At 43.5% G+C, this 144,179-nt stretch overlaps 1 protein-coding gene across 2 annotated transcripts; it reads right to left on the bottom strand.

The window, feature by feature from the left end:
* Positions 1–31,228: 31,228 nt before the first annotated feature.
* PTCHD4 (patched domain containing 4) lies at positions 31,229–125,552 on the bottom strand. Of its 2 annotated transcripts, none has more exons than XM_048935326.1 (3): positions 124,814–125,552; positions 101,884–102,364; positions 31,229–45,846 (listed from the first exon to the last, which is right to left on the bottom strand). In XM_048935326.1, the coding sequence occupies exons 1-3, from the start codon at positions 125,411–125,413 to the stop codon at positions 44,213–44,215; spliced, it is 2,715 nt and encodes a 904-aa protein (XP_048791283.1). In that variant the 5' UTR covers positions 125,414–125,552; the 3' UTR covers positions 31,229–44,212. The 2 variants fall into 2 exon arrangements, with proteins under 2 accessions (XP_048791283.1, XP_048791284.1); XM_048935327.1 differs by having other exon boundaries at positions 124,988–125,552.
* Between the last annotated feature and the right edge of the window lie 18,627 nt (positions 125,553–144,179).

Below are 144,179 nucleotides of genomic sequence, written 5' to 3'. Positions count from 1 at the left end.
GAATCTGGACTCAAAGCCAACGCTGAGAAAGGTTACGGCACACGTACACAGAAATCTTTCTCATGTGCAGTTGGGTCTGATTCTAAAGCACAAACTCTGCAAGGATGAAGTCTAGGAAGGATTCAGGCAGTCCCGAAGAGAGCACGTAATTCTCAAAGGCAGCACTGAACAAACGATGTGCTTTGAAAGGATCTGCAGGGTGAGGCAGACACATAATTGCACTGCACCTGGGCCATAATTCTTCTCATTCTGTTCTTCTTCATTTGTGGATTTGCCTTAAAAATGAGGCATCCCTATTCACCAGATATTAGCTGTCCAGTATAAGCAGGTTATTAACTCTGTAAATAATGATTCTGATGTTTGACTGTGGTTTCTTCTGGGAGGAACTGAGATATGAAATAAGTAACAGAAAATCAGAATCTCCCATACAAATTTTTGCAGACTGTACAGTGAAAAATGTACAAGATTTAACGTCTTATTCTGAATTGTGTTTTTAAAGAGAGAAAGCATTCATGAACACGTTTTTAACATTTAATAGTGCTTTTTATCATACTGTTATTTCACAACTGTGATGTAATTGCAATTTATGGCATAGATGTAAAGTAACCTGATGTTGGCTGGCACTCCCATTCTGCAGTACAAACACTTGCTCTGCTCTCAGACAGCATTCAGACAACGTGGCAGAAGTTGGATGTTGCTGAGCTTCCTGAGTCGGGTAGAAGCATTGCTTCCTCTTCTACAGTATTTTAGGACTTTGAGAAAGCGCTAGCAGAACTCACTGAAGGGTGAGGAGTTGCTGTGATACCTATGTGATATTCTATGCCAAATTTTGCCAAGAAATCAAGTCTTCTCATCTCTATGGATCTTTCACTACAGAGCGATGTTGTAATGTAACCCAGCTGGCAGCTCTTGGCTCCTCCCCACCCCCAACACCAGGACATGACCTGAACCAAAGCATCAACAAAGCCCAACACAGGAACTGCTTCCTTTTCTGAAAGAAGTTTTCTTTACTGCATCTTCAATATTTCAACCCTGTGATATTTATCATTTTATCCATTAATATTATATCTTCAATGAAATTAGTGCCGTGAAGAATAATTGCCATGAATATTATGTATCCTATGTGCACATTCAGACTGAGCTGCCAAGAAGCAAAGTATTATCTGAATTCACTGCCACTGGCTTGAAGGAAATAATGGACATGGGTTAAAACTCCATTTAGATAATGAGCTGACCTGGACAGTAAGATTGTCCCAGTGAGAATAACACACTACTTTGTATTTCAAGGTTACAGGCAATGAAACTGTGTGAACCCTGTGGATATGAAGACTTTTAATTTGGTCATTACCAGTCATAGCTGTAGAATGTCTTTGAGCCTTCCTCCATGGGCTTGGAAACTGTTGATAACATAGAAGTAATGGTCAACGCTGCTTGAACAGTACTGACATTTGAAAGAGGTGAATTAAGCAAATATTTATGGTAAAAAAAGTTGAAAGAAGAGCACTAAAGATGGAAGTTGTGGTTGTGAGCTTGAATATTTCACAGAAATTTGCCCATAGAGATGAATGGAGCTGCAGAAAGATTTCTTTCTATGCCTGTGGTAATAATGAGAGAAGAAACAGCAGCACAGCAATTGATTGGTTTGTTTGTTGGTTGGTTTGGTTGGTTGGTTTTGGTTTGTTTTTGTTTTGTTTGTTTAGATATTTAGATAGTATCTTCATATGAAGGGGTTATCATTAATGAACTGACAGTGCAATGAGAGTGAATGGAATTGTTTGGTGGAAATTTTCTCTTTGATGTAATGTCTTTATGGACAATATTCCACCTGCAGTGTGCAGGGTTATCCTACATTATCCATTTCTGCTTATGATTCTAACCCTTCCCATAAGGAAAATTAAGCTCTTTCCTATGAGAGTGGTGAGGTGCTGGAACAGCTGCCCAGAGAGGCTGTGATGCCCCGTCCATCCCTGGAGGTGTTCAAGGCCAGGTTGGATGGGGCCCTGGGCAGCCTGGGCTGCTGTGAAATGGGGAGGTTGGTGGCCCTGCATGGCACAAGGGGGTTGGAGCTTCATGATCACTGGGATCCCTTCCAACCCAAACCATACTATGATATGATGATGATATGGAACTTCCAGACAATTCAGTTGTTCCTCAGAGAATTTGCTGTGACATCATTTTAGATGCGTTTCCGAACTCAGAGTGTTCCCACGTGACTCTTGCCTCAGGTTGGAAGTTGATAATAATGTTCACCAGAACACCCTTTTCTCTCCCTTCTCTCTCAAGATAAATGATTGGTTGTTTTCCTCCACATCTGTGTCTTTGCAAGTGTCACAAGGCTTTGGAGTTCTCCAGCCCCAAAGAATAATGAGAAATTAGAATTTCTGTAGAGCTGCTGCTGAGCTTAGAGCATTGCAATGAAGGGAAGAGGCCGTTATTGTCATTGCCATCTTTGCATGTGTCCTTGAGCCATTGCATGTCCCACAGTGGCCTTCCTCTGCTATTTCTATTCTTGCTTCATTTTTCAGGATGACTTATATTGCCCTTTATTTGGTAGATAGAGGTGTAGGGCAGGTTTGCAATTGAAGCCTGACCTTCACTTCCCCAGTTACGACGTACAACAAAATCTTTTGAAATATAAGGCTTGATTACAGGGTTTCAGGCTCTCATTATTTCTGAACTTACAGGATTCTTCATTAACCATGTGTAATCAGCTTTTATCAGCCACCGACTGTAGTTTCGTCATTACAGTCGTTCTGTTAGTGACCTATTCTAAGAGGAACATTCAAAGTCAAAACAGTTAACAACAGTTAGCAACATTTGGATGAAATTTGCTCACAGATAGTAAAGGTTAATTAGCTTTCCTGTGCCACAAAAATAGCTCCTTAATCTTTTTATTTTTCAATGTAGCATCTAAAGGGAATTCTGGGAGTAGATCTCTTACCCTTGGTGTAAAGTGACAGAGATATATGTGAAATACTAATAAAATACATTATTGTAGCACAGACTGTGTTTTAGTTGTAGATGGTGGGTGTGGCATGAGGTATACCATGCATTTTAAATGACAAATAATGTTTACGTTGCATCAAGCTTCATCCTACATTAATGGAAATATTAAACATTTAGAAAATAGGTACCCGTATGAAGTAGATACGACAAGGAGTCGTGAAGGTCTTGTCAGTTCAGAAAACGGGCCGCACAGAGGCTTAGCATCCTAAAGTAAGAAATTGGGATGAAAGTCAAAAAAGGGGTTTGCATTCATGGGGGCAATTTGCAACACCTAAATGTCTCCCTCCAATCTGAACATCCTTCACACTGAGTTGAAAGACATTATATTGAACAGTGAATAGAGAAGAATCTGCCTGGCTTCCTGCCATTTTGGTCTCAAAGCTAAGGAACAGTGTAGAGAAACTAAGGAAAGTATAGTGGATCTGGGGAGACCACATTGCGGCCTTCCAGTGCTTGAAGGGAGCGGATAAACAGGAGGGGAACGGCTGTTTGTGAGGGTGGGTGGTGATGGGACAAGGGGAATGGTTTTAAAGTGAGACAGGGGAGGTTTGGGTTGGAGATGAGGAGGAAGTTTTTCCCCCCGAGGGTGGTGAGGCACTGGCACAGGTTGCCCAAGGAGGCTGTGGATGCCCCATCCCTGCAGGCATTCAAGGCCAGGCTGGATGTGGCTCTGGGCAGCCTGGGCTGCTGGTTGGTGACCTGCACACAGCAGGGCTTGGAGCTGGATGAGCGCTGTGGGCCTTTGCAACCCAGGCCGTTCTGTGATGATAAGAAGATGTAATTGTGCACAAGCAGCAGAAGCTAAGAGGAGAAGGTGACAGGGTTAAGTTAAGTAGCCTAGAAGAGGAAAGGTCTGAGAGTAAATTATAACAGTCTATAAATAGCTTTAAGGCAATAATAATGTAAATGAAGAAAGGGAATTATTTGCTGTCTCTGAGGGTGACAGAATGAGAAATCAAATGTGGAAGCTAAAGCAGGAAAAGTTGCAAGACGAGTTTCTGAAGGAGGGGAGCAGTCAGGCCTGGTGAGGGGTTTCAAGGGGAGAAGTTGGTGTCTGATTTACCAGAGTAACCAGTCCAGTAGCAGAACTTATAACTGGAAATAATTCCTTTCAGTGCTGAGATCTGGTTTTCTGAAAAATTTCCTAACGTTAAAATTGACACTGTCTTACCTTAGGGTCTGCCTTTGTTCATGGGGAACACACTGATGTCATACCAAAGGCTATACTGTGCACCCTGAAACCCACTTCAGGAGGTCTGGTGTACAGTGAACTCTGTTTAATGAATACAAAGTTGCTGCAGTGTAGTGGCGTGTATAGCTGCCAAGTGCAAAACTTTGTTTTGAGAGAAATAGCTTAGCTTTCTCAGTTATTAGGTGAGTTTCTAGAGGGGTATCATTCTGTAGCACTTGCAGTTCATGACGAAACAAAGTGCTGCAATTTCTGCCTTGGATAATTTCTTGGAATAATACGTTTTCAGTTATGCTACTGAGATTTTGAGAATACGATGATAAACCTGGTATCTGAACATGATGAAATTAAAATACACCAAATAAATACAGGGAAATTAAATTGCATGAAGAAATTACCTTTAGAAAAAAAAAACATTTATTAGTAGAGTGTGAATTTCATTCTTAGGAATTGAATTTCTACTGCCGTTAAATTCACAAAGATGTCGTCAGACTTTTAGTGATACTGATCCAAACCAGCTGAAACTCCGACATCTCAAAGCTTAGGTGTGCTCACTGAGCAGGTAGCGATTCCTACTGCTGAAGAAGACACAAGGAAGAAATTCTTCTCTATTAGGCAGTGGCACAGGGTGTGCAGAGAAGCTGTGGATGCCCCATCACTGGGACTGTTCAAGGCCGTGTTGGATGGGGCCTTGGGCAGCCTGAGCTGGTGGGAGGCTTCACTGCCCAGGGGAGGGATTTGGAGCTCAGTGGTCCTTAAGGTCCCTTCCAACCCAAACCATTCTATGACTCCCTTCATAAGAAAGCATTTCTTATTAAGAGAATAATTGGAGTGTAATTTCTTGTGCATATGTTGTGTTCACTGTTTTGATTTGTTGGCAAAGGAATTGTAGCTGAATTTTAAATCCTAACACTGACCTATGCATAGCATTCTAGAGCAAGAAATCACAGGCACCTCTTTTGTATTTAAGATATCAAATTCCTTCTAATGTATCCTTGTAAGACAATGGTCTATGTCTATTTCCTGTGTTTCTACTGTAAGAAATGCTTTTACACTTCTTGTTTGTTTTGCATCATAGCTGCCTCACCTGCCTTGCTGGAATTTCCCTGGTTTACAAGAAGGGTAACAGAGGGATGGTGTCCATAGGAAACAAGGAAAGTAAGCAGGGGCTGGACAAAAAGCTCTCCTCTCTTTCTTATGGAAGAGACAAACCATGAGCAGCTCCAGTGCAACCATGGGACTGACCGTGCTCCAAAGCTCTGAAAGAAATGAAACCAGATGTCTTTTCAGTCCAGCTGCATGGGAGCATGCTGGCACACAAGATGTGAGATGTATCAGCCCATTCCGAAGGCTTAGTTTGCCAGCCTCTGATGTCCAGACCTTGAGCTATCCCTCTTGCTGAGAAGGTATCATTTGCAGTAAGCTTTTCCCTGAGTCGAGGCATGAAGGTGAGGAAGGCTGAAGGCTGTATTTGTCCTGTTGCTGAGTGGTTTCAGCTTCCTCCATGTTCTGCTTCATTATACTTTTAAAAAATGCATTTAACCCAATGGTGTACTGGACCATGAGCAGAAATGTCAGTAGCAGCGTGCTGTTGTTGCAAGCAACACTCAGAGCTCTATGTAGCTGTACAAAAAAAAATAATTAAGAAATACTGAGCATCCTAAAATATTCATTTCTGCATTAGTCTGTATATTGGAGCTGAAAGAGTCGTGGAAGATTTGAGTTTGATCACTAATGAACCTCAGAGCAGTGGGAGAGTTCATAAACAGCCACAGCCTTGTAATTCACAGTATGAAATTCAGTTATTGTTGTCTGTAAATGTTTTAAATGCGTTGTGTGTCAGTGCAATGTCCTGGAATTGCAATCAACATTGTAAGAGAAAATTCATGGAGTGATCCTGTAAATAACTTTCTGTGTAAGTTCTCTAGTGGTGTTGATGAATTAATGTGTCGTTAATATATAATGGTGTGTCATGAAGCAGTGAAGAACCAAACATACTGACTGCACTTAGCACCAGGGGACACTTTGCTATCACTGCACTGAAGCAGCAGATTGCTTATTTTCTTTTTTCCCCTCTGTTTCTTATTCCAGACTTCTGGCATCCTGGGCAGACTTCATTTTCTGCACTTTGTTGTCTGAATGTGATTTCAAATAAAGCAGGAGGACGGACTGATGCTGTTATACGTTGTTTTGTCTCTGGGTTTTGGTTACAAAGCCTTGTTTTTTCACATTAAACCTGCTTTTTGTGCTCTTTCACTGCCAACTATAAGCCACATGGTTCTGTGGGCAAGAGCTTTGCTATGATTTGAGTGGCTGCAGGAAAAGGGTGAGGCCCATTTTGGGGTGATAAGAGGCTGAGATCAGGAGGTTATTTCTCTTTGTCTCTGCCACCCTGCCTGAAGGGTTTCTCTGCACAACAGAAACTTGCTTCACCTCTTTTACCCTTTACCTCCGTCTGGGCGGCTCTGGCCGTGTGATCCTGCACATCAGGCCCCAGGAGTTCCCACAGCATGGCGTGGCTCTGGGCAGCTTGGTCTGTTGATTGTGACCCTGCAGATAGCAGGGGGTTGAAACTAGATGAGCACTGTTGTCCTTTTCAACCCAGGCCATTCTGTGATCCTATGATTGTATGGCTGTCCTGGCCCAGCTCAGTGCTACCAGGCACGGATTGCAATTCCCTGCTCTCTAAGGGGACATGTGGGTGGGATGCACTACTAATGTGCTGTGCAGGGAGTGACGACTCGAATGCATGGTTGTGAGGGAAAGCTGAGAAACTCTGCCTACAGCTGGTCCTCCTGCCATGTACTCTGCAACTGGGCTGACCAGGCTCTTATGCAGAGAACCCAGCACTCTGCAGGGTTTTGTTTTGTTTTTCATGGCACAGAAGTGAAACGAAAAGAAAACATCCTGGCATAAATCCTGGAGGAAAGGAAGGGCCATGTGCTGTCCTTGCAGCGCACCGTGGAGCAGCAGGGACACTTGTCCCCCCTGGCTGAGCATGGCGGCGCTCAGTGCTGTACCCAACAAGGCACAACACAACCTTCCACAGAGAGCTGCTGCCTGACAATGTGCTCCAACACACTGTTAATGTCCTCGGGAAGGTGTTCCTACCTACACCACCTGGGCCCACAGGGACCCAGGGTGCTAAGCTTGGATTCCATGGATGCAATGCCTAGGTCCATTGACACGTATTGCAAGGCACTGAAGGAAATGATTTGTCTTTCTCTGGAGGTCTAGGCTTCTAAATGGCCTAAAAATACTTCTGAGTGAGTCAGGAGTTATTTCTCTGGTTTTCTTTAAAGACAAAATCAAATAATACTTATTTTTCCCCTTTAATTCTCATCTGCTACTCTGATTTTCTGAAAAAGAAGCTATTAAGTTTTGTTAAAAATAAAAGAATTATGAGCAAAGAATGATTTTAAGTTGGGTAGGGAAGCTGTAAGATCAGGGGGAGCATCCTGACAGATGCACTCTGTAGAGATCTGGAGATCAATGAATAGCTCTGTGCTTATGGTAAGCTGTTATTGTAGTGTGGCTGAAAATAAAAGAAGAATGTAATAAGGATTGAATAAAAAAGAGGTTTTGATAGACATAAAGTGTGTGGATATTAAAACCACGAGGGTTGCTGCTAACTCAATTAAATAGGGATTTGAATCTCTATAAAAAATATTGGTATCAATAGACACATTCTTCTATCATCTGAGTTTGATTCTCAGGAAGGAAACACCATGAGCAATAGTTGACGAGGCAAATACGGTGTTAAAACCACATTAAGGAAATGGCACATACTCATCCTTCTAAAAGAAAGCTCTGATGGTCTTAAAAGCTTCTGACATCCAGCAGGAATCATAGAATCATTATTACAAAACCACGGAATGGCTTGTGTTGGAAGGGACCTCAAGGATCATGATGCTCCAACCCCCCACCACAGGCAGGGCCACCAACCTCTCCATTTCATACCAGCCCAGGCTGCCCAGGGCCCCATCCAACCTGGCCTTCTCTTCTCCATGCTGAACGAGCCCAGCTCCCTCAGCCTGTCTTTGTAGTGGAGGTGCTGCAGCCCCCTGCTCATCTCTGTGGCTCCTCTGGACCCTCTCCAACAGCTCCCTGTCTTTCTTGTACTGAAGCCCCCAGCCCTGGAGGCAGTGCTGCAGATGAGGCCTCACGAGAGCAGAGCAGAGAGGAACGATCACCTCCCTGTCCCTGCTGGTCACCCCTCCGCTGATGGAGCCCAGGATACCAATTGCTTTCTGAGCTGCATGGAACCACCTTCCCAAAAGTTTATCTCATATTCAGTGTCAGTTTGTCTTACATATATTTCTAGGTTGGGCAACAGTGCTATGGCTGTGCCATAAGGTAACCATACTTTTTCTTTTAAATAATTCATTTTTCTTCTACCTGTAAGAAAGAAACTGTGTGCACAGCAACGGCCTTCCAGGAATGCTGCTGGAATGAATACCAGAGAGGACCATGGCATGAAGGCGAGGCGCAGCCCACTGAATCCAGAGCACCATAAACCTCCCTCCCTTTTGTGCCATGACCAGTTTGTTGCTCCCACGGTTTTTGCCTCGAGACCTGAAGGAATAGAAGCAAGAAATCAACCTGCAGTCCTACTTGGAGAAAAGCTATATCTCACTGAAAACAGCAGCAAGAAAATGGTTTTTACTGGAAAGGCCGAATAGAAAGAGACATCATAAAGTAGCAGGTTTGTTTCTGGGTGGGTAGGCATATAGAGACATACATCAGGTGCTCCTAAAGCCCTGCTGGGAATATATTCTCATCTTGCCACGTTTATTACTGCTACTTTCAGTGAAAGGAATGCTTTCAGTTATTCCTTAAGTGCTGCTATTTGAAGCAGGAATACTCCAATCTGAAAACACGGTGGGCATTTAAATTGGTTAAGCGTTTTGGAGAAAAAAGCTTTAGGGGACAGCTGACAAACCCTTCATTTGGGCTGGGGGGTGCCTTCACAGAGGGTCCACAGAGATGAGAAGAGCAGCCATACATTCCTGGTGTTAAACATGGCCTTTCAGCAAGGCTTTGCTTTGTTCTTCTTGAGATGTACCTTCATTTTTCCCTCCTCTTGTAAATTCTCCCAGTCCTAATTTGTTATGATGTTTCATTAATTTTCTTATTCTCTGTGCAGACACAAACCACGATAATGCATTTATTACATTATAGTCTCATTCTGGAAATGCTGTCAACCTGTTTTTTTCTTCTTTGCAGCATAGCTTATATGTTTTGCTGAAATATTGCAGATCAGTTTATAGGAGCAAGTAGCTTCTTCTTTTTGCTGAAATATAATTGCTGAAATACCCTGGATAAATGCTGAAAGAATCATAGAATCACAGAATCACAGAATCCCAGAACAGCCTGGGTTGCAAAGGCCCACAGCGCTCCTCCAGTCCCAACCCCCTGCTGTGTGCAGGTCACCAACCAGCAGCCCAGGCTGCCCAGAGCCACATCCAGCCTGGCCTTGAATGCCTGCAGGGATGGGGCATCCACAGCCTCCTTGGGCAGCCTGTGAACAGTGAAAGAAGACTACAATATTTCAGAAATGCAAAGCTACTGCACATAATGGAGCACAATTCATTAGGATTTCAGTCTTTAAGGCTTCCAAAATGAGAAAAATAATGGTATAGTTTATTTTAAACTGAAAAAGCCCAAGGAAAGCTCTCGAATGTCTTTTGGGACTGTTTATTTTCACTATTCATGGAGCAGACTGAATCTCATGGGGATGGCCAACCTTCATGTGCAAGACTGAGCTGTTCCTCACTGTGGTGCAGGGAGACATCAAGGCACACAAAGAGATGAAGTAATAGCTGGCTGCTAACTTGAATAAATCCTAATGAGCAGCAGAGTGCGAGAGTTCCTCCTCCATCCCAGAGCCAAGTTACCAGAGCGAGCAGCCAGTGACTGATGGATGTGTCAGAGGAGAATCAACGGGGAGCATGCAAATCCATCCTCAACACAAAATGGGATAGCATACTGTAAGCTCTGATCATAATCATAGAATGATAGAATAGCTCAGGTTGAAAAGACCTTAAAGATGATGGAGTCCAACCACAGCCCAACCATCCCACCCCAACTCTACCAGCCCTCCACTAAATCATGGCCCTGAGCACCACATCCAAACGGTTTGAAACACAGCCAGGGATGGGGACTCCACCACCTCCCTGGGCAGCCCATGGCAGTGCCTAACAGTCGTAAGAGTTGGAATGAATTGTGCAGGGATGGGATGATTACACGTTCCTTATGTCTTTAGTTCATACTTGAGAGCCTTTATGGAAATGCAGCTCAGGCAGATGTGCTGGATGTCGCATGGGCCTGGCCCTTCTCCTCACCTTCAGCTAATGAGCTGCAACGTGATGCTGAAGGACAGATGAAGATGGTTCACTGTTGCTTTGGAGGGCAACAAACTGCAGCTTGCAGAAAAGGAAAGAAGTCTGAACTGGAATTGTCTCAGAAAACTTTTTCTCATTTCAAGCTCTTTGTTCTGTTCATCAATTAGTAGTGTCAGAAGTGTAGAAGGACAAATCCAGTGGTTGGTTTTGTTCACAGAGTGTTTTCTTTCTACAGCACTTGGGCAAGAAAGATCCAGTGCTTTTCTGCAAGCAACATCAGCAAGTGAGACCAAGGCTCAGTGAGCACTGATGTGAGCTGAGAGGTCACAGTGCACTGCCTGGTGCAGGAACACTGCTGCTGTCCCAGGGCACACTGAGTGTCACACCTCAGGGCCTGGATTTTTCTCATGGGATCAGGTCCTTTGTGTTCTGTGCTCAACATGTGAAATGACATGGGCAGCATGCACAGCCCTGCATGTGAGGATTGTTTGTGGGAAACCTATTTTTGCTACAGGGCATTGCATCACATACCGTAAAATCACAGAATGGCTTGGGTTGGAAGGGACCTCAAGGATCACGAAGCTCCAACCCCCCTGTGCCATGCAGGGCCACCAACCTCCCCATTTCATAGCAGCCCAGGCTGCCCAGGGCCCCATCCAACCTGGCCTTGAACACCTCCAGGGATGGACGGGGCATCACAGCCTCTCTCACCTGTGAGGTGCCCCTCACCAATCTCACAGCACAGAACTTCCCCCTGACATCCGACCTAAGAGAAATACAGCTTTTAAATGCTTTTCTCTAGGAGTACCAAAGAGAAAGAACAACAGTTTCAGATATTGGGCATTATGAGTGGGAACACAAAAGTCTGCTGTCTAACTCAGTACTTCAGGAAAAAAAAACATCGAGAAATTGAGCAGGAAAAGCCTCTTAAAACCAGCAACAATAAAAGTAATGATACAAACAGAGCAAAGTAATTAGCTGGAAAATCAAAATGCATACAGATTAGCCCAGATGAATAGAACAGAACCTAGGATGTAGAAGGAATTACAGACATTCCTGAGGCCACTCATTATTTTAGTAATGGGGAGGCAGCGTGGGAGAAAATAAGGGATTAATGTTTTTCCAAGAGCGAGCCTGGTGTTTTCTGCAGGGTAACCTCACTTCTGCCTGGAGAAATGCAGAATCCTAAAAGGAAAACAACCAACAACAAGCACTCAGATCCCATTTTTCATGCTTAGTAGTTCCAATTTCCAAAAACATACCCAAGCTGGGGGGAGATGTTCTGTTGTGGCAGCATCTAAGGAGCACCCCTGTGAGCACTGTAAGCTCCAGCAGCCATGCCTTGCTGGTTGAATTAACCCAGCTCAGACGTCCTTGTTTGGGAGAAGGGACCTTGAGATTTCATTTTATCATAATGCCATGTTGAGGCCTGGTGGGTGACAAAGCCAGCAGCGACAGTTTTTAGACTCCTTCTAGAGGTCATAACCAGACTATATGGCATAGATGTGGGCATCTCGTGGGATTTTCAGTCTGAAGCTGCCTGATCCTAAATGGCAACAACTTGCCACAGTGCCAAATATGAATCTGGGACTTATGATGGCTTCTTCCAATGATCCTGTAGGAGATCTCCCCTTGGAGGTCTTTCAGTGCTGCCTGGACATGGTTCTGGGCAACCCGCTCTGTGTGATCATGCTTGAGTAGGGCCTGGGTTGGACCAGATGGCCTGAAGAGCTCCCTCCCACCCACAGCCATTCTGTGAGTCTGTGAAAACTGATTGTGATAAACTGAAATAGAAATTATTACTGATCTTTTAAAAAGTTGAATTTATATCCAGTAGTAGTCAAGAAACTCCTAGCATGCAGTTTGAACACGAGCAATTTACCTAACAATGATAAAGACTATGGACAATGTACTGTCAGCAGAGCTCTGAGATGTTGTAGCTGCAGTTGTCTGACTGGTAGGAAAGGTGCAGAGTATGGGGGAAGGGGTTTGTCAGGGCAGAGATGAAGGTAGATAGTACATGGATTATGGCAGCACTTGGAGGAGACAGTAATATAGGATTAGAATAAAAAGCTTTGGTTGTTGTGGGATTTGCATAACCAATTTGTACAACCTTCTTAAATCAGCCCATGTTATGTCAGATGCTGATTACATTGTGAGATGGTGAATGGTTTTCACCTGTAGCTCCCAATTCCAGGCAATGTGTACTTTTTAACCCACATAGATTCCATTAAAATGGAAGACAACCTCTAACTAAATTATGCTTTTAGTAAGGGACTGGAAAAGCGAGCTAATAAGAAAAAGAAAACAAAAGAAATGAACTGCCTCTTAAGTCACTGCAAATGTTTTGTTTTCCTCTGTGTTTGTAGCCTTCCCCTCAGAAATTCCCAAAGGACATGTGATTGGGAGGCCCACAGTCTGCCCTTCTGTTGCAAACTAATACCTGGGATACATCCAGACTGACCCCAAAATGGGACAAATGGAAATTTTCCATCCCATTACCCTCAATCCTGGCTCTTCAAAGGTAGCGCAGTTGACAAGGTGCCAAATGTAGCACATAATGAACCTTATGAATCACAGTCATTGCTCCTCTGGGGTAAAGGCACGAGACAAAGGTTATTCTATATATTAAGTACTTCAGTGATCCAGATCTTAATTATAAAGGAAAAGACTGAAGTGGTCACTGGGATGTATGTCTTTTCTGACATACCTGAAAGAGCTTGCTGTTGCTTCTAGCATCACAGAGGCTGTAAACGTGCTGATCCACCTCTCCTTCACTCATCACAGCCGATGAGACTTTTGCACTGATTTTAATAAAAGCAAAGAGGAGCACAGAAGAACTTTTTATGCAACATCAGATAGGAACATAAAACCAAATTGTCATCACTTGGAGACAAAGTCAATATTTGTTATCATTTCGATATTGTGCATTGGATGTGTCGTGGTTTGTTGTTACAAATTACCTGACCTTGGTGCAATTAGAACTGCAACCTCAGACATATGGTGCAATTTTGAAGATTTTTTTTGTTGAATATTCAGGAAAATTATTATAGTGTGGGATTCTTTTGTCGTCCCTTATTTTTCTTGTTCTCCACAAAGGCTTGTTGATGTAGACATATACGAATTATGTATGTACATGTATGTATGACATTGTGAATAACCACAGAAGGCAAGAAAAAAGAATGGCAGACTTCTGGCATAAAAAGTCCATTTTTGGAGAAGAAAAGCTCCATCTGTACTGGAATTAAAGACTGCCAGGGTTCATTCTCTGGAGCAGGAGTCAACTGGCAGAATATAGACTGATCAATATTACTAAAATAAAGTATTGCATTATTAAATCATAGGATTGTGTAATTTAGCTTGGAAGCTCAAGATGACTGCTGGAGGTTGAGTCATCCAAATTCCTTCTCCAGCAGGGCTGCCTTTAAGCAGTTCTCTCAGGGTGATTGCTGAGAACTGCAGGAGGGTTTGCAGCAGAGTTCCTGTGCTGCAGGGATGTGGTGCTCCAGCAGGGATGTGGTGCTCCAGCAGAGAAACCACCACAGGTGGGAGCAGGACAGAAGAGCTTATAACCAGTTACTTCCTCTTTGAATTGTGGAAGAGCATAACCAAAACACTCGATGCTCTACTCGTTGGTAAAGGGCTCCAGGGCCAGTAGTATGAAATTCTTCCTAACAAAGAGAAAGCCTGAAAAAAAGCATGAAAGGGGAGGGAAGTCCTGTTGGTTTGCTGACTGTCACAGAGTGCACAGGACCCTGAAATGTAGTGCATGGGGGATGTCTGTAGTGTGAGCTGCCATGGGACCAGGAAAAGGAAGGAGCTCAGAGCCAGAACTGATTAAGACTCTGAAAAGTACACTGGTCTGAAACTTGAATTTGGTGATGAATTGTCAAAATTTTGAGCTCTTTTTGGAATGGATAGTTCAGAAATGCCTTCTGAAATGGCCGTCCAGGTGCATCGTAGTTTTATCCCAAATTGTGGCTGGAAGCCCAAGGCTGCCTTAATTTTACCAACACACACAGCCATGTAACTCTTCTGGTGTAAATGGTGCAGGCAATGGGCCTTGCAACTACAAAAAGTGTCTTCAAACGGAGTTTGGTTCACTACCAAATGTCAGCAAGTTTGATACCCAATCATAAAAATATTCACAGCATTCCACGTGAACAAAGAGTGGCACAGTTCAGTTTCCAAATAACCAAATTCCTTTGGCTTATCCTCTGTGCATCTCTGTGTGTTGTGCCACAGGGACAGTGTTGTGCTAATGAACACAAAAATTGAGAAAATGGAAAGAAATTTTGTTTCCAAAAGAACAAAAGATGGAACAAATGGAAAGAAGGGCAAATAAATAAGCAGTAGAAATAAAGAAATGAAAGTACACAGTTGGATTTCTTCTTTTTCTTGACAAGGATCCATTTTCAAGGTGGAATCATGGGTAAGCGTATTCCTATGGGACAAACTGAAGTGTTTGTCCTGAATTCTTTTTGTAAATGCTTACCATAAAATATTGTCACTTAATTTATCAGTCACCTCCGCACTTCAGCTTAGAGGATGTTTTGTTTGTGCTTAACAAATGCGGAGAGCTCTCTGCTGCTCGGGTTGCCTGTTTTAAATGTAAATATGAAGACATATGTTTGCTTTTGTTTTTGACCTTTCTTGGTAGCTTCTGCAGCCGATGAATCTAAAATGACAAGAAGGTTTCTTCCCGGCTGATATTTCTGCTAAAACTGCAGCTAATTGTAAAACATGAAGGAAAACAGAGGAGCTGGCTCTAAAATTGCTGCACTCAATAACCTCAGCATTGGCCATTGATGTCAAAAAGAGGATGATCAACTCCTGGAGCAAAGATTTAAAGACCCACTCGAGAAGAATCTGAATTTTTAAGATAGTAGAAAGCTATTTCTTACTAACTCAAACCAATTCTATTATATACAGAAGGAGAGTGCCTTTCTTAATTAGAAATTCATATTTATACAGAATGTGCAGAAGGAAAGCTTGGATTTTGGGGTCATTCGAAGATCAGAACATTTAGTCATCGCTGGAAAGCTGTGCTGAGCAATCTCATTGAAGGAACATCTCATTTGCAAACCTTATTTGTGAAGACAGTAGTGTGATCTGGTACACCCAGTGCAAGTGATTTGTAACCATTTTCCTCTGCACTTATGAATGTTGACACTAAGAAACACAGAACACAATACTGCATGAGGAAAATGTCTCATTTTTGAAGAAAGACTTCTTGATAAGTGTTTCGGCTGGCAGAGGAGCCCAAGATGTCATTGTGGTTGTGTTGGTGACATCTTGGCTCTGTATCCATCCAAAGTAAGGGAGGTGGTGGAGTCCCCATCCCTGGCTGTGTTTCAAACCGTTTGGATGTGGTGCTCAGGGCCATGATTTAGCGGAGGGCTGGTAGAGTTGGGCTGGGATGGTTGGGCTGCGGTTGGACTCCATGGTCTTTAAGGTCTTCTCCTACCTGAGCTATTCTATCATTCTATGAAGAAGCAACATTGTGTGCATAGCAAAATCCTTCCTCACTTAACCTAAGGTGACATGACTGATCCAAAAAATGCAAGTATCCCAGCTGCTTTGAGTACTTTTCTCCAAGTTCAGTAACAGAGGTGGGAATCAATGGGAATCAATTCCATTTTTCCCATGACCACACTGATCTATACAGCTGCATTGGGAAATTACTTCCATGCTCCTAGATCTGTTCTGGTGTCTGTATATCCTTACATAAAAGATCCACTCATGTCACGTGTCAACCAGATGCCAAATCTCAGCTGCCTTATGCCACCGAAGACTTTCTGGTGCTTCCAATCGATCTGTGAGTGTGTCAGAAATGACAGAGGATTTGCGGAAGACCAGCAAGAGGTCACGATAAGACCTATTTGGGTATCTCAGATGGAGCTCTCACCCATGTCAAAGCATGGTGAGAGCAGCAATCCACTTCTGGTGGCTCCTGAGTTGTTCCTTTTGCCCTATTGGCTGCTGTCCATAGGAGAGGGCATCACAAAATGTCTCATTCCATCCTTTGAGAACTTCGCATGTTCTCCGCAGACAGAAGGAAGTCTTCCAGGAGTAGTCATTATAAAGATATCAGTAGAAATTCTCAGCTCAACCCCCAAATTCTAGGCAAAAAAATATTCACGTAAATGTTCTGACTTTGTTCCCAAACACCGTGAGATGTGTTGGAAGTGACAGTGAAGCATGAAATATTGAAGCCTAAATGCTAGAGAACTGTTTTAAATAATGCTGGCTTCCTAACCTTGTCTCGCATTTTAGGGCTTCAGTAATTACTGTGTAGGTATCAATTTGGAAAGGATGTCAGAAAACTGATTTTCAACAATCGTTGCTCTTACAAACCATAGCCCAGGGAGTGTTACCATCACTGCTCAGCATCAGGAGTCATCGGAGCTGTGTGAAGGTTTTCTATACCAGTGGAAGAAAATAATAGGATTTTTTTTTTGTTTTTAAATTAGGAAAATCTTTCCCAAAATAGTCTGAATTGCTAATTGGGTTTGTTAAAGCTAAGGCATTTGGTCTGCTTATAAGCAGAGTCATGATAAGAGTATGCATAGTAATGAGTGATTTTGGGTAACAGGAGAGAAATCTACAGCACAAGACTAATGAGATCATCAATGAAATCAAGTCGTGGCAAATTTTGCACTCTGAGACAGGTTTTTTCTTGGATGATTTATGCTCAGTGGAATCCATGCTCTCAGCAGTATTATGTGGACCACAGTGACCTTTGAAGAGAGGCTGAGAGATTTTGAGGATAGCAGGAACAGAGAGAGAGATTCTAAAAATAAGAACAAAAAAGTCCTTTTTATGAGGCTTTGAATTTTGTTTTTCAGGCTTCTAACTCATCTTTAAATATTACGACTCTTCTCTGGTTTTGGTGTTCTGTATTATTTTGTATTTTATTTTATGCTACCTGCTTCTTGGCAGGATGCACAAACACAGTGAGCAGCCTGACGCCGTGGGTGGACAGCTCTGAACCTGCTCCAATGTGTTTAGCCCCATCTGGCCTTTCTTTGCCTGCAGGTGAATGGAAAGGGGAATTCAGACCCTCAACAGGAATCAGACGTATTTTGTTGCCGTTTCTTGTCCTTTATATGGAAATAAGGTTTCCAAATTTCTAAAAGAGTTTCTACTTCTAAAAGAAAAATTGCCACTGAGATCTGATGCTATGTTTTATACCTGTGAGTAACAGCTTGCCTATAATGCATAGCATTGAAATGAGTTATTGACAACGTAAATAACAGTGGGGAATTCAAAGCTATTGCATTCATCATGCAAAAAATATATTCTCATTTAATAGATAATGGAAATTTATTGTTTCCATTTTAAAGTGGATGTGTTGTTGCATAAGCATTCTAAGGATCCAACAATAAGGCAAAAGTGGAGATGGTGCAGCTTGCAAAGGCATTGTGAGGACAGGCTTTGCTCAGGCTGACAGACTCAGAAGGACATTAGATGAACTTACAAGAAGTTGTACTTAAGCCAAAGTTGGCAAAGAGTCAACTTTGATACATAACTCAGTTGCAATTGGTGCTACGCCACACATTAATGACATTAAACAATCAAATCATTGTGCTGAAGTCCAGAAAGGAAAGCCTGCTCAAAGTGCTACTGACTTGGAGAGAAAGGCAGGAGACGAGAGAGAAATACATCAGACTATGAGCAGGCAGATGAGGACAAGAAGGTGGCATGTAGTTGCTCAGCTCAAGTCACAGCATGGCTGTGGTTGGAAGGGGCCTCTGGGTCCATCTGACCCCACACTGCACCGCATCAGGGATGGCTCCTAGAGGAGAGACAGTTGTGGAAGATTAGCTGATTTCTGGGGGGTTCTGCACAGTTCTCCCCAAAGATGTCATGAACCCAGGGTAAAACTGCTGATGGACAGCAGCATGTCAGGATTGCCTCTCTGAAACAAAAGGGACACTGCAAGGTGTTGGCTGAGCGGCCAAGTAGTAGCGTGCCATGGAGACAGATAAAAACAGATTAGCTGAGCTGGGAGCCCATTGGGCAGCATACAGAGATGGCATCTGGTTTTGAGTTCATGAGTAAGAGGACTGTGACAACAGGGAGCATTTCTCCTCTAGAGCACTTCCAGAAACAATGAGAGTGTACACAGGAAGGACTCACCACATAAAAAATCATTTTCTTATTTTCTTTCCATGAATATCTGCCCTGGGCCTTATTTCTGGGCAGGTTATGTGGTTAGATGCAACTTTGTTATAGGTAGGTGCTGCAGTCTCAGGTTCTTCTGGTATGGCAAGAACATACACAAGAAGGAAGTTGCTTTTTGCATGAGAAAAGACCCCTTTTGTGTCAATTGTTGAACTTTACTGGCTTTTGTGGCATTAGAGCAGAAAAGGAAATGTGTGGGTTTAGGCCTGGTTTAATAAAGCTCGCAGTACAGAGCTTTCCTTGAATACACAGACACACACAAACATTGCCTGGTACAAAAGCGTAGAGAGGATTTTTTCTATAGGATTTTTTAGCTAATTGTTTGCATCTTGGAAAGATTCTGCACAGTGAGTGGCCTTACTTCCATTCAATAAAAGCAGGTAATATTTTCTTACAGGTTCTGATCGATGCGATGGAAGAAACACAATGTTTGTTACCTTACAGCAGTGATCTCCTAGAGCAGGAATGGCAAGACCATAACAAAAATTGTTTTTCATGTTCAAGTGGGTGGAAAATCTGAGCTTGGAATTTTTGAGAGTTGGGGGGGGAAAAGAGAGACTGAGAGTTATAAATGTCATTTAACATTCTGGGCATGTTTCTTGTCTCAGCAAGTGAAAAATCTGCTATTTAATTCCATTAACATATGCAGCTAATGCTTCTCTTTGAAGTGGCCAAGAAAACATGGAAAAAGCCCACTGGCTGCTAATTCTGTGTTTCTAATTGATCATGTCTGCTGAAATCAAGGTCCAGAGGAGCTTTTGCAAGGGATGCTGACAGAAAAACAGAAAAGTCAGTACTCATACGTATATATATGTAAATTTTGTTGAGATTCACCCTTCGAATCATAGAATAGAGTCAGAGTAACAGAAGTATAGAATCAGTCCTAAATTGGAAGGGACCCACAAGGATTATTATGCCCAGCCCCCGGCTGCACACGAGACCACCAACAGTACAAACCCAATGCTGAGAGCGATGTCCAAATGCTCCTTGAGCTCCAGCAGGCTCAGCCCTGTGCCCACTGCCCTGGGGAACAGAATCTTGTGCCATATGTCCTCCTGTTTCATGTTGCTCTAACAAAGAGCTGCTGCTCGTCTGGACCAACATCAGGACTCCCAAATTGTGAAACTGCAAATTATTCATCAGAGCTCTTCACCATAAAATCCCAGAGGACCTGGTATCTGGGATACTTAAATGCAAGACGGAGACCTACTCCTCCAGCACCTGGCGCACACTCACTGTTTTGCTAGAGTAAAACATCTCCCTCCCATAGCATTCAAGCTTATCTCCTGTGCATTTTTGGGAAGGACTTGATAAAGAATTTCCCATCACCAGTGGAAATGCAGAGCCTGGATTCCCCTCAGCTCATAGAATCACAGAATCCCAGCATGGCCTGGGTTGCAAAGGCTCACAGCGCTCCTCCAGTCCCAACCCCTGCTGTGTGCAGGTCGCCAACCAGCAGCCCAGGCTGCCCAGAGCCACATCCAGCCTGGCCTTGAATGCCTGCAGGGATGGGGCATCCACAGCCTCCTTGGGCAACCTGTGCCAGTGCCTCACCACCCTCGGGGGGAAAAACTTCCTCCTCATATCCAACCCAAACCTCCCCTGTCTCACTTTAAAACCATTCCCCTTGTCCCATCACCACCCACCCTCACAAACAGCCGTTCCCCTCCTGTTTATCCGCTCCCTTCATCACTGGAAGGCTACCATGAGGTCACCCCACAGCCTTCTCCAAGCTAAACAAGCCCAGTTCCCTCAACCTTTCCTCACAGCAGAGCTGCTCCAGCCCTCTGCCATCTCAGTGCCTCCTCTGGACCCGCTCCCAGAGCTCCACGTCCTTCCTGTGCTGGGGGCCCCAGGATGCAGCGCTGCAGATGGGCCTCACAAGAGCTGAGCAGAGGGGATGATCATGTAGAGCAAACATTAAAGGACAGGAGCTAAAGGATAGATCCCTTGTCTCTGTAGTCTGTCTGGGCACTCAGTGGAGAGAGAAGCATAGGATAAGCCATCCCATATCTAAACAACCACAATAAACACCCTGGGATAGCTGTACTGCTTTCAGAATCTTGACACACGCATCTAAAAACGGTGAGGTTTCATTTGAAAATAACGCCAGGTTAAGCATTGAGGGAAAGAATGCAGTTTTGTGCTTTCTGTAAATGCACTGACTGCTGCTCTCAGTCCTTGCCGGTTTGGTTGGATCTACAGAGAACAGTGAAATGCACTGACACGGGACACATCTTGACCATTTTGTCTCACAACAGTCCCCCAGAGACAGAAGATAAATGCACACTTATTTTAGTTACTTGACAAACCTTTAATTAGAAAATCACTCTTTTATTCATTATAAAATATCACAAGCTTTTAAACCTCCATAGGTTATAGACAGAATATTTTTTTTCTGTGAACCTAATATGAAAGTTAAAATAAACAACAGCATTCATCGGAGTGTCTTTCTCCCACTACTGTCTTAACTATTATTAAAAACGCCTGTAGTCATCAACCTTTGTTTAAAAATCACAGATGTCTGTTGCAGCCTTTTACGAACTGGAGGGATGAAGGGGTTGCAGAGCTCCCTTTGCATGGGATGCTTTAACTGAAGGTGTGACACTGACTGGGTGTTCCCATAGAACTGCACTGAGCTGCATGCACCTACATGCCAGGGGATTTGAGGAAAGCCCCAGGTTTGTTTGCCACATGTTTACAAAGCAGTTGCTTCTCTGGAGAGAAGTGTCTAGGCAATGAAATGAAAAAAATGAATATACAGTATCTGTATTAGCCTATGTTCCTGGTTAAAGTTAGGAACAGTTTCTCTTTCTTACTGAGTTCATTGGATGGAGCCTAAAATTTGAGGCTTCGTTTTTGCATAGTGCATTTAACACTGGGTAGTTTTTTGCTTGCATGATGAGTGCCTAGGAAAAGCAGTTAAATGAATACACAGTCATTACATATCACAGTTTATTTAAAGCATTTTGGAGCTGAGATATGAGAAGAGGCCTGGGTAAGTTACTTGTGAACTGCACATGATTTGTTACTGCACCAAGTATTGCACTGTCTGATATGGAAACTGTTTACCTGCAAGACATCAGGCTGTGTCTGGACACCTCTCCGTGGTTCTGCCCTCCCCCCAAGCTACCAGAGCCTTCACAGTGTTAGCTCTGGGTTTCAGTGGAAGTGCTGCTGACAGTGACCCATTGTTGCCACCCCAAGGTCAGGATCAGCCCTGGATGCTGCAGTGATGCAGCGGTTGCTTTAGGACACTTCACTGCTGATCCCTCTATGCATCTATATGTCTCCTGAGGTGCATTTGTGCTCAGGTTTCCCTCTGGGGAGGATTGTTCCGCAGCCACTGATGCTCATAAAGCTCTCTTCTCTTTGCTAAGCTTCAGGCAGGTCCCTCATGTGCCTGTAGCTCTCTCATGCTCCCTCGGTGAAAGCTTTTCCAGAAATTTGGCTGTACCCACTGTTCTTTCTGCTGGCTGCTGTCCTCGGAGATCTACTCTGCAGAAATCCCTGCAGAGTCCCGGGGGATGCACTCACCTCGCCTCACCTCTGCAGCACCGACATCTTGTGCCTGAGCCCCTCCCTTCCCCAGCAGCAGAAAGGTGCTTTGGGGACACGAGTCCTCTCTCCTGGTTTTTCCCTTTTTTCATTTTTTTCTTTTCACCTTCATTATGATAGAGTGGATTGTATCACACTACTTCTCTCCCCTGTTGAGGACAGCCTAGGAGTGTGTCTTGACGCACAGTCCTCCCAATTCTGAGCAGAGGAATGTGATGCCCTCACGTTGGAGTCTTGGTTTGTATTTCTGCTCTTGTGTTGGAAGTCTTAAAAGCAGTTGCCTGTTACTTGTCATCTCAGATCAAGGTCAGAGAGCATCTAACTGCAGAAGCCAGAGGGGCTGTTCAGCTCACATGTGCAGAAAAACCCAACTTTATCTCCTTCAGGAAGCAGCCACCTTGAAATTGCACGTGAGTTCCTAGCTGCGTGAAGTGCTGAAGGAGGAATTTGCCCGAACTAAGAAAGCTGAACTAAGATTCCATCAAGTAAATAGATTTATTTATTTATTTATTGCTAATTTATCATAATCAAAAGAGCCCACTTTGTGCATGCAGGAGATCGGGCTAAACATACGGAGGCATTTCAAACTCTTCCATCTGTTTCAAAGTGCTGAACATTTCATGACTGAAAGCACTGTAAACTCAAAAGAGGAAAAAAAAGAAGACAAAGCTTTCACATCTGAATATTTGATGTTAATGAGACTGAAGTTTGGGCTTGAAACATTAAATTGAAGAGTTTTGAGTTGAGAATGTAACAATGTGTAATAAATGCAACATACTCTCTTCATATTTTGAAAGTCAGAAGATCAAGGAAAGTTCACAATGAAATAGATCTGGAAGTGTTTTCCCATTTGTCCTGAAAACACCATTAATGACTGAAGGGGTGCTGGGAAAGCATAGACTATGTACCACAGAATCACAGAATGCCCAGGTTGGAAGGATCATGAAGCTCCAACCCCCCTGTGCCATGCAGGGCCACCAACCTCCCCATTTCACAGCAGCCCAGGCTGCCCAGGGCCCCATCCAACCTGGCCTTGAACACCTCCAGGGATGGACGGGGCATCACAGCCTCTCTGGGCAGCTGTTCCAGAACCTCACCGCTCTCATAGCACAGAACTTCCCCTGACATGCAACCCAAATCTTGCCTCCTTCAACTTAAAACCATTTCCCCTTGTCCTGCCATTATCTACCCTAGTAAAGAGTTGAAGTGTCAATGAACATGACTGGAGGTTACATTCTCAGGAGGATGGTGTTAGCATTTGTCCCCGATGTATTCTGCTCCATCCATCTCCCTCCTTGCAGTGATACTGCAGCCCCTAACACCAGCCATGCAGGAAGCAGAACTGCCCCATGGCCATGGCACAACTTGGGGCAGGAGTGCACTGAAGTTCAGGGAGTGCGTGACCTCATGCTAAAACCAGTAGCGTGCACCAGAAAGGACTGAGGTCTGAAAAGCTGAGAGGGAACTGCTGCTCTTAATGCAGGGGATGTCTGTACGCTGTGGTGATGCCCGTGGCACTGGGCATGCACCTCACCAACTGCGTTCAGCACACTCACGGCACACCGCCCTCTTCCTAAAGCAGTGGCACTTCAGTGCTCACTGGTAATTAATAAAAAATGCTGGAGCATGCAGAAAGCTGTGGGCTCCTCCTGTACAGCACGAATTGCATTCGGTTTGCGTGGCACACGAGATGTCACACTTCGCAGTGCATGTGCTGAGAGAGCAGAGCCCTTTGCTGACTCACTCTGCCAGTGCCCATCCTCATGGAGCATGAGCTAAACTCCAGGTCAGGAGCTGGTAGGACCTATCATTTAATGCCAAACAGCTGCTTAAATATACATAGATATAAAACAAATGAATCATTTATTTACACTTTGCAATAAAACATGAAGCTGCTCATCCATTATTTATCCCTGCGGTGGAAAATCAAGAATTGGGATGCAGCATTTCACCGAGGCTTTTCTTGCTTGTGCTATGCATCACTATGCTGAAATAGAATCCCCAGTGCCCTTCCTCCCTTAAATCTTGATCCTGAGCAATCAGCAGAACTGCTGCACAGATGGGGAACACATGGTGCTTCCTGCCTGTGCTCTCAGCACTGCAGAAATGGGCTCCCACTCCCATACCTGTGCTCTCTCTTATTGCTTTTTTCCCCCCTTTCTTTCTTTCTGTTCTTGTTATCCCGTTGAGGATAGTCTAATTGCACTTGTCAATAGAGAGAACGTTAGAAGGTGGGCTGAATAAACTTAATTTTAAACTGAATTACTAATATTTGTTGTTTTCTGTTTGTTTTTGCCAATATAATTTCAAAGTAAATCTGTTAACGTATATTTTGTAGAGTTATCACACAGAACAGTGTGGGAGATTTTATAGGCAGCTCTCATTATTTCCTTTGCCTCACTCCATGTGTTCTTACCCATCTGCTTTCCCTGGGCTGTAGCTGCCACACTGCAGTCTTTCATTGCTGATTGCATCGAGGCAGTGGAACCCAAAAGCTCTGCTGTGCTTCTGGTGGTAACAGTTCAGCACCAAACATTTTGTACTGTTTGGAAAAAGAAGTTTTGCCAATATTTGCTTTTCTGACAGATCAACATGAAAAGTTTAATTTTACTGTTACTGTTCTTATTTATCATTAAGTAATTCTTATTAATGATTTTATTCTTAAATCCTGGAAAATATGGGTTTAGAAATCGTTTATTTTTCTGGTTTTCAGATGGGATGGAGTATTTCAATCTTAGAATCATAGAATGACAGAACAGCTCAGGTAGGAAAAGCCCCTAAATATGATGGAGTCCAACCGCAGCCCAACCATCCCAGCCCAACTCTACCAGCCCTCCGCTAAATCATGGCCCTGAGCACCACATCCAAACGGTTTGAAACACAGCCAGGGATGGGGACTCCACCACCTCCCTGGGCAGCCCATGGCAGTGCTTAGCAGCCCTTTCTGTACAGAAGTCTTTCCTGACATCCAACCTCAACCTCCCCTGGCACCACTTGAGGCCATTTCCCCTCGTCCTGTCACCAGTGAGCAGAGACCAACCCCGCTCTGCTGCACTCACTTTCAGGTATTGAAAGGTTCAATATTTTAATCTCAAAGTAGTTTTTTCAATTTGTTGATGTTGTTTCAGGTTGTGCCCTGGGGATCAGACTGTTCTCCTGATGTAGCACAGTGCCTTTTGGACACTACAGTTTGAGCCACCTGGCTGGCACAGGGCTGGGCTACATCCCCTGGGATGGCAAAGTCACTTCCCTGGAATCCCACGTTCCTGACCCCTTTATGAGGGGCCACTATGGACACACCTTATCAGCACCCGATGCGGTACCAAAGCTGCTGTACTGAGAACAGCCTTGTCTCAGGTGTAGGCTGTCAGTACTTTACTTACCACTATGCAGAAGTGTTCATGCAGAAACAACACTGAGCAGTGTGCAAACAGAGATGTTCCCCATGAGACGCACACGAAAATCTTTCAGAGAGGCATAATGTCTCAGAGGACAAAATGGTTCAGTGTACTTGCGTGGCACAGTTCCTTACAGCTCCTTGAAGAGCAGCTCGTGAAATGAGCATGCTGCAAATGTCCTCTTACACAGCTGCTATCTGCCCTCCTATTCTGTTGCTATCTGCTGTATTCCTCTCACCTCCTCAACACACTCCTCACTGTTATCTGGCGTTTCACACCTTATCTCTTTGGCTACATCAAAGCGTTGCATTTCCAGGACTGTCAATCCACCATTTTTGCATCTGCTCAGTTCACGTAAAAGAACTTACAAAGAAGTTTCTGATATGCTCAGACCCAAAGCCTCAGACCTGGCTCTTCAAATGCTCCAGAAATTTTTCCTTCTTATGTTTCAATTGATTTTGAAGAAATTGATGGTATGTGGACATCACAGCCTCTGGAGCAATACACCACCGTACGTTTCCTCTCTGCCATTCCTAACAACTCTGTGGATGCATTTATGGTGTGAGCAGATTTCTTACATCCCTGTGGACTGCCCCTCATTCTCCAACTGTGCCAGGTACAATGCTGATTGTGCTGGAGATGCTTCTAGAAATACACCCTTAGTAGTAGCTGTGGATTTGGTGCTCTCATCTGCCTGCTCAGTCTAATTAAAATGTAGGTTCCTGTTCTGCTTGTCACAGAATCATAGAACCACTGAGGTTGGAAGGGAGCCACAGATCATCTAGTTCCAACCCCCTGCCATTTCTATCTCTGCTTAAACTGTGTTGACTTTGAAATTGCATGGGAAAACATTATCTGTTGCCCTGTCTTCACAGCTAAAAGGCACACAAGGACTTGACAGCCTTTGCCTGCTTTTACTGTTATGTACTTCTCAGCTTTGCTCACCCAACATTCAGATCTAGGTGTTCCCAAAGTACAAGAAGTCACAAGCACACGTTGTATGAGGGCACAGTCTGCCATCTAATCCTGAGCTCCAGTGACTGAAGTCAAATCCCTGGGTTCAGATTAACCCCACTGAGGAATTATCTAAATGACAGTCTGGCTGTGGCTTGTTTATCTGATAAGCAACTCTGTAATGTTAAAGTGAAAGCCAAAGATTGCACCTGCATGTTGAATGCAGTATCAGAGATCTCAGAAACCTGGGATGAGCTGGGGCAGCACGGGGCACCTGCAGAACCAAGGGAGGAGAGCACGTGAATATTGGAAGGTGCTGGCTTGAAGGGATGTCCTGCTTTGGCTCACTCAGGAAGGGTTTTTGGAAAGATAGATCCTTCTGGTCTGTGCACACCCTTTGCCCATGCTCCACTCACTTGCATTCCTGAGCATTTCCCAAAGTTATTTCATTCTGAACACTTAAACAGTGTCAGGATTAAATTTTTATGTGGACTTCTCTTCCAAAGTACAGACCAACAGGTTTGGGATGGCTGCTCACACAATGGGGTCAGCACGGGCAGGGCTGTCCAACAGGTGATGATTTTGGTGTGACTGCCCAGATCTGGGAAGCAGGATGGAGCCCATCCTGCTAAGTGAAGGAGCAGCTGATACATGAAAGGAATTGTCAGAATTCAAAGAAGTCTTTTCTGGGTGCCTCACCCACACCTCACCTCATAAAAATGAATGCATTTTTAAGAGTCATGCATTTTTAACTGGCTTTGCATCCCCTTTCTTTCTTCAACGTGCTCTTCAAAAGCGATGAAATGTACTTGTTCTATTTCAGTTGCATTTCTAGGCAAGCCCCCTTTTTTTGAGCTTTCCCATTAACGCTAGGATGGGCAGGATATTCACACACATCTAAGGATTGTGATGTCTTTGATTTGATCTCTCTTAGGGGGACAAAAACACGAGCTCTGAAAAACTGACCCCCGAAGGATGGGGATCTCCAGTAATGAGGCGATCTCAAAGGTGTGCACAGCCAGGCTGGCCATGGACTGCAGGGAGGTAAAAGTACTTGGCTGTGAGACTCCTTACAGCTCCTAAGCAGTGAGCCTTGGCACGAGCTAGGCATCATCTTTAGTCATCTCTTCAAAAACTTGCTGTATTTCCTCAGTTCTGTAGGTGTTGGCCACTTGGGTCATTAGTAGAGGCTGCTTTTACTTTTTTTTCAGTGTTTCAGTGGGTTTTCTGTTACACTGGATCTTCTATTCTGGTTCAGCTCATTTCAGAAAATCAACACAGAGTCCCATTTCCAGGAAGAAGCTGCCAAGGGACCGTGCATTTAATTTCATGAGTGGGAGATCCTGCAGAACGCAGGGCCTTAGGAGGGCTGTTCCTCTGGAGATTCCTCATCAGAACTAGAAATAGCAACGGGACTAATTAAGAACATGAGTGTGAAGTTGTACTGAGCAGATGAGCTATTAATAGCAGAACAGCCAAGATGACATGGAAAAACTGTGCTGCTTACATGTTTTTGCTGTGAAATGTCCCAGTGGGGTTCTAAAAACAGGAGGGTCACTTCTGTTTGCCTGTCAGAGTGTGAGTCAAAGGTCTGGAACATGAAAAAAGAATAACATACAGAAGCACACAGCAGCCGTACGCTGCCAAGCTGCCAGTTGTTACCAATTATATTCTATGAGGCTTTTCTGTTATGTCAGAAAAAGCGATGAAGTCATCCTCATTTGTATTCCATTCACACAGACGCTGACTTGGGGAAGGGTTTTGATGTTACAGTGCATTATACACCGAAGGAGATACCTTTTCATTTAGAAAGAGCTCTGTCATCTCTGTGGCTGAATGAGAACAGGAAATGTGTGCCATTGTAATGGCTCTTAATGATCACAGTTATAAATTCTGACTCACGGTGATAACCAAAGTGCCGCCAATAGAAAAGGGTTTTAATGAAAGACTAATTGCTTTGCCTGATGGCTTAAGCATACTACATCCAAGAAGCCACTCTGATCTGAACTGCCTGTAAATATCAAATCTTGAATTCAGATTCATTCAGAGCTCTCAGAGGCTTCTTTCCAATGACCTTAAAGCCAAGGACAACGCTGTGGCTGAGCCTATCCATGACTAGCCATGCCATGCATGGTAGAGATGAACTCGTATTCCATCTTTCTTACCCTCAACTTCATTTTTTAAGTGATCCAATAGAATATGCCTCAGGGGAAAAGGAAAGAAAAAGAAAGCTGAGTCACTAAGATGGAGAATGCATCTCACCTACTGAGCTGGGGAGCAGGAGCAACTCTTGTACCCATCCCAAGCCTGGAATGCTATCAGAAGGAGAAATGTCTGCGTGGGAAGGGGTGGCCTCACTGCTTTGGAGTGTTTGAAGATCACTTCCCTGTAGAGCAGTGAAGAACAGATAGGTGGAAAATACTGGGAAAGAAGACATTTGAAAATAAGCAAGAGGACGGCTGGAATGGGAACACAGTGCCTGTGCAGAAATGCTGTGGTCTGAAACCAAGGAGAAGCAGGGGCTTCCTCCTCCTGCTTCGCACTGCTCAGCAGACAGTGCCTTTGCTCTCCTTGCACACAGAGAGGAGAACACTGGAGAAATCCCTGATTATTTTTAATTTCTCCTGCCATCAGAAGTGATGACAACCTCTAAAATGTGGATGACTGCCAGGAAGAAGAAAAAAGTTGAAGCTCTAAAAATAGATCTACTCCTCTCAATTTCTATTAATCTTCTAATTGGCAGGTCACGGGCATTATGTGTGTAGAAAGGGAGTGAGATTTCCCCTTCTTTATGCACTGCAGTCACTAATGCTCTATGATCTGGAAACTCCTTCAGTGGTATTCTCCTTAAGGACAAACCCTGGAAGATGGCTCGGACTGCTGCCTGCAGCCATTTGGGGACATATCTGTGGAGACAGCTTTGAAACAAAATGCTGCACAACTTTGAAAATCTATTCTGAAAATGCTGAAGCCTGGAGTGGTGTTTTAGGATGGGAGTCTGGTATCAGACCAGTAGCACATTACATAGAGCAGTGCTAAGAAAGCAGAATCTTAGCAGCATTTTTCAGGGATTTGTCCAAATCTACTTCTGCTAACCTCTGCTGTGACCACTCCTTTTCACATACAAGTATTTTTTCCTCGAGTATCGTGGCTTTAGGCCAACATTGGATTGCTTCCCACAATATGGTATCTTAGAAAAACTGAGCAAGACAGGTAAAAATTGAGCTGGTGCGCACACACACACACAGGGGATTCAATTTTGTCAGCCACTGAGAACAGCCTGTACTGCACAGCAGAACAGAGGCCGACATACTAGCAATAACTCCCCAGTATGCAGATGGAAGGAATAGCAGGCTGAGGTATGTGGTCGATCAGAAGCCATAAGCTTCAAATTTACAGCAGTACTTTCTCAATCATTACTTCTGACATGATTTCCTGGACAAGAAATCCCCCTAGATATGAATTATCAAGACCAACTGAAAATCAGGAGGACCAGGCTCCAGCACTGCATGAGCTGAAGAGAGGGCTCTTCAATAAATTCTGATTGCTCTATTTCCTCCCTTTTATCATCCGCACCCACAGACGTTTACTCTTTTAGCAAGAAGCCAGAAGAAACAGCAGGATGTTTATGATATGCTTTAGTATGTTTCATTTCTAGCTTTGTAGTTTTTTCCCTCAACCAAGAACAAAGCAAATCCCATTTGCAACTGGTCTTTATTACTGCCTTAGTGGGAATTAAGTATCCAGCTACTCGCAGTTCAATAAACTACTCAAATCCTGTGTGAACAAAATGAACAAAGCCCGTAAGTGCATGGCACAGACACCAGTGAGATGTGAGCCTGTGCCTGAAAGATAGGAGCAAAACAGGGAATATTGATGCTTGTAAAACCATGCTGGGTTAAAGACACCAGTGTTAGCCAAAGAGGATCTGCACAAAGATATTGAATCAGCTCTGTAGATAGAATGGTTACAGTGGCTGATTTTACTCCTGTGGTATCTCGGCCTAATTCCTGAGCAGAAGTAGTTAAGCTCCAGCACAGCTCCATGCTGACACAGCGTGGCATCATGCTCCCAAATCTGCCTTGCCTTCTCCTCACTGCAGCACTGCTCAGTGCAGAAACACTTATTCCCCATCAGACGATGAGTTTGCACAGATTTTGAATTCAGTAAACATCTTCTCTGCACGCTCTAGTTCAAGTCTATCTAAGTTGTGCTTATGTGAGTAGTCACTGATGTTTCTTTTGCTTTATGCGCCCATTTGGCTACTTCCAGCTTTTACAAACCAGCTAAACTGACAAACAGCAAAGTAGCATCTGAGCACCTTGGCATAAAGATCTCCTGATCTGGAGCTCTGAGAGCTCCTAAGGGCTCCAGAAAGTCACTGAGAGGGACTGCAGGAGTTATCACAGAGCCCAGGGCACGGCTCCACAGCCACAGCTGTGAGCGGCTGCGGCTGCACTGCAGTGAGACTCAGCTCCTCCAATTGCTCTTCCTGCTAAAGGGGACAGAGGCATTCCACACTGCACTGTGGTGAAGTTCTTAAAATGCCATGGGATTAGAAATGGAAGAGCTATACTATGAAGAACATGCAGCCTCGCTTCATTCCTTCCAGCCCCTTGATACCCTGCTACCCAGTTATCCCAGAGAGCACAAAGTCTGGGGAAGGAAAGTTAATGAGTGGTACCGTGTATCTTGAACTCGATATTTTTGACTTCCTGTGCCTGGAATCAGCTGGATTTCTGATCTCCTCAGCCAAAGAGTAGAAGATTGCTGTGGTTCTGAGTGCATTTATTTGCAGAAAGCATTGTAGAAGCCTGCTATTGACTGAACTGGAATAGTGGATAACAGCCAGCATGGAAATGACCTTCTTGTCTATCACTCAAAGCTAAAAAGTGTTACGGGACTCCAATTTAATGTGACAGAATATCATCACAAAGATGAAATTCTAAAGCCATCACTCAGTGATTATAATTAGCCCACGGCAAGCTCCTCTGAATACCAAAGCGACTATAAAAGGTGAAAATTCTCTTAATTAGCAAAGATGCAGACAACGTACCAGTCTGACTCATGGCTGAAAGTCTCCAATTAACCTGGCCCAGATTGAGATGATTAGGGCAGCTCTGATTGTGCAAAAGAAATAAAAACAGTGTGGCATTAAGTCTTGTATTTTTCCATCCCTGCTCCTGCTCTTCGGAGTTGCATGCTGGCACATCTCTTGTGAACACGTTTCCTGACCTGCTGCAGGAAATCAAACTCAAATCTAGCAAACCCTGATGACACCCTGGAAATGTTTTTAAATATTGAGAATGATTCGTACAACAAATTCCTAGCTGGGTATCATGCAGCCCTGTTCAAGCTGTCCAGTTCTATAGTTGGTAAAACTACTAACCTGACTAACAAGAGCAAGAAACTATCACTTTTCATATGGTGGCAGTTTGTCAATGCATCTCACACTGTTCCTCTGATCACTGCATCATTGTAGTTGAAAAGTTGCTTCACATGGACTGATCATACATCTAAGATATGCAGTGAGCACATCTCATGGCTTGAAGAAGAGGAGAGCACAGCAACCCCTTTGCATTCGGACTGCACTGACCTGCCCTGTTGGCACTGCAAAAAACCCAAGTGTGCAATGTGTGGGAGCTGCAGATTAAACTGGTTTGAACAGCAATAACACAGATAAAAGGGATGACAGAGAGTTTGGGCACTTCCACAGCTTCTCAGAGGTGTCTGATTTGCAGCCCTAGAAGTAATTCAGGTAGGTCTGCACAAGCTGCAGTTGTGTCTCTGCAACACATCTTAGGGAAGAGCGCTATGTAGTTGGATTCATTTAAAGTCTAGATTGAGAAACAGCCTTAAACAGAACTGCAGCATTCCCAAACAAAATTACAGAATCACAGAAACGTATCTTGTGTTGGAGAAGACCTTAAAAATCATCCAGTCCCACCTTCTGCCATAGGCTGCGTCCCCAGCTCAGGCTGCCCAGAGCCCATCCACAGCCTCCACCACCTCCAGGGATGGGGCACCACAGCTCTGGTGAGACCAAGAATAATCTGCTACAAAACACTAGAACATAGACTAGGACACCTTCATTGCAGCAGAGCAGTGGAAGTACCAATGCAGGCTAAAACTGGAAAACTTGAACATCCTTCTGTGACTTCATGACAGAAGAGGAGGCTGCAAGGTGACCTGAGAGCAGTCTGGCAGTATCCAAAGGCGAGCTACAGGAAAGAAGGGCACAGACTCTTTTGCAGGGTCTGTGGTGACAGAACAAGGGGAAATGTCTTCAAGTTCAGGGAGAATAGATTTGGGTTAGATATAAGGAAAAATCCTTCTCGGTGAGGGTGATGAGGCACTGGAACAGGATGTTCAGTGATGTGGTTGATCCCTGGAGACTGTCAAGGTGAGGCTGGATCTGGTTTCATGGAAAGCTGGAGCCCCTGGGCCAGCAGCTGCTCTGCTGCATTCTGATGGCTTTTGTGAACACGCAGCCCCAAGGGAGGAGGAGTAAATAGCCCTGGTAAAGGGAGATTATGTCTCTTTGTTTCACCTTCAAAGATGTGCAATAAAATAAGAAGAATGGAGGAATGGGGAACATTGTGTAGCTCAGATCAAAACACATAAAAACTGAAAATGGAAAAAATGACTGATAATGGAAAAAAGTGCTACTGAATGAGTTGGTTAAACTGTGGTATAGCAGCCAGATGTCAGAGAGCAAAACTTGAGGACAAAATCATCAGTAGGCAAGCAAGCAAGCTTCATTTGCTGTTATACCATGCAGGAGGACTGACATCAGCTGAGATTCTTGGCTGTGCATTCAGGAACCTTTCAGATAAGGTAGTTGATATGCAGAATGGGGAACTCTGCTATTGATTAACAGGAGGATGTTTGACCTGAGAACCACACAGATATGTTGTTGCTGCTGAGGGTCTATCATGTAGGCTAACCATGACCAGAAGATGTTCCTGAATTCCTAGGCAGAATTATGGCAAATTGCTGCAGTCTGTTTAGTGAGTTGCACCATGTGCTGTAGAATTTTGGCAACAAATAATATTTCATGACTTCTTGCAATTCGTCTGAAGAACCTCAATGTAGTATTTCTAGCATGCATTTCTTTCACTCAGTACTATCCAGGGTTCTACAGCGTTTGATGACCCCAGGACCCAAAAGTTAGCATTTCACCTCAGGAAATGAGAACTTCCTGCTTTTCTTTCAGCACGGTGAGTGACACCGCAGCAGCCAGCAGAGGTGGCTCTCCAGCAGTGTCACTCTTCAGTGCCTCCTGAGACCTCAGGGATGGAAGAGTTACCTGGGGAAACGGTGACTGAATGGGAAAGAAGTGCCCAGGGCAGGACAGGTGGAAGTAGATATCTTTAAGATTCCTTCCAACCCAAGCCATTCTAGCCATTCTGTGCACCTGCAGAAAGCAGCCTGACGAGGAGGGACAGGTCTGTGTGCTGGGTCACATGCCCTCTCCAAATATTATTATCCATTACTATCAAAACAACAGAAGTGATAGCACAGAGGCAGATGGACAGCACTGATCAACACAGGGTCAGGTTCCCTTGGCTTCCCAGGGCTGATCAGGGGAAAGCTGATCAACACTGCCTTTAATGTTAAAGAGGCTGAATATTACCAGAGTTGTGGAAGGGAGAAGCAAGGCTCAGAGAAAACTTGGTGAGAAAGGAGACGCTGGCATGAGCAGCGGGGAAGGGAGGAACCGGGTCATGTCCTGTGGAGGCAATTACCTACTCAGCTCTGGGAAATATCCAGCATGGCTTCAGGGCAGCTGTAAATAGATAATCTGCCACGGTGTGTGAGGGCCCATATGCCAGCTCAGGGCTGCCAATCCCATCACCCACACTTCCCAGTCTCTAAGATGCCCAGCGCTCCTTGTGAGGTTTCAATTCCTGGTTCTGCCCACCCTGTTTACTTTTAGACTAAATGTGAGGAAAGATGTTTCTTGACAAATTGGTCCTGTGATATGCATTAATACTGAATATCTTCCCATTAAAGAAAGGGAAAATTCCAATATTAAAGAGGAATATACTTTATTGAAGAATTCAGTCTTTCAAAGACGTAAGTATTTGGTATAGAGTATCAAGCTCAGTAAAAGTCTGTTATACAAATATGCTCATGGTATAATCTTGAAAAATATTAACAGTTTCCAGCAACAAGGGAGCTTTATGAGGGAGGAAAAAACAATATTGACTCACGGTGTTTATTCGTAGCATAGTAAAGTTGCCCACACCTGAGAAATTTCAGTAATTAAACACCTAATGCCAAATTCATACAAGGAAAGGTTAAGCAAATTTCTACAACTTAAATGGGGATAGAAAAGCTGATCACCATGGGCTTAAGGAAAGAACAAACATGACATTTAATTAGAGTGTAAATGAATATAAATAACGTTTGGAAGAAATGCCCTTCATCTGCCCCTGCAGCTCTGGCCTAATCAGCCAGTTTGGCATCCCTCGCCCTGCACTACACCTGGCTGCTCACAACCACTGACTTGCCATGTTCTGTCCATCCAGCTCCCATCCCGGAGCCCCCTCCACCTGGTAAAGAAGCCCTCCCCCAGGCACAGCCAACACTTGAACTGATCGTTGCCCATCGTCTCGGAAGGTTTGTCACCATCTTCACTGCACTTTCTGTGAACGCAGGGATGAACCTGGCACCATAGCAGGTGTGTATCCACCACCCACCCTGGGCTGCTCACCAGGAGCTGCTGCTGGATGTCCACATGGCCTCCTGCTAAAGGAGCCATGCAGTGCCCACTTCTGGCCCTAACAACCAGGCTGTCTGCTCTGAGTGTGTCTGAGCTAGCTATTTCCCTTTGCTGTGGTTGAACCCTTCCCTAACAGGTTGGCTGCAGACATCTCAGGGAAAGACTCGTTTCCTGAAGAGATACCATTTGTCATTGGACTCTTATACATTTATGGAGCCTATGTTGCTACTGAGCTTGATATTTTAGGGCACGGTTTTTGAAAGCTTTTTATTTCTTAAGAAACAGCATAGTTACACTGAACCATTTGAGGTGGAAGAAATACCCTTTTAAGATGAGAATATCTGCTTATCTCTTATCAGCCCGTAAAAGGCTTATATGAATATCTTCATAGATCCTGATGACTTTACTGAAGCCGGAGGGGTTATTCCCAATGTTTCTGGCTTGGCAGTAGTATCTACTTTTGCAGGAATGGGGACCTGGTCTCTCTTCCAGATGTACACAGGTGTCCCTTACCCTATGCAGCCCAAGGGTTTGTATGGTATTACTTTCCACTTCTGTTTCATTCATGTCACCATTCATTTAGTTGAATTAAAAAGCAACAGGTGATGCCATGACAAGTTTTACACTGGGCACAAAGCCAGTTTTTCTTTTTACTGGCAAAGCTGGCTTCAACTTCATCAAGCAATTCCTCTCTGATCTGTAATAGAGGCTCATCCGGCACTTCTCCAGAATGTCACTTGAAAGAAATAATGAATGACATTAAATGAAAGTTTCATTTTTTTTTGTTTTAAAAATGAGCTTTAACATCGTAAAATACCGTATTCTCATTCCGAGTCAAATATCTTCTTGTTATTTTTCCAAGAAAAGTGCTCAGCAAGGCTTTGTTCTTGCCTGCCTTTTATGACTCTAACAAATCACTAAAATGTCCCTGAGATGTCTCACATCAGGGAAATTGGAACCCTGAAAAATATATGTTCTTGGCATAGTCTTCCTATATATTGTGAAACTGATACTGTAATTGTAGGATTTAGTATGTTATGGAAGAAAGGCCTTTTCTTTTAAGGCCTCTTTTTCTACTCAGCTCATATTTAAATGGAAGCAGAGATAAGAGCGTCCTTATTTAGCTCGGTACTTAAACACATGCTTAACTCCAAAGATGACTCAGTCCACGAGACTTAAGAATTTGATTAAACGAAGCCATTTAGCTGAGTGCTATGCCAGATTAAGATCTTCACAAGTGAAACTCCAATATTGTATAGGCAGCATCCAGCTCTAAAGCTATAGCTTTGCTACTACACAAAGCATTGGCAGGGGGTGCTCTCAGACCCTGGTGGAGGCTGGCATGTCAGTGTGTGCCAGTGTCGATGCTGCTGGGCTGTCCTATGATCTGAAAAATAGGTAACTGCAAGCAGGCAGTCTGGTGGGAGAGGGCTGTGGGACATGGCAGTGCCCAGAGCATCCCTGGAAACTGCCAGGGAAAAGAGTCAGCTTTCCAGGTCAGACTTCCCTGGAGATTGGATGGGCTTGAAGATGAATTCCTGTGCCATGCCATAGAACCTCCTCTCAAGGCAATTCCCCCAGCTAAGGGACTGAGCCTTAACTTCTGGGATTCTGTTCCTCCCTCACACCCAGGACTCAGAGGGTGGTGAGGCACTGGCACAGGTTGCCCAAGGAGGCTGTGGATGCCCCATCCCTGCAGGCATTCAAGGCCAGGCTGGATGTGGCTCTGGGCAGCCTGGGCTGCTGGTTGGCGACCTGCACACAGCAGGGGTTGGGACTGGAGGAGCGCTGTGGGCCTTTGCAACCCAGGCTGTTCTGTGATTCTATGATGATTCGATGATTCTATGACTGAGGTCAGCAGAGAATTGTTTTATACACGTGGCTTTCTGTGGAGTCAGAAGAGATCCAGCTCTCAGGCAGACCCAGATGCAGTCACTGCTGGGGCCTGCACAGCTGGACAATCCCTATCTGAAGCTATCCCAAAGGAGCAGGCACCTCTGCTTTTCTATCTCATGATGGAAAGCTGTCTGGTTGCAGAATAAATTTTGAAACATCACTGTTATTCTCTATAGAGATAAAACAAAATCACACGTCCCACAAATCCCACAGGTTTGATATCTGTGCATACACATCTCTGAATACGAATGTGCCAACCTCTCTGCTGCCAGAAGCAGCAGCAGCTGCAGCACGGAGCTGAAACCAGTGAGGCGTCCCCCAGAGAAAGGCTGCTTCTGGCTGGCAGGACCTGGTGTAGATGTGGGTTTGTCTTCGGTACATTAAGTGTGCAAAGTCTAGTCCTTTCTGATGGAACGAAATAAGATCAAAGATGCATCATGCCAGAACTGCAATAGAAACTTACGAAAGTATTATATATTTGGACCAAGATTCCTCTACTCATGGAGACTCTTCATATGCTGACATTCCTGTTCAAACTGTCACATAAAGAAATTGTATCCGTAACTGAATATAAATGATTCCATGATTTGTTCTCAAGTGGCTTGTTAACAAAGAAATGATGCTCTTAGTCCTTAGGAACCCAGTGCAAAATCCCACAGCGCCTGGGCTGGGAAGCAGGTCTGCAGCAAGGGGCTGCCACACTGCCTTCTCCTGGAATACATCCTTCTCCAGCAGAAGCTGTGCTAATGCCTTCAGGATTTTAGTACATAAACGGGGCGGAATCGGATGTGTGCCGAGGAGCACCGCGCCGCTGGCACAGCCAAGGTGCTGCTGCTGCAGGTCATGGTGACACCGTTATCAATCTGCGTTAGAAGCACTGCCTGCAGTACCCAGCAGGCTGATGCACTGAGGCTGAAGTTAAGCAGTATACTGTTGAAGTACCATTAATTTTTTCTAGTGTGGCTGTATCAGCATTTCCACTGGAAGGACTTGCTTCCAGAGCCTTGTATAATTCAGCCTGGAAAATGTGCTCTGAACAGAAACTTGGCACAAAATGCTCCCAGCAGGGAGAGTATTTTCTTTTTCAGGGCATGAACAAATATCCATTTAGCTCTGTTTCTGAGACAGAACCAAAGAAAAGCTAGGCCTTTTAAGATAAAGGAGCGCTGAAAACAAAATTCCTTCAGTGAAAAGAATACAAAGAGTAGAAGTTTATGAGATAAAAAGTACAGAAAAATGAAAAATTAATCCTAATTATTTTCTGAGCTTTCTTACAGACAATATTCTGTTTGAAGAATGTTTTGAGCTATTTGGGTACTGTTATTAATTAACTAGGTCTGTACCAGACCCAGTGCTTTGATGCATCCGAGCATCCTCCAGTTATTTCAACAGGGTTGCACATTCAGTTTTTTCAAGAAAAAAATTAAAAAGAAAAATTTTGAAGAGGTTAAGAGTGTACATAGATGATTAAAGTACAAAATAAGTTGAGCTGCAAAGGGAAGATAGCCTGAGGGAGTGAGAAGGAGAAACTTTACTTTTTTTAATGAGGAAGCACAAAGAAAATGAGAATAGCGTGAACATGTTGGTATGGCTGATAGGAGACAGGGAAAGCAAGGAAAGATGGAGTTCAAAACTACTTCCTTTATTTCAGCAGGCTTTTGACTGCTGAAAGGAGATCAGATGCCTCTGTTTAGTCTGAAAACCCACAGCCCACATCAAGCCATGGTTAAGCAGCAACATTACACACTGACACAGATGAGCATCCAAATTTCACAACAGATCATTTGTTTTTAAGCAGTGAAGGAGATAGAAAGAAGAAAGCCCTGTGGATTAAGAGGAAAATCTTACCAAGATCTTGCTTCTACCTGACTAATATGATCAAAAGTTGCATCACTCCAGTGCCAGGCAGTTGGGATGATGTGTGGGGCTATCGCATGAGAAGTGGGGATCTCTCACAGAACGCCATGGAAGCTTTGAATTTCCTTCCTACAGGTGTGTGAAACCCAAGACGGGATTCCTTCCTTGCTCCAAGAAGAAAACAGGTTTTGGAGTGACTCGTATTGAGGTGTGCTTGGTCTGTGGTGTTCTTTTATGCAAGTTTATGGTGCATTGAAGCATTCTGGTTGATGGATGAGCTGCTTTCCATATCCAGTTTCATTCAAATTCAAATGCCTCCTTGCTTGGGTAAGATGTTACAAACCTTGAATCAAAATCCTGACTATTGCTTGATTACTTCATCCTCCACACCACTTGCTCCACTTGGTTTCCATTTCACTTTAATCTGGAACTTTCACTTTAATCTAGAAAATTCTTTGAGACAGCTCTAACATCATTCTGTGTTTGGAGCCTTTGTGGAGGATATGCTGCCCCTTCACAAAGTATCCCTGCTCCATAACACCAACACATCACTTGTTCCCTAATTGCTTAACTTTGCTTCCTCTTAGTGTTTCCCAGAACATCAAATGAGGGCTTGAAGTACTGAAAAACCTAGTGTTGAAATGAAAAAGAACTGATTAAAATTCATAATTACAAAATAAATAAATAAATAAATAAAAACCAAGGAGACTTAGCATGGTGCTTCCATAAAGACAATAAGCCAAGCTCTTGTCATAGTGAAATGTGGAATAGCTCTACTGAAATAAATCTTAATTAAGCCAGAGTCACTACTCAGTGTGACTTAATTAAGAGCAGAACAGTGAGAGCCTTTTGGGAAAAAAGGGAATACTGATTATACAATTATTTTACTTCATATTTCTTCTTCCCCCCCAGACTTTCCATCTCGCTGCAGAAAAATTCAAACCTAAAGTTGCTTAAGTTAGCTCAGCAAGATATTAGCATGGCAAGTTTCATCCATCCTGCTTAGGAATCTTCTGAAATAAAAAGCTGAGAATGACAGTTTAGAAGACAATCTCTTTAAATTATACATGCAGGGTGCCATGCATTTGTACCTACCCTGATCATAAAAATATGTCGCTTTGTTAGGCAATAAATTTATGAAACTTCAAGTACTGAACTACAGAGGTGAAGCCCTAATTCTTACAAAGAAGACAGAGGCGTAAATTAGTTACAGTTAGAACTACTTGCATGGAAAAGTGTAATGGAAAAAATTACACAGGACACCTCCACTTCAGCTTCCTGAACACAGCATGCAACAATGGCTGTATAGTATAGGCAGATATATTCAACAAGCATATCAACAATGAAGACGTCCATTTGTTGTGGTTTCATTTCTTACTGGCTAAAAAGCATGCAGAGCCAAATATACTGTGGCAATAAATCTGTTGACTTCAACAGATTGGGGGAATGAAATCAAACCCAGTAGGAAAATGCACGCAGGGTCCTTACCAGCTTATGTAGACTATGTCTAGAAACAGACGTTAATGGAATATGTGCAATACCCCAGGGACCTACTGTAAATGGTAAGAAGGCTATAATGAAGATCCAATACCTAGCTTGGATCAGAGTGTCATCCTGCTTGGGTATGTGCACTACGTCCTGTCTTCACTGTTGCTTATGCAGCTCCAGTTCAGCTGAACAGGTGCTGTGTGGGTGCAGAAGAGGGTAGAAAATATTCAATAGCATTGCAAGAAGAATAAAAAGAATGGGAAGACATTAATAAGTATGGTCTCTCCGCCCCAAAATTGTTCTCATATGGCTGAATTAAAGAAGAAAATGATATCTTTTTTCGCTTGAGAAGTTTTTCTGAGTCCATAGAGAGTGATACATCTGCATAAGTAGCAGCAGCAATGTTCTTTCCTGCAAAAGGACTGATAGATAAAATAACAAAATGACATCAGTGAAGGGTCTGTTTGTTTTGTGCTCTACTCCTGCGTTACCTTCAAAATCAAAACCTCCTTTTTAAAGGGTGTAATCTGCATATTGTGCCTGCTGTATACAGGTGCTGCTGCACACACACGATATTGCGACCACCACGTGTGAGCACATCCTCAGCATTGACATCTTGGCTCACCAATCTCTGCCAGGGGAATTCCAGCAGCAAATTTATAAGCTCTGTTCTGCATGAAGTCCTCATATCCAATCGCAGACTTTGAGCTGAATTACACCAGGGAATTATCCCTAAAATAGATGCTTGGGAGACAAGACTCTAAGGCCTTTTTCTGTTCTCTTTCACTTGGTATTTGAACACTTTAAGTGGGGTTAATCTCACCAAACTTGGATGAGCTGGCATTGTTGATGTGCTTGAAGTAAACACTCAGAGCTTCCTTTATCACCAGTGGGTAGAAACAGGCATTTTAGAGGTGTGATTCATGCACAGCTGTAAAATGGGTCAGAGCTGCCTGTCTCTCTATTATGACCACAAAAGAAGCTCAGTTAATAACATCTTCAGCGTCAACATCCAATGTTAGATGAGATGAATCCCTGCTTTGATGGCTTTGGAAAATGCTACTTCCTTCAATACAATACTCAGCAGAGATTCTCAGGATACATCTGTGTGGAACCAGAGAAGGCCATTGTGATGCACGGGGCAGGTGAGAAAAAGGACATCTCCAGAAGTGATACTCAGGGCTCACAGTTGTGCTATAATAGTCAGATTTTGTATGGACAGTGGAGGAAACCTTAGGGGAGCCACGGAAAACTTGGCATTCAGAACCTAAAAAGGATGGATATTGCACAATGTCTTTGAGATGCAGATCAAAGTCAGTAAGTACTTCCCAACAAGGGACGCATATGAGCCATACCTCAACATTAAAACATCCCCCGCTCCTAAATCTTACTGAAATATCTAGATCTTAGTTTTGCAGCTGACTCTTTCAATATCTCGGGTCAAACCAATAACCTTGATCTAGATACACCTGAAGTTTAGATCTGGATTCAAACTTTGGAAGCTTTGCCTGTCTAGAAAATGTGTCTTTCCCTAAAACTTGTTGCACACAAAAGGTCCCTCGAACAATCAAGAACTCTGACCACTCTTATAACACAGAGGTCATTGTTTTGGCAAATGGAAATGGCAAAATACAGAAAGGACAGAGAAGAGGAAAAACTGCATATCTTAAAAACAGAAACAGCTGACGAGCATTAGATCTGCAATGGCTTTTTGTGCTGCAGGTGAATTTCCTCTGGCTCTCCCCAACAATGAAACAGTAGAAAGAGGTGGGAGATGTCACAGAACAAAGGATCAATTTGCAGAGAGCTTTTTAGAGAAATGCACGTACAAACCCTCATCAGCAAACTCTGCAGACTCAGTTGACCATCCACGAACAAACACGTATACACATTGCGGAAGGCAAATAGCTTCCAGACATCTTTAAATGTACCCACAAGTAATACAAAGCAGACATGAACACTCCATACAGTGATATCTTTACATAGTGTCCTCACGGATACTATATATTCAGGAAGACATTGCTCATGTAGGTGATGCTATACCATATTCCAGAGAGTAGAAAGCAAGCCCTTTTAAAGTACTGGAAGAGAAGATGGAGATGGCAAGCTCCAGTGGAGGACTGGGCCAAGAGCAAACTGAAATGGCTAGATTAGTTTTCATCCCTTCTCTTGGGTTACTAAACTGTATAGTTTACAAAGCAGAGAAAGTCATTCACGGTTCTTTACAGTATAATTTCCATCATCATGTAGTAACTGTGGATTTACCACATTCTTTTGTGAGATTTCAACTGCCAGAACAAAGCTTTGTATTGCAGACAATCAGCACTCAAATATTTAGGAATAATAATAAAGACATTCCTCCCTCCCCTCCCCTTCCCTTGGGGGACTGATCTGTCTTTTTACAACTGGGAGTTTCTTCAGTCCTATGAAAACCCCAAGGATTTTCATAATAGTTGTTATTTAATCTAAAGTAGCAAATGTTTGACTAATGTTCTGCTTAAAGAAGGGGAAAATCCCACTTCCTGCAGCATATTGCAGGGATCATCAAACATACCCCTTTGTCTGTTGGACCAAATACGTAATGATAGTACTGTGTGGGTGCTCCAGAGCTGACTCAGCTGTAACACAGTCACATTGTGTCTGCGATATGCAATCCATCATTACATTTAAAGCACCGCCTTGATTAATATTCAGTATCTCATGTCAACACTGATAAATGAGGATTCAAAGTGTTACACGGCAGGAACTGCAAGCATTGCTGCAGTGGTAATGGCCTGGGTTGGTTTCGTGGCATCTGTTACTTCAAGGGGAATTTTGCAATTCAGAAATACCCAAGTGCAGGTATGGAGGCAACTGCCAGTTGTGACCTCTTGGGATAAATGTCATCTGTCACTTTTAAAGAAACTAAACATTGCATTTCCAAATGACCTACTGCAATTTCTTCTCCTATGTGAACAGGATTTCTCTCCCTTGGCAGTTCAGCTTTGCCATTGCAATTCACATTAACTGTAACTGTGATGCTATAGATATACATGGTATACTGAAATTGGGAAGTACTTTGGCTTAGGCTGATTTAAACACCTGCTTCCCAAGTGCATAGGTTTTATCTTTACTTGCTCAAGAAAAGGAAAAATACCATGACATTTTTAGGTTTTGTTCCCTTTTCTCGCTTGAAATGCTTTTTGTTTTTCTTTGTTTTGTTCTGTTTTGTTTTGCTCTGGGCAATTTTATCAAAGTATTCTCTTTTTCCCCTACTGTTTACTTAATGGTAACTTTTTTTTTCCACCTTTGCTTCAGTCTTAAATATGACAGATCAAGTAATTCCCTTTAGAGCTACAGTTTGATACTCAGAAACATTTGATGGCCAATAAACTCTTCCCTGGTGGAGAATGAGAATTCAAAGGAAATATCTGTGGTTGTTTTCACTTTCATTATTTTTGTTAAAAAAAGTTTGCACCTTGATGTGTCATGAATACCCCTTCTTGATCTTCCTTTGCCTTGTCAGACCTGGCCAGCACAAGCAGCTGAGATCTTTGCTCTATTTTCCCTGCATCTCTGTGCAACACTTTTTTAAAAAGAGAAAATATTCTTATTTTTTCTGAGCCTTTCAGACCGCTGTCACGTGATCAGGATTCTCCTGAATCTCTATGCATTCGATCTCTTCTCGTTCCTTCCTTTTGGCTCGTTTCTTTTTTTTGTGGTGCTTTTTGGAAGGTGGGAAAAAGGTTAGAAAGACGGGCAAAATAACAAAACAGTGCAGAAGTGTGCAACTGCCGGCAAGCAGCAAGCATTTGAACAGTGTGAAGGTCAAGTTTGAAGGCACAAAGAGAAGGGGGACCAACCCAATAAGAAAAGAAGAAACGTTCTGCAAAATGGCTGTCCCATGCTCTTGGAGGGAGTTCTTTATACATTGAGTTCGGGTGTGCTCAGTAGCTAGTACAAATGTATAAAGCAGGGGTGCACAGTGATCTATGGCAAAATTCAAGGTGTAGATAAGGCACAGTATAGAAATGCAATCCATGTCTACATTCCATAAGGTCATCAAGCCAAGGACGCCCAGCTCTATTGAGGTGACGCTGAGAATTAACCAGAAATTTCCCAGAGGATGGATAACCAGGAAAAAGGTCAGTATTAACACCAGCAGGATGCCAAAACCAGAAATCAGGACAGGCATAGTTACTGATAAACCATAGTGGTCCATGAAAACAAAGGTAGGGTTGAACACTATGAACTTGATGCTCTGTATAAGAGAGAGTGGTCTCAGTTTCTCCAGTAATTCCACTGCCTCCCTCTGTGTGTTTTCACTAGTCCTGGCCACCAGGTACAGACGAGAAGCTATTATGTTATTCTCATCTCCAGCTTTAGAGAATATGATGTCATTTTTGAAGTGCTGGAATTCTGGCTTTTTTAAAAAGGAGCTCTGGAGGATACTGATAAAGTCACTTTTGTTAGTTGCACTGATGTTGCCCACTCGAAGGAACTGGTAATACTGCTCGATCCAGGACACTGTGTTGAACCCTTGGCTCAGTGTTTTTAGGTCTTCTTGCACAGTGCCATTCCAGTACTCCAGAGGTTCGTAAATATAGAATCCTATCACTGGGCTGTAGTTGCTGAAGTACTTTTGCTGAATGAGGGCATAGGAGACGCTTGGAGACTCACTGGCAAGAAGGTTAATAATGTTGGCTCCATCATTAATCTGTAAGCACCCCATAAAGGAGAAAGAGGCATAGATGAGATACAGTATCACCACAAAAGGCTTGACGTAGATGTTGGTAATCCACTCATTGTAATGCTCTCGGAGGAAATGCTGGATAAAGTGATGCTGGTATGGGTTGGTCTCATGATGAGAAGAATGTTGATGACCATCATTCATCATGGTCTGGAACCACACAGGCTTTCGGTCCAGGTATTCTGCTGAAGGGATTTTACAGCAGAAGATACTGTGATAACGATTCTGCTCCAACTGGCCAGCAAAGACCAGGCAGGAGCCAAAGAATGAGAAGATATAGAAGTAGTTCAACAGGATGGAGACACACATGTTCTGGCAGAAGACTTTTACAGCTTCAATGTTAGTGAAAGGGCTTGCGCCCATGCCAAAGGCTATGAAATACAAGGAGCTTGTCATTGTATAGGACACCATGACATCTGAGTAGGCATCTGCTACTCTGTCCTTGAATGGAAGATTCTCTCTTGTTCGACGCCATCCTGAAAGAAGTTCAAATACTCCTTTGGTTCCATGACCTGCAATGAGAAAACAAAGCATATACATGTGCATAGATAAAAGAGGACCCACATTTTCATCCTCCAGAAGTAAAAAACAATGTTGTAAGCTAAGTTATAGTCATAAGTTTAGTTATGATTTTATCACCTGTTATGCAAATTAGAAATTGTGATGTGTCTGTGTAAGGCTGGATACCAGAAATCACATGCAGATACTTAAACAAAGGCCCTATGCTTATCATCCCGGCAGTGAAATTATGAAATATAATTTGAAAGACACTCACTGATCTTCATGAACAGTTCTGAAATGAATAGCCTGTATAGGATGAAGGTAAACATTATGTTCAGAATCAGAATGGCTTGGGTGGGAAGGCACTGCAAGGATCTTCAGATTCCAGCCCCCCGCTGCAGGCAGGGTTGCCAAATTCTAGATCAAGTACCAGATCAGGTTTCCCAGGTCCCCATTCATCCTGGCCATGAACGCCTCCAGGGATGGAGCATCCACAGTCTCTCTGGGCAGCTGATTCCAGCACATCACCACCCTCTCAGTAGAAAATTTCCCTCAGACATTTAATCTCGATCTTCCTTCCTTCAGTTTAAAACCTTTATTTCCTCTTGTCCTATCACTATCTATCTGTGTAAAAGTTGTTTAAGTTGTGTTTCCTCTTGTTTTTAGGCTCTTTTAATATTGGAAGGCTACAATGAGGTCTTACTAGAGCCTACTCAACTCCAGACTGAACAAGACCACCTCCCTCAGCCTGTCTTCATAGAAGAGGTGCTCCAGCCCACTGAGCATCTTTGTGGCCCTCATCTGGATGCTCTCCAAAAGCCCCACATCTTTCCTGTGTTTGGGGCTCTAGACCTGGACACAGTGCTGCAGATGGAGCCTCATGAGGGCAGAGCAGAGAGGGACGATCACCTCCCTGTCCCTGCTGGCCACCCCTCTGCTGATGGAGCCCAGTATACCGTTGGTTTTCCAGGTTGCAAACACACACTGCTGGCTTATGTTAAGTTCTTCATCTACCACGACCCCTAAATCCTTCTCAGCAGGGCTGCCCTCAAGCAGCTCTTTTCCCAGTCCGTATATATTCTTGGAATTACCCCTATCCAAGTGCAAAACCTTGCTTTGTTGAACCTCATGATATTCACAAGAGCCCACCTTTTGAATTTATCAAGACGAACCCCTGGGGGTCACCACTCGTGACTGACCACCACCTGGACATAGAGCCATTGACCACAACCTTCTGGCTGCAACTTTCCAACCAGTTCCTTATCCATTGATTAGTCCATCCTTCAAATCCGTATCTCTCCAATTTAGAGATAAGGATGTGGTGAGGGACCGTGTCAAAGGCCTTGCAGAAATCTGAGTAGATGACATCAGGTGCCTTCCCTCTGTCCATCAATGTCATCACTTCATCACAGAAGGCCACCAGTTTGGTCAGACATGACCTATCCTTGGTGAGGCAGTGCTGACTGCCTGTGATCACCCGCTTGTCCCTCATGTGCCTTAACGTCTTTCAGGAGATCTTTTCCATGATCTTCCCAGGCACAGAGGTGAGGCTCACAAGCCTGTGGTTTCCTGGATCCTCCTTCCTCTCTTTCTTATGAATGGATTCTTCCTCAAAATTCTTTGAGACATCCTACTATATTTTTCAGTGTTTAAGAAATTCATTTTGAAACACTTACTGATGCAAATATCAACATTTAATTCTAGAAATGCTGTAACTTGTGAAAACAATTGTGAAAAAAAATAGGTGTGACCAAGAAAGAGACACGTTGATTACTAATGCTCAACAAGGGAAAATGTATTCTGCCATTAAGTACAAATAACCAGGATGATTTGTAGGATGGTTCTCTTCCTGCCTGAAATTCTCATGCAAGCAACCATGCTGTAGAAAAGTTGACATGTTGGTAATGATATTGAGTAGAGGATTTACCAGATTCTTGGTTCACATTAATGGTCTGGAATTTGATCTGCAGAACTAAAGTTTGGGGTTTTCTTTTGACGATTATGTCTCCCCTTCTGTCCCTTCTCCTCTCTCATCAGCTCCTGGTAAGAAGGAATTCTCTTAGCTCACTTGAGTGGGCATTCAAGAAACAGCCTGAGCCAAACAGTGCTCCAAAGGTTCTTATTTTGTGTTGAGTTCTGAGAACTATTTTTAGAAGTACAGCTTTTTACTAGAAATGGAGGCTAAATATGCACTTACTGTCATCTGACTCATAGCCACAGTCCAGGAATTCTACAGCAATTAAATTTAAGGGCAGAATGGTAAATTTGAAAGTAAGCTTACAGGAAAATGTTTAACTTCTTTAAAAAGTTCATTATGTACATATACAAATTCATATATGGCATATGTGGATACATACAGATTATAAAATACACACACTATATACATATTCCTCTGTTACACGTGTGTATAAAGCATATTATGCTTACATATAGTATACATATATTATATCTGTACTAAGCACAGTAAAACAAGAGGGAGAAAATAACATCTGCAGCTAAAAGGGTTTGGCTTTCAAACAATTATTTTGTTCCAAAATTTAAAACAAGTATTTAAATTTGAGGTTCTCTGTGCTCTGGGCCAAGCCCTGACAAAATTCTGGACTAGATAAGGAAACACATTATTGAGTAGGAAAAGAAGTAGAAGATCACAAGTGTTTCTGTCCATGTTTTTGCCTCTCCACTCTCTGAGGTAGCACTGCATGCAACAAAGCAGGAGGTAATCTTCTTGTAATAAACCAGAAATTATGACAAGGATATTTGTAAATAATGAAGTGCATAATAGTGAACAAAAAGTCTATTGAGTTTGTCTTCTGATTTAAATGGTCTGGATTCATGCAGCTGCCCAAAACAGACTCCTGACTGCCATTCTAGACAAGGGAAATTACAGCATAAACTGTCAAGTTCTGAGAATGTTACCTGTTTTACTGCAGATCAGTGTCCCCAGTGAAAGATAAACATACAGCAGTACAGAAATGTTGCAGTTAGCAAAATGCCTATGCAGAAATACTGCTCTCTTGTGAACTGGCATCTTGGTTCAGGAGGGAATTTGGATTCCCTGGTGAGTTAGGCATGAGTCAGTTCAGAGTCTCAAAGCACAGCTGCCTTGCACACTGTCACATTTGGACTGTCAAGCAGAAAGAATGGCCTCCTTGGGCTGAGCGGAGCTGCAGAATTCAACAGCTCGGCCGTGATTTTATATTATGCTTAAAGCAAGAGTGGATATGCTGTGGGATGTGGACCAGGCTGACTGGGCACCATGACCAGCGCCCACACCCTGACACGGATTAACTGAATGGTGTATTCTGTTTTGGGTACAGCAGAGCACAGAAGTCTTCCTCAGATGTCCGCATTCACCCCATCTCTATCTCATGATCAGTTTTGAATGGTCCTTTTTCAAACATTTCTGATTAAAAGCCCTGAAATGTAGGACGTGATGTCATACAGATCCCAAGTGGCCATAACCAGGTTCTTGTCTCTTCTCTTCCAGTTTTAGGGACCACACTTTTCTCTCTCTCTCTCTCTTTTCCTTCTCTCATGAGGGAAGCTGAGCACTAGATTTCTGCTTCTGCTGCTGCTATCATTCCTCCCACCTTCCTGTCTCACCCACTGGGCTGAAGAATCACATTCAGTAGTGAAGTTTTTTTCTACCTCGGTTCCCCTTCCTGTCCTTACTCTCCCAGGCAGCCAGCTGGGATCTCAGACAAAGGGAAATCATGAAACTACAGAGCTCACACTGGGAACCTTCGTGGAGTGTCTAAATTAGATATCGACAATGTCTTTCCTCTCTAAATGCTCTCTTCTTTCTTTAAAATGACAATAGCCACTCTGTGTCAAGCCGAGCATTGTTCTACCTCTGGATCTGACAAAAAGGACAGATATTTAAAGAAAAAGATGATGGAATAGGAAATGTGTAGAATAATCATTTCCCAATTCAGAGTCCTAAACATTGGTGTTCAGCCAAGAGGCCTGCCAAAACCGCAGGCTGTATTTGCAACGTCATGTTTGGAGGCTCTGAAGGACTTTTATCCATTTTTCAAATCCAGTTTTAAATTCCATCATACTTCTGACCACCAAAATCTCCTGCTACGAGAAGCTTCATAACTTCATTACTTGCAGAATAAAAGATAGACTTGCTTTTCTTCAGTACCAACACTCAGCCAGTAAAATTTCATGGCTGAAGTCAGCAAAATGTAAACCTGTTGTTTCCTGAGCATCCATCCCACTTCTGACATCTCTCCTTGACCACATGTACACACATACCTTTGTGCTCGCTGGCTGGCTGTCCAAGATGCATGTGCTAATTTGCCAGCACAGTACCAAATAGTTGAGTCTTATCGTCCACTCTGTGAGAGGAGAAACTGGGATTTTTTCTTCCTTCTAGAAATCAATTTGCTCAAACTTTCTAGGAGCTCAATGGTCTGTGAGATTTTCATCCTTCTACCACAGGCCTCTCCGTGGGCCTGCTGCTTGAGGGTACTCAGAGATAACAACTGCAGGAGCCTTCTGCTGCCCATCAGAGCTAAAAGTGATCGGTGAAGTCAAAGAAAGAAAAAGACCCAAACCGTTGGCAATGCTAAAATGGATGTTGCAGATCGTTCTGAAACCTTTAACTGGAAATTTATCAGAAGCCCTTTCGCAGAAATAGTTGAAGTTATGGTGAACTGGCATTTTTCAGTGAAGCTGTAGATGAAGGAATGTTCCAACACCTCTTTCAAAAATTTGTGATAAACTTTTCTTCCCATCTACAAGATTATGTCCACAGTTGCACCTTTGCCATATTTTTGCAGTGATTAACTTCTAAATATCAGTGTGTGAGGTTAGGATCCTATTTGCCTTCTTGGCCACAGGGGCACATTGCTGATAAAAAGGTATGTGAAAAGAGGAAGCGAGAGTATACACCAGTGCATAAGTCATATTACACTTAACATTTAGATATTCTAATTAAACTCCAGATATGTCTTTCCTAATAGAGCAAGTAGTATCATAAGGGAATAAAGCACTGATATTTGTGACATCATTGAGGGTGAAAGCTGGCACTAATTCTCTTGTGATTATTACAGAAATCTAAAATTTAAGGAAAACTTCAACTTCAGCTGTCTCCTACAAACACATGGCTGGAGAACTCAGTGCAGTAACTCCCCTCCCACCAGTACAAGAAATCTTTTCTGACTGGTTTTCCCACATCACTACTCTGACACCACATTTTACAAATAGTCTCTGCTCATCTTCCCAGATAAACATCTTCTACTTCCAATATTTTCCTGATTTCTGATGTTTTGAACACCACAGTCACTCTGTGAAATTGCATTCAGTTCCATCACTGATGTCACTCACAAAACTGACAGTGGAGTTACATTCAGTGCCTGGTTCTAGGAAGGTTTAAAGGTCTTTGGCTTTGGGTCAAAACTGTCAAGTTTCTCTAGCACTAAGATGGCATGAACTGAATACAGCAATACTTTATTTGACAGAAGAGTATCAGCCTATGACTACCTAAGACGAGAGAAGACAAATGACAGTATAAGCCTATCGCTTGTGGAGTTAAGGGAGCAGGTAAGGGAATCTACAGCGAAGGTAGAACTACAGAAGGCTTTTGCTGTCTCAATTTTGAAAACAAAATTACGACATGATATATTAAATAAGTTTGAAGGGATAAAACTCACAAAAGAGAAATAACATATTAATAATCATCGATTGCCAAGGTGATCACAGAATCACAGAACGGCCTGGGTTGCAAAGGCCCACAGCTCCTCCAGTCCCAACCCCCTGCTGTGTGCAGGTCACCAACCAGCAGCCCAGGCTGCCCAGAGCCACATCCAGCCTGGCCTTGAATGCCTGCAGGGATGGGGCATCCACAGCCTCCTTGGGCAACCTGTGTCAGTGCCTCACCACCCTCGGGGGGAAAAACTTCCTCCTCATATCCAACCCAAACCTCCCCTGTCTCACTTTAAAACCATTCCCCTTGTCCCATCACCACCCACCCTCACAAACAGCCCTTCCCCTCCTGTTTATATGCCCCAGCAGGAGGGGGAATGGCTGTTATTAAAGATCATTTTAAAGTATTAAATTTATTTAAGTTGGAGAAACATGGAGAAATCAATCATTTTCAAGCCAAGTCAAGGCAATCTGTGACCTATTAGCAGTCACCTTAAAGAATAAATTTAGATGAGATGGTCCAAGAATAACAGACAGGGCACATATAGCAACTGTTTCTTCAAAAAGGAGAAAGAAAAAGATCTGCAGAACTTAATGTCCATCAGATGAATTACAATCTCAAATGATAAATTAATAAACAATTATTAGTACTGATACAGATTTATCAAAACCAAATAAGTTCAAGTCAACAATTTCTTACTTTGAAAAGAAACTGGCCACATGAGAAGGAGACCTGATATCTATCTTTGTAAGTCTTTCAGTATCTTTCTCCTGGATTTAGTAAGTTTTTAATACTATTGCACTAAGTACTCTGACAGGAAAATGAAGAAAATATTGCCTAGAGGAAGATAATGGAAAATATCTTCAAATGGTTGAAACTGTACGTGTAGAGAGTTGTCTCCAATGATCAGTTCTCAGGAGGATGTTTGAAGTGCGACCGCGTCAAAGATTCACCTTGGGGCCATTTCCTTTTGATGTGAACATCTTGCAGAATTTGCACGTGAGTCTGAATGGGGGAGGATTTCAAATCCTCTGCAGAGCAAGATTAGAATTTAAATTTGGAGAAGTGTCCAGAAGTTTCAGGATGTCAGTGTACGAAATGTAATGCAGACAAATGAACAGTCATTAACTTTGTTAGGAAATCAAATGAAAGAAATTCATACCAAGGAATAAGAGGTAACTAAGAAGTAAGAGGTAAATAAGATTCTTTAGTGGCCAGGGGGATCTTCAAGGTGGATAGAGAACAAGTTAATAATATTTTTTACATGTAAAAAAATTTTTTTTTACTTTATTTAAAGAAATACCAAATAAGAGTCATGAGATAATAATTGCGTTTAATGTGATGGAAGTTTTACTGATATGGGGCATGACATTTAAAAAAATAACTTTGATAATGTGGGGTGAACACCTTGGCAATAAAATAAAATAAATTGAAAAGAAACATGTTTGTAAAACACAGATTGCACGAACAAAAGCTGAATAAATTGTCTTTATTATTATTATTATTATTATTATTATTTTTCTCCCTGTTGAGTAAAAAGTGGATGGGGACTCAATACCACTTAGTGCGAAAAAATTATTAGGAAGAGAACAGAAATTAGTTATTTGTAATTTCCACTGGGATGAGAACAAGAAATCATTGGCTTCATTTGCAGAAAAAAAACATTAGAAAAATATATCTTTCCTCTTTCAAGGTTCATTAAACACAAGAGCACACCGTCTAAGAAGGTCGTAAAGTCTTCACTGCAAGGCTGAAAAAAAGGTGGGATTAAGAAATGTCAGAGCAGGTGTTACTTGTGTCCTGTCTAAGTGCTGCGAGGTTGTTCCTGAGGTCTCTTACATCCCTGTTTTGACTCAAGATACCAAAATGCTTTGACTTAAGATACTTCAGAGCACATTACTGTGAAGACGAGCCTAACTTCAGTGTTGTCTTCACCAAAGTATGCCTTTTCACTTTTGATTCTGCTAATGCCTTGGTTTAGGAATCTAATTCAGCACAAATTCGCCAGGACCTCAGAATGAAACCACCAGGCACTGCTGGAAGGAAGGGCTGGGAACCACCAGTCTTTGTAAGCCTTCTTGGAAGTGGGTCAGCATGACTGCTGACTACTATCTACTCTTTTGTGTTGAGTCATCAGGAAGAGAATTTACATTTCTCAGTGATATCCAATACTGCAGAGAAACCCTGCAATGAGTACTGTGATGGGGCTATTAATTGGTCATTGTTATTTGCAGAGTCCCATATGACGCCGTGTTTTGGTGTCTGATGGACATGGTGGTGATAACACACCGATGTTGTTGCAGAGCAGAGTGCACTGAGCCAAGGAGGACTCAGGTCCTCGTGCTGCACTGCCCGCGAGGGGCTGGAGGCACGCAGAAGCTGGGAGGGGCAAGGAGTCAGCACAGAGATATCCCAACCCATGTGTGGTGTGCTCAGCAGTAAGAGATGGGGGGAAGGAGGAAGGGGAGGATGTTCACATGACAGCATTTGTCTTCCCAAGAGGTTGTTACGCATGATAAGCCCTGCTTTCCTGGGAGTGGCTGAGCAGCTGCCTGCCAACGGGAAGCAGTGAATGAATTCCTGGCTCTGCTTTGGTTGAGTAAGAAGATTTTGCTGCCTAATAAATTCTCTTATCTCAGCCTATGAATTGTCCCGCATTTACATTTCTGGTTCTCTCCCCCATCCCACCTGGGGAGGTGAGCGAGCAGCTGCAGGGTGCTGGTTTACCTGTGGGGTTAAACCACCACATCATCACAGGAAAAATATCATTGGGTTCTTAATCATAGGAAAAGAACTTCAAGAGGAAAATGCCATAGCACAGCTTTGCTCAACGCTACTGCCTCTAAGGAGCTCAAGCATTATCTCCAATTGTTGTGAGCAGGCACACTGTAATCTTCTCGTGTATATACAGGCGGCAAGGACTGGTTTCTCTGAAATCATAGATGTAAATAGTAACTTGGGTAACTAAGAGGGTCTGATCTGTCAGGTGAGATTCTCAGCCACTCTCAGTGGTGAGGGGTTTCCTTCAGACCAGTACATTACATCAATGCAAAAGGTGAAGCAGGATCTCATCCTGCCTTCAAGATGCCTGAATGATTTAGGTTTTGGAAATAGAGGATGTCACTGTGGTAGCAATATCCAGCACTCACTGGGATTTTCCAAGGCAAGGAGATACCTTGAGCCATAAGGATTATCAGTGCTACCATCACATCAGTACCTTCTGAATGTACTGAGCTAAAAGCCACGAATACAAAGTCAAGAGCCACTGATGAGTGTCCTGTAGAAATTCCATTTTATCTAATCATATGATTATCTCATCTGGGACGTGGTCCTTTCTGACATATCAAAAAGCATTTAACAGAGAAATTAAATCATTTCTAGGTACATTCTCCTTGGGATGAAATGGCACACACATTTTTTCTCCTATTTGAGTTAACCAAATTTATGCAGACATGCTGACAGAGGAGTTTACACCCCGCTGTGCCTTTTCATCTTGAAAACCATGAAGGGTAGAACTGTTCTTTTAAGTGACAGATTCCTACCAAAATAAATTGACTAATTTACAGAGTTGGGTTCTATATCAGGATTGTTGAACCAAGTACAATGAAACCTTACCAAGGTCTTCCGTGCATCCTCAGTAACAAGGGCCTCAGGGAAATCTGCAGTGCCTACAAGGCTGTTGCTGTTGCTCAATCTTAACACTTCCAACAGACACAGCAAATGCACTTTGAAGCTATCAGTAATATCATAAGTGAAGACAGTTATGCTCATGACAGTACTTCTCCCAGTGAATGGCACACACACAGTAGTGGCTCCCAGTTCCTACCTGGTGATGGATCCCTATCGTAGTGCGAAACCCCTTAAAAATACAGTTGCAATACTGTGATGCACCTTGGGACATTTCTATTAAACGCAGGGTCGATGGCTGATGCCTTGATGCGTGCTCCATGTGTCTACACTGCTTTCTTTTCACAGAAGCACTTCTAAAAGCCTTTTAAAAATTCTAGGAATTGCTGATGAGACCAAAACATAAAAAAGTCAGTGTCCCCATGGGTACTGCAGCAGAGTCTGACAGTTATCAACCATGTGAGTGTCTGAAAGTAAAAGGCAACGAGGAAAGAGGAAACACTTGGTTCTGGCTGTGCTTGCTCTGTATTGGCCTTCCAGGACAATCTAGTGTCAGCCAATCACTGCTCCCACAAAATATTGCACACTTCTTAATCACAGACAGAACTGGGTAATCCCTGTGAAGTGACTATTGCAGGAGGTGGTCACTGCCTTGGTCTAAGATTATATATTGGCACAACTCTCCAAAATCAAATGTCTCTCTTTGTAACTGGTAAAAGAGAGTGCTGAGACATCTAATTTAGAATAGGAACCTGATTTTAGACAGCTAAAATTGTGTGATATTAATCACAATTTCTGTCCCAAGCCTGGCTTCCTAAATCCTTCCATTGCAGAAGGAAGTCTCTATAGATACATATTCTGTAGAAGAAAATGGTGGAATGATGGAACGATGGAACAACCTTAGCAATTCCTTCCATTAATTTGCTTTCCACGATACGAATAAGTGGCAATCTGTAAATTATATTTATACTAATCTTTTGGAAACACAGATGAAATGTGGTGGTTCACTTTTGGTCTTCTTTCATGTGCCCCCTTCAGCTAACCATCTCTGCAGTCCATGCCAGCCCACTCACTAAACCCTTTCCATCCACAGCAAAATAGAGGCCCAGACTTAAACGACAGACAGTGCAACCTGAGCTAGAGCAGATGGCAATAATTTATTCAGATATCAAATCCCTTCTCTGCAAGGGATTGGAGACTCCTCAAGGCAATCCCTGTTGGACTAGTTTGCACAGGGACCAGCATAACAGGACCTTGATGTTGATGTGAAGAGTGATTAAAACTAACATGAGTTTGGCAGCACTGATTTTAAATGTTATGCAGTTTTGGATCTTTCATGTTGAAAAGGCCTTTGACAAGAGCAGCCCTAGGGAGAAGCCCGGTGTTGAGCACCGGGGACGAGCCAAAGACTTGCTAGTCTGAACTCAAACATGTTTCTAACTGAACCACAGCGACAATGCTTTATATTCAGGATTTTGTTTTCCACAGTTCATCTTAAGGTAACATTTTACGATTTACAAGAAGCTGTTCTCCTTTTGGGATGTGATTGACGTATTTAATAGCAACACCTCCATGCCATGCATTGAAACAGAGCTGAACACTGGGAAGGTTGCAGTAGATATGATTAGTCATCAGACTGCAAACCTCATTAACTGAGATTTATGTTTAAGCTTATACATACTGCTTACAAATTGTCTATAAACTTGGAAGCCCACTTAGTTCTCTGCTGTGCTCAGTAATGAATTAAAATACTTCTATCTTTCTGTTGTCTCAGCCTTTTAATGAACACTGTAAACAAGCACTGCGCATATGGAAACAGCCATTAATTGATGCAGTTATATATGGCATGTAGAAGACAAGGGATTGCATTTAGATCAAGCTATTAATGAATCTATTATATGCTAATTTATGCTAAAAGCATTGGATGGACCTGTGACACTGACCAATAGGAGCTTTGCTGTCAGCTGGATTTTTGACTAGCAACAGCCACCAGGAAATCAGATGAATAATGTACTAGTGAATTTCTAGAACAGAAAGTGCTCTGACCTGGTTTGGTTCTTGCATACAGCAGAAACTATAAACTTAGACACAATGAGTTTGATATTTGCTGATTTCTAGTACCAGAGAGTAATTGTACATTTTTCAAACCGTTTGGATGTGGTGCTCAGGGCCATGATTTAGCGGAGGGCTGGTAGAGTTGGGGTGGGATGGTTGGGCTGCGGTTGGACTCCATCATCTTTAGGGTCTTTTCCAACCTGAGCCATTCTACGATTCTGTGATTTGCTTGAACAGCTGGAATCCATCCTGGACAAAGTTTTGTGGGGATTTATCTCCCTTTTAAAGAACTACGGACTGACCAATGGAGAATGTTTCTCATGCACCCCTGATGCCTGATAGGGCATGACAGCTTTGGGCTGGCTGAACTCAGTTCCTGTGGTTATCTTGGTTCATGCTTATGCTAAAGAGCACAGGAATGCCCTGCTGGCTGAAACAGCTCATTTTCAGTTGCTACTCCAGGGTCAGATTCTAGGTAACAAAAGCAGGGCAAACTTTTATCTCAATATGTCATGCAGATCAAGTCCATTCCTTGCCTGATTATTTCTGGAAGTTGCTCTATGCTGCAGCACACAGCATGCCTGCCCTTCATTCAGGCACTTCCATTTTCCATCCAAACTGCTCATCCTGATGTAAAATGCACCTCTTCTGCAATGTAGAGAGACTGAAGCGAATGAGCCCATCTGCTGCCAGAATCATATTTTAGAAACTTCTCTGAGTGCAGGATTTGCTGACATTTGTTTACCTGGGAGAAGGGGTGGGAGGGCAGAGTGGGAGGCACTGCTCACCTTTTGCTTCTGTTTGCTGGCTGTGAGGGGAATGCAGAGGCTGACTCAGCAATTTGAAAAAGAGGAATTAAATCTCCCTTTCTATTCCCTAACAGCCAAGCCCAGATTCTGCATTTCATGAGAATATGGAGGAGGCATTCTGGGGAGGAAGCCCTGCCTATATCCACAGCTTGCCTCGGGATTTACCCTGGACATCACATGCTGCAGATCAAGATCTGTATGTTACGTATATATCAGGAATTAAACAATGGTGCCAGGGAATGCTGATACAGAAATTTGTTCAGGTGGAATGTAAGATGGTTATGATGGTCTCGGGAAAAGCCCAGCTGTGGATCTAAGGGCTGCTCAACAGAGTGAAAAGCAAAATGAAGCAAAGAAATGACTCAACCAAATTACTGTGTTTAAACCCTACTCTTTGTGTCTTACCATGTAGTCCTACTGAAATACTAAATCTGCAGTATGTATGCTATGTTAGTTGTTCCATGACTACATAAAAATTAGACACATAAAAATTGTTTAAAACCTGGTGACACTGTGTAGTACCAGACATTCTGGAGGTTAAGTGGACTTGAAAACATTTGTAGGAACACAGAATGGCTTGGGATGGAAGGGACCTCAAGGATCATGAAGCTGCAACGCCCCTTCTGCATGCAGGGCCACCAACCTCCACATGTAATCCTAGACCAGGCTGCCCAGGGCCCCATCCAACCTGGCCTTGAACACCTCCAGGGAGAAAAACTGCACTGAGAGACACAACAGGTCTGGCTTTGCAAGCCAGTGAGCCAGGAAGCAACTGGAGTCTGGGGAGTGTTTGCTCTTGTCCTGCTGATACGCTGATTTTTAAGAACTTGCCAACATCAGTGGTAGGATGCAGAGCAGAAAAAACCCTTTGGACTGAGCCACTCTGAATGACTTCATGTCCCTGCATGTGCTCTCGGGCTGACCACATTAAAATCCATATGCACATGAATTACAGCTGTGCAGCTCTTCCTGACCTTAAATCTGGTGCCTTATGTCCTCTCTGTTTTCACTTTCCTAATCTTAACCTTATATTAATAACCTGCTTTTGAGCTAATATAAGAAGTTATCACATTCACTGTATCCCATTCAGGCCTTATTTTCCACCAGATATTACAAATTGATTCAGATCCATGGGTCGATACAGTGATTCATACATAACTGCCACACGCACTGTGTATATTCGTGCATACTGTGACATCTGTGAGGCTGTTGTAGTTACCATCCCAATTTTGTGACAGGGCAATTAATGCAGAAGGAAATCCAGATTTAACACAACAAAAGGATCAATCCATGTGCACTAAGAACCACACAGTCACAGAATATCCCGAGTTGGAAGGGCCCCATCAGTATCCCTGAGTCCAGCCCTGGCTCCACACTGCCCAAACCAATCCCCATGGGTCCCACCAGCACAAAGGCCTCGGCTGCCCCTTGCATCCTTTGCCCTCCAAGCCCTTCCCCATCTCTGCAGCCCACTTGGAGTCAAGCAGGCCCTGCTGTTCTCTATCACACACAATATCTATTGCAATTCATGTACTTAAATCCTCACATCAACCAGTGCATGCCATCATGTAGGGATTCATATATCGTCAGAGCCAAACAAAGTAACAGGCATCTGTTAAAATGGGTTGCCTTCTCAATATAGAAGATAGTAGATGATTGCTGCCTCTTCCAAAAGCCATCAATGCCTGCCTTTGGTGCTCTTCAGCTTTTTCAGAAGGAAGCATGGCACACTTCAGCCCCAAATCACCACCCAGAGATCTCACACAGAGCTGGAATTAAAACTGCCAGCTCTCACAGTTCATGGCCTCATCTTCAAGCTGCTTCCCATAAAACCTGGTGAAACGGTTGTAAACAAAGCACAAGATGAGCTTTCGTTTCATGGCAGAGCTCCCACCGACATCTGATCCGCCCAGTGTTGGCATTACAAACATGAGTGTGCTGGCTGTGCAGCGCTTAAACAAGCCTTTCTCAGAGGCATTTAGCTGCTCATTAATGCAGCTGGAGCCTGACCTTTAGCAATCTGTCCCAGAGGGCTATAATTAAGCGTTTCACTTAAATATTATCTTGGCGACACTCACTGTAGCCTTAAAGCAATATGTGCTGCTTCTGTCTTGGGGGCCCCTTTCTGCTCAGGATCCCAGCAGCACTGAGCCTGCTGGTTTAACCGCCCACCTTTTCCACATGATTAATTTGAATATCCATAACTTCAGATGCCAAAATTCTGAACACTAAATTAATTGGAATATGTACTTTCCTGTAACATCAAGGAGGAACAGAGGGGAAGAAGGGCTGGTAAAGGAATTCGTTCTCTGATGAATTTTTTGTAGTGCATACATCCCTGCAGCAGTCATTGAAGATTCCTAATCTGTACCCATCCTAATAAATCAAACATTTCCAAGGTTAATTCTCTGTCACTGAGGCCAACTCATTTGGTTAAGCATCTCCGCTGTCTTATGCATCTTTAGCTTCCACAATAAGATAGTCACATCCAAATCCTGCTTCGCATCTGGGAATTATTTGGAAAAGTGCCATGGACAGGGCAAAGTCATGCCAGAGAGCTAACAATTTAATACAGAATAGATAGTTGCTGCCCTGGTTCTCCTCAATTTTCTAGTAAAAGCTTTACTGAAAAGGTGATACAGTTCTGTCAGCTGTGCACGCTGAATTCCCTGGCCATTTAAAGATACCCAACTATCAAATCTATACCTACAACCATCAATGAGGTGCTGTGGACATGGGAAAAAGCATAGTATGCTAATGTATGTAGTTTACTATTATTTCATAGGGATGGTGGGGAGTACTTGAGAAGTTGAAAGCACTGGAGGGAGGTGGAGGGACTGCCTCACTTTGTAGAATAACGCACACAGGAGTACACCACCAGTGCTGGCTTTAGGAACAGACGCTGCATCGCCAGTCCTACCTCACTTGTTTCTGTGTGTATTCATTAGCTTCTCTGACAAATAAGAAGCAGTTAATTGAGATCCTTCACTGAAATCCAGGCTGGACAGGGCTTTGTACAGCCTGGTCGAGAGGGATGTGTCCCTGCCTATGGCAGGGGGGTTGGAGCTTGATGATCATTGAGGCCCTTCCAACCCAAACCATTCCATGATTCCTTGAGATGATAAATGTCTGGCAGACAGGCTATGGCCCCTTGTAAGGATCCCAGTGGTGTGAAGGGAGGATGACACTGCGAGGTCCAACTCCTCCTGCCCTCACTGCTTTCGACGTATCTAAAAGTGCTGCAGTGCCAGTCATTACAAGGGGCTTAAGACAGATAGCCTGAACCCAGACGACAGATTTAATTGAGTGATCACTGTAACTGAGGGACTAAAATTCTGGAAAGTATCAGCTTCTTATTGTGTTAGCAAGAAGCTGCTTACTAAGCTCAGAAGAAAGAAGATAATCCATACAAGAAGCAGCGTGCTGAGTGCTCTCAGTGAATCACCCACCTTACGGCGTTCCCCTCACATTACCTCTATGTCAGCAAAGCTTTGTGAGCAGCACTGTGCAGTGTGCTCTCAGCACACTGAATTTACTTAGGCAAATAACAATAAATATAAAATGAACAAACTATTTATATAAATCATCATAATTTAAATGTGGAATAGAATGCAGAATTGTGCTTTGTTTTAAAAAGACATTTCAAGATTGTTTGCCTCCTCCAGGAACCTATATATCAGTTGATTTTAGGTGATTGCTTCTGAGAACGCTGCCCATTCATTCCAACTATGACATCGCAAATTGCTGTTTCCCATCAGTTTTAAAGAACTAAAAGTGATTTCTGATATTGCCACGACTTATCGCTGCAGGACTGAGCCAGAAATGTGTACCGTTTTAGTCTATATCTGATAAATGATTGTTAGAATGATGCTTTCATTCATAAGGCTCCAGTTGCACTGTACGAGCTTAGAGGATTACTGAACAGAAAGCGGAGCACTTGGGCTAAAGCTAAAGAGGTATTAAAGTTCATTTTCTTCCAACACCATCAGCTGGGATCTGTAAAATATGCCCTGTATCTTCCATAGAATATTTTCCAAGAGAAGCAGTAGGAAATTAAAACAAACATTTACCCTTCAAATATATACTACATAATCTGCATCCTCAACCTCTTTTTAGATATACAGAGGGTGGTGAGGCACTGGCACAGGCTGCCCAAGGAGGCTGTGGATGCCCCATCCCTGCAGGCATTCAAGGCCAGGCTGGATGTGGCTCTGGGCAGCCTGGGCTGCTGGTTGGCGACCTGCACACAGCAGGGGTTGGGACTGGAGGAGCGCTGTGGGCCTCTGCAACCCAGGCCATGCTGTGATTCTATGATATAGCATTATTCTTATGTATATAACGTTAATATTAAATAAATAGGTGTATGTTTCAAACAGGAAGGTGAGGGCTTCCTGTGGCTGTGCTCTCACTGCTCTCAGAGAATGCTCTTTTTTTTCTGGCAGTTCAGCTGATTTGGGAGCACTCCTCGTGCTCCTGGAAGAACTCCAGTGAACCTGAATTATCACCTTTCTAATTACAGACTCCACTGTCTTAAAGTTTATCTGTGAAATGCAAAAGGTCTCTGTCCTTTAATGTGCCTATTTTCTTCCTTGAATGTTGGTTAAGCAGTAAACCGCTTCACCTCAGCTATGATTTCCACCAGTAACAGCTCACAGGATCCACATAAAGAATTTATTAGTTTTACAGGATATTAATCTCAACAGTAAGGACTCACATCAATATTCCTCTTTTTTTTTCCAACTCTCTCAATTCTTGTTTTCAAAATTACCTCCAGAAGAGATGCCAAGTTTCCATGGATCTTTCAAGGACCAGAAGCTGAGCGGAGGCCAAAGGTTCCCTCTGTGCCTCCTTGCAGAGCTGGCCAGACAAGTTTTCCTCTTATTGCCCTTATTCCACAAGGGCTGCATTCTGGCCATCAAGCCCACAGTAACCTGAAAGTCACAAGTGCATCTCTGCATGAGCCACATGTGAAGTGACACCTCACACCATGGGAGGAGAGAGGGACCTGTGGGCTGAAGATGAGCTTTGGAACAGCACATTTGGGTGTTATTCTGTGGGTGAACAGTAGAATAAAATGCATATTCAACCATATTCACTGCTAATTTTTGTTCTGTAGCCATTCCTGTATTGCCAGTGGTGTGGGAAAACAGCTCCTGCTGGATCTGACCTTGCCTGGGAAGAGCTGCTATCAGCCCAAAGGGTGAAATTGGACCAGACTGCAGTGGGATAGGTCACCTCCCTGAGCATGGGCTGTCGGAGCTGGCTGGCTCTCCTCATGAAGATTCCTTACTTCTGCTCCCCTCTTTTCTCTGGGGATGAGAAGAGACTTCCAGGATGCATGGAGAGGGAACAAAATCATTGTATTTCTGGAGGAATGAATATATGAGAAATAAAAGCATGGCTGAAAATGATGGTATGGAGAAATATGAAAAAGATAAGGACAAGTGCTGGGGTAGTTCTAATATGAAGGCATTAGGAACCTGGGAAGACTTCAAAAGGAGAAGGTGGAATATAAAAAGTACTTGGAGAGGGTGGGATGTGGGAAGGGCTAGGAGTATGAATATCCATGAATATCCTCAAAACATTCCAAACCAGGCTGTGAGGAATCTGATCCAGCTGCAGATGTCCCTGTTTGTCATAAGGGCACTGGACCAGTGGCCTTCAAATTTGCAAAGTTCCTTCCAACAGAAAAGATTCTACGATGGTATGGTGAGAAGGTGTGGAGCTGACCTGGCAATATGGAGGTAGGCAGAAACGTGTTGGGGGCATAAAGAGGGATGCAGTTCTATGCTAGTTAGACACCGGGGAGAGACAAGTGCAAATCTGTGGAGAAACAGACCTTACAAATGCTCACGGAAGTGTAGGATGCATCAGGGCAGAGTTCTGGTCCTCCTCTTATGTTCACTGTTCTGATTTGAGGCTGTCCCACGGTGCAAGAGGGGAGGTCAGAGGTGGCACCTTATGCAGACAGCTCCTGCTCACTGTTGCCTGGCTTGGTGGCCTGTCTTCTGCTTGTCTGCAAGGAGCTGCAGCCACAGTAATAAATATCTGATTTTTTACAGTCTTGCTTTCTTCACACTTCCAGGCTGTCTCCATTGTTCAATCCATGCAATATGACCACATCTCTACCGTAAAGAGGTAAAAATGGACTGTGCCATGTTCTGGGTCCAACATCAGGCTCCAGTCACGACTTCAATACTGTGTTCTTCTCAAAATGTTTTGCTAGCTCTGAAAGGTTTCCAACTTTTGATCTGACTGAGAATCAGTTAGGAAAATGTGAATGTGCTGGGCATCCTGTAATTGCACAGAGAAAGGGCCCCCTCTGTCACCTGGCACTAATATGTACTGTATTAGTATTGTATGTTATACTGTACCAGTATGCTTGTATGGACTATCATAGAGCCATAGAATCACAGAATCAGAATGGTTTGGGTTGGAAGGGACCATGAGGCTCACCAAACTCCAACCCATCAGCTGCAGACCACCAACCTGCACATTTACTACTAGACTGCACTAGTACACATACAGCCTGAAGGTCATCTCAAGGGTACCCATTCCACTCAGACACTCTGAGCAGCTCACTCGCTCTGTTTTGATCTATCTTTCTTTCCTGGGTAAACGTAGGCGTTTACTGAGGTCTGTAGTCACCCTATGTTCCTACTGTAACCAGAGGGACAGAGAGCACAACAGCATGGCTCTCTGGAGATCTGTAGAGGTCTGACTGCTTCCATTGGCTGATACGAAGCTCAGAAAGACAGATCTTCAACATGGACCGCTCAGTTCTGTTAGGTGGAATGTGTCCAGGTCTGTGTAACTAAAGACTGAGACTGTTTGTAAGGAATTGGCTTCTCTGGTGAGGTATGAATTTGTACTGCAGCCAACGGGGGGGCTTGCAAAGCTGGATTTCCACAAAATGGAAGACAGGCAGACTATCCCATCTTGGTGCTGTGCTGAGTTTGTTTCTGGGGAGTGTTCTGAGGCCTTACAAAATATGTGCTATACAAAATGAAAGCTGTTGTGGCCTTAAGTTACTACCGTATGGAGGGCTGCCATATCAGTACCAACAACAGCTAGAAGAGACACTCGTGTGCAGTAAAGACAGCAATATCTGGTTAGCAGGGAATAAAAACACAGTGTCAGCACATCGCACAACTGTTACGGTTGCAAACTGCCAAGAAGCCTCTCCTCAATTAATTTTTCTGCAACAAATTCTGTAGAAATCTCCTCTTTGCCTTGGCACCAGCTGGATGATGATGGCAGATTTTATTATTTCTGGAAGAGCAAAATGGGCAGACTTGCCAGCAGCCCAGATGAAGGCAGGATGTGCGCTTGTGCCCCCTCTCTGTCTGCTTCCTGGGCTTTCAGCTATGAGCTGAGCAGAACAGAAAAGAAAATGCACCACCATTCTCACCATTGGCCATTTTTTTTCTTTTTTCTTTCTTTCCTCACATGTAACTGGGGATGGGGCCCTGGGCAGCCTGGGCTAGCATTAAACGTGGAGGTTGGTGACCCTGCATGTGGCAGGGGGGTTGGAGATTCATGATCCTTGAGGTCCCTTCCAACCCTGGCCATTCTGTGATTCTGTGACTCTGTGAACTTTTGCAATTGCATTTGACATATATTTTTTTCATCCAGGTCAAATTGTTTCTTCTCCAGTGTCTACTCACTGATAGAAGGGAACTCAGTGATGCCTGCCCATTACCTCTGCATCATGGCAGGACACCCAATTGCAGCCCTGGAGTGGATGACAGCACTTCCTTGGTGACCCTTATTTTTGCTTACAATTGCAAAAAGAGTCTGTGCTGTTCAATTCGCCCTGAACTTGTCTTAAAGAGATTATAAACTTCTGGTGCAAGTTTTTGTCCAGAGGATGCAAAAGCTTTCAGTTCTTAGACTGATAGAATGACAGCATGGCTCAGGTTGGATGGGACTTCACAGCCCCAGTTCCCCCAGTCAGGCTGCTCAGGGCCCATCCATGGCCTCGGGCTCCTCCAGTGATGGGCACCACAGCTCTGGGCAGTGCCAGCACCTCACCGCCCTCTGAGTGAAGGATTTCTGCCTTTCAAACATATAAAAATGATTCCAGGAGGACCCTAAAGGGAGGAAGAAGACATGAACAACATGAACATCCTGTTCTCGGTGTAGTAGTCTCGATGTTTACAACCTACTGCAATGTCCCAGCCACCAACATGAGACTGAGATCACCGACCTCAGGACCCAGAGGAGCAGAAGGGTGAGCTCAGCACCAGGAGAGGCATAGGAACAAAAAAGTGTGCGCACAAGAATTTAAACTGCATTCTTATTGAATCACATTTAGTAATTACTTTTTAATTAGACAAGATTTCAGCTACAACAATTGTTCTTGGACTTACATGAGCAAGACTATATGTGATGGGTGCGACGTTCTTTCATCCCTTCACTTCGTATGCTATGAGGGAGACTAAGGAGATTTGTTCATTCAACAAATGCTATCTAGAAGTTAAGAGCTCCCAGTTGCCTTCCTTTAAAGAAAGTGTCTACAAGTTGCTCAGTTGTCCCTTGGAGGTGCCTGCACTCTGCCCTTCCTTTGGCTGCAGTGGCAGGTCGGGTGCTAGTTCAGGTATGTGCCTGCTTTGCAAATCACAGAACCACAGAATTGTTCAGGTTGGAAAAGACCTTGAAGATCATCAAGTCCAACCACAACCCGACCATCCTACCCTCAGGGCCCTGACTCAACAGATGCTGCTAGGGCAGAGTAATGGGGCACAGACAGCCACCGCTTATGCCCTCCTATTGTCTGATGATGGGCTGTGAAAGGAGGGAACACTGGTACTATCAGCGAATTAACCCTGGATCTGGCAGATAAATGGCAGGTGCTCTCTCCATTTTTCCTCTTTTTCTTTTTTCCCCTCCCAAGGGTCTGAAGAAGTGCTTTGATTCTGACTTAACTGAACACTAAGTGCCAAAGTAATTGTGGTTTTTTTCCATCAGTTTGTTAAGAAATGTATGGAGAGTAACATGTAAGACTTTCAGATTGATTCTCTCCACCTTAAACCTGAATTTTACAAATCCATTAAAAAATTGTCCTATAGAAATTCCTTTAAAGAATTTCAAGGACTGTAAAGAGAATCTTGACATTTCTTTATTACCTCAGTAAACATTAACTTGCACATGAAATTTAGAGACATTAATACCTGTGTTTCTAGCCTAGCTTCTCCTATGCTAAGCCTGTTCATATTCATTCCTCAGCCCATAATTCATAAAAACCCATAACAACCAGCCCAGTATTACTTCATCTCACACCCCCAACCGTTTTCTCTGCAAGACTGCACATGGTACAATAGTATTTCTCATTTGCTTCTCAAAGACACCAAGTTTTTAGGCACCCAAGATTCCTTTGGAGAGAAAATAAATGATTAATTGAATCTTAAACTAGATGGGATGGATTGTGCTCCGGGGACACCCGCCCCACATCACCAGCTATTCTGGGAGTCTAGAAATCTAATTTACAAACTTTTTCAAACCGATAACTTCAGGTGCAGTAACAAGGAGAATTTAGGCATTCATTACATTAAAAATGCAATTGAAAATGTAGAATTCTAAACTGACTGACATGTACGCCATTTTTCCATCTATGTCAGATGCGTTTTTGAAAATCCCATTATGAGCATGTCACGTACAAACCTCACAGTCTCACCACCCTCACAGTAAGGAATTTCTTCCTAATATCTAGTCTAAATCTGCCCTCTTCCAGCTTAAAGCCATTTCCCCTTGTCACCCCCTTATAAACAGTCCCTCCCCAGCTTTCCTGTAGGCCCCTGGAGTTTTCTCTTCTTGAGGCTGAAAAGCCCCAGATCTCTCAGCCTGTCCTCACAGGGAGGTGCTCTGCTGTAGTTTCCATGGAAATAAGTAGGAATCATTACTTTTGGAGCAAACTATGGATCTACTGAGAAGGATGTGTGCACGAGCTCTGGGCCATTATTGAGTGCTTATATATCTTTCCAGATGCCGAAGTCATTACTGGAAACCTACTTGTAATTCAGTACATTTGTCATGTAAAAAAACTATTACGATTAAAGATCGATGCTTAAAAGTTCATTGTGAGAGTTCTGGGCATAAAATAATAAAAGTTGAACACTGTAGATAATTAGATTATAACATCTTAAGCAGAAAAGAATTAAGAGAGACGCCTTGGGCTTTCACAAATACTAGTCAATAATTTTCATATTAAATCTTAAGGACTTTGGACTTTCATAGATCATTTTGCCGAGGGCCCTTCTTTTTGCTACGAAAGGATTTTTGTGTTTATGTTGTTTCTGTAACTCAGAAAGCCTGATCCATATCTCTTATACACCAATGTGATTTGATGATTGCTGCGTTTAAGTCAATGGTGCTCTGAGTACCTGTGTAAGTGCTGGGGAAACCAGGCTGATAGCATCCGTGCAGAATGGGATTAATTGAGAAATATTGATAATCGTAGATGCAGAAGTAGAACTGCGGTTCAGTGGGGCGTCCCTTGAGGATGTCATTACTTTCTGATGATGGCACTACTTCTATCACAGATTCTGGGCCATTTGCACCACACTGCCCTAGCCAAGGTAAGACAGTTGCTGCAGACTGCCAACGAATGATGACGTTTTCTTAGAAAATGCACTGCACAACAAAGAGGAAATGCCACGAATGGGACAACAGAAAACATGAAGAGAGATAAATGATCTCATATCCATTATTTACAGGAAGATGAAAATAAATGCAATAATCACTAAAATAAATCACTTCATTTTCCTGTTTCACATTATGCTTTATATTCCTACCACCATTCTTGTGGAAACCATTCTTGTGTAGCGGCCTGAAACAAGGATTATTCCCAATTCATTTCTTACATAAACTCTTTTTCACTGTGATACGTTCTAGAGGGAGCCTGACTGAATTGAAAGCCAGGCTTGCTCTCCCACCTAACTTGCCATCAACACATTGCATGTAGGCCCATGAGGCAAATCATTAATGAAGATACTGCTCTCAGGGTGATTCTCCTGGGGCTTCACCTCAGATGTCCTCTTACCACTCTCACCTTCTTTTGCCAGCTGCTGTTTGTCCAACCCATCACATCCAATATTTAAACCTAGTCCACAACTCCTTATTTTACCCATGTGAACATTATTTGGGAAAGTGTGGGGAACCTTGGAAAATCAATGCATATTGCCTGTACTGCTTTCTCTTTTTATTTACTCTGTCCAGGAAGGATATCAGATTGGTCAGACGTGCCCTATTCCTGACAAACAGGTTAGCTGTTTCTTATCACCTTATTATCCTGCCAGTATTTGCAGGATGATTGCTCAGCTATCTTCTCCTCTATCTTTGTGACTTTCACTGTTAGACTGTCAGGACTGTAACTTTCTGGATTCTCTTTCTTTGCTGCTATTTAAAGATAAATATTATGTCTGCACTTCTCCCATCCTCTGGTGCCTCTCCTGGCCTCCACAAGTTCTAAGGGAATAATTGCTATATTTAACAAGATCATGTCAGCTGGTTCCTTGAAACTTTGGAGAATAAATCTCATCAGGTTCTGCTGACTTGGAGATAATTATTTTACTTGGCAATATACAGTTACCCAAAATCACTGGGGGCTCAATTCAGTTACATAAACATGGTTGTCCAAAGCTTGAATATATAAAAGCTTGAGATATAAAAGCACAACTGACAGGACTCTTAGAAAATGGAATAGGGTCCTGAAAGTGGGGTTTATTTGCTGATTCAGACATCACAGGAAGAGAAGGGATTCAGATCCAGCTTCTAGTAATATTTAGGTATTGCTATAGGAGTGAACCAGTGAAGAAAATATTAATGAATTCCTCACGATCAGTGGAGACCTTTTTAATGATCTAGGCAATTTAGAAAAAAAAGCACTCAGCACGTTTTGGAGCAGAAAACCATATTAAATTAGCTGAAAACCTCTATTGGCTATGCTTTGCTTACGAGGGATGAGATCCATTTGCCAAACACAGAGGTCCAACGCTATTTCAGGTAGGGCCAGCGTGTGTCCTTTTGTTGTGACTGGAAGTCAGACAGAACATACCCTCAGCCATGTTAAATAGCACTGAATACCTGTATTTGTGCAGCTGAATCTCACCTCTGGTGGCTGCTGGGATAATGGGAACCAAGAAAGCTTTAATTTGGTGTAAGTGCCCATGGGATAGGAATCTCATGCCATTAAGGATGCCCTAGGGCAGACAGCACGGGGGATTTCTATCCACAATTCCTGAAAAGCGTGAGCTTCCCACAGACCTCGGAAGTAATGTTCCCTAGCGTGACTCAAGCAGAAACAGATGTTGGTGTTTAGGGAACTGAATGAGTGTACGTATCTTGTGCAACCAGGGATAGCAAACTACTTACCACTGCTAAGTAATGCTCTTTTCTCCTAGGACTTTTTATTACAAAGCACTGTATTTATAGCAATACCATTCCTCTGTAGGTTATCGTTACAGTAGCCTTGCTGTGTCACTTCAACTCGTTCCCCTTTTATCAGCACAAGCTGTCATTCATTTTCACTTTGTTATCACTGCCTGTCATAGCTTCCATACATTTTATTGAAAGCAGAAGCAAGATAGCTGGGCAAGATTGCATGGAGTTGTTTCATGCTGTTGTCTCTACCCAAGTGTGGTCCAAGTACTGAAACTCAAGTTCTTAAAACTGTGTTATAAATGTAAATGAGTACAGAATGAAGCAACGCCCTTTAATGGACACAGCAAATCCATTTGCTGCATTGCTGGTTGTCAGACCCGTGACCCGCTGGGTTCTCACACTTTGGTGTGCAGCGTGTGCCAGGATCCATCCTCACCAGGTCATTTGGAGATGGTCACTGTGTTGGAAGGCTCAGAGAGCTAAAATATATAGATGTTGTCACCCAGTGCCAGCTGGCCTCCAGGCCAAAGAACAGTAGCACAGGGCTGCTAACAGCGGTGGGCACAAACATTGCTTCCAGCAGTTATTAGGTGCATAACAGCAGTCTAAGCTACACATTATCATGTGATAGTCCATGACTGTGAGAGCACAGTTCATTTTAGTCTAGGAGGACTTCTAAGACAGGAGAGATGAATTATGACCTAACTGCATATGTGGCTCCTCTGATTCCAAGGAGGACCTACTATGAGAGATGAAGGTGAACTTTTATTTCTTTCTATCATTTCACTAAAGACATTAGCTTCACACCGTTAATTATGCCTTTTTTTTCTTTTTTTTTTTCCATCCAGAAAGACTTAATTGGCACTAAACCAATTAAACCAATTGAACCAAGTTCAGGATCGGGGTTTTTTTTTCATTCTTTCTTTTTTCTTTTTCTTTTTTTTTCTATTTTTTTCTCCTCTGGCTCTCTGTGATAACAATCATTTTATCCTGTACGGTTCTTTTCGCTTCTTTTTTAGTCTCATTTTTTTTAAGGTCTTCATTGAGTTACACTATTTCTTTCCTGTTTGTCTACTTTACACTTTGCACAAGAGTGTTCATCTTTGCACAGCTTATCTATTCTCCTTCAGGACTTGAACTTTTCACTGTCTTCATAACTCAGTGTTTGAGATTATGCCAAAAAAGTTCTAAAGACTTTCCAAATTATTATTTTCTGTAGATGAAGACGATGACCAATAACATGCTAATAAACTCTCCCTGGTGTGGTAAATTCACTCACATATTGACAATCACTCCTGGCCTTAAAGCTCTTTAATATTTCCCACTTATTAGTCAACAGAAACTCCCAAACTGCCTCAATTCAGTTGCTGGATCAGTAATTCTGTGCTGCTTTTCTTCCCATAAGTTGTTGGTGGAGATGTCTTAAGACTAAGAAAGCCTCTCGTCTTCCCTAAATCCTCAAAGGTGCTCAGGAACTTCATCCTGACTGATACCAGTGGGATAAGATATCCAAATCCCTTGAAGTGGCTTTGGAGGAAGGAGGTGGCACTTTGTGTCCATCAGAAAGCACTGACTGAAAGAAAAGTCTTCCTCCTGGAAGATTCCATTTGGAACATTAGCTTCCTTATCAGGGCTACCATGAGAGATCCAACAATGCAGAGGGACTTACACAGTCTCCATGAGTAAATTTAATAAATAGGAAGAGAGAAATATATGGCAATGACTGTTGGAAATGCCAAGTGTTGAAGTAGATAATGTAAGTTAACAATAATAACACGAATGGCAATTAAGTAGATAGTGCAGGCAATTGTGGTTGCTTTTTGTCTTGTCATGCCCTGTTGTGTACCACATTAAGCAACTGGAAAGGAAAAACTTTATCATTCATTTCCAGAAGTCTGAAATGGCTCATCGGTTTCTGAGGACTAGCTGATTGCCTTTGGAAGTCACTCTCAATAGCATTAGTAGGTACCAAATGTCATGAGTGATATTTCTTTGGCCCTTTTTTTCATAGGAAGTGTTCCCTACCGCTGCCTGATTTCTTCTACTGTTGCAGCTCTTCAGAACTAATAGGATAACATGGAAATCAATACACTGTCCTTTTTCTTAGCCAAGAAAATATTCTCCCTCCAACTTTTATTTTTTTTTAATTGGATCTTCTTCTTTACCTTAATTTTCTTACTGCAGTACATTTTGAGGAAAATTAAAAAAAAAAACAAAACAACACCACCACCACGAAATAACAGAATAAAGATAAGCTCTTAGTCAAGATCTCAATGCAATGTAACAATCTCCCAAGGTGATGGTTTATTTTAAGGAACTGTATACCCTACAACAAAAACAGTGTCTATCTTAGCTGAAAGGTCTGAAAATCAGGCTTCCCAATCACTGTTCACCAAGAGTCTTCTGTGAGGTCAGATGTAGCCGGCAGGGGCTCGTACACAGCAGCAAGAACAAAAAGAATAAAAATAATTGGAAATGATTAATTTAGAAAACTCAGACTTTGATTTGTAACCATGGAAAGGAAGAGATGAAAGAAAGTTATTTTTTTCCTGCATTCATATCATTCCAAAGATGAGATAAGAGATATCAAAGAATTCAATTTTTACACAACTTTGGCAAGCATTTCCTTTAATCTAATCCTGTACCTCAGCTAAGAGACAAATTTACAACATCTCCTACTGTTTGTGTGCTTTAACATGAGTCAAAATCACAAAAGTCCACAACTTTACCAGGGGGGGTGGAATCTGAGAGTCGGAGAGGTGACAAAGGATGTGCTGCCCAGATGGAGGTGCAACCTGCTGGATGCACTGCGTCACAAAGGCGGGCAAAACCAATGCTTTTGCAAAAGAAGGGACACAAAGTCCCAAAGAAATCCTCTTTCAGATATAATCTCTTCAAAACACGCTGCAAGATTTAATGTGCTTTCAAGATACTTCTTAGGTTTAAGCATCTTTTTATTTCACTTCAAGTTTCTCTTGCAAAATAGAGAAGCTGTAATATAAAAACTAAATCCGGATATCACTCATATCAGCTCATTCTTCTGTCTGATGAGGTCATGCAGCTGCAGTGAGGTGTCCTGCATTCAGAAGAAGCTCAAATTACCATGAGATATCTTAACAATGGACCATTAACTTTGAAACGCCATTTGGCAATGGTGTATTTTACTAAAATATCCTCCAGAGACATCCATCAGGACTAGAAAGGCGATAGCATAGGTCCTTGGTAGCCTGAAGAATATAATTGATGCTATTTGAAGATTTCCAAGCGCGGAGGAAGGGCGAAATTGTCTCCCATGACTCTAATCTAAACAACAAATCTAGTTGCCAAAATAGCCGTGAGTACTCAGCTGTGGTGTGGTGGTGATGGCAGCAGAAACACAGAAGTGTGAAGGGGCAGAGAGCAAGGAAACCTGAAGCACTGAGAAGCAGCAGCCCACTTTCTTATGCAAGATATCCAAACAGATGGAGCGGAACACAGGAGATGTATTTCCGCAAGATTAGCTACACACCCTCGTCAGATCTCATTCAGAATAAATTTGCACAGTATTTCAAGTAACTGTGAGTATAAAGAGCAGTTCAGAATACTAGTCAGTGAAAAAAGCAAGTCATTTGTTAACAGGAAGCTCATTTTATTGGTTAAATTTTTCAGTAGGTATCTACATTTTTGTGCTGTCTCCAGTTTCAGATAACTGGAACTTGCAACCAGTTTCAAACAACTGGAAATCATTCAATGACTAGCAGACAAAATATGTTAAAAATATGCCTAAAGACAAGTGTTTGCTGAAATGCAGTCATCCTGGAAGTGGATGGGGAGAAGATTGTGCTTTTCACTAAGAAATTTGTTAGCTGAGAATGATTTTAACAAGCCTTTTTGCAATCAGCTATGTTTCAGAAAGAAGAAGTGAGGAAATATAAATGCAAATCCTCACAACTTGCTTACATAAATGCCATAATGAAGCATGACTTTATGCCCCTCTTTTTCATCTAAAGCTCTGTGCTCTGAGGGCATCTGAAAGCATCAGGAAATGGAGATGGCTCTGCTGCAGTGCACAGCCCAGGTGGGGTGGCTGGGAGCATTGCCCCTAACTTCAGCTGCCCACATGAGCACCCCTGCTCCCTCTGTGGTCACTGGGTCACTGGAAACAGAAAGCAGAACCTCTAGGGTCCTAGGATAGGTGCCTCAGTGTCCCTGCTGAGTAATGCTACGTGATTTGATGATCATCACTGCGTCCTGTTAAAATAAATATACATTGCTGGACCATCTGTAGGTACAAAGACAATTTTTATCTCGAATCCCCTGTAGTGACTGATCTTCTTCAGGAGATTAATCTGTCCAAGGAGTCCAAAACATTGTGTTATGATAACCGAAGATGCCCACAAAAAATAAAGAATTGAAATTCCTTTTTGAGTAAAAAAAGTTTTAAATGGCCTTAAGTGCAGAACCACATTGCAGCTCCACACGATAAACACTAAGGTTGTTCTAAAACATCACTACCAGTTTAAGCTTCCCATTCTTATTGTTTATGATGGGTGGCATTACCTAAATGCACTGCACATCATTAAATGTGAACACCATTGCAGACTTTAGGCTGTGGTTCAGGAAAGCAGCACATTTAGGAAAATACTTAAGCATGTGCTTAAGTGATTGGATTAAACACATCTTTAAAGCTGAACACGGGCAGAGATGAAGTTACATCTGTGCTCAACTACTTGACTCTCATCTTAATTATGCTGTCTTAAACCCACACACAGCAGTACATCTGCTAACGTTTCTTAAATGAGTTTGGAATCAATCCTGTATAAACGAGCTCCATAGGTTTTACTGCATACCTGAGAATTTACACCAAGGGTGAGGCTGTCTTGGTTGAGCTCATGAGACCAGGGATTCCTTATTTATTTATTCATTAATTTGTTTTTGCTCAGAGCCTTCAAGGATATATAAATATACTGTCACCTTTAGTGATTCTCTATGGAATCCTTCAAGACTGCCAATGGAGGAAACCAAACATGAAACTGATGAGAAACATCCTAGGGGAGACCAAATGTTTTTCAATCACACGTAAGACAACAGGGCTCTAAAAAGTAAAAGAAATCAGTAGATAGGTTGGCTATTGAGAAATTTTTTTTTTCTTTTTAACTGGATTTAGCTTGCTTATGAAATGTTCATTATGTTTCTTGTTCTTCCTTTGAGCCCACAGGGATTTTTCGAGCTCGTTAAAATGTGCCATCTGCCAGAGACATCCATTATGAGATTACAATGGCTTCAATTTACGTGCCTGCTCTTTTCTTAGAGAAGCACTGGCACCTTGAAGTTTAAAGAAACTATTACACAGTTTATATGCACGTAAGAAAGCAGTTCCCATTGTTAGGAATACTCGGATTATGTGATTACTTCCAACTTCATTTCCCAATTTTTTTCTTGACTCCTCAAATCATCCAGTACGGCATAAAGGGAAATAATAACAACAACCTAAACCAAACCAAAGCCAAAGCCAACAAAAAAATTAGACCGATGTTCTGGACTGCATGAAAGATCATTTTCACTACTGTTCTTTTTTGATTATTTGATAGAGGATGTCTTCTACCACTTTGCACCAAAGAAAACAATGTGCAAAAACACGTCGTTTACAGGATGACAGATGTAACAGGGTGCACTTTATCCCACTGCACTTATATGTTCTTTCAGGAGAGGGAAGTAGCACCATGATGTGTTAGGGAACTGCATCCTGCACTGACCTGGAAGTATTCCTGTTCTCATTGATCAAAAAGCTTATCCATAGACTTACTCCTTTTGGCACAAACTGGCAACAAAGAAATAGATTAAAGTAATAAATCATGGAAGTTTCCCTTGTGGTGGCCAATGATGCTGGATGTAATTATCACAGAAGCCTACTGCTAAGCTTAAATGAGATTTTGTTCTCCTATTTGAGCCTCCCAGGCCTCAGCTTCATTGCTCATATTTGCACACGTGATTCAGTAATTCAAAAACAGGGGAAATGAAGTTTTGGTGAGACTGAAGAATGAGATATCGAGTTCAGCTTACCAGGAGTGATGGTGGCTCTGTGTATTCTAGAGGAGATAACCCTTTTCAGCCTTTTTTCTCTTCAGCAGCCCTGACAGACTCTCAAAAATTACATCAGTGAAGCTCCACAGAATTATTCCCAGCTTGGAGAAAACTTGGGGAACAAGAATGCAGACTACACTGTCAGAAGTTTTCCCCCGCTTTGGGGTACCATCCCAACACAGCTCCATCTGTGATTTTCACAAGGGGCTTAAACTAAGGCTCACACCAAGTTCACTGGAGTTAAAATGAGTAACAGCAGAAGGAAGAAATGGGCTTTACTCCATTGGCTCAATAAACACAAGTTCTATTGCTGGTCCTAGGCGGTATGTGACACCAGACAATGACATTGTGTTCTGTCATTCCATCCTACAAAGAGTTTTGCTTGAAAAGTTCCAGTGTCAGCTGCTTTTCCTCATGCATAAGTGCCTCTTAGCACAGATAGCAAAACAATGTGGCAATAAAACCTTCACAAAAACCTCAATCCTCAGCAACCTTAAAATCATAGAATCGTAGAATCACCAAGGTTGGAAATGGCCTCTAAGATCATCCAGTCCAACTGTCTACCTAAGACAAAGCTCTCCCATGTCTTTGAGTAGTGCGTGCATCATCATTGCGGCAGGTAATCAGGTACTTCAACATAACCTGCCCAGATTGTCACACTCTATTGCTTTTATCAGCTCAGAGGGTATGCTCCTACTTTACTGGATCTCAGATTCAGCTGCAGAAAATACAGAATCATAGAATCATAGAATCCTTAGAGTTGGAAGGGAGCTCTGAGGGCCATCCAGTCCAACTCTCTGCAATGCACAGGAACACCACAGCTACATCAGGTTGCCCAGGGCCAGATCCAGCCTTGCCTTGACAGTCTGCAGGGACAGGGCGTCAAAAAAGCAAGGCTCTCACAAACACCAAAAGGCATTTTAATTCTATCCTCAGAAATACAAACACATATTTATATATTTCTATTTCAAGATCATTTTCCCATCTTGTTGGAAAGAGTCTGTAAATACCATCAGAGAGTTTGAGTTTTTGACATCTATTTGCATTACATGAACTAACTTTATGGTAATCAGAGAGGAATTGCATTTTACTCCCAAGGAGAGTTTAGGATAAGGAAAATCTGAACTATTACTCCCAGAGGTGAATTTTGCAGTGGTTTCAAGATGCCAGAGAAAGATATTTGTACCAAAAAATAGACAGAGGAGAGGAGCGGACGAGTTTATTGAAAGAAAGGCTCTTAATTCACCAGTACATTTCTTATTAAATTCTGAAATGGGCATTTTTTTCTACTACCTGTGTTTTCTGCACAACTTTCCAGCACTGCAGTAGCAAATGAAACTCACCAATCTTAATTAGTAATGCTGCCCTGATTCCAATAAAGGACACGGAGCTGACATATATGCTGTGTGAAGCAATGGGGTCCATCGACACATCGACACCCAGGGCCGAAAGTGATGTGCAGTGAAAAACGCTTGGATAAAACAGCAGAGCTCAATTCCTTGTGAGCTTCATCAGGCTGAGAGCGATTTGTGCGAGTTTATTTGTATACTACTTTAAGATGGAAATTTCACCCTAATCAAACTGGTTATTTTAATAACATTCCTCAAGAGCATCAGAAATTAAAATAGGAAGTAGAATACAGAAGCTTGCTGCAGACTTCTTGCTGCAGGTTTCAAGCTTAGTATTATTTTTTTTAGTTTATGATAATTTTGATAAGGATAATACTGAAATCTGTTGGATTAGGTTTTGTCACGATCTATCCCTATTTGATTATTTTTCTAACAAAAAAGAGCAATTCAGATTGAAATCTTGAAAGTGACTACAATTTTTGGCGTAAGGCATTTAGAAAAGAATGAAAGTTGGTGATTGACTTTGCAGTTGAGTTGACACTTCTATCATGTTTTCTTTGCTGTTATCAGATGACATTTGCCTTCCTTCACACTATGCCAGGGAAACCAAGGTGGTTGGCACAATGAAGCCTAGTACTTTTCAAGCCTGTATTTGGAAATGTCTTATGAATGATTAGTAACCTGGTCTACTTGGCATGGCATGAGAGGGTTATCTCATGAGCATGAGCGCTACATAGATCTCACATTACACTCAGAGAGGTGGAAGATAACTGCAGACTGGTAGGTACCTGGCTATTTAGCTCATGCTCTGCCAGTAGATGCCAAAGTAAAAACCCAGCAAAGAAGCACGGGTAAAAAATAGTGAGGAAGATCTCACTCAAATAAGAAAGTGTGATCAGATGGGTGGGACATATGGATATTATTCCAAGCACTGGAGCTGGTGCTCCTCTGCCCTCACGTCTGGGGGAGATTTCCAAGCTTAGGACAGTCTTGTGCTTTGTAACGAAGGGGTAGCAGGTGACCCATATCCTCCCAGGAATACATGAGGGCCACTTGCTCCTCTTGGAGCTGCCTCTTTCTCCCCATGGACTGTAAGAGCAAGATGGGATGGGTAGTTCAGGCATGTCCTTAGAATGCTGTAAGACCTTTTCTGTTCTCTAGTGTAGTCGCAAAGGCCTCAAACCAGCACAGCAATTAAGAAAGTGTTGGGCACCTTCTTCAGGAGTGTTTTGTCCTGTTTAACATCAGTAATACTTTCATAAACAGACGTATTTCCCTAAGTAACTGCTATATTGACACAAATACTCACTAAAGTAAAAGGGTTTTCTACTGGCTTCTATCAGTATTGAAATATGGCTTTTATAAGCACATTCAGATTGACATTGTTTTCTAATTGCATTTATTTTTCACGTCCAACGAACTAGAAATGTGAATGTCTTGGAAACTTATTTCCTCGTAATTCCCCTTCAACATTAGCTCAAACAGATCATCCCTGGCTTTGAATGGAGTGCAGTAGAGTATCAGGAGGAAGAATATTCCCCTCGACTGGCATTGCTGCTTTTAAATTTAAGAGCACACAGAAAATAATCACTGCACAGGTGGGATTCATCTCACTAACTTTAGCAATCTGAAAGTTATGATCATGTCTGAGCAAGCTGCCAAGCTCCATTTACAACCAACAGAGAAAGACGGGCGCTAGACCACACCATGAAGTAGAATGGATAGAATTTATCACTTTCTGGGATAGCTGCTTGTTTCCAGCAACTATCAAAAGAGTCTAGAAAACTAACTGAAGATATATGCCTAACTCCTGAATAGCTGTGATACAAATATGAACTTTCTGTAGGCATCCAGCTCTCTCTGCTGGGCCCAAATTGTCTTTCTGTCCTGGCTAATATGGAGCTTGAATTGCTCTTTGAACTTCAGTGTCATGTTAGTGTTTTAAACTCATCTTAGACACAAACTCTACTAGTTTCTACTCTGCCCTGGTAAGGCCTCATCTGGAGCACTGCGTCCAGTTCTGGGCTCCCCAGTACAAAACAGACAGGGATCTCTTGGAAAGAGTCCAGCGGAGGGCCACGAAGATGGTGAGGGGCCTGGAGCATCTCTCCTATGAGGAAAGGCTGAGTGAACTGGGTCTGTTCAGCCTTGAGAAAAGGAGACTGAGAGGGGACCTGATCCAGGTCTATAAATATCTAAGGTGTGGGGGGCAGAATGGCGAGGCTGGACTCTTTTCAGTGGTGAGTGGAGACGGGACAAGGGGAAACGGCTGGAAACTGCAGCATAGGAAGTTCTGCACCAATGTGCGAAGGAACTTCTGTACAGTGAGGTGACGGAGCACTGGAACAGGCTGCCCAGGGAGGTGGTGGAGTCTCCTTCTCTGCAGATGTTCAAGACCTGCCTGGATGCCGACCTGTGTGACCTGCTGTAGGGAACCTGCTTTGGCAGGGGGGTTGGACTCGATGATCTCTGGAGGTCCCTTCTAACCCCTACAATTCTGTGATTCTGTGAAAAATATATCATCTGAATAAATTTCAAGTGTATAAACAAAAACTATATTAAAATCACACAGAATCTCAGAACTGTAGGTTTGGAAGGGACCTCTAGAGATCACTGAGTCCAAGCTCTGCTTAAGCAGATTCCCTACAGAACGTAAATCAAGCATAATTGTGATGATTACATCAAAATCTAGTATGATTTTATTTCTCTTATTCCAAGTGTTGGCTTCAGAAATAGAAATCTCGGACTTCATGATTTTGCTTTACAGCAGAAACCTTTTCCTCGATGCTGTTGGTGACTCAGCACTCAAATTACCATATTTCAATATACGACCCAGCGTAATTAGGACAATATTTTTGTAGCCGGTTGTTACTTTCATGCTGTAGCTGAGTCTCCAGGACACGTAATTTATCTCTAGTGATGAGTCTGCCCTTTTTTCAATATTAAATATCTCATCTGTTATAGCTGTTACTTGAAGCAGCAGACACTGGGAGACTATGGACTGCTCTTCAGAGAGCTCTTTCCTGCCTAATCCCCACATTTCTACAATGGCAGAAGTCTGTATTTTAAGACCCAGTTTGTATCATGAGTTTCTGTACTTAACAACACTACTTCTATGCTTGCACAGAGCTTGCAGGAGTTTTTTCAGAAAACCATAGGACGAAGTTAATGTCTTCTCAATTTAGCCACGTACAGCTTTGTGCATAATCTAAATTGGCTTCCTTGGCTCTCTCTCTTATCAGAACAGAGGGAGGAAACATCAGAGAAGGATTTCCAAAGCTATTTCCAACTCCCACCTGAGGGCAGAAGGAAGCACTCCCTGGGCTGAGAGGCTCAGCCTGGGGAAGTGCCTCAGCCTGGGTGCCTCACTTTTACACAGCTTGTGCTAGGAAAAATGCATTCCTGCACAGACCATATTGGTACAATAAATCAGACCCTCTGCTGCACAGAACTTGGAAGTATTCATGTAAAATTGTATAGGTCTTTCTTTCCTAGAGAGGGTTATGTCTTAACTCTCTTGTAATAGAGACATGAGGTGCAGACATGAATCACAAGGGGATCAGCTGAGAAAAGGCACCCAACGTGAGGGGCAGAGGGAAGAAGCACCATGGAGCACAGAAAATGCCATGCAAAAAGGAGGGAAAAGCATCTACAGACCGGGTTATTACTGGCCCGGCTTTGACTGGCGATTCTGTGAGCTGCATCCTGGCTCAGAGCAGTGCTGCAGTGGAGAAGGGAGGGAAAAAGGTGAGAGATGAGAAGCTACAGGCTGCAAAGTCTTTGCTGCCTCCACTGATGGCCATGGGATAATAATTTGAGACTTCAAGTGCAGTACCAGAGTGCAGCTCTGGTAAGGTCCAGAACACAGAGTCATAGAATCATTATGGTTGAAAAACACCTCCAAGATCCCCAATCCCACCCCACCTGCCACTGCCCACATCCCCCAGTGCCACATCTCTGCTGTCCTGGGACCCTCTGGGGACAGTGCCCCCAGCATTGCCTGTGCAGCTGTGCCACTGCTCCACTGCTCCTTCTGAGGACAAATTGCTCCTGATATCCAACAGAACCTCAAGTCCCTGCAGGACCTTGGCAGGGAGGGCTCGAGGAAATGCCTTCCTCAGCCCACAGGCTTGTTGATCTCTACCTTGATTCTCAAATTCTAAGTCCAGCAGAAGTAGAGCACTTGAACTTGTCATCTGCAGCCAGCCTAGGTGATTTCATTGCCTTATTAAAAATGGATTGATGCAAAACCTCTCACTACTCACACCAGCTTCTATATGGATGCAAAAAATCATGCAAATTAGGTAATTAACCAGGTTTTGCTTCATTAATAGATAAACCAATGCAATAAGAGTCTTCCTTAATACTTGCTATGCATTTCCCTAAAAATGGGACATCCAAAGCAATTATTTTCATTAGATCTTTTGAATGTGATCACAGAGCATAAAAAGGAATTAAGACTTCCATGTTTACTACTATTAAAGACTCCCCCTGGCCTCTTTATTTCATCCAGCTCAAAATAGAGAGCAGTGCTGCCATAGCAGTTCGTTAATTAGACTAACATTTGAATTCATACGCCAATTTGTTCTTACCTCTGGTTTGTTCCCATTAAATTGGAGTTAAGGGTATGTTGTAAGGACAGAAAATGAAGGATGAAATTATATTAAATAAATATATATATATATATACTGATCTGTGTTTTTAACTGTTCTATTCCATAGAATCAATCATAGAATCCCAGCATGGCCTGGGTTGCAAAGGCCCACAGCGCTCCTCCAGTCCCAACCCCTGCTGTGTGCAGGTCGCCAACCAGCAGCCCAGGCTGCCCAGAGCCACATCCAGCCTGGCCTTGAATGCCTGCAGGGATGGGGCATCCACAGCCTCCTTGGGCAAATGCATGAACTGCAATGAAAAGAGCACTGGGGGCAGAATGAGTCTATTCCTCAACAGCAGTTTTCAGTACCCAATTCCATCCAGTGAATTGCAGCTTTGGAGTGTGCAACTTCCACAGCCCTGACATGTCAATGGGAGGGAAAGCTGCGGCTGTCTTTAACTCTCCTTTATTCCATCCCTGCAAGGCTCGGCCCACGTAGGACCGAATCCCTTTCACACCAATAGCACATGTAGTTCTGTGCTGCGTTGTGTGATTACTGCTTGCAGAGGGTAACAGTATTTCAATTATGCTGCAATTGTCAAGTTGCTTCTGTATAATTACATTTCAGGCTAAAATGCTGTTTTACCACTTCTATGACACGAACTGTTTATTAGGTGCAAAAGTAATGGAGGAAAAAACAATAATTACGTCACGTTGATGAACTGTCAGTTATGCAGAAAATGGGCACAAAAAGTATCTCAAACTGAACAGCAGTGCAGCCGTGCTGCATTCTCATCACAGCTACAGTGGAATCATGGCAGCTATTTCTGAGAATATCTCACACCTTTTCTCCCTTTAGAGTAGAAATTAATCGTGTAGGAATATATTGAAAATATTTTAACTAACACGAAGAAGAAACTTCAGTCATTAAAACTTCATTGGAATACATAAGAGATTCAGAATGCTGATGTTTCTTTCATAGAATCCCAGCATGGCCTGGGTTCAAAGGCCCACAGCGCTCATCCAGCTCCAACCCCCTGCTGTGTGCAGGTCGCCAACCAGCAGCCCAGGCTGCCCAGAGCCACATCCAGCCTGGCCTTGAATGCCTGCAGGGATGGGGCATCCACAGCCTCCTTGGGCAACCTGTGCCACTGCCTCACCACCCTCGGGGGGAAAAACTTCCTCCTTCTCTGCAGGGCTGCTCTCAAGGAGATCTTCTCCCAGTCTGTATAAACACCTGGGATTGTCCCAGCAATCTTCTTTCTGGGTGTTGTTTTGTTTTTTTTTTTTTGGTAATATTCTCCTCCCCTGAGCCTCATGAATCTCTCCTCCAGCAGAGCTTTCCTATCCACTGATGCCCTCTCACCTAAATTATTTATCCCCACACTTTCTGCATTTCATACAGATCTTCCATTGCTGTGTATAAAGATGTTCTTGATGGAAGGTACCTAAGCTTGTTCTATTCCAGACTCTGTTCTCAGATTAAAAAAACTCACATTTAGGAATTTTCTGAAGTTAACCTTCTTAGCTGCTCAGTCAAATACATTTAAAAGAGAAAATGTGGTTTTAATTAATCCATATTTAATAGTAAGTGCAGAGCTTTTGCTTACCTAAGTACATTGCAGTGCTGCAGGGCCACAGGAGATAAGGCCTTATCAACAGCCCCACAGGCACGGCTGCTCAGTGCCTGTCCTGGGCCGGCTGGCAGCCACTGAGACAAAGAATATGGGCTGCTTTGTGAAATAGCTGTGCCACCCAGAAACAGCCATGCAAACCCCCTGCTGGGGTCTTCTGGTAGGCAGTGTCTGCCTTTCTGATATGAAAGCAAGGACACCTGAACTGCACGATAAGGGTGAGTGTGTCAGATCAGTATGTCTTGGGTAACCATGGCAGCGTGCTGTTGAGCCTCATCTTGCCTATGGCTGTGGATGGACGCCCTTCTGAGATGCAAAAACCATTCTCTTACAGGCTGGTGCTTAGGCCTTACATCTCACTTCTAACAGATTCTATTCCTATAACACAACGCTCCTGGTAAGATTTTCTCACTCTCAGGTGTAACAGTGTGTATCCTTTCAGTGTGAATCTCCTCAGGACACTGCTGATCTCATACTCCAGTCAAGGTTAATTATGCTGTGACTTCAGCTAGATACTTGAACAGAAGAATGCTGATATCAGCTGGGGATTACTGCTATTATTTGCTGTTGCTGCTGCTATATCTCATAAAGCTGGTGCCCACAGCAGTGCTGCTGGCACCCTGACTGACACACGGCTTTTTCATTGATCTTTTCATTGGGAAATAGAGATTTTCTCCTTGAAGATGAATTACCAGTAAGCCTCCGGTCTTCCCAACATCATGATGGTTCTTCTAAAGGGATATGGCAACTCCCTGCTGCCTGCACATCCTGCTGGCTGACGTGTTTGGGTGCAGATCGGCAGCTGAGCAAGCCCTTCCCTTCTCTACTCTCCTGCATCTTAAATACTAAGTACTTAAATACTGACTGGAGGTGCCAGAAGCAGAGGATAGACATAAATAGCATTACAGAGACTGCTCCAGCCCACTTGGCAGAGTCTTGGTGAGGGCTCATGGTCATGGCAAACAGCAATACCTGAGTGATACAATGCACCTTCACCTCTGCAGCAAGAACCTCTTTAACCAAGCAGCTGGCAGCCTGACCCCTACCCTCTTCAGGTGCTCCTATCAGAAATAAGTGCTCTCTAGTGAGCCAAAATATTTCACTCATAAGCCTCAGATAAGAAAACAGTCTGAGTGGTTTGTTGTCCTTTATTTCTCCGCAGTGATGGCAAGCCTTGGGCACCTAAACAAAGAGGCATCTGGCCTCCCCCCACCATTGTTTTATAGCAGAAGAATGGCATGCTCCAAAAGTAGAATATGCAAGGAAGACACAGGAGGCCACACAACCTTCCAGAGCCAGATCTGCTCTGTCACGCTGGTCAAATCTTTCTGCTTCAACTTCTCAGTCTCTGGAGTACATTTGTATTGCAGGGTCCAGGGTTTGGAATGGATCTCACACACTGGGGCTGTGCTATGAACTCAGAAGTAATAAAAGCAGAAGCCAAAAGCACAGCTGTTGCAAGTTATCCCAGACAAATTAATTTGTGAGGCAATTCCAGCAACTTGATAAACTGGTATGATGAATTCATGGTAAGAAGGCTTGGACAGAAGAGCTCGATATACTTGCTGCTTGGGTCCCCTGCTGCTCTTTACAAAGATGAGGACTCAGCTGTTGTCAGAAGATTATTGTGTCTGACTATTGAAAGAACAGTTCTCAAACATGAAGAGGCAGCAAGGATTATATATAGATTATAGTTTGACAAAGTCAATTCTTCTGGGGATTATCAGCACATGCATCACTTCCATACAAGCATGGTGGCACAGAGGGATTTGCAAGGATGCTACCTCTGAGGTAGTGGTGAAAGATGGTTATATTGGGTTTTTTAGGAACCGAAATACAGATAGATATGCAAAGTTGTTAGATGTAGCTCATGGTCACAAGTCATGCACTTAATGCAAACAGGAATCAAACAGACCAGAGTTGGATGCTGAACAGGCAAGGGCATGAAAGATCATCCAAAAGAAGAACACTTGATGAACTACGTGGACCATGGGAAGCACAGAGGAGGAGGCAAAAAACAGCTTGGAAGAAAAGTGCATGATTAGATGAATCTGAGTAAGGGAAGAAATTATATGGTAAAACCTCAGCTGCGACTTAAACTGCATATTTTGTGCAAAGCAGAACTTTCTGATGCCCAGAAGGTGCTAGGCTCCAAACAATTCAGGTACAGATTTAGCCTGTAAAGTTGGAAATGAAGTATCCAGCAATGATTTGAGGAAGGCAAGCTACCAAGAGAAATGCACAATTTTCACAACTACTGTGAAAAGGGAAAGTTTCAAGTTCAAAGAGGATAGATTTGAGTTAGATATAATGAAAACATCTTTTACAGTGAGGTGACGAGGCACTGGAACAGGTTGTCCAGATGTGATGTGGTGGAAGCCCCATGGCTGGAACCTCCAAGGCCAGGCTGGATCAGGCCCTGGGCAACCTGATGTAGCTGTGATGTCCCTGTGCAGGGCAGGCAGTTGGACTGATGGCCATCAGAGCTCCCTTCCAACTCTAAGGATTCTATGATTCTCTGAATTATGGCTGTGACCAGCTTCATGTAATTTCTGTCAGTTTTCATTGCAAAGACACAAAAAATGTTGACCAAAGACCAAGGGAGTGAAAAACTAATCATGATGTTCATCTGAAGAAACAGAGTGCAGCAATTACTTACCACTGAAACTAGCCCTCACGTCTAGACAAGAAGAAAGATAAGTATTAAGCAGGAATATCATTAACGAGATACCAGATAAAGGTACTAGGTGAAATCAGTCTCTTTGCTGAGAGGCAACACATGATTTAATGGATTTATGAACACTTCATGGGCTCTTTGCTGGGACTTCACCCAAAGCACAAGGTAGTAACCACTGGATGGGTTCGTGAAAGAGAAACAGTGGGACCAGTGTGCAGCTGGAAGTAACTGGGAAATAGGTGATAATGAAAGAGGTTGTTAAGACTTGATTTGAAAGAGTCCCTGTGAGGTGCCTCCTCATGCACTCCTGCCTTTGTCCTCATGCACTCCTGCCTTTGTATGAACTCAAGCAAAGTGTGAGCCGTGTGAATACTGATACGCTTCCCATACTTCTGGGGGTGCTGGACAGAAGTGAGTACAAATACATGTAGGCTTAGAAGAACTCTCCAGATCAGAGTCACAGCTGTGCTGAAAAGATTAAAAACTGAAGAAATGCCCCACCAGGACAACAATAAAATAAAGAGCTTAGAAACCTCTGTCCATATCCAGTTGGAGCTTGGGCTAACCAATATGACTGCATTAAGAAGAAATGTTTTATGAGTGATTTTGGAGTTTTGTTAAGTTGGTTGTAAGGGAGAGTCTTTAAAAATACTGCTAAAAACCAGAATGTTTTCCTTATAAAAGCCTTGCAAAATAAAAAGTGCCTAACACAGCAATACAAACATAAGGACACTCTGCATGAATACTTGCAGCAGTCTGGTGAGTCAAGACAATTATCCAAAGTTCCCCAAAGGAGGCCATAAAGTAGGAACAGTTAAGAAGATGAAAATTTAGGATGAATGTAGAATGTAGGCAAGGCAGTGATGCATTACACATATGGGAGACAAAACTGCTGCCCCTCTATAACTGAAACTTCATAGGTTCTAAGACTAGATAAAACTATTATGGCAAAGATCTGCAGCCTATCGTTTTTGTATCAAGATCAGTGGTTGAGACATTGCTTGCTCCTAAAAGAATGCTGTAAGATACAGAAACAGCCTTGTTATAACAACAGAAACCTTGAAAAGTGGCTGTGTAGGACACGGAGTGGAGGAGCACTGCCACAGGGCAATAGGATGTGGGGCACAGCCCGGAACTGCAGACGTTGGGCTGCAAAGAGCTCCCAGCTGCAAGTAAAAGGAATGCAGACCTGGGGCCAGAGGGAACTGTGCTTGGGGTAACCACGAGAAGGCAGAAATAGTGTCTTAGACATGGAAGGGCAACATATCAGGTAAAGTGGGGTGCAGTGGGAACTGCAGATCACTGGAGAAAGCACAGAGTTGTACAAGTGTGTTAGCAAACACATAAAAACAAGACCAGTGGGATCACAGAAATAGGAGGAAGACATAAGAATCACCTCAGCCAGTGACAGACCCCAGCGTCCCTGTCTGGTTTTGGTACGTAATCAAGGAAGTGATAAACAGTGCCATATGGATTTCACATTCTCACCACCTGCTTGCAGGAGATTGTGGAGATCAGCTCAGCAACAGATACTCCGCACAACACAAATCTACATGTGATCAAGTGAGTCAAAACCAGAATGCCAATTAGCATCTTGCTAACAGTGCTCACTGAACTGCTGCCCCTTTCCTCTGCCTCCTCCAACAGGTTTCACAGAATCACAGAATCACAGAATCACCCGGGTTGGAAGGGACCCCAAGGATCATGTAGTTCCAACCCCCTGCCTGGCAGGGCCACCAAACATACACATTCAGATCAGGTTGCCCAGGACCCCGTCCAACCTGGCCTTAAACACGTCCAAGGACGGGGCATCCACAACCTCCCTGGGCAGCCCGTTCCAGGGCCTAACCACTCTCCTAGTAAAGAACTTCCCCCTAACATCTAACCTAAATCTTCCCTCCTTCAACTTAAAACCATTTCCCCTAGTCCTGCTGTTGTCAGCCCTTTCGAAGAGTTTACTCCCCTCCTGGGTGTAGGTTCCCTTCAGGTACTGATAGGCGGCAATGAGGTCACCCCGCAGCCTTCTCTTCTCCAGGCTGAACAAGCCCAACTCCCTCAGCCTGTCCTCATAGGGGAGGTGCTCCAGCCCCCTGATCATCTTAGTCGCCCTCCTCTGGACCCTTTCCAAAATCTCAATGTCTTTCTTGTACTGAGGGCTCCACACCTGGACACAGTAATGGTTTGCAATGTCACCCTCCCGTGCAGCACTCTGAGAGTTCCCTCCCAGGGCACTCTGCCACGATGCCTTTGGTTTTGCTTTCGGGGATGCAATTCCTCATCTCTCACATGTGAATGCCATCTTTGTTTCTCGGTGCAGCACCCAGCACTCAGCTGTGATGGAGCACATGTCAGCACAAAGAGTCGTGCCTATGATGCTCCTGTGGTGTGTTCGCGTTATTTGTCTCCGCCAAAACTCGCCTTATCGGAGAATGCTGCTGCTATTGATTTCCTTTGCTCTGCAGATCGTGGGGAAGGTATTGAATAGCATAAAAGAAATGCCTTTTGGCCTGATTAATAATGTCCTCACAGGAGCTAGAGTGCACAATTATAAATTAATATTTCACGATTACATTTAATAGAAGCTAAGATGATTGAATGTCATACAAACACACGAATGTACCCAAAAGCTGTGCAGAATGAATCAAATTGCCATTAATTGAAAATACCACAGTAGTGCTGCACAGTTTCTTTGAGAAAAATAAGGTTTATCTGATAAGGCCAGTAATATCACAGTAATTGTTGTCAGTAATATCACAGGGGTGATATCTGCACCATTTACAAACCCATTTCATGTCTTAACAATTACTGATTTTTCCAGATATATCTTAGATCAAAGGGTTAAAACTTACCATTCCTGTTGTTTTATTTAATATTAAGATTTTAGGACACAACATTGTTGGATTCTTTTAAATTAAATCCTTTATATATTATATGTGTCACCTTCTTTCCTGTAATTTTGCAGTTTAGAAAGCAAAAACAGCTCTTGGAAGTGTTTAATTCTTCATTTCCTCATACACTGTTTATATTGTCTTCCACTTTGCCATTATTTCCTTTTTCTCCCAGTCTAGGAGAAAGAAAATTAAAAAAAAAATCTTGGCACTGTGGCTTTGAGCAGATTCATCTTTCTCTAAGCAGCTAAGTCTTCAAGAGAGTACTTCTTCTTTATGAACTTCACATTCCCGAAAATATTTGGGTTTGACTTCTCAAGGAGTTTGCAGAGAACATGGATTCTATTTTCATTAGAAGTTCAAACCCACATGCAGTGTTCTCACATGGCACATTTAAGCTGAGTGTACTTCACCACTCGTATGGGGGAGAGGGTTATAAAATTGTGACTTATGTGGGGAAGATCCCTATGGAAGAACTGTTTCCTACATCTTCCAGTGCAAGAACTCAGCTCATCAGTGACAATAACCATTGAAATGACAAGCTCAAAGATGCAATGCTTTACAGAGCTAAGTTGAACTTGTGGATGTTACAAGTTTACGTGGCAAAAAAAGCGACAAAATCCTAGGATGAAAATCTGCTGGGAGCTGTCAGCAGCAGAGTTATTATCTGTGGCTCCTTGAAGCAGAGGAGCACTATAGGAACTGCGTGCTTGCCCTGTCTTGCTGTTTTGTTCAGAGTCACTAGCCATCTCCAGAAGTAAGATGTTCAGCTAGGGGAGTCTGTGGCCTGGCCTGACAGTCATTCTTAGATTCTATGTCTGTCCTTACTACAGGAGAAATTACCCTTGAGTTTAGAGCAGATACCCAAATTTTAGAATGGGACGATAATAATTCTCTGAGCGTTAGATCTAAGAAGACGTTGTAAGATGAAGATTTTCCAATCACAAGAAGCTGGATTCAGTCAGCTAGAGCTGCCTTTGAGTTTCACTCATTATGCCATCTATCAAATTCAGTAGACAAAAATTTATCAGCTTGAGACGTGTCTTATTTGTTTTGTCATGTGAGGTTAAAACAAGTGATCTCCATGGGAGAATCACGAGATCATCCCTAACAAATTCAGAGTAACTGTTGAGTGATAAGAAACTTCCAATTTATTCAAGTAGTCAATGCGCTACCGAGCCAGATACCATGAAGACAAATCCGTGGAAGAATGTGACATGTAAGTGAAAAATCTCTGTTTTTCAACTGTTTTTGAGATGTATTCATTTTCTGTGTTAATGCCAGGCCAAGCAATGATATCTAAGAATGAAAAAAACTTGCAGTGTGTTATTGTAAAAATGCAATAAAGGCCTTAGTTGTGTTAGTGACTAATGAAACTAAAGATACTCCTTTATTTCCAAATAAACTTTGAATAAGGTCAAAGAAATGTTGATTAGTAGCTAAAATAAAAAGTATTGTAGAAAATTGTATTTTTTGATGTGTGTTTGGTGACAACATCAGGTCCCAGGGAGGTGGAATGCAAACATGACAGAATTGGTGAAAGAGGCCACAAAAGCCAAGCTAAGGTCTCCCAAAACACCGAAAATACTCTCAAAGCTGACAAAACTTGTAAGCAAAAGTCTCCGGTGGATGAAGTTTTAATGGTTTTAATGTGAAAGCTGAATCATGACTGTGGAATATACGATTACATTTTGGTGGTGGCGGTACTTTGATACCGCAAGTCTGGAAAGGGGATGAATATTTTTGCCTTTTTGTCTGATGTTTTCTGTGAGTGTATGGATGGTGTCTGGATGAGGTGCTGCGAGGTATGGCTTAGTAGCTTAGTGGGTAGTAATGGTGATTTGGAGGATGGTTGGACTGGAGGATCTTGTAGGTCCTCCCCACCCTGTGATTCTATGATTCGATGATTTTGTGCATCTGAGTTCAGTTGTCTCAGTTGTCTCTCCATGACCATCCATTACTTTTGTACCTCCCAACAATTTCAAAAATTGTGGCAGAGGATAAGAGATTTTAATCATAATAAGTTTCTACTTTTTTAAGTAGTCTGAAAAGAGATCCTATTACTTTCCCCTCAGGGAAGGAATAAGTAGATTAGAGGCCAAAACCCAATCAGGAGAGATCTTTTGAGACTTCCTCCATTGGTCACGCTGTTCAGAGTTTGAATTCAAATAACCTAAGGAAGGGGTAGCACATGCAGCTATGATTAGGAAAGCCTTCTCTCCCTCAGTATCCCACCATGGTTATTCATTTAAAAGCTGGCTAATGGCTCTGGTGGGAGAGACCCTGAAAGCTCAGAGAAGGGACGGCAGAGGGCACAGAGAAAAGGACTAGGTCAGCCCAGCAGTTCTTGATCCTCAAAGCTGTACCTCGAGGCTGCCTGGCAGCGCCAGGGGCAATCAGTTTTTGTCTCATATAATCTCACTAGTGCCAACACCACGCTTTCTGGCTGTGCTTTCATCTAGCTGCTCTCCTCTGGGATCTTCTTTCAGCTGCTCCCACAAGAAGGCTGTGCGCTGGAATGGTTTTGGTTTTGCTCTTTCTGTAGCTGCATTTTTTACTGTGGTATCTACTCTAAGCACACAAAGCCTTTTTGCCCCCAGGGCTCTGAGACCACTTTTAGAAGGTTTAAACTGCCTCAGCTGAAAACTCCATGCCAGCTTGTTTTAAATGTTACTGTGGCAGGACGGAAGGTTTCAGTGCTCTGCACTCGGTATGCACAACACCCCTCTGCATTCTTCTCCTTTAACACTGCATCCTCCCTCCAGGATAATAGCTTCTCCAAAGTAATAATAAATCTATCAACAAGACATGTAAAGAAACAGAGAAAAATTCACCTGTCGGGGTTTGGCAGGGCGTGCAGCAATCTGCTCCTTGGTGCTCCTCAAGCAATGCAAGTGCTCCCTCTAGTAGGTTATGCCTACGGTTCCCAAATTTATGTGAAGTTCATCAAATGATACAGTGCTAATTGTGCCGTGCTGGCAAAATCATTTTCTCCATACACAGCAACTGAGTTCAAATGCAAGATGAATCACAGAATCACAGAATCACAGAATCACCCGGGTTGGAAGGGACCTCAAGGATCATGTAGTTCCAACCCCCCTGCCTAGCAGGGCCACCAAACATACACATTCAGATCAGGTTGCCCAGGACCCCGTCCAACCTGGCCTTAAACACGTCCAAGGACGGGGCATCCACAACCTCCCTGGGCAGCCCGTTCCAGGGCCCAACCACTCTCCTAGTAAAGAACTTCCCCCTAACATCTAACCTAAATCTTCCCTCCTTCAACTTAAAACCATTTCCCCTAGTCCTGCTGTTGTCAGCCCTTTTGAAGAGTTTACTCCCCTCCTGGGTGTAGGTTCCCTTCAGGTATTGATAGGCTGCACTGAGGTCACCCCGCAGCCTTCTCTTCTCCAGGCTGAACAAGCCCAACTCCCTCAGCCTGTCCTGATAGGGGAGGTGCTCCAGCCCCCTGATCATCTTAGTCGCCCTCCTCTGGACCCTTTCCAAAATCTCAATGTCTTTCTTGTACTGAGGGCTCCACACCTGGACACAGTACTCCAGATGGGGCCTCACAAGAGCCGAGTAGAGAGGGACAATCACCTCCCTGTCCCTGCTGGCCACCCCTCTCCTGATGGAGCCCAGGATCCCATTTGCCTTTCGAGCTGCCAGAGCGCACTGCTGGCTCATGTTCAGTCTCTCGTCCATCAGGACCCCCAGGTCCTTCTCTGCCGAGCTGCTCTCAAGGACCACTCCTCCCAGCCTGTACAGGTGCCTGGGGTTCTTCCGGCCCAAATGCAAAACCCTGCACTTTGCCGTGTTGAACCTCATCAGGTTCACCTGAGCCCAGCCCTCCAGCCTGTCGAGGTCCCTCTGAATGGCATCCCTTCCTTCCACCGTATCAACCGCACCACTCAGCTTGGTGTCGTCAGCAAACTCGCTGAGGGGATACATGATGAGATACAGCACTTAAAATCTCAGTGTTTAAATGTGAGTTGGGAAGTGTAGGTTGGGTTTGTCCAAATGCATATCAGGCTGTAAGGAAAAGCTTCTGTGCACTGGGCTTTAGGAGCAGAGTATGAGCAAAAGATTCCCAGCTGCTGAAATACTGCAGCTGACTGCAGGACAGCGTGATGACCACGTGCCAGGATGCAGTTACCTGCTCTCAGGGAAGACTGATTTAGATACTGCCAAGCCATAAAATATTCTCATTGCATTCTCCAGTGAAATACAGCCGTGTCTGAATGAATGTGGCAGCCGCTGGCAGTGCTGCATAGAGCACCACCTGCATGGTATCGTGAGCCTGGTGGTGTTCACCACTCAGCCTCACAGCAGGGGGAATCTAAATGCAATTATTCACCCTGAAATTTGGCCAAGACACTGATGACAGTATGCCCATTCTAGTAGAACCACAATTAAAGGGCATTTCTAGTGATCCAAAACTGCAAAACCTGAGGTTTTTGTCTCATCCACTTGGTACTACAAGCATTCCCGTGCTGACAGCCATCTCTGGTACCACACTCAGGACCATGTTGAGCATCTGAAGCACATCCCTCCTCTGAGCATTTAGCCACGTGTATGGAGCACTGCCTGCTTCAGCACACCTAGCAAGGTGAGCAATGTGGAGCATCCCATCTTCTCCGTATGCCTCTGTCTGAAGGCCAGTGACACCGAATCATGCCAATGTTACAGCAGGTAGCTGCTGTACATCGTCTGCTCTGTTATTTGGTTAGGGTCACAGAAGAATGAACCTGCAGTAGCCTGGCTTCATCCTGCTCTGTGTCCTGTACCTGACTCTTCAGGGGAAGACGATCAGACAGAAGAGAGCAACTATGGGAAAATTTTGCACAAGTGATGTTTCCCTGTGACTGGCTTTGAACTGTGCTTTTCAACTTGGTTGTTAATTCGTATTGTTCCTCCTTAGCAGCGACTTTGAGTGCTGCATTGCTATTCGAAATAACAAAGGTGCTGCAGCCAGCTGTGTAATATTCCAATCCTTTCTGAGTTAGGCTGAATTTGGGCCACAGCCGTGCCTTGCAGCAGTGAGTTCCAGGGGCTGATTGTGCACAAAAGATATTTCTGGAGAAGGTCAGTGCTCTTGCTGCCCTTCGTTTTCACTTAAAAACTGGAGGCACAACTTCATGCTTCCCTGTGTGCCTATGGAGAGCAGACAGCGTGCTTGATAGAGCACAGGATCGTTGTTTGCTCCTTCGGGCAGCACAGCCCATCCTTCCTGCCCAGCAGGGAAGAAAGGACAATGTAAGGTTTCATCTTTCCTCTACACACCAAAGAGCACAGGATATATCCTTCTGAAGCTCATCCTGTCCCACTTCTGCTCTTTTCTGCAGACCCACTATATTCCAGCAGAGATCAGAAACCATCACAGAGTTCACAAGAAAGCAGGAGCTACTGTAAGATATCCAGGAAATAAAAATCTGGTATGAAATTATATCCATGCTGAAATAAGAATGGCCCCGCATATAAAATACCCTCTATGAAAAATTACACTGCATGGTTTGGCTGGACAGATTCTGAAATTATAGGCATAAACTACAGCAAGGAAAATATTAAGAAATACCTTTACAAACGTATAGCTATTTAAGCACTGGAACAAGCTGTCGAGGCCAGTTATAGAATTGCTACCAGTGATGCTATTCAAGGCTGTATCTGACACTGCCCTATTAGGGATGATACACGTAGAGCTAAATCATTTCTGCCATGATGCAGCTCCTTTCCAGCCCAAATGAACCAAATGTAAACGCGACGTGCATCGATACATGCTAAGTACAAGGAATGAAACTCCTGCTAAATGAGATCAACGGGCAGAAAAGGTCCATCCAATAGAGAACCTTAAAGAACCCATTTGCAGGAATGAGCATTGCCACGAAAAGGTAGAAAAATGAAAGCAAGAGGTGTTCAGACAAATGTGGGAGGCATCTGAAAAGGAAGCATCCCTTACAATCTGAACAGAGTTTGTATATTAAGATTACTAAACATACATTTTCAACTGTAATAGAAAAACATTCCCTTCAGCCTTTGACACTGTAACTCAAAACATGCTCTCTTCCTTTACCAAACTACTTTTTCAAAGAACTTGCAGAAATGCTTGCAGCAAATTGGAAGCAATTCCATTTTGGTAGATTGTTACCAGGCTGTCAGCTGTGGACAGAGAGCTGTGGATGTTGTTTTGATAACAGATATTTCTTTTTTAAAGAGAGAGACAACAGCGTTTGGAGTCTGCATCTTAGACAAGTCGGGTTAGTGCAGTTCACACTGGCATCAATAGGAAGAAGAGTTTAGCCGTCTGTTCTCAAGGAAGAAACCCATACAGAGGATCCAGTAGCAATGCACTGTGGTTGGGCCATGTCCAAGGTCAAATGTTTTAACTTGAGCTGAGCCTCAGAGGATCTGACCAGCAGACCTGCTGGACTGGATCAATTCTCCTAAGGGGTGATGAGTTTTTGAATTGATAAGAGGAAAAGAGACTCTTCCCTAAGTTTCTATTAAAAAAAGAGTCTGCCATCTGTAATGAATTGAAGTCCATTGATACATGCATGCTATGTGTCTGTACATGATAATATACACACAGCTTGTATCTTATACAATCACAGAATCGTAAAATGATGGAATGGCTCAGGTTGGAGGGGTTCTGACAACCCCCAACACCCTCCCCTTGCCATGGGCTCGGTGCCCCCAGCTCAGGCTGCCCAAGGGCCCATCCATGGCCCCAGGGATGGACACCACAGCTCTGGGCAGTGCCAGCGCCTCACCGCCCTCTGAGTGAAGGATTTCCTCTGAATGTCTGACATAAATCTCACCTTTTGGTGTAAAACCATTCCCTCTTGTCCAATAACTATCTTCCCATGTAAGTAACATGAGAGGTTGAAGTATAAGCATTCAATCTGGCTTTTATAAATGGACCACTCAAAAAAATAACTCAGCTCACCTCAAATATCTCCTAAAGGATAAACCAAACAACTTTGGAATTACCAATTTCTCTCCACTGACTAGGAAAGAAACTGAGAATGTGTCACTTCAGTTAAGGGAGGAACGTATGGGACATCCAAAAAGGGGATTTAAAACTTTGTTTTATCCTCCTCTTTTTTTCCTTTCTGCTTTCCCGTGTTGTTCTTCCTCTCATCTCCAACTTTAGGAATCAAGAATGGACATTTTCTAATTAAGGACAAGGTATTTGAAATCCTTGATTGATTTGCTAGGTGGGTGGGGACATGCACTTCCGTAAGACAAAATTTGCTGGTTTATAAGACGTAGAGTGGTGAGATTAACTGTAGTGCTCTCTGCTCTAAGGAGTCATTATCCTGCTCCTTACACAGGCAGGAGATGATCAGACGATGGCATGAAATTCACATGCAGTTTGTTTTACTGCTGAATCAAAAGACAAAACCAGATTCACTCCTGAAATATTATTTCTAAGTTGCAGCTGTAATCAGAAAATCCAATGATTAAAGCAAGGGTTAGAAATGCTGTGGTCCTTCCATAGAGATAACATGTACTTTGGCCCTCACACTTGTCCCGTCACATCTCAAAAAGCACTTTCCTCATTTGTGCTACACCCACTTTTGCTGTCATTCCCCATGAATTACCCCTAAGGGTTATACCATCACATCTCACATTTACTCAAAGGTGATCATCAGCCCTGACTGTAACAACTGCTATAGTCATTCTCTGAAAGAGGCTAGATGACTCCTGCCTGAAATATTGGTGACTGCCTGGAGCCCTGCCTGCTGCTGCCTTGTTCCCTCCTTCCATGTGAGTTTCTCAGTCAGGGAAGGGAATCCCTGGGAATTATAGCAGAGAATATTTGCTCAGGGCCACGATTTAGCAGAGGGTGGTGAGAGTTAGGGTAGGATGGTTGGGTTGTGTTGGGACTTGATGATCTTTAAGGTCTTTTCCTACCTGAGCTATTCTATCATTCTATGAAGTCTGCATCATAGCTACAATCTATGCTTGTCATTTTGAGTTCTCACATTGGAATAATGTTGTGGCTGGAGACAGGTAATCTACTGCTTTCTGTAGAGTTTGTTCCTCTTTACTACCTTGCCAGTTTATTAGCAGTACAATCATTGCTATTAGTTGTAGAAACAGTGTTACAAGGTGTTGTAAGGTTGTTCAGCTTAATGCCTTCTACAGATTCAATGAAAAACTCTTCCTGTGAAGATCTTAAAGCCTTCACAGTCTGGATTACAAAGGGCAGGAGATATTTCTTATATTCAGTCACCATGAATTCAGCCAAGAAATGCATTAACTTTTTAAAGAAAAAAAATGTATTTACACTCTATTGCATCATAGCTACATTTTTTTTAGGTAAGATTTCCACTAAGATATATGGTGAGGCACTTAACTGAGTGGCCAAACATAATTATGTGTAAAATGAAATAACTGATATACCTGCATTTAAAAACACACAGTGAGACCCTCAGCTGAGTTTAATCATTATCTCCATGATGGTATCAGTGTGGTTTCTGTGCATTTAAAAGAAAATCATGGGTGCAATAATATCTCAATTATGTAGTTAACCTTCTGGTTATATTAATTAGTGATGATTAGACAAGGGGAACCATAATTATTTCATGCACATAACAACCCTGTGAAATTGTATTGTGTATCTGAACACAAAAGGCAACGTGAGCGCCTCACCTGGTGCATTTCTCAGGTCTCTCCAAAGAGCTGTGACTCAACCAGCAGTGTAAGCACTGTGCTGGAGAGACTGGTTTTCCTGAGGCATAGAGGAAATGGTATCAGGAAGGACTCAGAGCCAGTAGAGCTCCCTAACACTGTCCTCTTGTCTTATTTAAGGCTTAAGTTTCTCACCAGGAAGAACAAAGTAAAGCCAATCTCAGCTTCTATCCCAGTATCTCTGAGATAAGTCTAAGATACCTCACAAGTAAAACCTCAGTAGGTAGTTAATGGCATGAGGAAAGAGTCTCCAGTTCCACAGTGGGAGGTTTAGATTGGGTGTTAAGAATTTCTTTGTAAAGTGAATGGTCAAGAAGAAGGAAGAGCTTCCTGGGGATCTGTTGGAGTTACCATCCCTGGAGGCAGTTAGGAGATGTGTGGAAGTGGCATTAAGGGATGCCGTTTAATGATGGGACTTGTAGGTCAGGTTAATGGTTGCATTTGTTGGTATTGAAGGTCTTTCCAACCCACATGATCCTATGGTTCTATTCCTGCCATCCAGATGGCAGCATCTTGCTCTGCTTTAGAAGAACAAGTGTAGATGAACAACACAGAATTTCCATTATAATTTGTCCCTTAAGGGTGAATGTCAAAAACATTTTAAAGGAAAAAAATAAAAACTTCAATTGAACATTTTACAAATGTCAGATTGAGTCTTTCTAAAGCTGCCAGCACTCAGGTATGTGTGTATTCTGGTTTGCACTGCCAGCTGCTTAGTGGCTGTATTCCAGGTTGTTATTATTATCATTATCAGTATCATAAGTAGCTTGGCTTTGAAAGCCTGACTTGTAAATCTGACATTCGTAAGTCTGGGAAAGTTTACAAACTTTTTCATCTAGATTCACAGATTAATTATTTGATGTATTCTCTTAATTCTGTGGTCCTATCAGCATTGGACTCTGGTACAACATGGACTATAGTTATGTATTGTTCTGTAGAATTTATAGCTCTGGAGTCTTCAATGGATCTTCTCTAAGCTATCAGATCACTTCACAGTAAAGCAGGTTAGTAGAAAACTCTGTCTCATAGGGAACCAATTTCTGTGAGGCCTTGGGCACGCCATGGCCTGTGCAAGATGTCACTACCTGGCATTGATTCACGGGACCACAGGCACATATATCTTTGCAGGATGTAATGCTGTAGGACTTTGATAAGCCGTACATCCCATATTTTAGTTGATCAAACTCTTCTCTAATATTTTCTAACAGCAGTTGGTAAGCAGCTCTTTCCTAATACATTTCCAATTCAGTCTGGCTTTCAGAATGAAATTTCTGTAGAAAGTTTCTTAAGTGTATTCTTTTTCAACTTGAAGTTTGTTCAATATAATGCTATAGAAGCAATTCTTGCAAATAATTCATTTCAAGAGACTTGTTTTTCTTTTGCTCTTGGCAGTGGTTTTGACAAGAGTGACAGCACAAAACACAACAGAAAGTTGTAAACATTATTTTTTCTTTAGACAGAGAGCTCCTAAATTTCCACCTAAATGGGGAACCAAGCCACTCTGCTTTCATAAGCTCTGGTCCTTACCTAATCCCAGGGTTGCAGCGCATGCACGAATTAAGCATAATGCTGCTGCTATTCCAGCCAGTGCACTTGGGTGTAGGGGTGCTGATGCTTTTGAGGTATGTCAGTAGGATGGGGCTGGGTTGTTTCCTGTTGTGCCGGGCATGTGATCCTGGGCAGTGTGCTCCAGGTGACCCAGCTTGAAGCACAGGACTTGGACTGGATGATCCCAAATGATGCCTTCCAACCTTGACCATTCCATGGTTCTGGCATCCTGTGAGGTCAAGAGCTTTGCCTGCAGGCTCTGCTTGGTGTTACACAGGAGTGACAACCTGGGGGCCTGTCAAGCAAAGATCCCCAGATTATGCGTCCTGATCACCACAGCCATCTGAAGAGCCACCAGCAGAAGAATAAATACCTGAAGGAAGGTTCTTTTCATTACCTCACAATTCTTTTTTGGCCTTCAGTTCTATTTGCAGCACGAGCAAGGCAGCGCCAACTGACACACAACTCCTGACACCAACAAAAAGCTTGCCGTATTCTGATAATGAGCATGAGTCTTCCCTTTGCCACCATCCACCTTTTCCCCTTCCTGGCACATTAATCTCTTTTTTCTAACTTCACTCAGGTCAGAAACTGGGAACAGACAGAGCAGAATCAGGCCCCTTCTCCAGTCTTGAAGACAGTAAACATGATCCAGATCAATTCATACTCCATAAACTCCATTTTCCCCAAAACCCCAAGTTGCATTCAAGTCACACCATCTCAGCAAACCACCAAAAATTGCTTTGTTCTTCCCTTTTGCAGCTGGGCTACTGGTCATCCACTGCATTCTGCTCCCTCCTGCCTTAGCCGGCTGCATCTACGTTGGGTGCAGCACAGAAGGCAGCAGCCTGCTCTGCTGGTGGGGACAGGGATGCATTAAATGATGAAGGAAGTGGCAGAAGGTGAGGGATGCACGTACCTGCAGGGCTTTTCTTTAGAGAAAGAGCAAGAGTAGGTTTTTTTTAGATAGTGAGCATTTTAAGAAAAATACAGGACGCTCCAAACCTTGACTCCATCTTTGCATGCTTAGTTACCTCTCAGTGCAGCAGAGGGCTGTTCTTGGGTGCTACAGGTATGAACTGACTTTCAAAATGAACTGAAAAGAAGCAGAGTTAATTCCCACAGATAAGATTCTCTGACACCCAAAAGCCAGCAGGAGGCTCGGAGTTATTGCTGTCTCTGCTGGGACTCAGCACAGAGCCATAAGGGAGCTTCAGCCTCGCGGTGTGGAGCACCCCTTGCACACATGGCTGTGATTGCACTGAGCACTGCTGCCTCAGTGAGCCATCTGCTACACGCTGCTCTGCTTGCCAGCGTCCCTTCCTTGCAAACTCATTAACCACACAGATGCGCTCAATGTGCTGGAACAGAAATGAGAATGGGAGTAATGAGAACAATTCTCCTGCTAAAAGAACTGCTTTCTACATCTGTTCTTTGACTGCACCTTCCCCTGCCCGGATGCAGCACAGAGGAAATCTCTGCAACTGATCTCCAACTTCACAAATGGAGGGATTATGCACTACAGATACTGACAGCTTTGCTCACAGCCTGGCAAACACCACAGCTTTCATCTTCTCTCTGCAATAAAGTCTATCAATCTTATTCACACACCAGCCCATTCCCCTCTGCCCCTCAGACAGAGCTGGAAGAGAAACCTTCCTTGGGAAGGATGCTGAAATCTTTCCTCCTCCTTGTCCTCCCATTTTAACCGACCCTTTTGGCCAGCCTCCCATCAAAGTCAGGTCAACACACATCCGCTTGCTGTGCTGAGCTGACCAGTTTTCAATAACAATTTCTCCTTTGTTTTGTAACCGAGATCAATAAAACTGCCCCTCTCTCATATTGGCCAAGATTCCAGCAACGTCATTCGCTCCTTATTGTTGCTACTGCTTCATTCTATTTCCCTCCCCCCTCCCCCTTTTTTTTTTTTTTTGGCAAGGCACAGATCAATTTAACAAGATGAAAACGACTTAGAGTTTCACTCAAGGTAAAATCTGCACTTTATAACCCAGGATGTAATTTACAATCCTGTCATTAAGCTCTGTTAATCCTATTATTATGAAGATAAATAATTACCCATAGCGAAGAAAGGGATTCCCAACAGAGTAGAATTATATTTTCCATCAGTAATGAAAAATATCCCTGCCGCAGTGACACTGGAAATACAGATAGTGAGTACTCCCAAGAGTCCCAGGAAAGGTTTGCTACGCAGGCAGTCCTTCATGGAGCTCGAGAGGGTAGCAGTCAGGAGGATCAGCATCAGGCTCACCAAAATCTTGCCCCTGGCCAAGAGACTGGTCTGGTGGAAGTCCTTCCAGAGGCTGAAGGACGCCAGCGAGTAGAGCTGCAGATCTTGGTGATCCAGCTGCATCTTGTGCATCAGTTTACAGAATTCACTCTCCCACTTCTCCCCAATGAGGTCCTGGGTGACAGAGCCATACGTTTGGAGGTAGTAAGTGATTTGGATGGCTCTGGCTGATTTGACTCTCTGGTCCTTGCTGTTGGGCACTTCCATGACCCCTCCAAGCTGGTGGCCAATAAAACTGCTCCTTCCATCCTGGGAGGGAAAGTAAAAAGATGAGCATGTGGTTATCCTGCGTAAGAGGTATCACAGCGATACTGATTGGCTCTGCCTTTCTGTCACAGATAGGCTGAGAGCTTGACACAAAGGCCGCTGCATTCAATAGGAGCCATGCCTTTCACTTCAGTGGGCTTTGGTCAGGTCCCTGTGCTTGCCACATCTCTCTCTTTGTTTCTCACTCATTACATTCTCACTTGCAATTCTGTGCTGCAGTTCAGGGACTGCCCAGATATTCACTGCAGTCCCAGACGCTCGGGGACCAAAATGTTGCATGCAAGCTCCTCACCCCAAGGGAGAAAATCATTTTTCCACATTTTAACTGTGACAGAAAACAACAGAAGTTTGCTGTAAGGATCAGTTTCTGGAAGACTTGCTATTTCCTGACACTCGGAAAACTGTCTCAACAAGTTGGAAATGTACAGAAAATGAGGCCGCAGGTCCTCAGTACAGATGAAAATGTAGGTGGATCCACAAGGTTTGATGGTTACTCTGTCTTTAAAACAACATCATTAAAATCAGACTTTGAACTGCTTGTTTGAGATTTCACGGATTTCTATTGGAGATACAGAAGTAGAAAGGACCTTAATCCTCGACTTAGCTGTAATTATATACATACATCTTTCAAGAATATAAAACATACCTGGTCTTACTTATTTCAATGCATGCTAGGACATAAAGACTCCATGGCAATCAATGAAGGACATGTGTGGTGTACACAGAATCAGCCCCCATCTATTCGCCAGATCAGACCATTCTTTTGTTGACCTGTCTGATCCCATTTAATTTTTTTTTTTTTGTCTGTTTGCTTTTTTTTTTTTTTTTTTTTTTTTGGTTAGTTTTTTTTTGTTGTTTTGGTTTGGTTTGGTTTTGAAACAATAAGATTTGTTAGCCACTGGTTATTCTAGTTCCGTAGAATAACTGTGATCTGCCCCTTTCAATCAGGGGAAACTCATGTGGATTTAAACTATCAAACCTCATTGCAAACTGAGGAAGAGAACCCAGTAGATTGGATAAAAATGTCCTAACACAAGTAGCCTTTTTGAGCAAAATAGCCCAAAAGCCAGGGATTAAATGCCTGCTGCGCACCAAATAACAACATTTCATGGTTTTCCCCCTCCTAATTGGATTAAAAGTTCTCAGTTTACTTTTGTACTTAATGCAAATATGTCTAAAATTCTCAAAATATGCCCAACATCATGCAGCAGTGAGGTCATGTGAGACAAAAAATGCAATGGCAATGAGCTTCAACTTGGGAAATGCTCCACCCTACACACACATGGAAGGAACCACCTGCAACCCCAGAAGCGCCTGGGGAAGGTGTCAAACATCAACCAAGCCCTACATTAACCATTTCTAGAGACAGCTTCCTCTCAATGCTGTGTTTTCCATCCCAAGGAAGAAGCAATGAAGCACAGTACCAGGTTTCATGAAACACAGTTGTGGTACATCTGCTCACAGAGCCCATAAATATCAGAAACTGAGAGACACTGCTCAAAATGCACAATAAACCCACCTCATCTTGTCTCTGGTACACAAGGAGGCAGTTCTCCCCCTGAATTTCCTGACTACGCCTGCTTGAAGGCAGGAGCTTATGCTGCTTCCAGCATGTGCCCAGGGAACACGACAAAGTGCTTTTCAGAAGTCCATTTTTTTCCTATTCCCAGTTGTTATTTCCTATTTAAATAATGGCTTCTGGCGAGGTATTCTGGCACCAGCCAACAGACAAGGTGATTTGCAGTCTGATGCCAGCTTCTCAAATCACCTGAAGCCTCATTAAAATCATCATCTAGGCAGAAGCTGCTGGTTGGAGGGGCAGCTGGTGCTCTTCAGGATCAAAAAATCCTCCTCTCTGCCTTTATCATACTAGAAACCTATTTTAATTCATTATTCCTACTTCTTTCTTTTTTCCTAAGGAGAGTCACACCAACACTCTCACTCACAAAGGGTTTCTTCCCGAGCTGGCAGTTCAGGCTTGAGCAATGCAGTCCCTGCTAACATCGGATGCAGCTCCACAGCTGAAAATCCCCTTTGGCACCGCTTAGAAATTTTAGGAAGAAATGCCATATTTCCTCAGCATATATGCAGTGTTGACATTCAGATGATTTCAGCCACTGCAGGATACCTCAGCAGCACAGTTCCCACCTCAGACAACGGGCTGCAAGTCAGATCTCATTGATTGGCTATGCAGCACGCACCACAAGGTTATGGGAAACTTAGTGCTGACCATCTGCCTTCCTCTGTGCAAAAAGCACCCAGTGACGGCAGTGCTTCGAAAGAGGCATCAGAACAGGCACCAATAAATCATATTCTGCTGTATCTCCCACGAGGCAGAAGCTAACAGCTATTTGTTACACTGATGTGCAGTAGGGCACCTGGCTCCTGTGGCAGCAAAATAGAGGGTTTCAGAGGGAGCTGAGGAAATCACAGATGCTGAGTTGCTTTGAGGTCATTTTGCCCATCTCCTTCCCTCCGAAGGTGTCCTACGTGTTTTGCCTTTGATACTTTTATAGCGTGTAGACACGTGTCTGCCACCGTGGCACTTGGAGAACAGACCCTTTTCTAACACAGCTCACATGCTGGCTTTCTCTAAAGCTCCGAGAGAAATAAAGGTTTGGACAGCTCAGACACATCAATGGTGACAAGCCCAGCAAGAAATAAAGGTGCAAAAATATACTGTCACTCGTTCTATTTTGCAGATAGGGACTGAAGTACAGGAAAATGATGACCCAGGACGGGCACCGTAACCTTTCCAGGAGCCCCAAGGGCAGACACACAGGAAAGCAGACACCACAAATAGAGCACTAATGATGCTTATTGGCTGTAGAACATTTTACATCCTTGTACTTCCAGATCAGCTGCAAAACAACATAACTGTCTTCAGCAAGGTCATAGCACGACTGGAGCCTGAATTTCAGGTTCCCCGTGTGTCTTCATTTTCTTTCATTTTATTTATTTACATATTTTTATGTCTAATGTCTCTCTTCTTCCAGAAGGTAAAAAAGACCATGGTGATGGCAGACAATTCTTTTCAGATCTGAGCGTGTTTAAAAATGGTATAAAATTTAACTGACTTGCTAAGACATGCAATATTTGGCCCTTCAACAGGGCCAAGCAGTGGTCTTTGCTTCAGTGGAGGCTAATGGCTTTGCTCACTCCCTTCTATCTTTCTGGATAGCCTGAAGCTATTTGATAGGATTTTACAGGTTGAAAACAGCTGCTACTACTGAGCAAGGTATCTTTTATGAGTGTTAACACAGGCACAGACCTCCTGTAAACCCAGCCCAGAGGGCACCAGCTATGGTCCCTTCCTACTAAATTGCAATGCGACCCTTTTCCCAGACTCCCATCCCTGATCCTACGTGATCTCTGCCCACTGTTGTGCCCATCCTGCGCAAAACATCTGCCTGAAGGACAGTGACCTCCACCAGCTTCTCTCTTCCAGGGAAAAATGGGAGATATCAGGTATTTTTAAGTGGTGAAAACAGTGTTATTTCCTCTCACCACCCTGCTTAGTGGAGCCAGGCCTGGAAAAAGATACAAAACTTGTTCCAGATTCCCAGTGAAGAGGAGAGCAGTCCTCGCGCCCTGCTGCTGGGTCACTGCCATTCTCAGCACCTTCACAGTGCCTTGGGCAGCCAGGGTCTCACTGTACTTATTTTTTTCTGCCTTAACTGGTACCTCTAATCAGATGGAGTGATAGATAATTACCAAGCTGCTTTATAGCAGACATGATTCTTAAGGACACAATTTGTTGGTGGACTTGAGAGTGTTATGCTGACTCCAACGTAAATAAATCTGTGACTGTGATTCAGAGTAATGCTAGAATAGACCATGCAAGTTAAACTCTGTTTGACCTCGAAATCTAAAAAATACTCTACAGAAGGCAGCCAGAGTCATCTGTTGAAGCATACTGTGTGATAAACTTCCTAATGAGATCAGTGCAGCGGTTGCTTGCCATGATAGGGACATTCCTACTCCACCATAGGAAGTATTATGCCAGAACCCATGCAGGTAAGGATGACGTTGGTTACTGTAGTTCAACTAAGGTTTTCCAAGTAGAACAAAAACAAACAATAGAACACCAACAACATAAAGAAAAACACATAATCTTTCCTTTGAAATACGATTTAAGATATTGGGTTGCTTCTCTAAACTTACTGTAAAGCCTTGGAGGCAGTATTTTTGCCTTCACCAAATGGATTTCTCTGTCTCTGCCCCTATTATGGTCATCTGTGCAGACCTTGTATGAGCTGATCTCAGTTGTAAAGCCACCAATTGCCACCAATTCCTGGAGCATTCCAGTGTAGCCATTTTCCTGCTGTGAGCTGTGTCAGTGCAGTTGCACAACAACGTGACTGCTGCTGTGCTTGTCTCTGAGTGCTGCTCTTCCAAACAACTGCAGACACAGTGTTCAGAACCAGCCATCCTCAAAGGCAGCAATATGGGAGGAACACCCACACCCCAGCTGAGTGGGAGCAGGAGTGCAGCGATGGCCACGTTGGCTCAGCAAAAACAAAATGTAGTGGAATGATGATAAGATATCCAGGAAACAATCCTGCAGGTCTCTATGACAGTATTTACAGTCATTCAGAAACCGTGACATTCAGCTCATTAGTTAGTCAACCAGATTAATTCTGTAAGCATGGGGACGAGGCTGGCGCATACAGAGGAGTACCCGCGCCATTCCAAGGTTTGAGTTGAAAACAAACTTTCCCTCTGCAGGTCTCTCTCCATTTCCTGTAGAGCCACAAGCTAAGAAGCTAGCAGTGGACAAAGCTCCTTAACTGATTTGTACTGTCATCCCTGGTGTGGTTTTAGGAGCATGACATGTACCCAAATGACCATCAGGAATCCCGCACCTCTCTCTGATGGGTCTGGGCTCGTGCTCCTTTCTTTCACTGCTTTGGGTTTTCTAGCTTTCAGTCATCATTTGGAAAGAGACAAGAACAGGAGAAAAGTATTTCAAGAGATTGATGTATCCTAGGATTAATAACAGAGAATGAGAATCCTAACCCAGATCCTTTCAAGTAAATCAGATTATGGATGAATTCATACGGGTGTAATGGCAAAACGTGATTGCTATTAGAGATTTCATCTTTTATGTGCAGGAGATTCAATACTCCTTTACTCTCAAGGTTAAACTCCTACTTGTTCCATGTCAGATCCCACTCAGTTCCTCTTGGAACTAGTGTCCAGCTCAGTTCTGGTTTAGCTTTGTCTCTGGTTGATTTAACCTGTGCTAAGCACACAAAGGGGTCCTTGCAACAGTATCCTGTTGGCTGTGCTGGCTGTGACTACATGCCACCCCACACTGGGAAGGGTATTGCTGGAACACAGGCATTACTGGCAGAGCAAAGAGGACTGCAGACACTGGGAAATAGTTTTGGGGCATGGCTGACCTATCTGCCTTTCAGTTCTCCCCTCCACCAGGCGCAGGCAGCAGGAGGAGATGCTGCACCCCAGCCCTGTGGGATGGATGAAGGGCTGTGAGTTGGATGCTGGCTTTGGGTGTGCAGAGGTTTGCTCCTTAGGAGAAGACTGGTGTGGGCTGGGTCTGAACAACTTGCTGTTGGTGACATGAGTTTGCCTTCCCCAGGGGCTTTGTGTTAGAGAGACCTCTCAGATCATGCATGGGCATGGACGTGTAAAGTGAGCAGGTCAATCTTAAAGTGCTGCTATCCTCTTGTCTCCAGCAGGTGCAGAGCCACAGATCCCTCCACACTGGTCTATTGTCCTTCGAGTTTGTGCTCTGTCCTCTTCACTTCAGCAAGCACTGAAAGCAGTCAGCCCAGGCTCAGCACTCTGCATTTAACAGCCTCTACCTATCAGTGCAGCTTCTCTGCTAAAAAAGCAAAATGTCGGGCTGCACTCCAGCACCCTGGCTGCTTAATCCCCCGTAATGAAAGATGACTGAAAAAAGAACCACCTCAGACCAGCAGTTTCCTCAGCCCATCCACAAATGGATTTGTGTCCAAGGGATGGCTTTGTGTGTGGAGCTGTGTGGGGAGGTTTCAGCCTAGGAGCCTTTCCAGTTCTAGGGGTCCCCCTTTTGGCCTGGAGAAGATACAGTTTCCTTCAAAACTTCTATCCAAGGACCACCTTGGAAGGTGAAGAAGGTGGCTTCTTCATGCCACCAAATAGAACAGTAGTCATATTTTTCATCTATTCAAACTTTGCTATATGATAGTGTTCTGCAATGAGGTACCACGTAGCTTTAGGATTTCTGCATTTTATGGCACAGTTGCAGCCCTCCAGTTGTACAAACTGGGACCATTTCTAAGCCTCTGTCAGGTGCTCAGCCATGAAGAATTTGGCTAGCCAGATCTCATTTTAAGAACTGAGCCTTTTCCCCTTTTCTTGCACATAGCTACTGCTCATTCCAAAGGATTTTCTTTATGTCAAGACAAATGTAGGAATGAATCATGAGGGAGGGAGCACTGGCCTGAGGGAAATGTGCAAAACAAGTGTTTGGATATGTACCACTAACTTATCACACATATGCAGGCATGTCTAGGAAGAACACATTTTCCATCTTCCACATTTGGCAAACTCCAGGAATCTAGAGCATGAATATTTTATATAAAAGAACACTTCATATAAATTCTGATTTCATCTGCAGCTTAAAGTCAATACCAAAAATATTCCAACAAAAGCAAGAAAATGGCAAATTGTGTAAGAAGGTAAGAAATGCTTTTTTTTTTTGGTGCAGGCCAGTGGTCCATCTAGTCCAATGGTCATGACTAAGGCATGATACACCAAGATTGAGTCTTCTATAATATGGCTGGAAGATGTCCTTCAGGGCCCAGTGGATATTGTGGATCTCCTCCTGCACTTTAATAGAAGTGTGAAGCGAAATATAGGAAGGGGAAAAAGAGCAGAGCTGTTAACAAAGAGGTCTTTCTCCCAAATGCAGGGATTTGAATGCAATTGGCAACTAAGTGTAATTAAGATTAATGAATTAAAGCCGTCCTGTCCCCAGTGACAGCCAAGAGAATTTTGTGATTTCAAAATCCACGTGGATGTAAACAGGACAATATTCCACCAGAACGCTTTCTGCTTCTGATGTTGGCTAGATCTTAAAGCTTTCCTGAAGTCCATAGAGTTGGAGTCCAAACAAGAAACCAATTCCTGAAGTAAAAAAGCAAAAAGACAGCAGAAAACACTGAAAATCAATAATACTTCCTTTCCTCCCTTCTTTATCTATCAACAAAAGCAGAAAGGAACAAAACTGTACAACTTTGCCATACACTCTTACAACCAAGCAGAACTATTACTTGGGGCAATAATTGTCCCAAAAGGAAACCCAGAAAGAGGTCATGGGTTGTGCTGGAAGGTTTGTGAGGCTTTGTGAGCATCCCACTGTGCACCTCCCCTAGGTGTTCTCCTCGCATTGATTTGCCCAACACAGACAAGAAACAGGGAGAAAAGCTGACAAGGGGCAAAAGGATTTGGGCTGCCTGGTTTTATTTCTTCATTGGATGGAAATACGAAAAAATAAACAGTGGAGAAAAAGAAGTGGGGAGTAAAGTAGATCTTCAGGATTCTCTTAAGCTCTTACAATCTGAAGATTCAATAATGACTCAGGAAAGAGTTCTTTTTTTCTTTTTAAATTATGTTTTATGTTGGCAAACATCTCTTTAATTTTCTCTAGTCTCTGCTCTACCCCGTTCCTCTGGGGGCCGGCAGCCAAAGTACTGAAAGTCTGTGATAATGTTTTATCAAAGGCGAGGCAGAAAGAAGAGCTGGAAATCACAGAGCTAAGTGTGGTGCAGCAAGATCTGGAGGCCAGCACGATTCCGAGGTCGGCTGCCATCTGCAGCGTGTCCTCAGCTCAGCCCAGCTCTGAGGCAGGGCACAGTTTGCTCCCATCCAAAGCCCGTCCAGCAGCTGCCACACTTGCAGCACTGCACAGAAAAGCTGTGCTCGGGAACATCATGCTCTCCTGAAAATTCCTCCCTTTTTTGTGGCATATCATCAGTTTCACCTCTTTCTTTTTTTTTTTATTATATTGTCTCAAATTTGACATTGTGAACCATTTCTCTACTTGAAGCACTCCTCCTTCCCTCCAGCACAGTCTTTTAACGAGTTTGGCCATTTGGAAGCTGGACTGACCCAAAAAATACCTCATTTCAGATGGCTTTGGATCTTTCTTTTCCTGAGGTTGCACCCGAATCTGGAAAGGGATAGTGGGCAGAAGGCGTTCCAGGCAGGTATTCATGCATTAAAATATAACTTCTGCTGTGATTTTGGGTCTGCATAGGAGATTGCTGACTCCCACCTAAAGTATTTTGGAAATCAGTTCAAGGTTCTTCACTCCCACATATGAGTATCAGCTGCTAGCTCTTATATTTGAAAATCTTCCTCAAGATCGCCTGGTAAAGAATGCCCTTCTTGATAAAATCTTTTGTTCATAGCAGTTCAAAACACTAGTTATGAAAGTAGTGTCTGATGATTTTCCTTAATTCTTATTCCTATACAAAAAAGAAAATAAGCCCATGGCACGATCTGCCATTTGGGTTTCTCCTCGCCTCCCATCCCTGCAGATATCCCTCATGGGATGTTAGCTGACATTACAACAAGGCTTCAACAAGGCTGGAGAAGGGCTTGGAGAATATGGCCTACGGGGAGAGACTGAAGGAACTGGGGCTGTTTGGGCTGGGGAAGAGGAGGCTGAGGGGAGACCTGATTGCTCTCTGCCAGTACCTGAAAGTGAGTGCAGCAGAGCGGGGTTGGTCTCTGCTCACTGGTGACAGGACGAGGGGAAATGGCCTCCAGTGGTGCCAGGGGAGGTTGAGGTTGGATGTCAGGAAACACTTCTGTACAGAAAGGGCTGCTAAGCACTGCCATGGGCTGCCCAGGGAGGTGGTGGAGTCCCCATCCCTGGCTGTGTTTCAAACCGTTTGGATGTGGTGCTCAGGGCCATGATTTAGCGGGGGGCTGTTGGAGTTGGGGTGGGATGGTTGGGCTGCGGTTGGACTCCATCATCTTTAAAGTCTTTTCCAACCTGAGCTGCTCTGTGGTTCTATGATTCTACGATTACAGGGCCAGCAGCTCTTTATCTTTTTCAGCCATGCTCTGTGGATGAGGTGCCACTCACACTGCCTCAGATGGCACGGAGAATATTTGCACTGAGAAGTGAGCATTAGCAAGCTGAACAATTTGCATCATTTTGCTGCAGCATATGCATTGCTGAGGCCTGAGAGGATGCACACAAGGTCTCAGTGCAGACCACAGTTTCTGGTGACCGTAAGGTTCTGGCATGGCTGCAGACCCTGCTGTGCAGGGCACAAGGCCGATGCACATCTGGAGAAGCTGCCTGTCTTTCTGGTTGATGCTGGAGTTTCCTTAGCTGCTGTATTTTGTGGTATGAATGGGTGGGGAAGGGTCCCATCCCCCTCCTTCCTGAGCCTTTCCAAGTGTAGGAGCAGCAGATTTCTGTGGCATTTTGTGAACTGAACAAGAAAACTGATCTGTGTTTATATAAACTAAATGCGAACTAGAATAAAACACAAAGAAAATAATTTCAAAAAGCTTTAACTCCCTCCTGGCTGCTGGCTGGTTTGGGATTTCTGTAATTCTTGTGCTCAAAGCCCACAGTTTTGTGGCAGTGTCAGCTCTGCAACACCTGAATGGTTCTCAAGGTGGCTGCACTTCACGGCAGGGTGTTTGTCCTTCCATGTGCGCTCACAGCTGCTATTCACTCCAAGCAAGGTTACTGATTTGGATGTGCCTTTTCAACCAGAACAAGACTCAACACATGGAAAGTCAAAGTTTAGTGTTGAAGCCCCAAAGAAACCTGCCAAATCAGAAACATTAGGGCCCCTGGGCTGACTGCTGAGCTGGGGCAGAAACATGGGCCTTTTGGTATCCAAAGGGAGGAAAGGAGGGGACAGAACCTTCAGCAGGGTGTGGGGATAGAACAAGGGAAATGGCTTCAAATTAAAGAGGGTCGATTTAGGTTAGACATAAGGGAAAAATTGTCTTCAGTGAAGGTGGTGAGGCACTGGAACAGGTTGCCCAGTGATGTGGTGGAAGCCCCATCCCTGGAGACTGTCAAAGCCAGGCTGGATCAGGCCCTGGGCAACCTGATGTAGCTGTGGTGTCCCTGTGCAGCGCAGGGAGTTGGGCTGATGGCCATCAGAGCTCCCTTCCAACTCTAAGGATTTTCCAATTCTAAGGTAACAAATCATTTTCCCCACATAGACCTCAAAGGCATTTTAAAGTTAAGTTAATACAATACATGTTAAAAAAAAAATGCCTGGAGTGTAAAGTGACTTTACAATTTATAGTAATACAATCTGTTTGAAAAGATTTGTGTTCTGGCAAGAAAAGTAAGATTTGGCCTTGTAATTTAAAAGAAAAATGCTGTAGATGATGGGACTTTAGATGTGGTAATCTCGACACCATTTTGTGGTAATCTTGACACCGTTGGATTGTAATGAAATAAATATTTAGGGGAAAATCCAATAAAGTAAGCCAAAGTATAATCAGAGGGAAAAGTACTTCCAGAGAACAGAATCTCAGCTTTTATCTTCAGAGTGCTCTACAAAATCATAGTCTCACTTATGCAATAAACCACCATTATCTGGCAACATATGGTGCAGGAGGCTGGCAATTAATTCGAGTCCTTCTGGTGGAAGACAATTCCTTACTCAGATTTTAGATCTTTTGCAGCCGTCTGATAATAAATTCCATAGAAATCTTCCTAAGCCTTGTCAGAGATTTGGCATGAGACAAAGCTGCAGTGGGAACGAGAAGAGACCTTGGATTTCCCCATGAAATGATGCTGGGCACTTTTCTCTCAAGTCGGTGCAAATGTGGATTACTCCCTCGGCCATCCAGAAGCACTTCACCTGACATGAATCTTTGCTGAAATGTTCTCCAGATTTAGTAAATTCACATACTTATGGAAATTTGATGTGACTTTTTTATTTCAAATGATTGTATAGTGGAATTCAGCTATCTAATTTTCACCAACTGAAAGGTAAAAGCATAATTGAAACATTCTCCCTCATCTATGATGTCTCCTGAGAGCAAGTTCATTTCTTCCTGCTGTAGCGGTTAAAAAAAGTGAAATACATTGCTTCTGGAGATTCATCGTTCCCTTCTCTCACTACACGCTGGGGCCAGTTTAAATTAGACGATGAAAAGGACTCGAAGTAGGAGAAACAGCTCCTGTCTTTGGTATTTAGGATGAGTTTCCCTACCATGGGTCTTCGTATGTGCTACAACCCGGCACTCACATCACGCACTCTTAGTGGCCCAAACTGTCTGTGTAGACTTGACCATCCCTTGTAGCCATGAAGTTGTGAACACTGGTGAAGGAGGAATGCTCTGACTCCATAACCTATTTCACCACGTGACTCGTGGCACTTCTGGTGCTGCAGTCATGCTCAATTTGGTCAAAAAGCAGCGCAAGGGATCCAGCTAGATATTTTTGAACTATCCTGTTCAGATGAGTTTTAAGACTGTCTGCTACAAGAACTTTTCTCAGCGCAACCAGAATCTCATTAATGAATAACAAAGTTCAACAGGAACAACATAGAGTCAGTTTGTAACATCAGGCTTATGAAGATTTTAAGTGCTGGGGAAAAACGCTTAACACGGCAGATCAGCTAAAAGGCTGGCCCACCAAAAATCCACAGTCAGCAGAAAAATCCAGAAGAAAACTGGTTTTGTTTAAAAAATTCAAAGTATGGAGTGAAATTTGTCCTGCAGAACTTGGTCTCCAAGATGAATGATGAACGACAACACTGAGCAGTGAAATTTCCATACTTGCCAACAAGTCTCAGAATCAGAAGTAAAACCATGTGCCCTTTCCATAGGGAATGCAAAATCTTTAACATCAATTCTGTCCTTGACCTTGGTCACATCACTTGAGCACTGTATCTTCAATGCAACGTTTGTGAAACTCAGCTAATAGGAATCTGTTTCAAGGGACACAGGTTGCCCTGTGGGGACAGAACGTAACTAAAACTCTTCAGAATCTTGTTTTATTTTCTGATCAGCTCCATAACTGCTCCAGTTCTGTCTGTGTAAATTCAGCTGCTACAGACAACTCTTTGTTTAATGTTATCTGTGAATTCCATTTCCATGCAATTCAATTCGACTTCTCAGTAATTAATAGAGATGTTAGATGAGACCAGATCTAACAAGAATTCTCAAGATGCAAGATGCCTTCCATAAACTTGTTCTGTTTTCATTTATCATGATTCTTCATTTGCAGCCTTCCAGCCAGTTTCCAGCTCACACGACTCATTTCCCATCTAAGCCAATCTGAAGTAATTTTTCTATTAGCATTTCCTCATACTAACCAGGAAATAGGCCTGTCTGACCTTATAAATCTTGTACACCTTTGGCCTTCCAGTGTTACACAGAAGGATGAAATTGCCCACAGAGCTCCAACACCTCTGACTAAATTTTTCCAGCTGCACTCTGTGCAATGGCGAAATCATGGCAAGTGTGAGGAGGACCTGAGCTGCAGCGTAACAGAAATTGAATATGTGATCCTGCACCACTGTCACCATTCCACTCTTCAAAAGGCCCCCTTACAAAACAGTGGCTGTCTCACTTTAAAGCCATTCCCCTTGTCCCATCACCACCCACCCTCACAAACAGCCGTTCCCCTCCTGTTTATCCGCTCCCTTCAAGCACTGGAAGGCCACCATGAGGTCACCCCACAGCCTTCTCTTCTCCATCAAGCCCAGTTCCTTCAATCTTTCCTCATAGGAGAGGTGCCCCAGCCCTCTGATCAATAGAGTTCTATTCTGTGCTATTCTTTATACTTGTTGTCTTTTACTTTGCTGCTTTAAAGGAAGTGGGAAAAAAAAAGCCTTCATCTGCTCCTCCGTCTTTATTTTTTTCTGGTCATTTTTTGCTACTCCAGAGATTATTTGGGTTTTCCACAAGAAAAAAAAAAAAAGAAAAAAGAAAAAAAGAAAAAAAAAGCATCAGAGCCATTCCTAATTGAGCTTTGTTAAGATCTGCTAAGCAGTGACAAATGACCCCATTTTTAACTTTCCATTTGAGATATTCTGATGAAAAGATCACTGAACATATGCTATTAGAGTATTTGCATTTATGTAACCCATTTTCCCTTCAAGAATGCATTCCTCTTACACTACAGTTATGGAAATGGTAAAGTTTGCAATGACAAAAGTTTATTTCTATTTGATGGAAAAATAAACAAAAACAACAACAAAAAAGGGAGAGCCCAACATTTTCTCAAAAACTAAATTAAATTAAAAATAAATGTAAAAACAACAAAAAATAATAATAATAAAAAAAAAACCACAACAAAACACTGTAACAAATTTCAAGCGAGCAGGAAGATCTTTAGTTTTTCAAGCTTTTAAATTTATTTTGGGGTAGCTACCAAAAGCCTAATGCATGTGCTAATCTTCAATCTTGGGTTGAAGAAACATATCCAGAAATGTTCGTGTTTCTCTACTGCTGTCTCAGCTTCCTTTGCATTGCAATGATAATTGTGTGTGCATCAGCTGTGACCTGCAGGTTTTATGTGCAGACAGAAAATAAGTCATCCACAGGATAATTAATGTTTGCTAATGAAGAAACACCACCGGTAGAGCAGGCTCTGAGGAGACCTCATTGTGGCCTTCCAGTACTTGAAGGGAGCAGATAAACAGGAGAGGGAACGGCTGTTTGTGAGGGTGGGTGGTGATGGGACAAGGGGAATGGTTTTAAAGTGAGACAGGGGAGGTTTGGGTTGGATATGAGGAGGAAGTTTTTCCCCCCGAGGGTGGTGAGGCACTGGCACAGGTTGCCCAAGGAGGCTGTGGATGCCCCATCCCTGCAGGCATTCAAGGCCAGGCTGGATGTGGCTCTGGGCAGCCTGGGCTGCTGGTTGGCGACCTGCACACAGCAGGGGTTGGGACTGGAGGAGCGCTGTGGGCCTTTGCAACCCAGGCCATGCTGTGACTCTATGATTCTATGATCAAATGTCACACTTTCCAACTGCTTCTGAGGAGAAGTGAATTTGTCAGTTGGATCCAAAGGGTGTGTGGTACCGTCTCTTAGGGGAAGCTTTGCACTGATCTATGAATAAAGCCTCACTTGGTAGAACAAGAGTCAGCATCAAGAAAAGCAAAGGTGGATTTTAAGGAGAAAAAGTGTACATTTTAGGCAGAAAAAATGAAAATCCTGTTGCATCTGCTCATCATTGAAGTTGTTCACGTACTAAGTTAATGAATCAAGATCTGCTCTAAGAAACCATTTAAGAAAATGGCTAGAAATGGGGGATTTGTAGCTAAGTCTCAGGCCCTGTCATTGCATGATGAAGTACTGCTGACAGCAACTTTTTTCTTAACAAACTGCAAATCACTTCACAAACTAAACCCACTTGGAAAGCTGGGAGTGAAGATCACTTGGTCCATCCAGTGTACTGCCCTGGTCTCCAATGAAATCCACAGTGTCCTGCTGGGGACACATCTTTGTCCACAGGGAGTTGGTTGTGTCCTTGGCTGTGCAGCAAATCTACTGGGGTCTTCTCTTTCCTTCCTCCAATACAGAAGCTAAGGACAAGGTAGGCACTGCTTCACAAAAGTTGCTATTTTCATAAGTGCTGTAACTCTCATAGAAAAAGATTCAGTTGAAATGTTAGGGGCTTGTCCTACAGGCAGCACAGATAACAAGTGATTTAGCACAGAATTAGCAACACAATCTGTGTCAATTTCTGATTCAGGGTGCATTTATGTAGCTGTTTACACACGTGCACATTCACACCACGTATAAGGAAAGAATGACACTTCCCAGTCAGAATGATAACACTTGTGTAACACTGCTGGGAGCAGCTACACAAGGTGCAAGAGAAGTGGGATCCTGTCTTACACATGCAGCTTTTCTGTCTTGCTTAGACTGCTGACTTGGGTGCAAGTTTTAGTCTGAAGTGGTTCTAAAGATGACCTTTATGTTGCCTGTATGTTGTGAGAGGATAAGGGTTAGGTGCTCTGTATGGAATGGGTCAACAGTTGGATAAGATGACCTTGGAGGTCGTTTTCAACATTAATGATCCTGTGGTTCTATGATTCTGTGATAAGGCTCTGGGGTGCCACATTGCTTTCCGAGGGACAGACATGCAGGATACTCCAAGAGCAGAAAAGCTTTCTGGCTTTAGGGCTGGTGCAACAGGAATCTGTAAAGAAGATATATTTGGACAGATGCCCTAACATCTGCCATCATATGAATTTAGGAAAGTATACACCAATGGCACTGAATGACTTTTTACATCTTAGTTGTAGGCTATTACCACAGCAAAACCATTTTGCACCAAAAGCCGGAGGATTTTCTGCTGTCTGCTCTGCTGTGGGACCAGTTTGCCAGCAGAGTGCAGTGGAGGAGGCTTCTTCTGGGGACAGAAAAAATGATCTGGCCATCTTAGAGCCGTGAGAAGTCTAAGATCTCCTAGAGCTGCTCCAGGAGCTTCATGCAGGAATGACCCATCAGTGAGTGAGTGGCTTACAAAGAGAACAAAATCTGCAGTGAGATCTCCATGCCATACTGGAGTTGCCCACTGACAAACTACTTCCTTCATCCTTGAATTTCTTACACAGAAGTTCCTTACAGCTGGAAATCTTCCTGCTGCCACCAGATCACTCTTGCTAGTGCACGTGAAGGCCTCAAAGCACACCACCTAAAGCCCCCACTCCTTAGTTGCCCAACCACTGTAGAAGTGGGACTGATGCACACCCGAGCTGGGATCAGGGCACTGATGTGCACCACGGCACGTGATGATCTCTGCAGTGCCCAGGAGTGCTTTCACTTCTCTCTCCCTTTGCTCTACCAAGCAATTCCTTTGCTATCTGTTCTCTACATGAAACTCTTCTTCCTTGGTAGGTATGAAAATACAGAGCACGACTAAAGCGGTGAGCAACTGAGTTGTAAAGACTTTATAGCTTGCCCTTTTTGCCTCTTACCTTCTCCTTTCCTTCCCTTCTCACAGAACACCTTCTTTGTGAAGCAGTCAAAAGCTTTGTTTCATTTGTATCTAGAGCTTTTCAGCTGCAGCCCCAACACCCACAGCACACGTGGCTGTTTGAACCACCAGTGTGCAATGGATGTGGGGTCTGCATCAATTAAAGGCATTCTGTACAAATGCATGATCGTGGTTTTAAAAACTCATATCGCCCACCTCAGAAAATCAGTCAGCATGCTTTCTTCACCACTGCTTTTCATAGAGTCATGGAATCACAGAATAGCCCAGGTCGGAAAAGACCTTAAAGATCATCAAGTTGAACCACAACCCGACCATCCTACCCTAACTAACAGCCCTCCACTAAATCGTGGCTCTGAGCACCATTACACCCTTGTGATAACTGTAAAGAGCTTTTTTTTCCCCTTCTCTTAATATCTGATAAAGTTTAACACCATTTTCATTGCTAGATGAATACTTTCAAAATATCCAGCACAGCTCACCTGCATCTTTTTTTTTTGCTTACTAAGAAAGATACGTATGCAACATGCATGGGCCCATATACATAAAGAGTGTAAATAATACAGTAACTTTCTGGACATACTCTCCTTACAGTGTGCCTCCCAATTTACAGCAGAACATACATTTATCTATCTATTTATTAGTTAATTTTTAAGATTTCCTTTCCTCACCAAGGCATTTTGAAAAAAAGGGCACAGGGATGGTGGAAATTAGAAGCTTTTCTGTCAGTGTCGAAGCAGTGGTGGAGGATTCCTTGAGCAAATGAGGGATTTAAAGTGTCCTGCACATGATAAAACCAAGTGATAAGTTTAACTCGGAATGTTTAGTAAATATTAAAATAAACATATAGTGCATATAATATATAATATTTTTATTATGTATATATAAATGTAATATAAAATAGTTTTCTGTCCGCAGAGGAACAGCTTTTGTAGAGAAATAAGCAAACACAGCTGCTGAGCTTTCTGCCTGTGGCAATTGGTTGTCACCCTCCACAGTCCCAGAGGTGAGCAGTTGCTACAACCAAATGAACTTCGATGTATGTCTCCTTTTTCTCTCCACCCAAACTTCCAAATGCTTCTTTGTAATTGATCCTATCATGGCAAGGCCTCCAAAGAGCCTGGCATTGCATAATAGGCCATCCCTCTCCTCAAGTGCTGACAATATTAAGGAGTGTAATAGCTTGGGATGAAAGGCGTGAAGAGGCTGACCAGGGTCATCTTGAGATGAAGGGCAAAGCCCAAATTAAAATCAGCATCTGCCACGATAGAGGGAACCATGTCCTCTGCCTGCTACCCTGCCTGTGCCACAGCGTGTCTCACAGTAACTGATGTTGTGTCTTTGCCTCTCTGCAGACCTGCATGGCATGCAGATTGTCCACAGCCCTGATGGGATCACAGAATCACAGAATTGTAGGGGTTAGAAGGGACCTCTAGAGATCATTGAGACCAGAGGCTGATGAAGAAAGTTCAGTTTGTGATTTGTTGCCCTGGAGAACAGCAGAGCAAAAAAGCAAACTAAGCCCCATCACTGATTTACACATTTCTTCTCTGTTTTTGCTGCTTGTTTACCATGGGACAGCTTGTCCTGGTACAAGTTAATTCAGTTTCATGTCCCTGGCCCTGCCAGGATGGTCTGCTCTCCCTTTTTGGTAAATCAACTTCAAAGCCAGTCTTGCAGAACTAGGGAAGAGACCTTTCTGAATGTATTAAGTGCAGAAAGTAGTCGAGAATGTTCCTAAATATGCAAGTAATGCTTCGTTTCTTGTCCACAGTGGGTAAGCAAGCAGTCTGACCATGTCCTTTGAAGCTGAAAGCTGCAGGGACATCCTGCAGCAAGGACACAGACACAGCTCCAGGATCAGGCACCAGGTGAGGAGCTCTGCCTCATCCTGCCTGAGAGTGTGCAAGCACAGGTGTGAGCACAAGAGGGTCCTTGTTCTGTTTTGATTCATTTTCAAGGAAGTTCTCCCAGCCTCTGAGCCAGGAGAAGTTTCTTGCCTTCACACATTTTTCTGCCTTGCTTTCATGCTACTGAGCAGCTGCTCCGAGCTCAGCCCCCAATCCTGCCTTGATCCGAGAGGCTCAAATGAGAACTATCCGCTGCCTCTAGCCTTCCCCTTCTGATCCTCTCCCTGCTCATATTTTATTAGTTTGATTTGATTTCGCTGCCGTTGCCAACCACAGAGCACTTAGCAGGATGCTGAGCCACAGGCTTGGCTTGGGGCAGGCGGGATCAGGATGGTGCAGAGCTGCACTGCCTCCAAGGAAGCCCCTGGAGAACACTTGGCTGGTAGCAAATCTGCAATTACAGGTTTTAAGATGCAAAGTGAATGCACGCAACTTTTCTGCTTAAGCAATAGAAGGTCCCATATCCAACAGATATGCTTATCGTAGTTGTGGAAATAGAGACGTCTCTTTTATTGGCTGCTGTTTAGTGCAGCACTCATAAACGACTGATAATTAATTGAAGGCAGTGTTACGGAAAACAATCTGCCCACAAAGACTCCTTTTAACCAGCAGTTGTCATGTTTGTTGTGATCTCAAAGAAATAAGTTTTAAGTTATTGACTTTTCTCAGACAAACTAGCAAATAAACATGAAAACAAACAGTAAAAATGAAATACCTGGAACAAAGTGCTTTTGTGCATGTACTGTTTTCCAGGTTAGAACCGTATTTAGAAATAATTCTTAGCAGCGTTCTCTTCTTTTTAACCCAGTAAAGACAGGACTTTTGAGGGGCTTACAGACAGTGAGGGGTCAGAAGACCATAATCTTTCCAATATCTGATACTGCACAAGAAATATCCCCAAGTAATCAATAGGTCTGTCCAGATTAATAAATAATATGAACCTCAGCCTGTGCTGTAGCCACAGGGCAGAGGCAAAACGTATCCAAGCAGATACACACTGCTGTCCCCAGAAGGGAGGCAGTACATGTACTGAGAATGGACTCTGACTCGTGCCATCCCTGAAGCCATGCTCCGGCACTGTTTGGGAAGATGAACAGATAAAAATCACCCCTGAGAGCACACCTGTGAGTTAACAGCTTTGTGCAAGTCTGTGCTCCTTGTAACCTTGCCTGCTCTACATAGCAGGAGCTCAATCCAGACCCCCTGCACAGGAACATTGCTCTGTGCCTGCGGTAGGGTGAGCGCGAGCAGTCTTGCTCCGTGACTTATCCCAAAAGTCTCCATCCGGACTCCATTCATCCAGCTCTGATTTCCTGCTCTGCCACGCTCTGTCTGCATGACCTTGGGCAAGTCACTTTCTGGCTGGGCTGCAGACTGCAGCGTGGTGGAGCAGTCGCTGTAACTGCACTGACCACAGTCCCGACAGCGATGGCAGTAGGAATAAAGCTGGTTTCACCTAGCAACTCAGAAAAACAAACTACAGTGATCCCTACATTGCCAGAGTGGATTTTGAATGCATTTTAAGCATTTAGAACAATGCTGCAATCTGCACAGTGCAAGTAAGCGCCATCTCTCTGCTCCTCCTCTGTCAAATGGGGAGACCAAGACTTCCCTCCTTAGGGAAGGGCAGTGAAAATAGATGTACTCAAGGCTCTGATCTCTTCCAGCTCTGAATAATGAGTAATTGTTACCTTACACAGACAGATTTTCTTAGAAAAGGACAGGCAGTTTTGCTAGACTCTATGGCCCCATCCAGCCCATTTGAAATCAGAGCGGTTTGCTGAAATTTGGTGCACGGAATGCTCCTGTGAAAGACATGGCAAGAGCTCACCCACAGCCAACCTCCAGCCCATCTTACCCAACTGGGAGACAAGAAGAGAGACAAAGTGAGAGCTGCTTGTGAGATCTGAGGGGAGGGAAAACTACAAGAGGTCTTTACAGGTCCCAGGTTGAGCAGGAGAGCGGATTGGAACTGCTCAAGATTGTCACTGTGGTTCCCAAAAAAGTACAGGTGTTGCCCTTTGTCAGCTGCAGACTAACACAGCTGGGGCACCTTCATGGCTTGTAAACCCAAAGTGTTGTTCTCAGAAGAATTTTCTTCAAGCTACGGTCATTCTTAAAGATGAGAAACTGTACTGGTATTAACCAAGCACCAAGTCATTGGAGAAAGTGAGGCAACCTTAGAAGACCCTGATGGGTCCCTCTTGGCTACAGGGAACTTTAGCTGAGAAAGCTCCCAAGGACATGGACCAGCCATGTGGTGAGCACCGGTCCACACCACGTATGGCTGGCAGCCTTGGCTGACTGGTTTGCCCCCCTATTAGGTCCTGCCACAACTGCTCACTCATGTCACGACTCAAGCGAAAAGAAATAGAAACCTCATAGCTATGATCACAGGAGTGGTTCCCTTTGGTGAATATCCAGACACTGATTTGCTCTTGTGGTGTCCCATCCAAGACATTCACAGTTAAATACATCTGGACAACCCAGGAGCACGTGGCACAAACCTGAGCTTCCTCAGCTTTTGTTCAGAGGTTGGACAGGGAAGCCAATAAATAAACCCAGGAGCCCCTACTAAACTGTGCTTTTGGCCATTCCTTGTGCTACCAGAAAAAGAAAACCCCTCTTTCCTAGCAGTAACAGAGACTCTTTTCCTTACCACAGGTGCAGGCTGCCATTTTTAGCCTTTCTCTGAAGAACAGCCACAGCTTTTGGTGGCCCCCAAATGTACCCCCCTGCTGAGAAGTGGCTGGAAGGCACCCAGCTTTGTCCCGTGTTAAAACCGGACACGTAAAGGCATCTGGGTGATGATACACATCAACTAATGGGGGATTGGAGGTGCTGGGCTAATATTTGGCAACACTTAGAACCACATTTTGAGAAAAACTTTGTGTGTATGATTTTTCTCCCAGCCACTGTTAGATTCCAATCCCAGTCAACTTTTTCTCACTTTATTTAAAAAAAAAAAGTAGAAATGGTCAAAAACCACATTGCAAATGACCCCATCCTGACTGCGACAGGCTCAGCTGAGGTAGTTAGACATGTGGAAATTAATCTGGACCGAGGGAGTAGAATCACCATCTCTGTATGAGAATGGGTGATAGCGATGTTAATCTAGATTATTGGTGTCTCCACTGAATTAATTTAATTTCAATTTTAAAAATAAGCAAAATAGAAAGAAAATGCTTTTATTTTGTGTTATAGCAGGATTGTCTCCATAATGAATTAAACAGCAACAATTATTCAGGAGTATATAATCCAGAGTCACTCGTAGTGTTCCCAAGCACTGCTTGCACTCAGGACTTTCCAACAGCATGAAGGACACCTTTCCATCTCCAGCAGCTCAAAGAGCCACAACTCTGCACAAGACAAATGCTGTCACATCTACAGCAATGGGACCAAATCCCACACATCCCACTTGGCCCTTTTGCTGAAGGAAAAAGACCAGTAAAATCAATCAGTATTTCTGTTCTAATTTTTTGGGCAGCGACTGGCTTTTCTTTTTTTCCCTGGTAAATCAAGAGTAACAAAAGATAACTTCAGGACCTGGCCGGTAATTGCAACAGCACTCATCTCTGAGGGGCAGCAAGAAATACTCCTTTCCCTGTGACCTGAGTTCTGAGGGACCAGCAACCTAGGGATTCTGTTCAACTCTGTTAAGTAATCCCTGCCTCTGGTGCAATGCCTGGGGAGCATGCAGATATGTCACAATTTGCAGAAACTTCTACCATCCACCTTTAAACTTTCTGCCTTATTTGCTCACAGCAGGTAAGTGAGGCAGACTGCTCCTTACGAGAGGGAAAAGGGTGCGTGTGTGCCAGGGGAATATTCCTGAGACACTTGTGCCAAAATGCTTATTTTTTTTAATCAGAAGGGCTGAAGCTTCTGTCCCCTTTTACCTTGTTTCGCCTTCACTGGAAGCCTCTAGCTGATGGGATCTGTCCCAAAACTCCAGCCCATCCATCAGCACCAGAACTAATTATTTTCATACTGAGAGGAAAAAAAAATAATCCACCCCCCGTTCCCTTCTATGCATGCAGGTGAAGAAAGAGCAGGCAGAACACCTGAAATCACTCCTCACCCAAACCTCCTGCTTCTCCTATGGCACTCGCAGGGTCAGGGAGATACAGCAGCTCATCGTGCCTTAGAGGAAAGCCTTTTTCTGGCCATACCAAGGATCAGTTACCCTACCACGTCACTGGGGCTGGAATAGGTGACAGCAAAACCCCAGTGAGACCCCAGCGAGACCGCAGCTCTCCTCCCCACACCCGGTTCCGACCTCCTGTCCCCTCTCCCGATGCATTAACCCCTCGAGGCACAGCAAGGTCTCCCGGTCTCCAGGCTGCTCTCCGCTCCCTGCTCCTCCTGGCTCAGTACCGTGCATCCCCCCCTCCCTCCTCGCACAGAACAATAGCAAGGCATCAGCTTCGGCTGCTTCCCGAGGAAAGCCCAGATCAAACACATTTAGACAGAAAGAGAGAGATATGATTATATTCCTCTTGCTGTTTAGGACAAGAAATGAAGTGCTGCCTCTTTAATTGGCAAAAGCATGCAGTAAGAGCATACCTTTAATTTAGTGTTGGGATAGCTCACTTGCACCCTGGCTGTTGTCTTATTGGAGAGGGCAGCCTGCCTCAGATCCTCTAGTACTGAAATAATATCATCCAGCACGCATTTCTTATCCTGATTTCTCAACACACACAGATGGGAAAAAGTATAATTATAGCCTTTGTAGTTCACCTTCATTTCCAGCACGGCTCGGTGGATCTGCAGGATCACATCAGCCTGATGCAAAATATTGCCTCCGGGTTTGGAGAGGAGAATCACCCTGCCATACCTCCCCGGGGTGTGCAAGTCCGAATACAGCTGGCTTTTGGATTGATCGAGGGAGAACAGGCTGCTGGCTAAGCTCCTCTCGATCTTGGCCAGGCTGTGGCTGGGGGCTACCAGGCTCTCCAGGTCAGTGTCAGGCTGGAAGCGGTTGAGCAGGCTGAAGCCGAAGATGATGGTCAGGACTGCGGGCACAGTGAGGAAAAACACCGGATGCCTGCTCACGAATAAGCCCAGCTTGTAGAAAAACGACTGGAGCCCTCTGTGTATCACCTGCCGCAGCATCCTCCACCAGATCCAGCCTGCAGATGCTCCTGGCCGTCTTAGAAAGCACATGTGACATGTGTAGCTCCTTACCCCTTCCTGTCAGTTTCCTTTTCTCTCTCCCTCTCTCTCTCTACTACTCCTTTAAAAGACTGCAGCAAGTTGCAGCAAGACAGCCAAATATTGATCAATGGGGTGTGTGTGTGCGAGCGTGCGGTGTGTGTGTGGAAGGGACCGGGCAGAGCAGGGAGGAGGGGGGTCCTTGCTTTTCTCCTTTTTTTTCCCTCGCTCTTTTTCCCCTCCTCCCTCCCCGTAGCCAACGAGCAGCTCCCCCCTCCCGCCGGGGGCCCCCCTCTCGCCGCCGTTGCTCGGGCATTGCAATGGGAGCGCTGCCGGCTCCGCAGTGCCCGCTCCGAGCCGAGCCCCGCTTCCCCGGGCTGGCTGGAGGCGAGCGGTCCCCCCCCCCCGCTGGAAAGCGCCGCTGCCCTCCTCCCTCCTTCCCTTCCCTCCTTCCCTCCCTCCTCACACACACGCGTGGGGAATTGGCTGGGGCGGGAGGATGATGCTGCATTTTAACATCCCCCGATCCCTCCCTCGTCCCCCCCTCCGGTCCATCCCTACCGGCTGCCCCGGGCACCCCCCGCTCCCCTTCCCCTGGGGAGGGCTTTGAGCGGGGATTTTGCGGAGCAGCAGCCAACCCCAGCCGCGGTCCCACGGCTGCTGCATTCCCCCGCGGCATTGCCCCGAGATGCACAGCCCCGCATCGCCACCTCTCCCGTTTCATCCCTCGTTTGCAGCCCGAAGTCGCCCGCGTGGAGCCGCCCCGTGGTGCTGTGAGGGGGACGGGGACTCCGGGAGAGGTGTGGGGTAAAGGGCACGAGGTGCTCAGCTGCTCCCTTCTGCAGCCCGACCTCCTGGCACCTCTGCCCTGGCCAGCAGCCCTGCGAGCAGTGACCTAGCAGCTCCAGGACAGGGTTCCTGATACCCCTCCAGCTGGAAAAGACGCTTTTCAAGCAAAGCCACCAGCAGCCCATTACATAAGAGCAGAGAAATTCTGCAGCTCCCAGGACCGAGGGAGAGCAGCAGAGAAATGTATGCGTTTGCAGTAGGAGGGCTGCCCACCAACTCTCCAGGCAGGAAGCTCTGCTTCTCCAGGAGCTACGGCCAAAGCTGCCTGGGACAGCAGATCCAGCCCTGGCAATCCTGACAGCCCAGCAGGAAAGGCAGGAGAAAAGGCAGATTTATTTTTAGTATTTAAATCATAATACTAAATTGTAGGAATATAATCCAAAACAACGCTCTTCAGTATGGAATCTCTGCTTGGTGCATCCCTCCCATCCAATTCCTGCTGTATTTTAGGTAGTATTGTCAAGCAGGAATTGATTTCTTTAGGGGATTGAACCAAAGATGTGCAAAGCCTCAGGGAACAAGGTTTTGCCATAATAAACCCCAATTGAAACAAGGACAGTGAAAACAGGGGAACTAGAGAACTAGAGCTTGTCACAGCACACTCTGCCCAAGAAAAGCAGCAGGCTGAGCTCAGCTTTCAAGTAATTATCAGTGTTTTGGAGAAAAAGACAGCTTATTTAGCAAACCCTTTCATCCTGACACCTCCCACGCTTCTGTGCAAATGGACAGGACATAGAACAGCCCATCTTTGAGGGCTGCAGGGCTTGCATTCAGTCAGAGCCGACAATCCAGTAACACTGGGAACCTGAGGTCCTGCAGAAGGCTGGAGTGATGACATTCTTCCACGTGGATGCAATTGTGAAGTCGGGAGCAATGGTTTGGAAACTCTCCTTACTCAAGTTGGTGATTCACAACTGCCTTGGTAAAACTGGTTTAATTTTTTAAAGATTTGAATGGTTTCTGCTAGCACATCGTGCCTTTCCAATTCAGACTGCTTTTATTTAGTGGCCTAGATACTGCTGATCTGGAGGCTCTTGCTGGCGTTCTTACAGAGAGCAGGAAGGAGAAGCCGAAGGAGGGAAAATCCGTACAAAAGTTCCTCTCAGCCTCCTGCTTCCTCAGCTTGAGGCACTGCCCATGATGGAAATCTGCCCCAGGAAATGCTAAGCTCCATTGGTACAAATTACAGCTCTCCGTCTATTTTATGATGCACTTATGCCAATGGTTGAGTGCTCCCAGTGAATAAAGTCTGAATGTAAAGGCTTTATTGAGCCTTTGTACTTACACACATGAGCGAGACCTTGAGTGGGAACTTGGAACCTGATTATGAGAGCCTTGGACAGAGTACGGCATCGTGTCACAGCACATCCCGGGCTGGAAGGGACCCCCAAAGATCACGGAATCCAGCCCCGGCCCCACACGGCACCTCCAGCCCAGCTCCCAGCGGCGTCCCAGCGCTCCTCTGGCCGCTCGGAGCCGTGCCAGCCGCCCAGGGTTGCTGTGCCGCCCTCCGCCCTCTGGGCGCAGCCTCGCCCTCAGCCCCGGCCCTCCCCTGCCGCAGCTCGGCGCCGTCCCTCAGCCCCTCGGTGTCGCACAGCGGAGCTCAGCTCTGCCCTCTGCTCCCAGTAAGGAGCCGCACCTCGGGCCTCCCCTCAGGCTGCTCTGCTCTGGGCCCGCCGGCCTGAGGGCTCTCAGCCGCCCCTCACCCCCTTGTCCTACAGGCGCTTCCCCATATGTGCAGCCCTCCTTTGGATGCTCTCTGATAGTTTCTGCCCTGGTAAAACTGTGGTGCCCAAATCTGCGTGCAGTGCAGCCCGGAGCAGAATGGGATAACGCCTCTCTTTAACCAGCTTGAAGCACTAAAATGTTTCTAAAAAATGTATCCGCAAATATCTTTGTGTGGGTGCCGCTGGCAGGGAGGTGCTCCTGATGGGGGCTTTGGCAGAGGCTGCGCAGTGTGCTCAGAGCTCTGTGCCTGTGGCCTATGTGGTGTTGGCAAGTGGCTCAGCTGCAGTCACAGCTGATTGCCACGGCCTCGCCTGGTAAGCTCTCCCCAGGACTCATTATTTCTCGGGATGTGGGCCAGATCTTCCTGTTAATCACAGGGGGAGCCCAACACAATCACAGGAGCCCAACACAAGCAATCTGGATCACCCTGGGAGGAGAAGGGCCTCCTGGTGTCTAAATCAGACATCACAAAGTGATGGTTTCTCTCAGGGTGCTTGTCAGGACACTGCCCTGCAGGAGCACCCTGATGGGGCAGCACTGAATCGCTGATCACACAAAGGGAGGGCAGAGGAAGAGGTGTGGTGAGAGGTGTGACTGAGCGCATGCTGGTTCCTTCCTGAGCAGGAAAGCACAGTGCTATTAACACTGACTATTGGTCTTGCCCGTCCTTTGGACAGCAACAAAGTGTGATCTGGCATCTGTACCCCACAGGTAATACGGATGATGAAGTGGCCATTGCATTGTGCTGGCCATCTTAAATGGCAAAATCCATAGAGGATGTAAAAAGTCAGTTTGAAGTATGTCTCAGAAAGAAGTAGGGCATCAACACCTATTCTGAGAGCAGCATTGGGACATGCTGATATTTATACCTACCTGAGTGTCATCCTATGAATCCTCTGTGAATGAGGAATACCTGACACGTCAGGATGCCAGGTGGGGAGCTGAGTGCTGGGCAGAGTCAGGAGCCCAGAGAATCACAGAATCATACCCAAGATTGGAAAAGACCTCCAAGGTCATCCAGTCCAGCCATCCGCCTACCACCAATATTTCCTAACCAAACCATGTCCCATAGTACCACATCTACACGCTTCTGGAACACCTCCAGGGATGATGATGACTCCACCACCTCCCGGGGCAGCCCATTCCAGCACCTGACCGCTCTGTGGGAGAAGAAATTTTTCCTAACGTCCCACCTGAATACTCTCAGAAATATTTGAAACAAGGCTAGCTCGGAAAACTGTAGTTCTTGCTAGGGAAAATAATTGGAGATGCCTACTCATAGAATGGATGCAACTGTAGGAACAGATCATTCTGTACATATAATAACAGTAATAATAAAAAGATGTTGCAGTACAGGGACAGAGAGACATGAGTTGGAAAAAACATTATGTAGCAGAAAGGCAACACAATACAAATTTACTTGCAAATGTACTCTATAGAATAGCTGTGCTGATAGATACAGAGGAAGGGTCAGAAACCCAAGAGCCAGATGGCAGTATGCATGTGGATTCACAAGCAAGGAAATACACAAACAGCCCTATTGACAGTGATTTTAAGTTGTGGTTTAATAGCAGGGTGAATACAGGAACAGTTTTAAAGGTACTATAAGACATTAAATAATGTCGTTAATTACAATAATCACAAAGGCTGTCTATATATGTGAAAGTGAAAGAAGCTTGAGACAGACTACTAGTTTTGTGTTCATACACTTACATCATTTTCTTTTTCAACTTTATTACAAAAGTTTCATTCCTCCAGTCAAGTATAATTTCCTTAGGTGGGTGGCAACAAGGCAGCTGGTGAAACTGCTGAAATAACGACAGCATCCTCATATAAGGAATGATGCCAGCCCAGGGGATTTCAAGTGTTAATATTGGTTGAATAAAGTTAGACAGCACTTTCACATATGAAAATTATTTTGAAAAATACTGTGCTTAAAACTGCTTCATTCTATGTATAGATTGGATTGTTTTGTCTCTCCTAGAATATAGCTGTAGTTTTGAAAAGCAAAAGCTGTGACAGTAGAGGTTTAGTTTGGATATGAGGAGGAAGTTTTTCCCCCAGAGGGTGGTGAGGCACTGGCACAGGTTGCCCAAGGAGGCTGTGGATGCCCCATCCCTGCAGGCATTCAAGGCCAGGCTGGATGTGGCTCTGGGCAGCCTGGGCTGCTGGTTGGCGACCTGCACACAGCAGGGGTTGGGACTGGAGGAGCGCTGTGGGCCTTTGCAACCCAGGCCATGCTGGGATTCTGTGATTCTACGAAAACAGTCAATTCAAAAATCAAGCTATTGAGAACCGAGTTTAAATACTTTTTTTTGATGAATTTTGATGATGTTTAGTGTTGGTGTGTTTTTTTTTTTGGTGGGCAGCAGACAGTTAAGTAATATCTTGATGTGGGTGGGGATATTCAGCTGTGATTTGCTGTGGTTTTCTTTTCTTTTGTGAGAGAGAAAACGTTGATTCAGCTGGAGAAAATGGAAATGAGTGAGGAAGCAACCTCGGATGAGTGAAAAATCAAACGACATTCCCACACACGCTTCTTCTTATCACTACTGCAAAATTAAAACTCGTATTTTCAGCTCTTGTTACTGTGCTTCCTACAGCCATAAAAGCTAACAATGAATATTCATTTCTTCAGGCACCATATGTCTTTATTTTCATGCTCCTGCCTATTTGGAAAAGTACTTTGAAAACAAAAGTGTCTCTCACAATCCATCTCTAGAAGGAGATCTGTGGAAGGGTAAATTAAACCTGCTATCAGTGTCCTCCTTGAGGGCTTTATAAAGAGATGATATCTATCCTGTGGGTTTTCAAACTGACCCACTGAGGCTCCTGCAATCTTTTTTTAATGCAGGATCTGAAGGAAGCACGAAAATACACTCCTAAGAACAGTAAGAAAAAAGATGGCATTAATCCTTGTTTTAACAATGTTTTGGTTACTTACCTTGCATTATTTCACTTTCTCCTTGTCGTTTAGCCCCAGATCAGAGGGTGGTGCCAGATGCCAGTGTTGTTTTCTGTTTACAAAGGTGCATTTAAAAGGAAAGGCAGTACTGTAAATACTACTGGTACTGTAGAAGAGATCATCTTCATAAAATCTCCTATGAGACTTCAGTGGTCTCTGCTTTATTACAGGGTACCTCTGCTAATTTTGCCAGCACAACTCTCTCTTGTCTGCGATGGCCTTTGTTGTGAGTGCTGTGAAGACAGGACTGAAATGCAGGTAGAGAAACTGATGCAGAAAACAGTGGGAAGGAGCAAAGGTACTAATTGAGGGCAGCTAGCTTCAGGAATCTATTTATTTAGTCTGACATGAAATCAGCATATGTGCATTAAGTCTGATCTAGTGCTGTTGTTTGCTGTTTAGTGGTATAAAGGGCACCTTCAACAAAGGCTGAAAAGGAGCATGAAGAGTAAAGAATGTATTACCTAGAAGAAGATTTTCAAGATGAAGCACTTTACTGTTACCAAAAGCTATACTGCCTTAAGTTATTTATAATCATGGTCCATAAAGAGTGAGCCTACATGGTCACGAGTCCAGGCAAAAAGTCCAAGTCTAGCCTTTCTATTTCTGTTTAATTTTTTAAAAGAGTAATGTAGAATGCAAAACCAAACAAAAAAATACTGAAGGTGGCTGGGGAAATGTGCAGCAATTGAATAGTGCTTGGAGGAGATCTGGTCCTGTTGCTGCTGCACACTTCCAATGGAATGCTACCCAAGTGGCCTAGTTCCAGCAAGGCTGTAAGTACCAGCTTGGGATCACTGGGTCTATTTGGGCTGAACGCTCCCAGTTGCAGCTATGATGGGTGTTGAGTGGAAAATACAACTGTCCTAGTCACCAGAGCAGTGCCAGGGCTCATTTTCCAGCTCTGGGCCACTTGACACAGCAATGCCGTGTCTGTAACACTTGATTATCTCAGCATCTGGAACAGGCTGAGCTGCGTCCAAACCGACGGCTCAGAATGGTGCTGAACCTCGAACCATGGGGAAGTGCTGGTTGTCCTGGGCCAAAATCATTCCTGGGACCATTCTACAAACTGAAGAATTTAGATGACTGCATTCCAGTGATTGAGAATGTTCTCTGGCTCTGTCTGACTTACTAACAGAGGCAACTGTAGGGTGGGATTTTGTTGCATTGCCTTACTACAGGATTTGCTTAATCAAATATGAATATCCACACATGAGACAGTTTTCTGGACCTACTTTGTCACCAGAAGAAACACTTGAGAGTAATTTCTCTCACTACGTGAAATCTACTCATCGTTGTAAGTGTCCAATAATGGCCATGCACTGCACTACAGACACTGCATTAGGTAACAGTGACTGCAAGAGGAGTCCAGAAATGCTGGGTCACCACCTTTAGAGCTATGTAGATCACCCAGGGTAAATATATTCCAAATCCAGGTCTTGCAATCATCAGTATAAACAAAACTGGGCAAAAGTCTGTGGCAGAACAAAATATTTGGTCTTAAACTAATAAACAACCCCAGGATCATCCTTTCTTATACTTCATTAAATTTCTGTCTTCCTGCCCTTCCTCAGCATTTATCTTCTGGCCGCTTTCTCACAGTGTGACTGAGTCTGTGCATCCCTGAATGCAGCGGGGCCTGATTCTGTCTTGTGTCCCTTGGCAGCAGTGTAACAGCCATCGTAACCATTTGCATTTATACACTTCCTTCCAGCTGATAGCCTCTGAGTGCTTTACAAATACTGATTGATTGTGTTTCACATTACTCCTGCAGGATAGCTATGAAATAGAAAAATAGAAGAGTGGATTATGAATTACTGGAACTGAGATAGACAAAGAGGAAAGAAAAGCACATGGTTAAGAAAAGGACAGATCATTGCTTCTCCGTAAAACCAGTAAGTCAGTGATCTTGTCTACTTTTACATAAGTTGGAAATTCAGTTTTAATGGCCCAAATTTCTAGCAAAGCAAGAATTTGATTTGGGGTTCATTTTGACCTTAATGGAAACTGAGTTCTCATAGCTTCTGCCACAGTATATGCACTATATGCACCAGTAAAGACAACTTTCTTCTGGGATCATGGAATCATAGAATCACAGACTGGCCTGGGTTCAAAGGCCCACAGCGCTCCTCCAGTCCCAACCCCTGCTGTGTGCAGGTCGCCAACCAGCAGCCCAGGCTGCCCAGAGCCACATCCAGCCTGGCCTTGAATGCCTGCAGGGATGGGGCATCCACAGCCTCCTTGGGCAACCTGTGCCACTGCCTCACCACCCTCGGGGGGAAGAAATACAAGGTTTTTGTTGCACGGGACTAATTTAATGGGCTTAATGCTGAGAAAAGCTGCTTAGTCAATACCTGTGAATGAACACTGCAGAATCCCCTATCAACAGAGACAATACATCTTTATGTAACTCAATAGGAGCCATTAGGAGACAAAAAAAAAAAAAAAAAAAAAAAAGAAGCAGGTATTTCTTCATGAGTCAAACCAGGCAAACTAGATCTCTTCTAAGGAAAAGTGTAATTAGAAAAATCACATGCAAGCAAATAGGTGGCAGTGAGAGGAGAAAAGTGTGTCCTTCAGCCACGAGTCACCTCCCTGCCCTGTTTCCTGGGCTGCTTCCTACCAAGGTTGCAGTCCCTTTCCTGACCCACCACTGCTCATGTGGAACAGCTCACATGCTAAGCTGAGAAGCTTTCTCCCCACTCCTGCTCGCCCTTAGCTACATAACCTTGTCTGGGATCAGCTCGCAGAGTGATGTGTGTTGCTGTGCACTGTTGCTCCATTCCCTGCATTATTTAGCATGCTGACAGTCTTCCTGTTATCTGCAAATGTTACCAGCGGTGATTGCAAATTGCCATCCAGAAATATGGGATAGCAACAGTCCTAGCAACTGTCTATAGAACCCCACTAACAGCATCCTTGGGCCATGGTGACTGCCCACTGATACACCCTTTTTTGGGTTTGCAAATTAGTTATTAGACATATGATTTATTGATACGAGGTGGTGCTAATTTTTTAATCAAAATGTTGTGCAGCAAAAAGTCAAACACTGCATGGAAGTCTAAATATATGACATCTTTGTTGTTACCTTAATTAGCCAGCCTTGGAAAATCATCAAATATTTAAATTGCATTTGTTTTATGAGACTTGCCTTCTGTAAAAAATTTGGAGACAAGTATTAATTAATTATATTCCCTATTAATTATTTACACATTATTAATTCCGTTTTAATTGTGGCTTCTTTTTTTCCTCTTTTGGTTCAGTGATTGATGTCACATTGGCTTTGACAGGAGGACTCATTCATCATTTGTTATTATTGATGTACATCAGCAGATTTCCCATGTCTGGAAGATCCCCTACCTTCTGTCTTTTGAAAAACGCTGTTCTAGAAATTCTTGGACATTAAAGAGGTCTCAGCCTCTGAGTTCTGCCTTGTTTCCTCACACAGCCTCTCTAGTTTCTCATGACTGTTGAGTAACTGTATCAGCACCAGAGGTGTCACTTCAATGAACTCCTATGGGGGATGAGGAATTGACACAAAGGAAGGAAGAGGGTTCCAATGTCAGTAAAGTAGCCCAATCCAAAATAAGTAGCTTTGGAATATGGGAATTAAAACAGAGATGGAACGGGGAAAATATCAATGAGCAGTTATGTCCTGCTGTGACTGCACCTCTCCACACTGAAAATGTAATACTGCACATCAGTCACAACCTACCCAGCTACACAAACGCTGTGTCCCTCCATTTCGTCCTCTTTCTTTTGCGTATGCATGCACTGCTCTCCTAAAGCCACTTGCTTTAACAGTTTATTCTGTCTTTGTGGGAATACAGCTGCTGTCCTTTCCGGATCCCAGCTTTCACTGAAGACTTCAAGTTTCTGCATACAAAACGGAGTCCTTCCTCTCAGCCCTCATTCTCTCCATTGCAAGAGTCAAGTACTATTTCAGTGCTCAGAGAAGGAAATCTCTGCTGATTTAGATCATCCCTTGAGGGAATGGACACTGCTGTGCACCAAACTCATTAACGTTTTCTTAGCTTGGGTCTTCTTGATCCTTAAGCAAGATGGGTATTTTAAGAAGCTTTTCTTCCTTACTTGCTAGAAGCCTTAAGAAGGTTTAAATAATTGATACTACTTCAGCAAGGAGGTCAACTGCAATCCCATCAGATGGCTAAAACATGAATGTCAGAAATAAAGGGCTGAAAGTCAAAGTGGACCAAAAATAGAAGAGATTGTAGAGAACTATGAGATGCATTCAAATTGTGTTCTTAGATGTTCAGTACCTAAAGGGAGCCTATAAACAGGAGGGGAATCAACTCTTTGAAAGGGGAGATAACAGCAGGACCAGGGGAAATGGTTTGGAGTTGAGGGAGGGCAGATTGAGGTTGGATGTCAGGGGGAAGTTGTGTGCTGTGAGAGTGGTGAGGTGCTGGAACAGCTGCCCAGAGAGGCTGTGATGCCCCGTCCATCCCTGGAGGTGTTCAAGGCCAGGTTGGATGGGGCCCTGGGCAGCCTGGGCTGCTATGAAATGGGGAGGTTGGTGGCCCTGCATGGCACAGGGGGGTTGGAGCTTTGTGATCCTTGAGGTCCCTTTGAACCCAGGCCATTCTGTGATTTTATGATATTTTATGAAAAAATATCTGTGTGACTGTCAGACATCCATGAAGTCAGATGAGGTACCATAAGATAGAAAGCCAAATGTGGTGAATGTTCTTAAAAGGCAAAAGAGGAAGAAAAAGCCAGAGAATATCACCAGCCAGCTGAACTTCCATTGGAAAAAAAAATAGAAAAAAAAGAAGAAAAAAAAAAAAGGCAAAATTGAGCAACAACAGCTACATAAAAAGACACAGGGAGAAATGAGTTGTAACATGGGTTTTGTTTTGTTTTGTTTTTTGGAAGAAAAAGTTGTCAAATGAATTTATTTTCCTTTTAGAGCAGACTTTAAAATAGGGAAGTTGAGGTAGTAAGATATGTCATTTTAGGAGGTCTCCTGTCCATGTTCCATATTATTTCCTTACAAAAGGACTGCAGAGACATGGCTGGGGAAAAACCAAAAGAAGGTGAGTGAAAAACTGGTTGCAAATTGTCAGCCTGAGAGTAACCACAATTGCTTCATTTTCCAAATGGATGTGCTGTGAAAGGTTTCTCAGGACTCTTTCTTGGGTCAGCTTGTAGTGACAATCTGGAGTTACTCAAATGGAACGAAACGGAGTGGGAGCTGGAAGAATGGAGAGGGGATAGAAATTGAAATGGGGTGGAAGAAATGCATTCAGTTAAGCTGAATGCGCATTTGTACACTCAAACAACGTTCAGGATAGGATAGAGAATATCTGAATTAATAGGTATTTTTGAATAAAAGGTTGTTTGCTGTGTTTTTGACTGCATCATAATCTGGTCTTATTTCAACAGAACTGAACATTTGCAGAGAGATATATCACATGCAATTAGTCCCCATGACATGTCACTTGTGCTGATGTTTTAAGGCTTGATATGGCTTAGCCCTGATGTTGTTGGAAGTCACAAAGAGATGAAACATAAGCACGTTTCCCTCGACCAGTGTGCAGGTCAGTCCAGGATTGGACTTTAGTTCAAAGCAAGGACCAATCACCACTTGAAAAATTCTATCTTAGTGCAGTTTGTGAAATCCTGTCTGCTCTGAGCTGTGATTCCTACCTACTGACCACAGAAGGCCATCTCTCATTCATGTGCTGAGTCGTCTTTTCTGTTGTTTATACATACGAAACCATAAGAAGAGAAACGAAGCTGGGCCTTTAAACTATGTGACTGTCTCCCTTCTCCCATTCTGAAGAGGACAAACAGCATTGCAGTGTCATTATTTACCTCAAGCTGCTGAAATCCCCAGCTCTGCAGTACTGGCCTCCTCCTCTCTCCCTTGCAAGTTCATGTCTTTACAATAGGAAGCTTCAGGAACCAGCGCCCACTTCTATCATACTTTTTACTCAAGAAACAGTCACAGTACACATCAGACTGACTTCTTTGCAAACAGGTTTCACTGCAATGCATGAGATGTTTTACCTCCTGAAAAAAACATGAATTGATGCTTCAGTCAATATTTTCCCTCTGATGTTCTCTGCTGAATTTAATTATTGGGTTTGACTTCAAGATTCTGTCATCATCAGCATGAAAGCGATCGCCTGAGTAACTACCACAGCAGAAACCTCATCAGTTGATATCAATGGCTTTTAATTAAATTGCAATAAAAGATAAACAAAACTTTTCAAAAGCAAATTCATTTCTGTTTAAACATTTCTCCTTCTATCTCTTACGAAGTCAAGTTGCACAGCTGGAACATCTGTAATTATGAATGGCATTGGGTGCTTCTCCAACTTTTGCTCTGCTGATTCCAGTTACACTGTGGGTGCTGAGGCAAGGGACTCTGACACAGAGCTTCAGCAAACAATCAGCACAGAACTCTCCTACGAGATAATCTAGTTGCCTTCTTATGTGAATGTCTCCACCTTCCAAAAGGAGAATTTAGGTTGCCTTATAGGAACTGGGGGAGATTCTTAACAGAGAGGTGAGGTGCTGGAACAGCTGCCCAGAGAGGCTGTGATGCCCCGTCCATCCCTGGAGGTGTTCAAGGCCAGGTTGGATGGGGCCCTGGGCAGCCTGGGCTGCTGTGAAATGGGGAGGTTGGTGGCCCTGCATGGCACAGGGGGGTTGGAGCTTCATGATCCTTGAGGTCCCTTCCAACCCAGGCCGTTCTGTGATTCTGCGACTATGATTCTAGGAATGCCATGACGAGATCGTGGAGTGCTTTCCATATTAGGACCAACACATCAAATATGACATGATACTGAAAAATATCACACCCCTTACTCTTCCAAAGACTTAATGATTTTCTTCCTAAACCTTCTTCTCTCTGCAAAATTCACAGTTTTTCATGCTTTACTTCTTTACTTTCACCTTGAGCCAGTGCTGCAAGCTCTAAAAAATATTCCTTGCAGTTTGCATTTGCTAAGGTAAAGAACAATGGAGCCCAGATAATATTTTTTTCCCCTCAAATCTGTAGAAATTAGATATTAAAACAAAAGAAAGAATTAATGTTTTATGTCCTGGGTAAACAGAATAACATCTAATAAACTTCAGCAAGAAGGCTGTTAGATATCGCACCACAATCTTCTAAGAAGAGCCTCTATCACAGGGAACAGATGAGCACAGCACTGAGTGCACAGAGAAGGGCTGCTTTCTCCAGCACTGGAAGACTTCATGAGGTTGCTGTGAGTTTCCAGGTGGTGCCTGTCTTGAAGTTCCTTGTAGTGGAAGAGTGCTTCTGATGGAATTCATCGTCTATGAAGCAGAACACATTTCTTCTGCCTCGCTCTCCTCAAGAATATGCAAATTGTACCATTAAAAAAGAAAACCTGCATTGTATTTTTTTTTTTCCTTTAGCAAAATAAGAAAATGAAAAAAAAATGTAATATGAATGTTCTTATGCATACATTCAGTGGTTGGCAGAATCTGGGGCAGTCTTTTGCAAATGTTGTCTCTATATATGCATTTACTTAAGCAAATGCACAGAATAACCCAGAATAGCCTACATTTATGTTACTTACTTTTTCATTTCTATTTTATTACGAAAGTGTGAACGACAAATTGCTTATTTACTAAAGAGTTAATTAACTTCCCTTTTCCCCCACAGTAAGTGCCAAATAGCTTTTGCGTGGATTCTGGTATTTAATTAAAACACAGAAACCAAGCATTTTAAAAATCATTTTTATTAGTTAAATAAAATTATCTTGAATGTCCTAGATGAACAAACAAGGCAGGAGAGATTTTAAAGATGTTTTGCATCTGGGCTGAATTTGAATTATAATCTGCACAAATAATTTGCACTGATTGCTTCAGAACTCCTTATCTAACCTTCTGCCATAGCAGAATTCACCCTTCCAGACTGCAATAAGGAATATTCCACTTCTTTGGATCCCAATTGGTTTCCTTAATTTGAATGAATTGGCATCTAAACAAGTTGATTGTATCACTGGAATAAATACTTTGCACTGCAACAGGGTGTAGTGCCACTGGCATCTATTCAGGTCTTAAATTCTCCTTCCTGCTACTTGCTCCATGCTTCTCATGGGTTTCATGCTTTTGTAACTTTAGAAAGAACTCTGAAATGCTTGAAGTTGTTTTAGTTTACATGATTTATATAAATAGCATTAACTATACATCTCATTTCCAGGCTGTTCTAAGTAGATTAACAGATGTGTCATAATTTCATATTAAATATTAAGAATATTTATTGCTGAAGCAAAAACATAGCAGAAAAATCCATAATCTTATATTGCATAATTGATTTTTAGCATTTTATTCGCTATTAGTTTTACCTATTTTTTCAATGTACACAGTGTATGTTGCATTGCAATGCTGAATTATTATGCAATCAGTAGTCATGAAACTCATTTATGGGATGGGATGCGACTCATCTGTGCAGCGTGCCCAATCACATCTCGTTAGGTGAGTGTTCAATAATCAACAAAGCAAAATCTTCACCAGGTGGTTCATCTTAGACTTGTATTAGATCTTCTTAGCATGGGAAGAAATTGCCTTTAGAAGTGATTGTCTGTCTCTTGTGACTGTTGATGTCTCCTGGATGGTAAGTTCAGGGTTCAGACCTTACGCCTAACCTTCACGTGGCTGGGTGGTAAAATGGACTTACCTTTAGAGACTGTAGGGGTCTCAGTGTTGTCAGCTATCATCATTCATCCAGATGGCCTGAATAAATCACTTGTTGCAATGGGGATTAAGTACTCCATCAGCAAGAGCACAAAAGTTTCCCTTTGGGTAGAAATCGAGGAATATTTCAGTTAGCCTATCTCTCTTCTGTATTGTCCACATGGATCTATGGACAGATTACAAATACAAAGGATTGCACTTATTTATCATGAGATCCCAAAATGGCCTCATCATGACAGGCTGGCACTTATTCCTGGTGACTGCATCAATCTTCTCCCTGGAAGTAAATTTTTTCACACACTGGCCATCAGATATTCAGGCATTCCTGCATGAGCTGAAGCCTAGGCTGCTGTCCAAAGAAGAGCAGGGCTCATCTCCAGATGAGCACTCCTCTGTGGAGGGTTATCCTGGGTGGTTTTCTTTCAGTAATAAAGAGAGTGTAATAAAAAATAATAATAATGCAATGCCATTCTCCTGAGGGAGAAGGAGAAGCAGCCTCAGGAAAACCAGCATAGGCAGAGGAATAGACCAGCAGGAAGTCTGAAGGTTAATGCCATGCCCTTGGTGTTCTCTGCATAGGAAATCTGCCAAGAGTTTCCTTTGTCAAGCTGCTTATTCTGGAGGCCTTTTCACTTCACTTAATAGGTGAATGGAAAGTTGCACATGAAATAGATGAGGTTTGTCAGTCCAAGTATCACCACAGCTTTCTTCTTATATACTGGTCTCTCCTCAGTGTATTTTGCTTTGGAAATACACCTTTGCCCCATTTCATATACTCCTACTTGCTTTCCGTTGGATGCATTCTCAAAACCTGTGCTGGCACATCCTGCTTATGGTATCTTCCCTCTGCAGCAGCTCCAAATGTTATTTGTAATGCGTAACAGCAAATAAACACAGACAGTTCATTCTTCCCTTCCCTTTTGTTCCTGTTGAGATGATGTTGGATTTACTAAAACCATCTCTACCAGCAGTACAGATATAAACGAAAATGACTGGTATCCAAACTCCTGGCCATTGAACCTGTGCAAATCCATATGTCTGACTGGTCATGGCCCTCATATAACACCTCCAAACTTCTATTTAATGCTCACCTCTTCTATGCTCACGGACATTGTGATGAGACTCGTTGGTCCTGGTTGCTCCATGTGTGTTCCTCTTCTCTGAAATGCCGAAGGTTTAACTGCACTGAGTTTTGGTTGGCAGTTAAACACCTCGTGGAAGAGACAAAAGAATTTCTGTTCTTCTGAAGCTCTTGTCTGCAATTCAGAGCAATGCAGCTCCTCAGCAGAGATGTGTGTTGACACGGGGTAATGCCTTGCTGCAGCTGTCAGGCTGAACTGGCCTGTGATTGGCCTGCAGGATGTTTCATTCCTTTCTGTCCCTTATTCATTTAGCATAATGGAAACAAAGAAATTGAAACGGGAGGGTCTGACAGAATAATAGGCTTGTGATGCTCTGAAAATAAACATCTACCTCTGTCTTGACATTTATTATCTGTAAACGACTTGGCTTCTTTTTGGCAGCTTTATTGTGTCAGGAGACTATTATCCTGTCACAACACTGCATAGCACTGACATTATCTCTTAAGCAAATTTTGGTGTTGAATTTACAGTTCTGTGTTTATTTCCAGCGCTACCATGCCAAAGGCAGAAAGCAAGGCAGGGCGAGTCCCTGAACTCATAGGTGATGGAACTGCACCAAGGTACATGGGATACACCAGTTCAGGTGCCTGGTGATGAGGGATGGGTGCCAGTGGGAAAGCTCCTGGGAACTGGATAGACAGGAAAACTATTTCCTTCCTTGCACAGCAGAAAGGCCTGCTATACTGCATCTCTGTGCATGAGCAGCTTGGGACAAGCTTTCACTGTAGAATCAAACATCTCAGTGAATGCTAATAATACTTATACTGTGCTTGGTAACACAGGAGAGGAGCACTCAGCTAATATAATCTTAGGGGGCTTTCTTATTCTAAGCATATGTCCAGTAATTAAATTTTAAACAGGATGTAATCAAAACTCGGAGTTAATTTGCATCCATTACTTCTGTGTGAAGATAAAGGATTCTGAGATTGGCCAGACACAGTCACTGGCCAAACTAGCCCAATGTAATTTGAAAATTATTTTCACTCTGCCATAGGCTTTTGTAGTGTTTCCAGTGCCAAGCAAACAAAACCCTTTGTATGCACACATTAAGATATGAACCCTGTGAAAAGCTGGTGTTTACAGTTTGCTAATGCCTGCAGAAATATCTGCTTCCTGAAAGAAACTGCAGAGACAGATTCTCAATATCCCGAAGATGCATTGTTTTAGGGGAACTGGTGCTCCTCCATCCCATAAGAGCTATACTACTTGTATTAGTCTAACCAATGATTTCCCACGCTGTAATAAAACAAAATCTGTGAAAACCACTCCCCACAGACTTTTTCAACTAATAAAATTCAGAGACTTAGCACACTGACTAGAGAACTAAGGAAATTTTTCCCATGCTAAGGGTCTATAGGAGCGTATTGACGATCTAGTTCAATTCCATTTGTGAGATGCATTGTAGCTCCTAGACAATGGCTCCTACCTCCTTTGTACTTCTACATCAAGCTTTGAAAAGCTGTTCCTACTTGAGTTTTGACATTTTTATTTATGCTTTACCTGCAACCCAAGTTTCCTGCTTCCATCACCCTTCATAATCCGTGCATAGAGGCCAGCTATGAGCCTTCAGCCAGGGAGTATAAATTCCACCAGTAAGATATTGATGTTTGTTAGAAGTAGAGGCAATATTTTTTCGTTTCATTAAGAAGGCTTCTTTTCCTGCTGAGGAACAGAATTTTAAATGTGTGACACGCAACCACAGTAAAGAGGCTATGGGTGTTAGTTTGACAGATTTACTATCTGTTCTTTTTAGAGTTTCATGCTCTTTCCTACTTGCTAAGATGGCAACGTTGCCTTGCTTGCGTCCATCATTCTGTAGTTCTCAATGCCCTGTTTACGCCCCTCAAAACTGCCTGTCTGCAGCTTCACAAATTGACAGTTTGCCATCGAGTCCTTTGTGGTACCATCTGACTGTGACAAATGTGCACAGTTCTCAGCACAACCCCAATGCGTAGCTCTCATAACAGATGTAAAAGTCATCCTGTCTTCCAGTAGCAAGATAAGAATTTTCTGATTTCCATTGCTTGTACCTTCAGTTGATAGAATATAACATTTCTACACAGAATAAGTGTCATTCGCTAAGTTTGGCATTGTAAGAGTTTGTGAATGTTAGATTCATGGAAACACCTTTCCACACACAGCCAATAATCATAAGAGTGTTCCTTCTTTCCAGAGTCAGTGCCCTATTTTTAGTAGCTTTCCTATTTTTTTTTTTAAGACAGCATTTCTTCTATTTTCAGCCATCTTCTCTTCTCAAGAACACTAAGGAGTCACTCTTAGTTGGATGTCAGATGTTCTAATGAAGTCCTGTGCCAAGGGAGAAAAACGTTCGAAAACGAAATTGTAGCAAAGACCATGTTTCTATGGAGAAGGTACAACGCTGCCAGACCGTGTGCTCAAGGCTGGTACACACATTCACATATATTTAACCCCAAAATCTCAAGCATTTTATTAATCTCAATGTTTCAGTGCCAGTGATGTCTTTTATAGCAGCCTGAAAGTTTGACTTGAGCAATCGCCCCAGCAGCACCCTCAGTCTGCCAAGGAGCTACTGGAATAAAATGACATGTTGGTGGTAATTAGGGATTCATGCCACTGACTGTGACAAATTTTTGCAAGTGCCTTCCTGACTCAAGGTATTTTTATTTTGCACAAGAAACCAGAGTTCTATCTCGATTGACCTTCTGGGCTGCCTTGTGGTCAGTCCATACAAAAATGGTCCCTGAGGGTTCATGGTCTGCCTTGTTTCAAGGTCAGAGGGAAACATTTCCCCCCCAGGTACCACCTTCCTCCCACTGATGGAATGTCACTGTGGCATTTAGTGCAGCATGACCTGAACTGCTTTGCAGGTTGCTTGGCAGTATTGGCTGGATTCCCACTGAGCATAAAGGTAATCGAGGCACCTTCACGGATTCACCTTTACACGGATGTCACCACGGAAATGTCTGAAGCTGGAGCTGACTCCAGGGACGTACGATAAGTTCAAAGAAGAGGCTGAGTTTTGAAAGAGCAAAGGTTGGGTGAGGCTAATCACATTCTGCACAGCTTACCCTGCATGACTTGGATTTGAACTTTTTCAGGCAAAGCTGTTTTGTTTTCTTTTGTTTGTTTGTTTTCCAGTGGGCTGCAGAACATTATGCAATCCCTCAACACTTAATTGATTGCTCTTTGTCCAAATTAACGTCTGCAATTGCTACCATCAGCCAAAATCCTCCAGGATCAGAGAGCTTACCAAAAAAAAAAAATAAATCTTTTCCTCATTGAAGCAAGTTGAGATGATTTTGCCAGGGATTTCAATGGAGTCAGGCCCTTCCTTCTGAAAGTTATGGCACTTTTCAATATGCTGAGGCAATCTGATTATTTATTTATTTACCTGTTGGTAAGCTTTTATCTTCAA

This window comes from Lagopus muta, chromosome 2 (genome assembly GCF_023343835.1).
Source record: "Lagopus muta isolate bLagMut1 chromosome 2, bLagMut1 primary, whole genome shotgun sequence".
Classification (NCBI taxonomy): domain Eukaryota; kingdom Metazoa; phylum Chordata; class Aves; order Galliformes; family Phasianidae; genus Lagopus; species Lagopus muta.
This window is presented reverse-complemented; position numbering and strand designations above follow the sequence as displayed.

Excerpts from the sequence above, each read along its gene's own strand:
- PTCHD4 (XM_048935326.1), bottom strand. The coding sequence starts at position 125,413 with ATGTGCTTTCTAAGACGGCCAGGAGCATCTGCAGGCTGGATCTGGTGG. Across the intron at positions 102,365-124,813 it reads ATCCCAACACTAAATTAAAG|GATGGAAGGAGCAGTTTTAT; the intron begins GTATGCTCTTAC and ends TTTCCCTCCCAG. Across the intron at positions 45,847-101,883 it reads AATCCCTTTCTTCGCTATGG|GTCATGGAACCAAAGGAGTA; the intron begins GTAATTATTTAT and ends TTCTCATTGCAG.